Source organism: Rana temporaria, chromosome 9 (genome assembly GCF_905171775.1).
Source record: "Rana temporaria chromosome 9, aRanTem1.1, whole genome shotgun sequence".
NCBI classification, from domain to species: domain Eukaryota; kingdom Metazoa; phylum Chordata; class Amphibia; order Anura; family Ranidae; genus Rana; species Rana temporaria.
Window position 1 is genome coordinate 12,371,635 of NC_053497.1, and position 144,179 is coordinate 12,515,813.

General features: G+C 45.4%; 1 protein-coding gene and 1 non-coding gene across 2 annotated transcripts; both read right to left on the reverse strand.

Annotated features, from left to right (window-relative positions):
- Positions 1 to 15,508: 15,508 nt before the first annotated feature.
- On the reverse strand, positions 15,509 to 114,866 carry F8 (coagulation factor VIII). The gene is made up of 26 exons (XM_040322800.1): positions 114,667 to 114,866; positions 104,449 to 104,552; positions 102,636 to 102,758; positions 97,778 to 97,990; positions 92,223 to 92,294; positions 90,161 to 90,238; positions 87,221 to 87,442; positions 79,898 to 80,150; positions 78,119 to 78,248; positions 75,977 to 76,064; positions 70,995 to 71,206; positions 66,856 to 67,006; positions 66,502 to 66,708; positions 61,952 to 62,546; positions 57,512 to 57,668; positions 54,449 to 54,637; positions 51,334 to 51,610; positions 48,820 to 48,999; positions 40,677 to 40,790; positions 35,881 to 35,952; positions 33,379 to 33,464; positions 30,938 to 31,093; positions 28,517 to 28,661; positions 22,047 to 22,195; positions 19,270 to 19,446; positions 15,509 to 15,765 (listed from the first exon to the last, which is right to left on the reverse strand). The coding sequence occupies exons 1-26, from the start codon at positions 114,855 to 114,857 to the stop codon at positions 15,622 to 15,624; spliced, it is 4,485 nt and encodes a 1,494-aa protein (XP_040178734.1). The 5' UTR covers positions 114,858 to 114,866; the 3' UTR covers positions 15,509 to 15,621.
- A 19,645-nt stretch (positions 114,867 to 134,511) lies between these two features.
- Positions 134,512 to 134,584, reverse strand: TRNAF-AAA. The gene has a single exon. It is a non-coding gene; the product is annotated as a tRNA-Phe (tRNA).
- Between the last annotated feature and the right edge of the window lie 9,595 nt (positions 134,585 to 144,179).

Genomic DNA, 144,179 nt, shown 5'->3' on the forward strand with positions numbered 1-144,179 from the left:
CACAATAAGGAGGCACTTGAAGAAAGATGGGCTGCATGGGAGAGTCGCCAGAAGAAAGTCATTCCTACGCAAATGCCACAAAGTATCCGCTTACAATACGCCAAACAGCACAGAGACAAGCCTCAAACCTTCTGGCACAAAGTCATTTGGAGTGATGAGACCAGTGGCGGCCCGCCCATAGGGGGCGCCCGGGCGCCGCCCCCCCTCCTGTAGGCAAAAAAATAAATATATATATATATATATATTTTTTTTTTTTTGGCCCCTTTAAGAAAGAAACTTAAAAAAAAAAAAATTCTTTAATGGGTTGGGATTGAGCGCCGGCCACCATTTCCCTATGAAGCGCCGCGTCACTACAATCTAGACATGGCGCTTCATTTGCGGGCTTTTAGCTTGAATATGGGCGCATTGAAAAGCGCTGATATGCTTCCCGTGCCTCTCTATGAGCGCCGGGAGCATTACTACTGTGACTTCCGGCTATTCGTCTTACAGACGAAAATCGGAAATGACGTCACGCGGCACTTTCTCTGAAGTTTACACTGCCCGAGCGGAGTGAAGCTGGCGCTGCTAAGGTAATCCAGCCAAGCCACAGAATTCAGTTCAAATTGGATTTGATTTATCGCCCCATTAGGTCATCAGCGGACATCAGTGCACTGCCTGATCCCCACCCATCCACCTTGGAGCCTGTTATTGTATTTAGACTGCTGGGACTTGTAGTTCTCCACCATCTCCTGGGGCTCAGGTGCATGCAATCCACCCTCTATGGGACTACAAGTCCCAGCAGTGAGAAAAACTGAACAAATATGGTGGATTGCATGCACCTGAGCCCCAGGAGATGATGGAGAACTACAAGTCCCAGCAGGTTATAATATAAAGCTCTGAGGTGGATGGATGTCTGGACAGTGACAATTGATGGGCACAGTGGTGACATTTGATGGGCACAGTGGTGACAATTGGTGGCACAGTGGTGACAATTGATGGCACAGAGGTAACAATTGATGGCATGGCACAGTGGTGACAATTGATGGCACAGTGGTAACAATTGATGGCATGGCACAGTGGTAACAATTGATGGCATGGCACAGTGGTGACAATTGATGGCACAGTGGTAACAATTGATGGCATGGCACAGTGGTGACAATTGATGGCACAGTGGTAACAATTGATGGCATGGCACAGTGGTAACAATTGATGGCATGGCACAGTGGTGACAATTGATGGCACAGTGGTAACAATTGATGGCATGGCACAGTGGTGACAATTGATGGCACAGTGGTGACAATTGATGGCACAGTGGTAACAATTGATGGCATGGCACAGTGGTGACAATTCAAGGCACAGTGGTGACAATTGATGGCACAGTGGTAACAATTGATGGCATGGCACAGTGGTGACAATTGATGGCACAGTGGTGACAATTGATGGCAAAGTGGTGACAATTGATGGCATGGCAAAGTGGTGACAATTGATGGCATGGCAAAGTGGTGACAAATGATGGCATAGTGGCTGTGTTTGATGGCATGGCACAGTGGTTGCGTTTTGATGGCACAGTGGTTGCGTTTTGATGGCACAGTGGCTGCGTTTGATGGCACAGTGGTGATAATTGATAGGCCGAGTGAGGCTGCAATTGTTTTTTTTTTTTTTTTCGTTTGCGCCCCCCCAAAAAATTTGAGCACCAGCCGCCACTGGATGAGACCAAAATTTAGCTTTTTGCCCACAACCATAAACACTACATTTGGAGAGGAGACAACAAGGCCTATGATGAAAGGTCCACCATCCCTACTGTGAAACACGGAGGTGGATCGCTGATGTTTTGGGGATGTGTGAGCTACAAAGGCACAGGAAATTTGGTCAAAATTGGCAAGATGAATGCAGAATGTTATAAAAAATACTGGAGGAACATTTCATTCATCAGCCAGGAAGCTGCGCATGGGAAGTACTTGGACATTCCAACATGACAAGGATCCAAAACACAAGGCCAAGTCCACCTGTCATTGGCTACAGCAGAATAAAGTGAAGGCTCTGGATTGGCCATCTCAATCTCCTGACCTCAATATCATTGAGCCACTCTGGGGAGATCTCAGACGTGTCGTTCATGCGAGACAGCCCAAGAATTTACAGGAACTGGAGGATCTATGCCCAGAGGAATGGGCAGCTTTACCATCTGAGAAGATAAAGAGCCTCATCCACAAATACCACAAAAGACTTCAAGCCGTCATTGATGTTAAAGTGGTTGTAAACCCTTACAGTCCACTTAGACCTACAGGTAAGCCTAGATCAGTGATGGCGAATCTTGGCACCCTAGATGTTTTTGAACTATATTTCCCATGATGCTCTACTACACTGCAGAATGCATGAGCATCATGGGAAATGTAGTTCCAAAACATCTGGGGTGCCGAGGTTCTCCATCACTGGCCTAGATTAAGGCTTACTTGTAGGTGCAAGAAATATATCCTTAACCTACACGGTTAAGGAGATATTTTCCAAAAACGGGCACCAATGTCTACGGTGCATGCGCATGCACTGAGCGTGCCGTTCAAGAAATACGTCATCGCTGCTCCGGCCAGTCACAGCGCCGGAGCAGCGACACCCGGAAGTCACCCCGGATATCATAGCGGCGATGGAGGAGGTGAATGAGGGTCGCTGCGGGGGTTTCGATCTTAGGTAAGTTATTCATAATGAGCTAGTATGCCATGATGAAAGGTATGCTATGCATACTAGCTCATTATGCCTTTATCTTGAAGGGTGTTTTTTGTGAGGGTTTACTTCCTCTTTAAAGGGGGCAATACACAGTATTAAGAACTGGGGTATGTAAACTTTTGATCAGGGTAATTTTGGGTAGTTTCTGTTGTGATTATGATTTAAAAAAAGTAATCACAGTTTATTGATAATAAATGGCTTCAGTCAAACACTAACCATGAGTGAAAGGAAAGTTTTTGTGTTATTCATATTCTCTGAAAAATGGCCAAGAAATCATAACTTCTTCCAGGGTATGTAAACTTATGAGCACAACTGTGTATATATATATATATATATATATATATATATATATATATATATATATAAAAGCAGTTTCAGTTAGTTGGGATCAGTAGGCGGGATGGTGGGGGGTGCCTACACAAAGCTGGGGCTGGTCTTCATTCTGCTCTACCTGTGGGCTAATGCAGTCAGACTAACCTTTGGGCAGGTTGACTCAGTGGCTACCTGAATAGCAGCGAGGTGGGAGAAGAAAAAGACTAAAGTTTTTTCAAGGTTTTTTTCGACTGTAAGGAAGATCATATTGGCTAGCAGTATCAGGTGTTGGTGCGGGCACCTGAGCACGCATGTGGTTCTCTACATGGTGTCTCAGCTGGCTGTGCATCTTTGCATGGGCCTCAAGGCACGTACACTCATACCGATGACGGCAGTGGCACCAAGTGGCCTGCTTAAGGTTAAGTCCTTCCATGGATCAGTGAACAATGTTCTGACCTGTGATCTGCTAATAACGATGCTGAACCTCAGCCTGATACCTTCAGATTCAGATAACTTTATTAATCCCAAAGGCAAATTACTATTACAACTTCCTTTTCAACTCTTCTATGTCTTTGTCTGGCCTGATCGCCTTTTTCTGATTTGGTGTTGACCCTTGATGAGGATCGGTTCTGTCACTTCACTGCCAGCTCATTGTTGACCTGGCCCGTTCCCAGCTTTGCCATTTCTCCATCCATTTATTGTTGACATTGGCCTGTTCACCCAATGGAGGTGGAGGTGAGGCCCTGGGTACAAATCCTTGAAGAGAACGTAAGAGGTCTTTCTGTGAGCCCAATGGCCTAGGTTCTGCAGATCCCCACAAAGTAATGGAGGTGTCCCTCCCGGGATAGGGGTCAACCAGACTGAGAAGACTATGTAGAGTTGAGCCTAAAAAAAGTGTAGAACGAGCCTAAAGAAGTGTAGAACGAGCCTAAAGAAGTGTAGAACGAGCCTAAAGAAATGTAGAACGAGCCTAAAGAAGTGTAGATCGAGCCTAAAGAAGTGTAGAACGAGCCTAAAGAAGTGTAGAACGAGCCTAAAGAAGTGTAGATCGAGCCTAAAGAAGTGTAGAACGAGCCTAAAGAAGTGTAGATCGAGCCTAAAGAAGTGTAGAACGAGCCTAAAGAAGTGAAGAACAAGCCCAAAACATTATTGTGATAAGTACTTTAAAGGAGAACAAGGTTACACCAGGCAGCCAACGTGCTTCAAGGGGCAAACAATCCTCCTTCATGAGGCCTAAAGGACTCAGAATTAAGAACCTGGATGTATTACTCAGAACCAAGAGGGTGCACACTGAGTGAGAGCTTGTACTCTTGTACTGGGCGGCAAACCCACATCTTGTCCTGTAGGCCTGCTCATTGACCACATTGATCTTGTCCATCTTGGTCTTTTGGTTGTCTACATTGATCTTGTCCATCTTAGCCTTTTTTTCATCCACGCTGACCTTGGCCTGTTCAAGGACCATGTTGAACTTGTCCATCTTTGCCTGCTCATTGACCACATTGATCTTGTCCATCTTGGCCTGTTCATTGACCACAATGATCTTGTCCATTTTAGTCTGTTCATCGACCTTGTTAAATAGGCCAAGATGGACAGAATTAACAACCATGTTGATCTTGTCCCTCTTGGCCTGTTCAACCATGTTGAACTTGTCCATTCTGCCCTCTTTGTCAACCACAATGATCTTGTCTATCTTGGTTTGTTCATGGTCCCCACTGACCTTGGCTTGTTCATCGACCATGTTGATCTTGTCCATTTTGGTCTGTTCATCAACCACTCTGATTTTTTCCATCTTGGCCAGCTTTGTGAACCATGCTGATCTTGTTCCTCTTGGCCTGTTCATCGACCACGTTGACCTTGTCCATTTTGGCCTGTTCATCGACCACAAATGATCTTATCCATCTTGGCCTTTTGATTGCTCAGGTTGATCTTGTCCATATTGGCCTGTTGATCAACCATACCGATTTTATCTATCTTGGCTTATTCATATTTAATGCTGACATTGGTCTGTTCATAAACCATGTTGAGCTTGTCCATCTTGACCTGTTCATCAACCGTGTTGATCTTGTTTTGTTCATCGTCCCCACTGATCTTCGCTTGTTCATCAACCATGTTGACTTTGTCCATTCTGACCTGTTCTTTGACCACAAATGATCTTGTCCATCTTGGCCTTTTGATTAATCAGGTTGATCTTGTCCATCTTGGCCTGTTGATCAATCATACTGATCTTATCTATCTTGGCTTATTCATCTTCCATGCTGACATTGGCCTGTTCATCAACCATGTCGAGCTTGTCCATCTTGACCTGTTCATTGACCATGTTGATCTTGTCCATCTTGGCCTGTTCATTGACCATGTTGATCTTGTCCATCTTGGCCTGTTCATCAACCATGTTGATCTTGTCCATCTTGGCATGTTCATTGACCATGTTGATCTTGTCCATCTTGACCTGTTCATTGACCATGTTGATCTTGTCCATCTTGGCCTGTTCATTGACCATGTTGATCTTGTCCATCTTGGCCTGTTCATCGACCATGTTGATCTTGTCCATCTTGGCCTGTTCATCAACCATGTCGATCTTGTCCATCTTGGCCTGTTCTTCGTCGATTCTGTCCATCTTCACCTGTTTATCAATCATGTTGAAGTTGTCCCTCTTTGCCTATTACTCAACCATGTTGACCTTGTCCATTTTGGCCTATTAGTCGACCACGATGATCTTGTCTGTCTTGGCCTGTTCATTGACCATATTGCTCTTGTCCATCTTGACCAATTCATCAACCACATTGATCTTGTCCATCTCAGGCTTTTGATTGCCCCTGTTGACCTTGTCCCTCTTGGCCTGTTCATTGACCACCTTGATTTTCTCCATCATGGCTTATTCATCTTCCAGGCTAATCTTGGTCTGTTGATCCGCCAAGTTGACCTTGTCCACCTTGACCTGTATATTGACCATATTGATCTTGCTCATCTTGGTCTGTTCATAGACCACGTTGATCATGTACATCTTGGCCTGTTTGATAAGCACACTCCTGTCTGTGACCTGCATTAAATTGGTGGTCCTTAGCTGACCAGAGGACTTCACTTACAAGTTCCAGGGATATCATTATATATTCAACATTCTACACGTTGTATTCAATTCTTGAGTTAATGTGTAGGAATGAGCAGAAATTGAATGCAGTGGGGAAGGAAAAATGTAGGTGGTTTTTAGGGTACAATGTGGCCATTCAAAGACTGTCTGCCTCCATGGACAATTATCTGCAGGTTATCCCTGTATGAGGGATTACATGTGAAAGGCTGTGAATAGCCGTTGCTTTCAAAGAGCCTACCCACCCACACCAATAGCAAGGATCCCTGCTGGGTCTCACACAGGTATTCAGGGTCCCTGTTATCAGGTGTGAATGGGGCCTTTGTCTTCATGCAAATACATTCTGTACAAAATTATCACCTATATTGATTCTTTTGTGTTATATACGCCAACACCCAGCCCCTGGACCTCACCCCACCCAGCACCTGGACATCATTCAATCTAGAAGACTGACATCTTGTGGCAGAAAATAAGTAATGCAGAGGACAGTTCGAGATTACAGATTGGTATTGCAGTGCAAAACCAGTTCACTGTGTTAAAAAGTATTTGCCCCTTCCTGATTTTTATTATTTTTTGCACATTTCTCATACTTAAATGATTCAGATCATGAAAAAAATAATAATAATATTATTACACAAAGATAACCCGAGTAAATCCAAGATGCAGATTTTTTTAATTGTTATTTCATTTATTAAGGGAAGAAAGCTGCCTGGCCCTATGTGAAAAAATAATTGCCCCCTCTCCCATGCTGAATCATGAATGAATTGTGATTAACCACAATTTTTTGAAAAGCTGAGTTAAATTTCACTTGCCACACCCAGGCCTGATTACTGCCAGAACTGTTGAATCAAGAAATCACATAAATAGAAGCTGTCTGACAAAGTGAAGCACGCTAACAGATCACAAAAAGCCACGTATCATGCCACAATCTAAAAGAAATCAAGAACAGATTAGAAACAAACGTGTATCAGTCTAGGAAAGGTTCCAAAGCCATTTCTTGGGCCCCATACACACGATAGAATCCATCCGCTGAAAAATCTCAGCGGATCGTTTTCAGTGGATAGATCCCCTGGTGTGTATGCTCCAGCGGATCTTTATCCGCGGATATTTCCGAATTCCAGCAGATAAAAATTTGTTGACATGCCAACAAATCTATCCGCTGGAATCGGATCCCACGGATCGATCCGCTGGTCTGTACAGACTCACCGGATCGATCCGTCCGAGGGGATCCCCCGCATGCGTCGTAATGATTCGACGCATGCGTGGAATTCCTTATATGACTGCGTCGCGCACGTCGCCGCGTCATCATCGCGGCGACGGCGCGACACGTCATCGCCAGAGGATTTCGGCGCGGATTTCGATTCGATGGTGAGTACACTCCATCGGATGGAAATCCGCGCAAATCCTCGAGAGGATTTATCCGTGTATGGGGCCTAAGGCTTTGGAACTCCAGTGAACCACGGGGAGAGCAATTATCTACAAATGGAGAGAACTTGGAACAGTGGTGAACCTTCCCAGGAGTGGCCGGCCTACAAAAATTACTCCAAGAGCACGACGACGACTCATCCAAGAGTAGGGATGAGCTTCGTGTTCGAGTCGAACGTATGTTCCACTCGAACATCGTATGTTCGATCGTTCCTCGAAATACGAACGAAACGGGTCGTTCGCGCCAAATTCGAGTGACGCGCCACGGCCCATAATTCACTGCGGCATTGCGCGCTGATGATTGGCCAAGCATGCACTATGACCCGCATGCTTGGCCAATCACAGCGCCGTCAGTACAGAGAGCCGTAATTGGCCAAAGCCAGGGTGGCTTTGGCCAATTATGGCTCAGGGGGTTTAGTACACGCCCCACACTATAAAAGGCCGCCTGCAGGTCGGGCTTGTGTAGTGTGTTCCAGCGCTGGTTAGAGATCAGTCAGAGAGAGAGAGAGTGTAATTTGTTCTAGGTAGATAGAGCAGGCAGGTTAGTCAGTTAATGTTACAGTGTAGAGGATATATATACATCCCAGGTGTTGTACATATATTTATACACTGTATAGATCAGTTCTTCCTAATTTACTGGCAGGCAGGTGACTGTGCTAGCTGCAGTATTCTCACGTGGTGTATTGCCTGTGTCCTCTGCAATGTGCACCATAAAGCTACACAGGCATACTATAGACACCCAGCAGGTACAATATTTAAAGAAATTTTTCATTATTTTTTTTTTTTATTTAAGCATCATGATGCTTAAATAATAATAAAAAAAAAATCCTTTAAATATTGTACCTGCTGAGTGTCTATAGTATGCCTGTGAAAACGTCTTTGAGAACCCGGGTCTTGTATCAATGGATTTTTTTTTTTTAAATGGTCGTTTTTTCTGGAGCAGTGTTTTTAATGATGCTGCATCATTAAAATCACTGCTCCAGAAAAAACTACCGTTTTTAAAACTTTTTTCCATTGATACATGTTCCCTGGGGCAAGACCCGGGTTCTCAAAGACGTTTTCCGATAATAACTTGCATATTGGGCTTTAAAATGAGCACTTTTGAATTCGAACGTTCGAGTCCCATAGACATCAATGGGGTTCTAAATGTTCGCGCGAACGTTCGGTCCATTCGAAGGTTCTGGTGCGAACCGAAGGCGGGGGTGTTCGGCTCATCCCTACTCCTGGTTAACCCCTTTCCTGTCAGTGTCATTTTTACAGTAATCAGTGCATTTTCATAGCACTGATCGCTGTATAGATGACAATGGTCCCAAAGTAGTGTCAAAAGTGTCCGCCATAATGTCGCAGTCCTGATAAAAATCGCTGATCGCCGCCATTACTAGTACAAAAAAAAATAAAAAAATTATTAATAAAAATGCCATAAAACTATCCCCTATTTTGTAGACACTATAACTTTTGCGCAAACCAATCGATAAACGCTTATTGCGATTTGTTTTACCAAAGATATGTAGAAGAATACGTATCGCCCTAAACTGAGGGATATTTATTAAATTAAGTATTGTTTTTTTTTTTAACTACTTGCTCTTCCCTGCGCGAGAGCCCGTAGCTATACGTCGGCTCTCGCGCAGGCCACTAGGGGCACCCCCCGCTCGCCCCGACTCCCAAAATAGTGTCAAAAGTGTCCGCCATGATGTCACAGTCCTGATAAAAATGGCTGATCGCCGCCATTACTAGTACAAAAAAAAATATTAATAAAAATGCCATAAAACTATCCCCTATTTTGTAGACGCTATAACTTTTGCGCAAACCAATCGATAAACGCTTATTGCGATTTTTTTTTTTACCAAAAATAGGTAGAAGAATACGTATCGGCCTAAACTGAGGGGAAAAAAATGTTTTATATATTTTTTGGGGATATTTATTATATAGCAAAAAGTAAAAAATATAGAATTTTTTTCCAAATTGTCGCTCTATTTTTGTTTATAGCGCAAAAAATAAAAAATGCAGAGGTGATCAAATACCACCGAAAGAAAGCTGTATTTGTGGGGAAAAAGGACGTCAATTTTGTTTGGGAGCCGCGTCGCACGAAAGCGCAATTGTCAGTTAAAGCAACGCAGTGCCGAATTACAAAAAGTGCTCTGGTCTTTGGCCAGCCAAGTGGTTAAGTTTACATTCTTTTGTTATTGAAATTGATGAACAACCCCGAGCCAAGTGTAGTTTTTTGTGAATAAAGCTGTATATATATATATATTGTAGCTGTCCCAGTATACCAGCAATTTGATAAGGGGTGAAGGAATAGGATATGTCCTCATGAGCTGCACACGCAATGCACTGCGTGGGATGACCCCATTTTTTCCAGTGGTATGTCATATGATTACAAAACGTCTCTTTGTGCCGGCACAAGAAATACACAATGGAGGGCTCTAGCAGTGAACAGGCTCCCCCGGACATACAACAATGCAATGCTTTACAGGCCCATCTGATTTGATGCTGTTCCCAAATTAAAGTGGTAGCGGGACAAAGGAAAATTGACACCACTATGGAGTGAGTGTGACTATTGGCGTTACATATCGGCCTCAATTCACAAACTCATAATTGCCTGCAGTATATTAACTACCCTACATTATTCACTTCATAAAAGATATATATATATATATATATTTTTTAAACTTAATTAAATATTTTAACATTACCTAATTACCAAGGGCCAGATCCACAGAAGAATTACGCCGGCGTATCTATTGATACGCCACGTAATTTCAAATTTCCCGCGTCGTATCTTTGTTTTGCATCTACAAAACAAGATACGACGGCATCTGGGCTCGATCCGACTGGTGTACGTCTTAGTACGCCGTCGGATCGTAGGTGCATTTTTCCGCCGGCCGCTAGGTGGCGTTTCCGTCGAATTCCGCGTCGAGTATGCAAATTAGCTAGTTACGGCGATCCACGAACGTACGTCCGGCCGGCGCATTTTTTTACGTCGTTTGCGTTCGGCTTTTTCCGGCGTATAGTTACCCCTGCTATATGAGGCGTACTCAATGTTAAGTATGGCTGTCGTTCCCGCATCGAATTTCGAATTTTTTACGTCGTTTGCGTAAGTCGTTCGCGAATAGGGATTTGCGTAGAACGACGTCGCCGTCGTAAACATTGGCTTGTTCCGGTTTAATTTCGAGCATGCGCACTGGGATACCCCCACGGACGGCGCATGCGCAGTTAAAAAAAAAACGTTGTTTACGTCGGGTCACGACGTATTTACATAAAACACGCCCCCATCACATCGATTTGAATTGCGCGCCCTTACGTCGCCAAAGATACACTACGCCGCCGTAACTTACTGCGCGCATTCTTTGAGGATTAAAAAAAAAAAAGTACGTTACGGCGGCGTAGTGTATCTTAGATACGCTACGCCCGACGCAAATATGCACCGATGTACGTGGATCTGCCCCCAAATGTATTGTTTGTAGAAGTCAAGTAACAGAAATCAATAAAAGGGTTACCGTTACCTTTCGGCTGTTAACCAGAAAAAAATAATCCTTTAAGGCTTAAAGATTAGTTGCAGGTACTTTTTTTTAATATGCGGCTTTTACTTTTAAAATATAATTTTTTTTTATAAAAAAAAAATCTGCAATACTCACCTTCAGGCCGGATTCACACTAGTGCGGTGCGAATTTCAGCTCTCTAATCTCTGCAGAGAGATAAGAGAACTGTTCAGCAGATCATCTCCGTTTTAGCTGCGAATTTGGAGACCTGGGAGAAGGGGGAGGGGGCTGGGGGGAGTGTATTGAGCAGAATGAGAGAAATCCTGAAGAGAAATGAACACATCTGCGAATCAGATGCGTGCCCATGGAAAGATAATGGGCCTGAATTTGCACCTGAGCCACACCGCAATGCCTAGAAAGGGCACGCGTTTTTTCGGCAATGCGCAGTGCGAATGCATCGCACATATGTCAACCAGCCTCATTGAAAACAATGGGGTAGATTCACGTACGGGCGCCTAAAATTAGGACGGCCTAGCCTACTATTTTTAGGCTACACCGCCTTAAATTATTTAAGGTTAAAAGTGATTCTCAAACCACTTACCTTCAAATTTTAGGCGGCGTAGCCTAAAACGAGCGGGCGTAAGCGCGCCTAATTCAAATGACTGGGAGGGGGGCGTGTATTATTGAAATGAGGCTTGACCTCACGTTTTTTGAAGTTTTTTACACTGCGAATGCGCCGGGCGACTACATTTCCCAGTGCGCATTGCGGCTAAGTAGGCCGTACGGGCCTATTGATTTCGACGCGTACGTAAACGACGTAAATCCCGATTCTCGGACGACTTGCGCAAACAACGTAAAAAATTCGAACCTCGCGGCGGGAACGGCGGCCATACTTAACATTGTTATTCCACCTCATAGGTGGAATAACTTTAGGCGGCCTATCGCGTACGGAAACGACGTAACTCGACGGTGTAGGCCCGACGTACGCTCGTAAATCGTCGGGAATCGGCGTATCCCCTCATTTACATAATCTAGGCTGGCCGCAATGGCAGCGCCATCTAGCGGCCAAAAGAAACATTGCAGCCTAAGATAGAATGGCGCAAGCCAGCCTATCTTAGGTATGTTTAACCACTTAAGGACCGCCTCATGTACATATACGTCAGCAGAATGGCACAGGCAGGCACATCCACGTATATATACGTCCTCTGCTTGACGTGGGTCGGGGGTCCGATCGGGACCCCCCCCGTACATGCGGCGGTCCCCGTGGCTTCAGGAGCGATCCGGGACGACGGCGCGGCTATTCGTTTATAGCCGCTCCGTCGCGATCGCGACCCGGAGCTAAAGAACGGGTAAAGAACGGGGAGAGCCGTGTGTAAACACGGCTTCCCCGTGCTTCACTGTGTCGGCGCATCGATCGCGTCATTCCCTTTATAGGGAAGACACGATCGATGACGTCATTCCTACAGCCACACCCCCCTACACTAGTAAACACATACACAGTGATCCCTAACTCCTACAGCGCCCCCTGTGTTTAACTCCCAAACTGCAACTGTCATTTTCACAATAAAGAATGCAATTTAAATGCATTTTTTGCTGTGAAAATGACAATTGTCCCAAAAATGTGTCAAAATTGTCCGAAGTGTCCGCCATAATGTCGCAGTCACGAAAAAAATCGCTGATCGCCGCCATTAGTAGTAAAAAAAAAAAATGCAAAAAAACTATCCCCTATTTTGTAAACACTATAAATTTTGCGCAAACCAACAGATAAACGATTATTGCGATTTTTTTTACCAAAAATAGGTAGAAGAATACGTATCGGCCTAAACTGAGGGAAAAAAAATGTTATATATGTTTTTGGGGGATATTTATTATAGCAAAAAGTAAAAAATATTGCATTTTTTTCAAAATTGTCGCTTTATTTTTGTTTATAGCGCAAAAAATAAAAACCGCAGAGGTGATCAAATACCACCAAAAGAAAGCTCTATTTGTGGGGAAAAAAAGACGCCAATTTTGTTTGGGAGCCACGTCGCACGACCGCGCAATTGTCTGTTAAAGCGACGCAGTCCCGAACTGTAAAAACCCCTTGGGTCTTTAGGCAGCATTTTGGTCCGGGGCTTAAGTGGTTAAGTGTATCTCTGTTAGAGAATACACTTAAACATAGGCCGGCTTATATTCAGAGTTAGGTTGGCTTATCTGTAGATAACCCGGCCTAACTCTTTGTGAATCTACCCCAATGAATTTAGAAATGTTCTGCAAATTGGATGCGGTTTAAGTCGCTCTCAATTCGCATAGGTGTGAACCCGGCCTTAAAGGGGAGTTCCACCCACAATTTCACTTTTTAAATATAAATACCCCTGTAATACACAAGCTTAATGTATTCTAGTAAAGTTAGTCTGTAAACTAAGGTCCGTTTTGTTAGGTTGTTACAGCATTTAGATAGTTTATAATCTAGAAATAGACCGTGACCATCTTAAGTGTGGGCATCATGAAGCCAGACTGTATGACTTCCTGGATTTCAGCTTTGCATATCTCGCACATGCTCAGTGCACAAGCAATGTAATAGGTTTCAGTCAGGTTTGCAAGGACTACTGGGAAACATGATGCCTATCCCAGAAACCCTTGCAAATAGCCTAGGCAAATAAGGAGGAGGAAGTAATGAAGGACTACAAAATAAAGGTATTTACAAGCAACAAATTAAATAAAAATTGTCCATTCTGAACACTATGAGATTAGAGCATGCAGCACAGACAAACATAAAAAAAATGGGTGGAACTCCACTTTAAGGTTGAGCTGCCCCCCCTGCAGTAATTCCTTCCTGCCACTAGATGTTGCCAGTGTTCCAGGTTGAAGAGCGGCTATTCAGTTCACTTCCTGTTAGCCCAGGCTGTCGTGTACACACCCCCCTAGGGCAGCATCACCCCGCAGCCTTGGCTCCACTGTACCCCACTGTGCACAGTACTCCTCCTATGAGTCCTTGCAAGGAGTGAGGACTGTCAATGGGATTTCAAGGAGGTTCTCCATTTGTTTTATTTTTTTATATATTATATTATTTTATTTTTTCTTCCTTTTTTCCTTTTTGCCATTTTCTTTTCTTTTGCTGTGTCCCCTTTTCTCCCTTTTTTAAATGTTGCCTTTTTTACTGTGTTCCCAATTCTTCCCTTAATTCCTTTTTCTGTTTCTCCATTTGTTTTCTTTTTTTATATATATTTTTTTCTTTTTATTATTTCTGTGTCCCCTTTTCTTAATTTTTTCCTTTTTCCAATTTTTTTTCTTTTGTTGTGTCCCCTTTTCTCCCTTTTTTTTTCTTTTTTTTGCTGTGTTCCCTATTCTTCCTTTTTCTGTTTCTCCATTTGTTTTATATATTTTTATTATTTCTGTGTCCCCTTTTCTTCATTTTTTCCTTTTTCCATTTTTTTTTCTTTTGCTGTGTCCCCTTTTCTCCCTTTTTTGCCATTTTGCCTTTTTTTTCTTTTTTTTGCTGTGTTCCCAATTCTTCCTTTTTCTGTTTCTCCATTTGTTTTATTTTTTTAATATTTTTTTTATTTTATTTTTTCTGTGTCCCCTATTCTTTCTTTTTCCATTTTTTTTCTTTTGCTGTGTCCCCTCTTCTACCCTTTGTTTCCATTCTGCCCCCCCCCCCCTTTTTTTTTTGCTGTGTTCCCTATTCTTCCTTTTTCTGTTTCTCCATTTGTTTTATTTTTTTAATATATATATTTTTTTCTGTGTCCCCTATTCTTTCTTTTTCACTTTTTTTTCTTTTGCTGTGTCCCCTTTTCTACCCTTTTTTTCCATTCTGCCCTTTTTTTTATTTGTTTTGCTGTGTTCCCTATTCTTCCTTTTTCTGTTTCTCCATTTGTTTTATTTTTTTGATATTCTATTTTTTATGTGTCTCCTATTTTTCCCCTTTTCACTTGTGTCATGAGTATTTTCACACCAAGCACTAAAGCCTGGTACACACATCGGATTTTCATCAAAGTGTAGGACTTGGAGTTGGCCAGGAACTTGTCTTGCGTACAAACGGCAAAGAATTGTCATTCGACAAACACGAAATTATGTGTTTTTTCAGCTCTTTAGGTAAAAAATAAATACATTTCAGGATGGAACTCCACCTTAATTTCTTTTAATAATTATTGAACATTCGTTATCTAAATACAGTAAAACCTTGCTTTGAGAGTAACTTGGTTTGAGAGCGTTTTGCAAGACAAGCAAAGTGTTTTAATAAATTTTGCCTTGATATACAAGCGATGTCTTGATATAAGAGTAACGTCATGTCACAACTGAGTATAAAAAAGAAGAGAGGAGCCTCTAAGTGTAGCAATATGGTTACATTTAATGAAGGTACAACATTTAGCAACATATTGCTACACTTAGAGGCGCCTCTCTTCTCTTTTATACCCTGTAAAAAAAAATGCTTTGATATACAAGTGCTTTGGATTACAAGCGTGTTTCTGGAACGAATTATGCTCGCAATCCAAGGTTTTACTGTACATTCAAATCAAAGAAAGGCAGATCTGGTTAAGAATTTTTTTTTTATTAACATAAAACTGAATGCTTATGGGTATGAATAGATAAGTATAAGTATAAGTATAAGTATAAAATAATATATATAAATATATTGCATACATATTATACTCCGCACCCCAAAACTTCCATCCTCAGCGCAATACCTCCCTTCCATTTCTCGGGGTGCAGTTTAAGAAATCGTGCTATACCAGGAGCCTCCATAGTGACCCACATTGGGGTGTCTGAGTCCTTGTTCCCAGGGAATATCTGAAAGACAAAATGCAGAGTTTTCCTAATTTATTGAAAACCAGAAATTGTAGCAATATGGGAATGATAAAGATAAAAGAAAAAAAACCTTTTTTTTGGGGTACCCCACGATTTTTTTGGGCACCCCATTACTGCTGACAGGTAAATCTTCATTGATCCCCATTCTCCAAAGGATCCCCAAATTTCACACAGAGATACAGATATTCTGATTTTGGCTATTTACATATTTTTTTCCCACCCAAGTAAAATCATCCAAATGAAATAATTCTCAATAGGAATTTTATTTTTTATTTTTATTTTTTATTATTATTTATTTTTTATTTTTTTACTGGCTCTGCATTCAAATGATTTTCTTGCATGCAAATTTATTAAAATAAAGACACTGTGCAACAACGTGTTATTTATTTTCAAGGAGTGCCAGTTATATTACAGTATATATATATATATATATATATATATATATATATATATATATATATATATATATATATATATATATATATATATATATATATATATATATAGTTCATAGTGCTAAACCTGTGATCTTACAGGATCTGCATTGGAAAGATACATTTAAAAAAAATGAAAAAAATAAATAAAAATCCTAGACATTGATGCCCATCGGAAAAAAAAAAAAAGAATCCAGTAAATTATCTGAAGGACCCCATTTCCAGTTCAAAGGGGATCAGGGGTTTAAGTTATGGACTTTCATGTATCTTCACATTTTTATAAAGCAGGAAATAGGCTTTAGCAGTACCTCAGCAGAATAGCTCACCCTGCTCCCCCTTCCAGGTGTGACTGAGTAGCTCAGCTCCTCCCGGCTCCCCCTTCCAGATGGAAGGGGGAGCAGGAGGAGCTGAGCTGCTCAGTCACAGCTGGGATGGGGAGCAGAAGGAGCTGAGCTGCTGAGTTACATCTGGAAGGGGGAGCCACTGAGTCACATCTGGGAAGGGGGCGCAGGAGGAGCTGAGCTGCTGAGTTACATCTGAGAGAGGGAGATAATCTGAGGGGTCAGTCGATCAGCTCTATCTGCAAACCCCTCCCAGCAGTAAACCAGCAGTTTAGTTTGTCCAACCAATCCCTCTCCCCACCCAGATGACTAAGCAGCTCAAGATCACTCTCCTTGCAGTGACCCCACAGATTAGCTCTCCCTTCCAGATGTAACTCAGCAGCTCAGCTCCCCCTGTGTCCCCTCCCAGATGTGACTCAGCAGCTCAGCTCCCCCTGCGTCCCCTCCCAGATGTGACTCAGCAGCTCAGCTCCCCCTGTGTCCCCTCCCAGATGTAACTTAGCAGCTCAGCTCCTCCTGCCCCCCCTCCCAGATGTGACTCAGCAGCTCAGCTCCCCCTGCGTCCCCTCCCAGATGTAACTTAGCAGCTCAGCTCCTCCAGCGTCCCCTCCCAGATGTGACTCAGCAGCTCAGCTCCTCCTGCATCCCCTCCCAGATGTATCTCAGCAGCTCAGCTCCTCCTGCGTCCCCACCCAGATGTATCTCAGCAGCTCAGCTCCTCCTGCGTCCCCACCCAGATGTGACTCAGCAGCTCAGCTCCTCCTGCATTCCTCCTGCGTCCCCTTCCAGATGTATCACAGAAGCTCAGCTCCTCCCAGCTCCCCCTTCCAGATGGAAGGGGGAGCAGGAGAAGCTAAGCTGCTGAGTCACAGCTGGAATGGGGAGCAGAAGGAGCTGAGCTGCTGAGTTACATCTGGAAGGGGGAGCCGCTGAGTCACATCTGGGAAGGGGGCGCAGGAGGAGCTGAGCTGCTGAGTTACATCTGAGAGAAGGAGATAATCTGAGGGGTCAGTCGATCAGCTCTATCTGCAAAACCCTCCCAGCAGTAAACCAGCAGTTTAGTTTGTCCTACCAATCCCTCTCCCCACCCAGATGACTAAGCAGCTCAAGATCACTCTCCTTGCAGTGACCCCACAGATTAGCTCTCCCTTCCAGATGTAACTCAGCAGCTCAGCTCCCCCTGTGTCCCCTCCCAGATGTGACTCAGCAGCTCAGCTCCCCCTGCGTCCCCTCCCAGATGTGACTCAGCAGCTCAGCTCCCCCTGTGTCCCCTCCCAGATGTAACTTAGCAGCTCAGCTCCTCCTGCGTCCCCTCCCAGATGTGACTCAGCAGCTCAGCTCCCCCTGCGTCCCCTCCCAGATGTAACTTAGCAGCTCAGCTCCTCCAGCGTCCCCTCCCAGATGTGACTCAGCAGCTCAGCTCCCCCTGCGTCCCCTCCCAGATGTAACTTAGCAGCTCAGATCCTCCAGCGTCCCCTCCCAGATGTGACTCAGCAGCTCAGCTCCTCCTGCATCCCCTCCCAGATGTATCTCAACAGCTCAGCTCCTCCTGCGTCCCCACCAAGATGTATCTCAGCAGCTCAGCTCCTCCTGCGTCCCCACCCAGATGTGACTCAGCAGCTCAGCTCCTCCTGCATTCCTCCTGCGTCCCCTTCCAGATGTATCACAGCAGCTCAGCTCCTCCTGCGTCCCCTCCCAGATGTAACTCGGCAGCTCAGCTCCTCCTGCGTCCCCCCCTCCTAGATGTAACTCAGCAGCTCAGCTCCTCCTGCGTCCCCTCCCAAAAGTGACTGAGCAGCTGAGCTCCTCCTGCGTCCCCTCCCGGATGTAACTCAGCAGCTCAGCTCCTCCTGCGTCCCCTCCCAGATGTAACTCAGCAGCTCAGCTCCTCCTGCGTCCCCTCCCAGATGTAACTCAGCAACTCCCTCTTCCAAATGTAACTCAGCAGATTAGCTCCCCCTCCCAGGTGTGACTCAGAAGCTCCCCCTCCCATCTGTGACAAAACAGCTCAGCCCACTCTCCCTGAAGTGACCCCACAGATCAGCTTCCCCTCCCAGATGTAACTCATCAGCTCGGCTCCCCCTACCAGGTGTGACCCAGCAGCTCAGCTCTTCCTGCTCCCCCTTCCAGATATCTCTTGGCAGATCAGCTGTCCCTCCCAGCAGTAACCCAGCAGTTTATTTCCTCCTACCAACCCCCTTCCCCCCAATCCAGCTGTGACTAAACTCACTTTCCCTGCAGTGACCCATCAGATTAGCTCCCTCTCCCAGATGTAATTCAGCAGACCATCTCTCCCTGACCCCCCCTTCCCAGCTGTGACTCAGCATTTTATCTCTTCTTGCCAACTCCCACTCCAAGCTGTAACTCGGCATTGCTGGGAGAAAGAACATTGTTAGCAGAGCTGCTGTAGGGAGGAGCAGGGCAAGCTGAGCTGTTGGGAGCAGCTTTAGTGCCTCTGACGTGATCTTTAAGGAGGAGGCGCTCCACTGTAAATGCAGCTACAAAGGTCACTGAGGGCTGACAACAACTAGGACACAGGCAGCAACAAAAACTTGACAGGGGGTTCCAAACCTTCTCCATTCTGTCCAAAACTAGAAAACAAGTTTTGGCCGGAGTTGGGCTTTAACCCTGTATACCCTGAATAGGGCTGTGTAATAATGTTTATAATATCAAGTACATGATTATTGGTGGAGCATTTATCTATAACATACCTGTCGCTGTCCATCGGAACTTTGCACAGCGGTCCATCTGAGGCCGTCATTACTGAAGCTGAGAGAGAACTCTGTGATGTACATGGAGGAGAACGAGCGGGCACCTTGTATCATTATTCCGGTCACCTTCATTTCACGGCCAAGATCTATCTGGAACCATTCGCCGGGTCTGTCTGCCTGTGGACAAATATAAGACCAACATATGATATACTGTATATACTACTCTTTTTATTTTATTTTATTTACATTTGCTGTGTTATATCATATATACTGTGTATGAATTTATAAACAGTATATATGATATAACATAGCAAATAAAATAAAAAATAAGAAATGAATATATATATATATATATATATATATATATATATATATATATATATATATATATATATATATATATATATATATATATATATATATATATATATATATATAATTATTATTATTATTAAAAAATATATATATATATATTATTATTATTATTAAAAAATGCTTATGAACGCAGTCTTACCCATGGGCCTCCATGTGTAATATATATATATATATAGTTTATTTATTTACATTTGCTATATTATATCATATATACTGTGGGCCAGATTCACGTAGCTCAGCGGATCTATAGATCCGCTCGATCTACGTGAATTAAGATCCGCTCCCACAAGTTTAGGAGGCAAGTGGCTAATTCACAAACCACTTACCTCCAAACTTGCGACGGCGGATCCTAAATCCCCCAGCGGAATTCAAATTCCGCGGCTAGGGGAGTGTCATATTTAAATCAGGCGCGTTCCCGCGCCGATTTAAATGCGCAGGCGCCGTCCGCGAAATTTCCCGGCGTGCATTGCTCCCACTGACGTCGCTAGGACGTCAGTGGTTGCGACGCGTACGTAAACTACGTAGTTCCGTATTCGAGAACGACTTACGGAAACTACGTAAAAAAATTCAAATTCGACGCGGGAACGACGGCCATACTTAACATTGGCTGCGCCTGCTTTTAGAAAGGGTAAGTATACGACGGGTACCGCGCTACGGAAACGACGTAAGAACACAGCGTCGGGTCCGTGTACGTTCGTGAATTTGCGTATCTCGCTGATTTACATATTATTCAGTGTAAATCAGTGGGAACGCCCCCGGCGCCATTTTTAATTCTAAAAAAAGATCCGACAGTGTAACACAGTTACACCTGTCAGATCTTCGCCCTATCTATGCGTAACTGCTTCTATGAATCAGGCGCATAGATAGGACCTGTCTAAGTCAGAGATACGATGGTGTATCTGTAGATACACCGTCGTATCTCTTTGTGAATCTGGCCCTGTGTATGAATTTATACACAATGGGCCAAATCCTCAGAAAACTAGCCTAACTTAACTTTTCCGAGTTAAGTTACACGGCCTTAAAATTTCTACCTAAGTGCCCGATCCACAAAGCACTTACCTAGAAATTTCAGGCCGTGTAACTTAAGTGCCTCCGTCGCAAGGTGGTCCTCCTCTCCGGGGGGCGATTACAATTTAAATGAGGCGCGCTCCCGCGCCGGCCGTACTGCGCATGCGTGTGACGTCATTTTCCCGACGTTCATCGCGAAAAATTACGTTATGTGGGGTATTGTGGATTGCGACGGGACAATAAAGTTGCGTCGGGTAAAAAAAAAGTTACGCGCCGGGAAAAAAAATTCAAAATTTAAAAAAAATCGCGGCGATCGAAAAAAAGTTCTGTTTTTACAAGGTGTTACTAGTTTACACTTTGTAAAAGCAGAACTAATTTTACGTATGCAAAACGTAACTTACGCAGAAAACATAAAGCTAAAAAGCTTTGTGGATCTGCCTAAGTACTCATTTGCATACGCAAAGCGGCATTTCGACTCGAAATGCCCCCAGCGGCGGATGCGGTACTGCATCCTAAGATCTGACAGTGTAAGTGTCTTACAGATGTCAGATCTTCTGCCTATCTTAGGAAAAATCCTTTTGAGGATCAGATCCAAAGATAGGCACAGGGATACGCAGGCTGAACAGCAGTTCCGCCTGCGTATCTCCTTTGAGGATTTGGCCCAGTATATATGATATAACATAGCAAATGTAAATAAATAAACTATATATATATATATATATATATATATATATATATATATATATTTTTTTTTTTTTTTTTTTGCTATATTATATCATATAGTATATATAATATAACATAGCAAATAAAAAAAAAATAAGAAATGAAATATATATATATAATTTATTTGCATTTGCTATGTTATATCATATATACTGTTTATAAATTCATACACAGTATATATGATATAACATAGCAAATGTAAAAAAATAAACTATATATATATATATATATATATATTTTTTTTTATTTATTTTTTATTTTATTTGCTATATTATATCATATAGACTGTTTAGAAACTTATACACAGTGGGGTAGATTCAGTAACATTTGCGCATTTTTTTACGTAGGCGCAGGGCAACGTTTTTGCCCTGCGCCCCCGCAAATTTTCTGCGCTGCCCTCGATTCACGGAGCAGTAGCTCCATAAATTGCGTGGGCGCTCCGGCAAAATGCACGGCGTGGGCGCGCGCAATTGAAATGATCCCGTAGGGGGCGGGAATCATTTAAACTAGGCGCGTTCCCGACGTGCATTGCGGTAAATGACGTCGCAAGTACGTCATTTGCTTCAAAGTGAACGTGAATGGCGTCCATACAGTCTACCTAGCCATTTTAGCAGACCAGATAATGAGGCAAGGCCAGGAACAGATCATGGATCAGGACCAGGAACACTTACCTGTGGCCTCCAGGCATTAATTCGACCTTGCTGCTTCAACCTTGCCAAATTTGGAACCCAGGAAGAGAAGACAGAGTGAAGAGAACTGGAGGCAGACAGCTGGTATGGAATGATGGCTCCGGACTGCATACCAAGAGACATGAAGCAACCTGGAGGGGAGAGCAAAAAAGACAACTAGTTTACATACAAAATGACCCACCAAAATATTACACATAAGTTGAATGGTATTTGTGAAGATGGCCATACCCAGGGCAAATGGGTTCTACCTAATATGGAGGAACTGCTACAAAAACATGGCCTCAGCCAGTGGCGTAGAGTGGGGGGGGGGGGGCAGAGGGGTCCTTGGCCCCGGGCGCAACATTTAGGGGGGCAAAATCCCACGCCAGGCAGTGTGTGTCACGCCCCCTAATGTTTACTTCCTGTGTTCATGTGCTCCACTGTGGCTGGCGCCCTGTGATTAGGTGAATGGGGTCATATGCGGCAGTGATGGCCTATCCAGGAACATGCTGGCCTATCCAGAATCGCGGCAGTGCTGGCCTATCCAGAATCGCGGCAGTGCTGGCCTATCCAGAATCGTGGCAGTGCTGGCCTATCCAGAATCGCGGCAGTGCTGGCCTATCCAGGATCGCGGCAGTGCTGGCCTATCCAGGATCGCGGCAGTGCTGGCCTATCCAGGATCGCGGCAGTGCTGGCCTATCCAGGATCGCGGCAGTGCTGGCCTATCCAGAATCGCGGCAGTGCTGGCCTATCCAGGATCGCGGCAGTGCTGGCCTATCCAGGATCGCGGCAGTGCTGGCCTATCCAGAATCGCGGCAGTGCTGGCCTATCCAGGATCGCGGCAGTGCTGGCCTATCCAGGATCGCGGCAGTGCTGGCCTATCCAGGATCGCGGCAGTGCTGGCCTATCCAGGATCGCGGCAGTGCTGGCCTATCCAGGATCGCGGCAGTGCTGGCCTATCCGGGGGCCCCGGCAGTGCTGGCCTATCCGGGGTCGCGGCAGTGCTGGCCTATCCAGGATCGCGGCAGTGCTGGCCTATCCGGGGTCGCGGCAGTGCTGGCCTATCTGGGGTCGCGGCAGTGCTGGCCTATCCGGGGTCGCGGCAGTGCTGGCCTATCTGGGGTCGCGGCAGTGCTGGCCTATCCGGGATTATGGCAGTGCTGGCCTATAGGGTATACAGCGGTGCTGGCCTATCCAGGAACTCGGTGGGGCTGGCCTATCCGCGATTGCGGATGCTCCTGAAGTCCTGCCTCCACCTCGACGTGAACTCTGCTGCTGTATTCACCTCCTGCAGTCGCCCCTGGGTGACATCATATAAATACAGGCAGTCCCAGGGTTACGAACGGGCTAGGGACTGTAGGTTTGTTCGTAAGTCGGGAACAGTACCTTTTTTGATGTTCTGTCGAAATGTGCCCGCCGTCGAAAAGTGTCCGCCTATGAGCAGAACGGTAGAGACGTCACGCCGCCTCCCGTTAGTAAGTAGGAGTCGTTCGCAAGTCGGATGTTCGTAACTCTGGGACTGCCTGCAGCGATATTAATAAACTCCAGACATAGACCAATCAAGGTAAGTACCTGGATTTGACCTGGTACAGCAAAGGGAAAGGGAGAATCAACACAAAGAAGCCTATTTCATTGTGTCGCATGCTAACAAAAGACATGCTGATAGGAAGAGAGAGCAGAGTGTCGGAGAAATACGTTTATCAATCTGCTGCTTCTCCTTCATTGTTAAATCACAAGATTGAAGGTTCTGTCCCACTCAAGACACGTTGGAACCTTCAAGCTCTAGGCCCCTGGGCAAGACCTGTGAGTGTTAATTAACCCTTTGTGACAGTGTGACGCCCTGCCACTGTGAAAATGTAGGAGAAAATGACACAGGATGTGCATTAAGGCTTAATGCAAAGTTCCAGCCTATCGGTTCTGAGTGGAGAAAGCTGTGTTTTTGGCTTTCTTGGGACTGTAGTCCTGAACTGGGGCCCTGGAGCTTAAGGCCCAGATTCTCAAAGGGCTTAGGACGGCGCAGCGCCATGTACGCCGTCGTAAGTCCTAATCTGGGCCGTCGTATCTATGCGACTGATTCTTAGAATCAGTTACGCCTAGATATCCATTCGATCCGACAGATGTAAGGCTCTTACACCGTCGGATCGTAACTGCAATATTTTTTTTCCCCGCTAGGTGGCGCTTCCGTCGATTTCCGCGTTGAGTATGCAAATTAGCTAGATACGCGAATTCCCGAACGTACGCGTGGCCGACGCAGTAAAGTTACGACGTTTACGTTAGGCTTTTCCCGGCGTATACTTGCCCCTGCTATATGAGGCGCAGCCAATGTTAAGTATGGCCGTCGTTCCCGCGTCGAAATTTTTTAAAATTATGTCGTTTGCGTAAGTCGTCCGTGAATGCTGCTGGATGTAATTTACGTCCACGTCAAAACCAATGACGTCATTTAGAGCAATGCACGCCGGGAAATTTTAGAGACGGCGCATGCGCAGTTTGTTTGGCGCGGGGGCGCGCTTCATTTAAATTAAACACGCCCCCTACCCGCCGAATTTGAATTCCCGCCGGGTGATTTACGCTACGCCGCCGCAACTTTACAGGCAAGTGCTTTGTGAATAAAGCACTTGCCTGAAAAACGTGCGGCGGCGTAACGTAAATCAGATACGTTACGCCCGCCCATTTTTACGCCATTCTACGAGAATCTGCCCCTTAAGGTCTTGAGTGGGACGAAACCTTAAATCCAGTACCTGGCAATAGTGCCCCCTCCCACCCGGGTCCCGTGCTCCTATCAGTGGACACAGGACCAGCATGGCAGGTGCCACTAAGAAGAGGAGGGGAGATTAGAGAACATCTGTTCACTGCTCTCTCCTACCTACTAAGAACCCGGAAGTGACATGTAACGCATCACTTCCTTTTTCCGATGTCACTTGTTCTAGCTGGTCTGGCCGGGGAAGAAGCCAATGGAAATGAAGGAAGGAAGCAATGACACAGGATTTGCATTTAGGCTTAATGCAAAGTTCCAGGCTATCGGTTCTGAGTGGGGAAAGCTGTGTTTTTGGCTTTCTCTGGACTGTAGTGCAGGACTGGGGCCCTGGAGCTTAAAGGTCTTGAGTGGGTCGAAACCTTTAACCAGTGTCTGGATTTTACTGAATACCTACAGCCTGCGTGAGTACTCATGTGTTCAGGGTCCTTATATAATTAAGCCTGAGAATAGCCCAGGGACAGCTCCCAATTCAGAGACAGGAGGTCTCACACAGGGGTCAGAGGTGGCCAGGAGTAGGACATGCAGCAGGGCGCCACAACCAATGGGTAAAGGGGAAGTTCTGCTTGTTTGCATCCTCCCTCCCCTTCCACTGCCACATTTTGGCCCTTTTTTTTGGGGGGGGGAGCGGGTACCTGGTTTTGACAGGTAGCGACTCTCACTTTCAGTCAGATGCGCCGCGACGATCTGAACCGGATGTTCCCCCTCCTTCCCTAACAGCCTTCTGGGATACATCACAGGTCCCAGAAGACTCCGGCTCGTGCATGGACAATAGGAAGGCTTCACTGCCGGAGTTCTGTCAATATCTCCAACTAGGGTTGTCCCGATACCAGTATCGGTATCGGGACCGATACCGAGTATTTGCGGGAGTACTTGTACTCCCGCAAATGCCCCCGATGCCTGAATAGAATACTTGCCCCCCGCTGCGTTAATCAGCGTGCGGGGAACATTACAGGCAGCTTTCGTTTGAATAGCTGTATTCCCCGCCGCGCCGTGTATAGACACTCCCCCTTGCTCGGGATTGGACATATCCGTCCAATCCCGAGCAAGGGGGAGTGTCTATACACGGCGCGGCAAACGAAAGTTGCCTGTAATGTTCCCCGCACGCTGATTAATGCGGCAGCGGCGGCGGCGGCGGCATCATCATCTACTAGGTATGGGGTACATGGCTGGATATATGTGGGGGGACATGGCTTAGTATATGTGGGGGGACATGGCTGGATATATGTGGGGGGACATGGCTTAGTATATGTGGGGGGACATGGCTGGATATATGTGGGGGGACATGGCTTAGTATATGTGGGGGGACATGGCTGGATATATGTGGGGGGACATGGCTGGATATATGTGGGGGGACATGGCTTAGTATATGTGGGGGGACATGGCTGGATATATGTGGGGGGACATGGCTTAGTATATGTGGGGGGACATGGCTGGATATATGTGGGGGGACATGGCTGGATATATGTGGGGGGACACGGCTGGATATATGTGGGGGGACACGGCTGGATATATGTGGGGGGACATGGCTGCAATATGTGGGGGGACACATTTTAAAAAAGTATCGGTATCGGCGAGTACATGAAAAAAAAGTATCGGTACTTGTACTCGGTCCTAAAAAAGTGGTATCGGGACAACCCTATCTCCAACCCATCAGAAACTCCAACCACGTCACTTCTGGTTTATGTAAAGCCTTAGTAATTGGAGATTTTGACGACACCGACAACCGAATATAGGGCCAGATTCAGGTAGAATTCCGGCGGCGTAACGTATTGCATATACGTTACACCGCCGCATGTTTTACGGGCAAGTGCTTGATTCACAAAGCACTTGCCTGTAAATTTGCGGCGGCGTAGCGTAAATCCATCCGGCACAAGCCCGCCTAATTCAAATGGGGCGTGGATCATTTAAATTAGGCGCGTTCCCGCGCCGAACCGACTGCGCATGCTCCGTTTTGATATTTCCCGCAGTGCTTTGCGCAAAATTACGTCTCACCGACGTGATTTTTTGAACGTCGACGTGAGTTACGTCCTTTCCTATTCACGAACGACTTACGCAAAAAAAAACGTAAACGACGGCCATACTTTAACATGGGACGTCTAAAGATAGGCCAAGAAATAGCAGCTGTAACTTTACGCCGGGAAAATAAGAGTAAGAGAGTAAGTAAGAGTAAGAGAATGCGAATTACACACACCTGTCGGCTGTCAGATGGAAGAGATCTGGCAATTGTGTAGCTGCTGGATCGGTTCCACAAAACCCTGGCAACAGTGCAAGGATAGGATCATCTAGAGCCCAGGGTGGACATGCCGAACTGCACCCCCCCTCCCCCAAGATGTATGAGCATGATGTGTCAGCAAAAAAACTACAACGCAAAAACACTGAAGACTAATCTGCATGCATAAATTCTCTCTCCTCCCAGTACAAATCCACCCTCTGCTGAAATCCTCCCTCTCAGCACAAATCTCCCCCCCCCAGCTCAAATGCCCCCCCCCCACCAAAAAAATAAAAATCACCCCTCTCCCCCTCCCACCTAGAACACATCCTCTCCCCCCTCTTCAAATCCCCCCCTCCAACACAAACCCCCCTTCTACTACAAACCTTCTTCCCCCCAACACAAGTCCCCTTAGATCAACACTCTTAGCACCCCCCCCCAAAAAAAAATCCCCTCCTAGAACAATACTTACCCCCTGCCGCCTCCTAAATTTCCCCTTCCTACACAAATCCCCTCCTTGTGGCACCCCCCACCTCACATGATAGGACAGTGCCCAGGGCAGCCGTCCCTCCTGCACACCCCTTGTACTGGCCCTGCCTGGCAATAGTGCCCCCTCCCACCCAGGCTCCGTGCTCCTATCAGTGGACCCGAAACCAGCATGGCAGGTGCCACTAAGAAGAGGAGGTGAGATTATAGAACATCCGTTCACTGCTCTCTCCTTCCTACTAAGATTCTGGAAGGGAAATGTAACCCGTCACTTCCTTTTACCAATGTCACTTCCTCTAGCTCTAGCCGGTCTGGCCGGGGAAGAAGCCAATGGAAATTAAAGCGGAGTTCCGGCCACAATTTCACTTTTTAAATATAAATACCCCTGTAATACACAAGCTTAATGTTTTCTAGTAAAGTTAGTCTGTAAACTAAGGTCCGTTTTGTTAGGTTGTTACAGCATTTAGACACTTTCTAAAATAGAAATTGACTGGGGCCATCTTAAGTGTGGGCATCATGAAGCCAGACCGTATGACTTCCTGGATTTCAGCCTTGCAGATCTCGCACATGCTCAGTGCTGCACAAGCAGTGTAATAGGTTTCAGATCAGGTTTCAGCACCTGTACTGTCCAAGTCACATGATTCTTCGAGACTGGGGAATGCACAGACTCCTGGAAAGTTACACCCACTACATTCCCAGGAGTCTGTGCGGTGTAGGTTAGGAAGCATTAAGCACCTAGGTGCAGGAAGAGGAAAGATTAACTATTCTGCCTAGCAACAACACTTTGAAGGCATCTAAAAAAAAAAAAAAAATTCTTAAAGGACTAATGACATTTTTTTTAAAACTACTGATGTAATGTTATATTTATGGGTGGAACTCCACTTTAAGGAAGGAAACAATGAAAGGCGAGCAAGTGCTGCTGCTAGGGCAAAAGGAAAGGTTCATATTATTGTTACAAGTCATTATACCTTCATTAATAAGATTTAAAATAATAAATATAAAATCAATGATATAAATCCTCACTAGTAAGGTCACAGCCAAAAAGTTCCATCCTCAGGCCCGCCCGACTTCCGGTGTGCACCGGGTGGATCCTTATGAAACGAGCGATGATAGGAGGATTAAAAGAGTTCTCTCGAATACTGGAGGCGTCGACATTTCCAAAAAATACCTGCAGATAAACAAATCAATGCATTTATTAAGTGACCAATCAATAAAGTTGGGAAAAAATATAGAAATGTAAAAATTATGACGATAAGGCCCCATTCACACCTGAGCAATTATCATCTTGAAGCAAAAAATTCAATTATTCTCTATGGAGACGGTTCACACCTCCACTTCAAGTCCCCTGAAGCTCAAACAAGTTCTGGAGCTTTTTTTGTCACGCGAATCGGGCATATTTGGGCGTTTTTTGCGCTTTTGCTTTCCCATAAAAATGAATGGAAACGCGTCATTTGTGCAATAATGCGCGTTACTGCATGCGTTTTTGCACGATTTTCAGCTCAAAACGGAAAAAAGTAAAAAAAAACAAAATATGAATAATATATGAATAAAAAAAAGGAAATAAAAAAAAGGAAAAATAAATACAAAAATAACTAAAAATCATCATAAATAAGTAAAATAAATGAATAATATGTAGAAAACATTAATAAATAATAATTAACCTTAAAAAATATTAAATACGTTATTATTATTATTATTATTATAATAATAATAATAATAATAATAATAATAATAATAATAATATAGCAACACCCAAACTCAAACAAAAAAATACATTATTAAAGTGGAGGTTTACCCAAAAAATAAATTTTTAACATTAGATTGAGGCTAATTTTGGGAAGCAGAATCGGGTTTTTTTTTTTTTAAATCAATGCAGTACTTACCGTTTTAGAGATAGATGTTCTCCGCGTCTTCCGGGTATGGGCTGCGGGACTGGGCGTTCCTATTTGATTGACAGCCTTCCGACGGTCGCATACAGCGAGTCTAGAGTTCCCGAAAGTAGCCGAACGTCGGTGCGCAGGCGCCGTATAGAGCCGCACCGACGTTCGGCAACTCGTGACGCGCTGTATGCGACCGTCGGAAGCCTGTCAATAAAATAGGAACGCCCAGTCCCGAAGATCATACCCGCTTTAATTATTTCCTTTTTGTTACTTAGTATTCATTTATTGAATTTATTTATTTTTTATTTATGATTTTTATTTGTGTATTTTTTTTACATTTATTTATTAATTTATTATTATTTGTATAATAATAATAATAATAAATAAAATAAAAAATAAATAAAATAAAAATAAATAACCCCAACATGTTCTTCTGCATTTTTTTTATTTTTATTAATCAACATTACATATGGTGTCTATTTATATAAAGAAAAATCACCATGTGAATGTCCCAGCCATCACAAATGATCCCTGTGATGTGTCTAATATCTCTTTTTCCCAGGACCGTCAGCTCCATCTAGTGACCATAATGCTGTATTTTCCTCATTGCGGGATTCAGAAAAAATAATAAATAAGGCCACTAGATGGTGCTGATGAGCATAGGAAATAAACATATTAGACACATTACGGGAGTTATTCGTGAATGCTGATCACACAGCGAATGTATAAAGAGACCCCATTGTGTGCGAAAACATTCCATTTGAACATAACAATTATTCTGGGAGCTGAATCGGCAGGTGAATTTACCAACTCAGCCCCCCAAACATGTATACTCCTCCTTATGTATCAGAACAATTTTACATTTTAGCTATAGGCCTATTGATTTGATCTGGGGGAACTGGGATCAGTCTGTGCAGGTCAATCTACCTTACATAGCAGGAAACATCTAACAGGGGCTCTAAGCCTTCTCCACTAATTAACCGGTTCCCGACCGGCTCACGCAGATATACTGCGACAGAATGGCTCTCCAGGGCGAAATCCTGTATATATACGGCTTTGCCCAGGAGAGCCACCAGAGGGCGCGCGAGCACCACCGGTGGCACTTGCGCGAGCCCGCTGCTCAGCAGGGGGAAACCGATGCGCGTGGCAGGCAGGCGCAATTGCTGCGGGCCATGCCCGATCGCGTGCACGAGCGCCAGCATGGGGATTTGTGTGTGTAAACACACAAATCCCTGTGCTGTCAGAGGGTAGACAGATCGTGTGTTTCTACAAAGTAGAAACAGCGATCTGTCATCTCTCCTATTCACTCCCCTCCCCAAACAGTTAGAACATGCTGAGGGAACACACACTTAATCTCTTGACTGCCCCCTAGTGTTAACCCCTTTCCTGCCAGTGACAATTATACAGTAATCAGTGCATTTTTATAGCAGTGATCGCTGTATAAATGTCAATGGTCCCAAAAATGTGTCAAAACTCTCCAATCTGTCAGCCGCAATGTCGCAATACCGCTAAAAATCGCAGATCACCGCCATTACTAGTAAGAAAATAAAAATGACATCCATACCATCTGATTACTACTGGTGTTCCCTTGGTACTGGCTCCACTTTTCTCCATTCAGGCTGTAGAAGATAATATATTGGGATATGTACAGAGTAAGGAATTTCTGTCGAGCGCCTTGAGTTTGTATGGCGTGAATCACCATAGGTGCCAGAAGATCCACCTAAAATAATAGACAATGAAACAAAAGCTTTATTTAGCTTCTTATCCTCCAGATTTTCATCTACCTTGTCTGGGGGTTTCCCAAGTCTTCTGTGCAGTATTAGCCCATTTCCCTGGGCCATATACATTAATGAAACCTCAAAGGTCTTGAGATGTAAATTTCCCTACAGTAGGATGATCTTCTTCTCCAATGGCCCAATAGGAACATTCTTGGCTAGCAGTTTTAAGTGAAACTTCATTTTTGGGCCCCTAAGGGCTCCTTCCATGATGAGGAGTAAGCATGTTCAGCATTTGTACACATTTTTGCATGCTTACCTTACAAAGTCCTCTCCTCCCAAGAGGTGCCCATTGTCACTCTGTCTTGGTCTTTCTGAGCAAAGAAGTCTTGAATGGAGATCCACTTTCAAACACAACTCCAGGCTCCAAGTTCCTCCCATGAGGATCTCCTCGTCAGACCTTTATGGCAGCATGGTATTCTTTTTTTTGTATATATCTTTTTTTAATTTCTTCTAGTGCATCTGGGTATAAAAGTCTTGGATGGAGAGCTGCTTTAAAGCCCAACCCCAGGCTTCATGCTCCTCTCCTGAGGAATCCCCACTTTAAGGCCTCTATGACAGTATGGATTCCTTTTTTAATTTATATGTACCTTTTTCTGATGTCTTCAAGCCCATCCAGGCCTGAACATTTTGACTGGAGATCCACTTTAAAGCCCAAGTCCAGGCTTCATGCTCCTCCCCTGAGGAACCCCCCCCTTTAAGGCCTCTTTGACAGTATGGTATCCTTTTTTACTTTATATATATATACCTTTTTCTGATGTCTTCCAGCCCATCCAGGCCTGGAAATTTTGGCTGGAGATCCACTTTGAAGCCAACGTCCAGGCTGCATGTTCCTCCCCTGATGACCTCTCCCTGCTGTTAAGGCCTCTATGACAGTACAGTATCCTTTTTTATTTTATATGTACCTTTTTCTGATGTCTTCTAGCAGCTAGCCCATCTGGGCCTGGAAGTCTTGGCTGGAGATCCAGTTTGAAGCCCAAATACGGGCTCCATTCTAAATCCCCCACCCATCCCAGCAATATGATATTCTTAAAAGAAAAAAAAATACTTACCATTTTCTGAGGTCTTCTAGCCAGTCACATGATGCACCAAATTATTTTCACCTTCTACTAGCAGTAAGCAACCCCGGATTAAGCAGAGAATGGCCCTCAAGTGATCAGCACCGCTCTTTGCACTGCTTTAAAGCCCAACCTCAGGCATCATGTGCCTCCCCTGAGGAATTCCCCCCTTTAAGGCCTCTATGACAGTCCTTTTTTACTTTATATATACCTTTTTCTGATGTCTTCTAGCCCATACAGGCCTGAAAGTTCTGGCTGGAGATCCCTTTTAAAGCCCAAGTCCAGGCTGCCCAGCAAGCTCAGCCAGGGGTCAGAAGAGCTCAGCCAGGAGTCAGAGGAGCTCAGCCAGGAGTCAGAAGAGCTCAGCCAGGAGTCAGAAGAGCTCAGCCAGGAGTCAGAAGAGCTCAGCCAGGAGTCAGAAGAGCTCAGCCAGGAGTCAGAAGAGCTCAGCCAGGAGTCAGAAGAGCTCAGTCAGGAGTCAGAGGAGCTCAGTCAGGAGTCAGAGGAGCTCAGTCAGAGGAGCTCAGCCAGGGGTCAGAGGAGCTCAGCCAGGGGTCAGAAGAGCTCAGCCAGGAGTCAGAAGAGCTCAGCCAGGAGTCAGAAGAGCTCAGCCAGGGGTCAGAGGAGCTCAGCCAGGGGTCAGAGGAGCTCAGCCAGGAGTCAGGAAACAGGAGGTCTCATCCCAGGAGTCAGGAGACAGAGGGTCTCACTCTCACCCAGGAGCCAGAGGAGCCCAGCCAGGAGAAGGGAAACCGGAGGTCTCGTCCCAGGAGTCAGGTAGGCTCCTATCGGGGGGGTTAGGAAAACCCCTATCCAGAGGCCAGCAGTGGACTGTGAAGCAGGCGCCGCGACTAAAGACTAAGAACCAGGAGATCTGGACAATAAAATCAGAAGAACTGGTAAGAAGAACAGCGGTGCTGCCAACAAGAAAGCCAGATGGCTCTGCATTTTCAGTTGACTTTTCAAGTTGATGGTGGAAACCCCTGAGTGGGCAACTGATGCGTATGTGAATTTTCCATTTTGTTCAATAAAAGTGAGCCCACCATGTCCTAAATACAGTTTAGACTGGCACAATTTGTTATAGACTCTTTAGTGTTCTGATATTTACCAAACCAACAAATGCTATTTGCAAGCAAATGGGCAATTTCTTTTTTTTTTTTATCAACCCTCACCTGAATCCAAGAATTCTGACTGTCTACACTCCATGCGTTTATAGTCCCGCTGTTTCCCAGTCTGGCCAGGAATGGCACCCAAGATCCTTTATTAACAAAAGGTAAAAGGAAAATGACAGTACATAAGAACAGAACAACATAAAATATCTAGGCCATGGTGTATAATGGTACCAGTAGTGGTCCCAGTGGCCTTCGTGGAACTTGAGCCAAATGCCCAAGATCTTAGAACATTATTTTGGCTAGGTGCACCCTATGTTTGGCCCGCCATGTACTCTGTGAAGTCTACCTCACCACTTCATTAGGAACACCTAAGAATAGTAAATATAAAAAAACTTTATTTTCCACAGATTAGGCCGATACGTATTCTTCTACATATTTTTTGGTAAGAAAATTGCAATAAGCGATTATTGATTGGTTTGCGCAAAAGTTATAGCGTCTACAAAATAGGGGGTAGTTTTATGGCATTTTTATTAATATTTTTTTTTTACTAGTAATGGCGGCGATCAGCGATTTTTATCGTGACTGCAACATTATAGCGGGCACATCTTTTGATACCATTTTGGGACCATTGTCATTTTTACAGCGATCAGTGCTATAAAAATGCATTGCTTACTGTAAAAATTACACTGGCAGTGAAGGGGTTAACCACTAGGTGGCGCTGCAGGGGTTAAGTGTTCCCTAGGGAGTGATTCTTATTGTTAGGGGGCGTGGCTACATGTGACACGTCATTGATGACCGTTCCCAATCACGGGGAGCGGTCATCAGTGACAGTGTCACTAGGCAGAATAGGAGAATGCCTTGTTTGCAAAGGCATTCCCCTGTTCTGCCCTTGCCGACTGCAATTGCGGGCCTCCCGGGAACATCGAGTTCCCGGGACCCGCAGCTGCACTCGCGAGGCATGCGCATGCCCACTGGGCATCAAATTTAAAGGGACATACCTGTACGCCAATCTGCCTGCCCGTGCCATTCTGTCTATGTAAATAGTTGTGCGGCGGTCAGCAAGTGGTTAATAAAGTTCAATCTGCAGAGAATATGCACTCGCTGTGCTGCCACAGTACATATACTGCGACAGGTTGGCACGTGGAGGCACAATCATGTACCTGTACCCTGTGCACCCAGTACTCAAGGTTCCGGTGATCATGTGATCGCTGTGCAATCACATGATCACAATGTCCACAAAGCTGTTATGAATGAATGAATTCATAGCAGCTGTGCTGCCTATGCTGTGATTGCGTACAGCTATCACAGTGTACCTGGGCAAACCATAGCACCCTGTATCATGTGATTAGCTGTAGCCAATCACAGATCACTAGCCTTCACAGCTGTCATGTTAAAAACGTTGCTGTTGCAATGATCTTCATTGTAACAACCAACTAGATGTAAAAAAAAAATTAAAATTAAATCCCTGATCACCCCCCAGTGTTACTATTGTGGAACTTAGGGCCAGATTCACAAATGAGATACGACGGCGTTTCTCCTGATACGCAGTCGTATCTCTGTTTCTATCTATGCGACTGATTCATAGAATCAGTTACGCATAGATATCTCTAAGATCCGACAGGTGTAATTGTTTTACACTGTCGAATCTTAGGATGCAGTACCGCGGCCGCCGCTGGGGGGAGTTTGCGTCGTAAACCAGCGTCGGGTATGCAAATTAGGAGTTACGGCGGATCCACGACGGTTTTTCGCGTTCGCTACGCCGCCGCTAGTCTAGTTTCCCGTCTCAAAGTTAGTGGTTTTTTTTGCTGCCCTAACTTTAGCCAGCAAGCGTATTGCTGTCTAAAGTATGGCCGTCGTTCCCGCGCCGAAATTCAAAATTTAACGTCGTTTGCGTAAGCCGTCCGGGAATACGGAAGTACGCTACGCGCGTCGCCGTTCAAAAAAATGACGTCACGGCGCGCAAAGCACGGCGGGAGTTAAGAAACGGAGCATGCGCAGTAGGTCCGGCGCGGGAGCGCGCCTAATTTAAATGGCACACGCCCATTTAAATTGGCCCGCCTTGTGCCGGAGGCCGCCGGCGTAGTTTTCATCACAAGTGCTTGGTGAATCAGGCACTTGCGATGAAAAATTGCGACGGTGTAACGTATCTAGTATACGTTACGCCGCCGCGATTCTATGTGAATCTGGCCCTTAATTACTCTAATGACAGGATGAAAAAAAAATTGTAAAAAAAAAAAATTGTAAAAAACAAACAAAAAAAAATAATAAAAAATTATAAAAAAAATTTAACATACAAGTAGCACAGTGCTGAACATCAAAAAAATTCCCTGGTCGTGAAAGTGGTAAAACCATCTGGAGTTGAAGTGGATATAGCCTGAGAACGTCCAACACGCTCATATAGGTTTTGATGGTCAGATGTCCACAAACTTTGACCACATAATGTATGTATGTCATATACAGTATTTTATTTGGGGTTGCACCTATGCGTTACTGATTGTCTCGTCGTATATGTTTGTTTTGTATGTTTTATAGTAATTACTTAAAAATATTAAAATTTCTTACCATAATGTCCTGACGCAGTAATCTGTAAATCTTTGATTTTTCCTGATGATAAACCAAGAGGTTGGTGACACCCTGAAGGACGAAGCACATGTACAATATGTATTATGTTCTAAACTTAACTTGCACTATGTAATGATACAATTAATATGTACACTATATAGACAGAGGTATTTGGCTCCTCTGCAAATGATTGGGTTCAGGTGCTTCCAGTGAAGGGTATACATTTTAGACAATTGTGCTTTTCCACCCTTGTGGTAACAAATAGAGGAAGACCCTCTTCTGTTCCTACATTACTGTGCCCCTGTGTACAAAGAGAGTCCTGACCTCAACCCTACTTAGAAAGAACTTTGGGATCAGGCCTTCTCCTCCAATATCAGTACCTGACCTCAACCCTACTTAGAAAGAACTTTGAGATCAGGTCTTCTCTTCCAATATCAGTACCTGACCTCAACCCTACTTACAAAGAACTTTGGGATCAGGTCTTCTCTTCCAATATCAGTACCTGACCTCAACCCTACTTTAGAAAGAACTTTGAGATCAGGCCTTCTCCTCCAATATCAGTACCTGACCTCAACCCTACTTAGAAAGAACTTTGAGATCAGGTCTTCTCTTCCAATATCAGTACCTGACCTCAACCCTACTTACAAAGAACTTTGGGATCAGGTCTTCTCTTCCAATATCAGTACCTGACCTCAACCCTACTTTAGAAAGAACTTTGGGATCAGGTCTTCTCCTCCAGTATCAGTACCTGACCTCAATGCTACTTTAGAAAGAACTTTGGGATCAGGTCTTCTCCTCCAATATCAGTACCTGACCTCAACCCTACTTTAGAAAGAACTTTGGGATCAGGTCTTCTCTTCCAATATCAGTACCTGACCTCAACCCTACTTTAGAAAGAACTTTGGGATAAGGTCTTCTCCTCCAATATCAGTACCTGACCTCAACACTACTTTAAAAAGAACTTTGGGATCAGATCTTCTCCTCCAATATCAGTACCTGACCTCAACCCTACTTTAGAAAGAACTTTGGGATAATGTCTTCTCCTCCAATATCAGTACCTGACCTCAACCCTACTTTAGAAAGAACTTTGGGATCAGGTCTTTTCCATATCAGTACCTGACCTCAACCCTACTTTAGAAAGAACTTTGGGATCAGGTCTTCTCCTCCAATACCAGTACCTGACCTCAACCCTACTTTAAAAAGAACTTTGGGATAAGATCTTTTCCTCCAATATCAGTACCTGACCTCAACCCTACTTTAAAAAGAACTTTGGGATCAGATCTTCTCCTCCAATATCAGTACCTGACCTCAACCCTACTTTAGAAAGAACTTTGGGATAAGGTCTTCTCCTCCAATATCAGTACCTGACCTCAACCCTACTTTAAAAAGAACTTTGGGATCAGATCTTCTCCTCCAATATCAGTACCTGACCTCAACCCTACTTTAGAAAGAACTTTGGGATAATGTCTTCTCATCCAATATCAGTACCTGACCTCAACCCTACTTTAGAAAGAACTTTGGGATCAGATCTTCTCCTCCAATATCAGTACCTGACCTCAACCCTACTTTAAAAAGAACTTTGGGATAAGATCTTCTCCTCCAATATCAGTACCTGACCTCAACCCTACTTTAAAAAGAACTTTGGGATCAGATCTTCTCCTCCAATATCAGTACCTGACCTCAACCCTACTTTAGAAAGAACTTTGGGATAATGTCTTCTCCTCCAATATCAGTACCTGACCTCAACCCTACTTTAAAAAGAACTTTGGGATCAGATCTTCTCCTCCAATATCAGTACCTGACCTTAACCCTACTTTAAAAAAAACTTTGGGATCAGATCTTCTCCTCCAATATCAGTACCTGACCTCAACCCTACTTTAGAAAGAACTTTGGGATAATGTCTTCTCCTCCAATATCAGTACCTGACCTCAACCCTACTTTAAAAAGAACTTTGGGATCAGATCTTCTCCTCCAATATCAGTACCTGACCTCAACCCTACTTTAAAAAGAACTTTGGGATCAGATCTTCTCCTCCAATATCAGTACCTGACCTCAACCCTACTTTAGAAAGAACTTTGGGATAATGTCTTCTCATCCAATATCAGTACCTGACCTCAACCCTACTTTAGAAAGAACTTTGGGATAATGTCTTCTCCTCCAATATCAGTACCTGACCTCAACCCTACTTTAAAAAGAACTTTGGGATCAGATCTTCTCCTCCAATATCAGTACCTGACCTTAACCCTACTTTAAAAAGAACTTTGGGATCAGATCTTCTCCTCCAATATCAGTACCTGACCCCAACCCTACTTTAGAAAGAACTTTGGGATCAGGTCTTCTCCTCCAATATCAGTACCTGACCTCAACCCTACTTTAAAAAGAACTTTGGGATAAGATCTTTTCCTCCAATATCAGTACCTGACCTCAACCCTACTTTAAAAAGAACTTTGGGATCAGATCTTCTCCTCCAATATCAGTACCTGACCTCAACCCTACTTTAGAAAGAACTTTGGGATAAGGTCTTCTCCTCCAATATCAGTACCTGACCTCAACCCTACTTTAAAAAGAACTTTGGGATCAGATCTTCTCCTCCAATATCAGTACCTGACCTCAACCCTACTTTAGAAAGAACTTTGGGATAATGTCTTCTCATCCAATATCAGTACCTGACCTCAACCCTACTTTAGAAAGAACTTTGGGATCAGATCTTCTCCTCCAATATCAGTACCTGACCTCAACCCTACTTTAAAAAGAACTTTGGGATAAGATCTTCTCCTCCAATATCAGTACCTGACCTCAACCCTACTTTAAAAAGAACTTTGGGATCAGATCTTCTCCTCCAATATCAGTACCTGACCTCAACCCTACTTTAGAAAGAACTTTGGGATAATGTCTTCTCCTCCAATATCAGTACCTGACCTCAACCCTACTTTAAAAAGAACTTTGGGATCAGATCTTCTCCTCCAATATCAGTACCTGACCTTAACCCTACTTTAAAAAAAACTTTGGGATCAGATCTTCTCCTCCAATATCAGTACCTGACCTCAACCCTACTTTAGAAAGAACTTTGGGATAATGTCTTCTCCTCCAATATCAGTACCTGACCTCAACCCTACTTTAAAAAGAACTTTGGGATCAGATCTTCTCCTCCAATATCAGTACCTGACCTCAACCCTACTTTAAAAAGAACTTTGGGATCAGATCTTCTCCTCCAATATCAGTACCTGACCTCAACCCTACTTTAGAAAGAACTTTGGGATAATGTCTTCTCATCCAATATCAGTACCTGACCTCAACCCTACTTTAGAAAGAACTTTGGGATAATGTCTTCTCCTCCAATATCAGTACCTGACCTCAACCCTACTTTAAAAAGAACTTTGGGATCAGATCTTCTCCTCCAATATCAGTACCTGACCTTAACCCTACTTTAAAAAGAACTTTGGGATCAGATCTTCTCCTCCAATATCAGTACCTGACCCCAACCCTACTTTAGAAAGAACTTTGGGATCAGGTCTTCTCCTCCAATATCAGTACCTGACCTCAACCCTACTTTAAAAAGAACTTTGGGATCAGATCTTCTCCTCCAATATCAGTACCTGACCTTAACCCTACTTTAGAAAGAACTTTGGGATCAGGTCTTCTCCTCCAATATCAGTACCTGACCTCAATTCTACTGAACACCATTAGGATCAGATCTTCTCATCCAGCATTAGGACCTAACCTCAACCCTACTGAACACCTTTGGGATAAATTAGAATGCAGATTGTGAGCCAGGTCCTCTCATCCAACATCAGTACCTGACCTCACACATGCTCTTTTGGCTGAATGAGCACACATTCCCACAGATACCGTTCAAAATCTTGTGGAAAATCTTCCCAGGACAATAGAGACTGTTATAACTGCAATGGGGGCAACCCCATAATAATAGCCATGGGCCCAGATTCACAAAGGACTTACGACGGTGTATCTCCACGTACGCCGTTGTAAGTCCGAATGTGCGCCGTCGTATCTTCGCGCCTAATTCATATAATCAGATACGCCTCATGGTTGCCAAGATACGAGCGGCGTAAGTCTCCTACGCCGTCGTATCTTGGGGTGCATATTAACGCTGGCCGCTAGGGGCGCTTCCATATGTTTCGGCGTCAAATGTGCTAATGAGCTAGATACGCCGATTCACGGACGTACTTGCGCCCGGCGTATTAAAATATGCTGTTTACGTAGGGCATTTGACCGGCGTAACTTTACCCCTCATAAAGCAGGGGTAAGTCATGTTAGGTATGGACGTCAGAAACGTCGGAACAGCGTCGTATTTTACGTCATCCGTGAATGGGGATGGGCGTAGGTTACGTTCACGTCGACTAAACATTGAGCCAGCGTAAGTTAGGGAGAAAATTCGACGTGATACTGAGCATGCGCACGCATGCGCCGTTCGTTAGGTGCGTCATTTATGTGGGGTCACGATTCATTACCATACAACACGCCCCCTACCAGCCTAGTTTTAATTAGGCGGGCTTACGACGGCCCATTTACGCTACGCCGCCGTATCTTAGGGCGCAAGTTCTTTGTGAATACGGTACTCGCCTCTCTAAGTTACGGCGGCGTCTAGGATACGCTACGCCCACACAAAGATACGCCCTCCTACAAGAATCTGGGCCATGGTTTTGGAAATGGATGTCCAACAAGCTCATAGAGGTGCGGCGGTCACTTTTTGGGCATAAAGTGTAGATTTAATGACATTTTTAATAACACTATTGCCATGTTTAAATATTAAAATGACATTCTTTGCACAGACTCACTTGGATTATAAACTAGGTAGAGTGCGGTCATATTATGGTTATTATATTCTCCTTCTGGTTCTATAAGCCACAGGCCAGTTGCTTGAGCTGTCATTTCCAAAGTCACCCCAACACCTGCAAATAAAAACATCAATGAAATTTAAAGAGAGTAAAAAAAAGTTAAAAAAAAAAACATGTAGCGGTGCACTAAGCACGAGTTCAAAAGATCCACACATCACCCCGCTGTCTGACCATCCATTCATCCATTTCTTGAAACACAATGATGTCACTTGCTTTACCTTGCAGTATTTTGATTGAAGGGTTAACTTGGGTAGAGTTGGAAAGGATATTATGCCATGGGATGCCCATACAACTTGGCACATTTGGTAGTTTAACCCTTTTATGACTAAGCCTATTTCTGACATTGTGGGCCGGATTCAGATAGGTTAGCGGATCTTTAGATCCGCGTAACCTATCTGATTTACGATCCACCGCCGCCAGTTTTTGAGGCGAGTGCTTAATTCAGAAAGCACTTACCTCAAAACTTGCGGCGGCGTATCGTAAGTCCCCCGGCGGAATTCAAATTCCGCGGCTAGGGGGAGTGTACTATTTAAATCAGGCACGTCCCCGCGCCATTCGAACAGCGCATGCGCCGTCCGCGAATTTTCCCAGCGTGCATTGCTCCAAATGACGTCGCTAGGACGTCATTGGTTTCGGCGTGAGTGTAACTTGCGTCCAGCTCTTTTCTGAATCGACGTACGCAAACGACGTAAAAGTTCAAAACTCGCCGCGGGAACGACGGCCATACTTAACATAGGATACCCCTCACATAGCAGGGGTAACTATACGCCAAAAAAAGCCGAACGCAAGCGACGTAAAAAAAAAGCGACGGGCATTCGTTTCTGAATCGGCGGAAATCCTCATTTGCATATTTGTCGCGTGTAAAAAACGAAACGCCACCTAGCGGCCGGCCTGGAATTGCAGCCTAAGATCCGACGGTGTAAGTCACTTACACCTGTCGGATCTAAAGAGATCTATGCGGAACCTGATTCTATGAATCAGCCGCATAGATCCGACCGACGGAACTCAGAGATACGACGGCGTATCAGGAGATACGACGTCGTATCACTATCTGAATCCGGGCCTTGGTGTTTACAAGTTAAAATCCATATTTTTTGTGCTAGAAAATTACTTAGAACTAGGGGTGCACCAAAATGGAAATTTCAGAACCGAAACTAAACAAAAAAAAATTTCAGACCGAAACCGAAAATAACTTTTCTTTTTTTTCCCCCTATTTCAATTTTTTGGGGAAATAATTGTATGTATTACATGAGACATTTTAATTAGCTTCATTGATTTAAAATAACCAGAATTGAAAAGCTCCAAGTCAATATAATAAAATCCAAACTTTTAATTAAAAATTGGACACATATATCAAATATGATATAATATATATATATATATATATATATATATATATATATATATATATATATATATATATATATAGTAGATGCCAGACATCTTTATATAATTAATTATTGATATCATATAATATATAAAAGATCTTAGATGTCTGTGTGTACTGCACTAGGTGAGGTATGAGGAGGATAATAACAAGGCATTCATTCATATGGTACATGACATACTGACATAGACCTAGTCAGCACCTTGCAGGCTTGCATTTAAAAAGGCAGAGTCGCGCGGGGCACATTAATCAAAAAATTGCACTATAGTCAAATGCTGGTGGTCTGTGACAGTCAGTCACAGACCTTACCTTAACTGCTGGCGTAAGTGAGTCCCGCCGTCGGGTGATGAGGTGAGCAACTTGCTCGGAGTCACGCGGGGTTGGATGGCGCCCAGCCCCCACAGAATGCGGACTTCACTGTTGACTGTCTGAGGGGAGCGGCATGGACAGCCGACGGTCGGACTCGCACCCGCCAGTGACTGGCTGCGACGTCACGATGCCGACGCTGGCAGTGGCAGAGCAGGGGAAACAGGAAATGAGCCATACGGACGGTAATTAAGTCCGGCTCTGAGGTGGGTCATTATCGGCCAGTATTTCTGTTGTTTCGGCATGACCCCAAAAACACAATTTCCTGACAGACTCCATGGCAGACTACGTATGGGTTAACCCCGCCTCCTCTCTACTGCTATAGGACCCCCTACCCATAAATTTGAGCTCACCTCCATGGACTGTGTTCCTTTTTTGTCCTCCTCACATGGACCTTCATCATGCGATTCTGTGCATTCAGGATTTTCTGTCCAGTCGGTATCTTTTTTTGCTGCGGTGCGCCCAGGGCCCAGCTAAGAGCGGGCAAGTGTTTTCGGGCAGTTTATTACCCCTATGGTGGAAGGGATGTGGCCCAGTGTACCAGGATGGACGTGGAGCTGGCTGGCAAGATCTGAAGAAATCTACTTTATCTTCCATGGCAGCGTTTTTGTGTGTATGTCCGTCTTTTGCTTTGCTGTATGCCCCATATTGTTTATTAGGCTCCCGGTGTGTGTGGAACGCTTCTGCGTTCCAGGATGTCTCCCTCTTCCTAGTTCCCGGGTCGCCGTACGTCCGTGCATGCGCGAAGCCGCGGTGAAACTGAGGCTTGGTTTCTGCGCATGCGAGGTGCGGCGGAGGGGTCAGGGGCCGCACAGGCGCAGTCGGGCCGGTCTTCTCGGCGCATGCGCGTCACGGGGAACGGCCGTGACGTCATTCCGGCGGGGGATTTAAACCGCTGAGGTGCCCCATATAGGTGGGATAACCTGTGGGCAATAGCGGCGGCATCCCGGAGCATCGATCTCACTTGGGCAAGGTAAGCCCTGTCTTGGGGGAGTGTGCCACTTAAGTCCCTTAAAGGGGACATTTAAAAAAAAAAAAATGTTTATTTAATTTTAATTCATTTATTTATTTATTTATACTTCCTTAGTGGTATTTCTGATTCCTGTCACTGCGTTTCCCCCTCATAATGGATTCTTCACCGCCGTGTAGCCAGTCCTCCCGCACAAGGTATGTGCGGCGGGGGAGGGGGATGGTAGATAATGTGTTTTCAATTGTGGTTGCTAATTGTGTTTACTGGTTACCTTCCTTCCCCTCCCTCTGTCTGTACTGTTTTTTTTCACTACAGCCCGGCTGAATCTGTTCATCGGTCACAAGATAGGGACCTTGCAAGGCCACAAGACCATCATCAGTCATCTTCCAGGTTCAGACAGGACACCCCGTCTGGGTCCCACTATCACAGGGGACGCTCACATTCCCCCTCCAAGTATAGGAGATGTTCCCATTCCTCTTCTAGTCACCGCCGCCACCACCACCGCGATAGTCGCTCTGACCATAGAGCAGGTTGGGGATGTAAAATTTGAATCCCGGAGGGCAAATCGCTATGCGACCCATGTTATGCCCGAGCGGTCGGTGAGAAAGAGACGGAAAAACAAAATCTTGAGTCTCTTGTTAAATGTGTGGTGAAACAATCTATGAGGGAATTAGACCCCCCCCCACATGAGAGGATCCCGGCCAATTCCAGCCTCATGATGCCTCCCATGATTCCTCGCACAGCGAGATGGAGGGAGATGATTATTCTGATTATTATAGCTTTAGTCTCCCCATTAATCAAGGCGGTCAAGGAGACCCTAAAATTGGAGGATACTGCTGCTCCCCCAGAGAAACAGAGGAAGCTGTTCAAACAACTAGGGAAAGAACGTTCCAATTTTCCACTTCCCTCCGAACTGAAAGATGTTTTTTAGGAAGAATGGAGCAAAGGGGATAAGAAAGTTTCAACGTTGAACAAAACTTCAAAACTCTATCCCTTTAAAGCCGAGGATGTAAAACATCTGGAAAATGCTCCCCTTGTGGATGCAGCAGTAATGCGCCTAGCGAAGCATGTCACCCTTCTGCTAGAGCACAGGTGTCAAACACAAGGCCCACGGGCCGAATGCGGCCCTCCAGGCCATTTCATGTGGCCCTCGCACCTCTCCTGCAGATGCAGGAGAGCTCCAGCCCTCCTCTGGTCCTACTCCAGCCCCCAACTTTCTGCTTTCAAGCAATGCATCCAGCTTCTTCCCAGCAGCACCATAAGGAAAGGGGGTGCACTGTGATGTAAGGGAGAGTGGGGGACTCAACTTCTGATGGTGGGGTGGCTCTTGACATCTAATGTAAGGGGAGGGGATGCGCTGGACATCTAATCTTACAGATACAACTGGCCCTTTTGAGGGCAATCATAATGCTGATGTGGCCCACAATGAAACTGAGTTTGACACCCCTGTGCTAGAGGATACAGTATCTTTTAAAGATGGCCTGGAGCGCAAAATAGATCAAGATCTTAAAAGGATCTATAACTTGGCTGGGATGGCCTGCAAACCAGCCTTGGCACTTGCAGTCACGTCCAAAGCCATGGAGGCCTGGGTTGAAAACGTGGATTCAGTTCTGAAAGGAGTGTCAGAAGATCTAGCTCAAGGATCGGCAGTACAAGAGCTTAAATTGGCGGTTGCCTTTTTGGGGGAGGCATCGATTGACCTTATTCGCCTGATGGCCAGATCGATATTGTCTTCAGTCACGGCCAAACGGGCTTTGTGGTTGCGTCCCTGGCTTGCTGACCCAGCCTCTAAGCAGGCATGGTGTAAAATTCCCTTTGAGGGGTCATCATTGTTCGGTAACAAATTGGATAATGCCATTTCTAAGGCCACAGGCGGGAAGTCCTCCCCCAGGACAGGCGTCCGTTTAACCAAAGAAGGCCTCAGCGTAGGCGCAGTACAGAGCGCTCGAGGGAAGCACGCTCCTATGAACCCAGACAGGATTTCAGGAGAAGCTGGAACTGGAATAGAGGGCAGTCTTCCTTTCAGAAGTCCGCCAAGAAACAGACATCTGGTGGACGTGAGCCAACAAAATCTTTTTGAGATTGGGCCCGCCCAGGCGGGTCGGGTAGGGGCTCGCTTACATCATTTCCGGCACATCTGGGTGGCCTCAATCTCAGACTATTGGACCATCAAAACAGTCTCCACAGGCCACACTTGGTCCTTCGTCAAAGTTCCTCCCAACAGACCAATGTCCACGACACTATCACGATCGGAAGAAAAACAACAAGTTCTACTGTCTTACGTAAATACTCAAGGAGCAGTGGTACCACTACCTGGACGACCTGTTAGTTATTTCTCAAGACAGGCAACTACTTCTAGTTCACAGGGAACAAGTAATTTCCACACTTTTAGAATTCGGATGGCTCCTAAACCGAGAGAAAAGCCAACTAGAACCGACCCAGTGCCTAATTTACCTCGGAGCTCAGTTCAACACCATAGAGAACACTATCTCTCTTCCAGAGGAAAAAATCCCGGTCATTCGGGAAAGAATCTCCCTAGCCCTAGATTCCTCACACCTGAGAGCTTCGCAGTGCCTAAAGATAATCGGCAAAATGGTGGCCACAGCCCCTATGGTCAAATGGGCAATGTGGAGGCTTCGTCCCTTCCAAGCGGGCTTCCTTCAGCAATGAAGGTCTGAAAACATGAGTCAGTGGATTCAGATCACTCAGTTGATGAAGAACAGTCTCCTTTGGTGGCTCCAACGCAAAAACCTGTTGACATGCCACTCTCTTGTTCCCATCTAATGGGTGCCTGTTACTTCCGATGCCAGCAATGCGGGCTGGGGGGCCCATTGTGGTCAATAATTGGCACAAGGCAAATGGGATGCTCGGCTCCACATTCCAGGGTCAAACGTTTTGGAGCTTCGTGCGGCATGGTGTGCCCTTCAATCCTTTTCTCATCTCCTGAAAGGGAAATCAGTTTTACTCAAGATGGACAACACCACGGCTGTGGCGTATGTGAAGAGACAAGGGAGCACTCGGAGTTCTGCCCTTCTCCAAGAGGTCGAGCCCATCTTGACCTGGGCTCAAAGGAACCTGCTCAATCTGTCAGCAGTCTTCAATCCAGGGGAGCAGAACACTCAAGCGGACTTCTTGTCTCGCAACAATCTAGACAACAACGAATGGTCACTGCATCCTCAGACCTTCAAGTGGATCCTATCGTTGGGAATCGATCTCGAGGTGGATCTGTTTGCATCTCCCTGCAACCACAAACTCAACAAATACTACACTCAAGTCCGTTGCAGTCAAGCTTTCAGAGTAGATGCTTTAACGAGTCAGTGGAACTTCAACAGGGCGTATGCCTTCCCTCCACCTCCGATCATTCTAAAGTCCCTTCAGAGGCTTCAATTGGAGACGATCAAAGTGGTGACAATAGAACCCTACTGGCCGAGCAGGCCGTGGTTTCCCCTCCTGATCCAGATGAGCTTCCGGGACCCGTTGCCTCTCCCTCTCAGACCGGACCTTCTTTCTCAGGGGGCGACCCTGCACCCCTGTCCAGCAATACTGAGACTGATGGTCTGGTTCTTGAGAGGGAGAGGCTAGAGTCTCTCGGCTGTGCTTCGACAGTTATTTCTACCCTCATGAGTTCCAGAAAGCCTAGTACCAACAGAGTCTACAGTAGAATATGGGCCAAGTTTGTTAACTTTTCTACGTCAACAGGAAGATCATGCAGAGATCCTGGAGTCCAAGACATCCTCAGTTTTCTCCAGTCTGGCCTGGATCTTCCTCTTTCGGTTAGTTCCCTTAGAGTGCAAGTATCGGCTTTGTCAGCCTTTTCAGGAACAGCATGGGCAACTGACCCACTGATAAGACAATTCTTTCGTGGGGCATCGAGACTCAGACCTCAGAGGAATCCTAGATTCCCCAAATGGGATATTCCATTCGTCCTTGACGCATTGTCAATTCTAAACAACAAAGATCTTTCATTGAAGGACTTGTCACTTAAACTGGCCTTTTTGGTGGCCATCACCTCAGCCAAAAGGGTATTGGAGATGAGCTTTTTGGGATGTCAGGAACCTTTTCTGACTTTCTTTCCGGACCAGGTGGTCCTTATTCCCATGCTTGGGTCCAAACCAAAAGTTACTTCCGTGTTTCACGAAAACCAGGGGATAGTGCTTCCTACTTTCAAGTCTCCAGGATCTACGGATGTACATCCTTTGGATGTGGGCGAAACACTGAGGGAGTACTTACGAGTCACTTCGTCTTTCAGATGTTTCAATCATCTGTTCTTATTACACTCTGGCAGCAATAGAGGAAAACGTGATTCTTCAAGAACAATAGCGGCCTGGATTGTTCAAGCTATTCAACAAGCTTACAGGGCAAAGGGCTTGGCTCCTCCAGAGGCAGTGATGGCTTATTCCACCAGAGGCATGGCGACCTCATGGGCAGCGGCTCGACATGTGGCTCCTGATGTGATATGCAAGGCAGCCTTGTGGTCTTCGATCAACACTTTCATGTCTCATTATTGTATAGAGCCTGCTGGGAAAACGTATTGACTCGAGTATAAGCCTAGGGTGTCCATCTGCATGCCTCACTGTGTCCATGCCTCACTGTGTCCATGCCTCACTGTGTCCATGCCTCACTGTGTCCATGCCTCACTGTGCCCATGTCTCACTGTGCCCATGTCTCACTGTGCCCATGCCTCACTGTGTCCATGTGCATGCCTCACCGTGCCTATGTCTCACTGTGTCCACGCCTCACTGTGTCCACGCCTCACTGTGTCCACGCCTCACTGTGTCCACGCCTCACTGTGTCCACGCCTCACTGTGTCCACGCCTCACTGTGTCCATGCCTCTATATGCCCATGCCTCTATATGCCCATGCCTCACTGTGTCCATGCCTCACTGTGTCCATGCCTCACTGTGTCCATGCCTCTCTATGCCCATGCCTCACTGTGTCCACACCTCTCTATGCCCATGCCTCACTGTGTCCATGCCTCACTGTGTCCATGCCTCTCTATGCCCATGCCTCACTGTGTCCATGCCTCACTGTGTCCATGCCTCACTGTGTCCATGACTAGACTGATGTTTAACATATGAGTCTATAGAAGAGGTGCCCGGCTTTGAAAAAAATCGGTGCTCCCCAGCCGGAGGTCCCCCAGGACAACAAACTTCGCACACTTATTGGGGAAGAGTGGGGCTACATGTGTGCCAAGTTTGGTACTGGTACGCGGTCCCCAAACCCTGGGAGATCAGGCGCAAATAGATGACTCGAGTATAAGCCGAGGGGGGGGCATTTGCTGAAAAACTCGGCTTATACTCGAGTATATACGGTATTTATTTCCCATACATAGAAGGATGAAATCCTACAACAATCCTTACCAGGGTATAGGTTCACTATACTACACGGGTGGTCCTTCTGGCTTCCTTGCTTGAGGATGTTCCCATGAAACTGCACAGGAAGGATGTCTCTTCTTCCAACGTTCAGTAGATGCCACCGTGTCTTTCTATCCAAAGGCAAGACAAGTCCAGGAAGAGAGTCATCCACATAGCCATTGATTGCTAAAAGGCCAAGAAAGATAAAAAAAAAAAATTATAATATAACTCTTTACTGCAATGAGATCATATAGGCATCATTGGCCAACCAGGATAGGTAGATACAACCAGGGATTTCCTCACTTTGGAGGAATTTCCTCACTTCCTGTTTTGGCTATGGGACAGGAAGTAAAGGGAAATTTCCCCAATGGCAGATAAAAACGGATAGGATAACCCATTCTAAATAAATCTAAAATAAAATAAAAATAAAATCTTTAGTTCAACTTTGAGTGATAATAAGAATATCACCAATAGACAAGGAGTAAGGGGATGTCTGTAAATACAAAAATATACAGGATTATCTAATGGAAGGAAGAAATAATTAAATGACAATGGTCCCAAAAATGTGTCAAAATTGTCCGATGTGTCCGCCATAATGTCGCAGTCACGAAAAAAATTGCTGATCGCCGCCATTAGTAGTAAAAAAAATTTTTTTTTATAAAAATGCAATAAAACTATCCCCTATTTTGTAAACGCTACAAATTTTGCACAAACCAATCGATAAACGCTTATTGCAATTTTTTTTTTTTTTACAAAAATAGGTAGAAGAATACGTAGCGGCCTAAACTGAGGGAAAAAAATGTTTTTTTATATATTTTTTGGGGATATTTATTATAGCAAAAAGTAAAAAATATTGTGGCCCAGATTCAAAAAGATTAGCGTATCTTTCTGCGGGCGTAGCGCATCTCATATGCGCTACGCCGCCGTAACTCAGTCAGGCGAGTAGTGTATTCTGAAAGATCTTACGCCCGAAGTTACGGCGGCGTAGCGTACATGGGCGGGCGTAAGCCTGCCTAATTCAAATGTGGATGATGTGGGCGTGTTTTATTTAAATTACTTGTGACCCCACGTAATTGACGTTTCTTACGAACGGCGCGTGCGCCGTCCGTGAACGTTTTCAAGTGCGCATCCTCCAAATTACGCCGCAAACTGTCAATGCTTTCGACGTGAATGTAACTTACGTACAGCCCTATTCACGAACGACTTACGCAAACGACGTAAAATACGACGCTGTTCGTACGTTTCCGACGTCCATACCTAACATGACTTACTCTTGCTTTATGAGGGGTAACTTTACGCCGGAAAAAGCCTTTACGTAAACAATGTAAAAAAATGCGCCGGGTGTACGTACGTTTGTGAATCGGCGTATCTACCTAATTTTCATATTCCTCGCGTAAATCTACGGAAGCGCCACCTAGCGGCCAGCGTAAATATGCAACTAAGATACGACGGCGTAAGAGGCTTACGCCAGTTGGATCTTACCAAAATTCCGGCGTATCTTGTTTTCTGAATACAGATAAAAGATACGCAGGCGCATCCTAGAAGTTACGTGGCGTATCAATAGATACGCCAGCGTAACTTCGTTCTGAATCCGGGCCTGTATTTTTTTCAAAATTGTCGCTCTATTTTTGTTTATAGCGCAAAAAATAAAAACCGCAGAGGTGATCAAATACCACCAAAAGAAAGCTCTATTTGTGGGGAAAAAAAGACGCCAATTTTGTTTGGGAGCCACGTCGCACGACCGCGCAATTGTCAGTTAAAGAGACGCAGTGCCAAATCGCAAAAAGGGGCCTGGTCCTTTACCTGCATTTTGGTCCGGGTCTTAAAGCGGTAGTTCACCCTCCTTTCCATCATTAGACCATTAAATTCGGCATCGTAGCGCGAGCTACGGTATGCCGGTCTTAAATTTTTAATCCCCGTACTCACTGTGGTATCGCTGATTGAAGAATCCGACTCCCGCGGGGAATGGGCGTGCCTATGGAGAGGGAGGATGATTGACGGCCGGCTCTGGCACGTCACGCTCCCCGAAGACAGCCGGAGTAGGTCTCGGCTATTCACGACGCCTGCGCACAGGCTATGCGCAGGCGCCGTGAATAGCCAAGCCTATTTCGGCTATTTCCGGAGAAGCGTGACGTGCCAGGGCCGGCCGTCAATCACCTTCTCTCACCATAGGAACGCCCATTCCCCGGATTCTTCAATCAGCGATACCACAGTGAGTACGGGCATAAAAAATGTAAGACCGGCATACCGTAGCTCGCGCTACGATGCCGAATTTAATGGTCTAATAAAAAAAGAACCCCCGCTTTAAGTGGTTAAACCAGCTGGGAGCCACAAAGAAGGAGCAATATGAACCCATACAGCCCCAAATCACCATACTGACATGTCTGGCATAGACCAACTTTTGGATCTTGCATGTGAACTGTGATCGTTCTCTCTTTCTCGCCCCCCATAACCCTGTAGTAGTCCAACCAAGGTTTTGTATAAGACAGAAATGGTCATATTGTGACTGAAGCCCATTACCATGAAAGATGTGGTCATGCTGAATATCCTCAGCAGGCGCAGCTGATGGTGACTTGCAAGCACGAGGGCAGGAACGTAATACATTGGCCTGAAAACCACAGGTGGAGGGACAACGTCGCTGCCAATTCTCTCTGAAGTACCAGCTTTTCATTTCGTCAATCTCCATAAACACAAGAGAGAAATCTTCCATCGGGATCTGCTGCACAGTGGAGCGCTTCAAGACATTTGGTCGGCAGACGAGCAAAGGTCCGATGAGCCCGGAATGAAAGTCTTTGTACTGGTTGGAAACACGGGAACAAAAGTCAAGTTTGAATTACATTCAATTCCATCTCCCCCAAATGTTCTTTAACCACTTCCAAACCGGGCACTTACGCACCTTCCTGCCCAGGCCAATTTTCAGCTTTCAGCGCTGTCGCACTTTGAATGACAATTGCGCGGTCGTGCTACACTGTACCCAATTTTTTTATCATTTTGTTCCAACAAATAGAGCTTTCTTTTGGTGGTATTTGATCATCTCTGCGATTCTTTTTTTACTAAAAAAAGACCGAAAATTTTGAAAAAAAATAAGGGCCAGATTCAAAGAGCTTCGCTTATCTTTAGGCGGGCGTAGCGTATCTCAGATACACTACGGGCCAGATTCACGTAGATCAGCGGATCTATAGATCCGCTCGATCTACGTGATTTAAGATCCGCTCCCGCAAGTTTGAGAGGCAAGTGGCTAATTCACAAACCACTTACCTCCAAACTTGCGGCGGCGGATCCTAAATCCCCCGGCGGAATTCAAATTCCGCGGCTAGGGGGAGTGTACTATTTAAATCAGGCGCGTTCCCGCGCCAATTTAAATGCGCATGCGCCGTCCGGGGAATTTCCCGGCGTGCATTGCTCCCACTGACGTCACTAGGACGTCAGTGGTTTGGACGTGAGCATGACTTGCGACGCGCGTGTTTGTGAATCGGCGTACGCAAACGACGTTAGAAAATTCAAATTCGACGCGGGAACGCCGGCTATACTTAACATTGGCTGCGCCTGATAAAAGCACGGGTAAGTATACGACGGGAAAGCCGCTACGGAAACGTCGTAAGAAGACTGCGTCGGGTCCGCGTACGTTTTTAAATCGAAAAAAAGATCCGACAGTGTAACACAGTGTAACACTGTCGGATCTAGCCCTATCTATGCGTAACTGATTCTATGAATCAGGCGCATAGATAGGACCAGTGTAAGTCAGAGATACGATGATCTGTAGATACACCGTCGTATCTCTTTGTGAATCTGGCCCATAAACACCGTAAGTTTGAGCAGCAAGTTGTGGATTCACATAGAACTTGCGCTGAAACTTACGGCGGCGCAGTGTAACTGGGCCGGCGTAAGCCCGCCTAATTCAAAATAGGCTAGTTGGGGGCGTGTACTATGTAAAATAGTAGTGACCCCACGTTTTTGACGTTTTTAACGAACGGCACATGCGCCGTCCATGGACGTATCCCAGTGCGCATGCTCCAAATGACGTTGGCAAATCGTCATTGCTTTCGACGTGAACGTAAATTACGTCCAACCCTATTCGCAAACGACTTACGCAAACGACGTAAAAAATAAAAAATTTGACGCGGGAACGACGTCCATACTTAACATTGCGTACGCCTCATAGAAGCAGGAGCAAAGTTACGCCGGTAAAGCCTTACGCAAACGACGTCCAAAAAATTCCGCCGGGCGCACGTACGTTTGTGAATCGGCGTATCTACCTAATTAGCATATTCCGCGCATAAATCTACGGAAGCGTCACCTAGCGGCCAGAGTAAATATGCAGCCTAAGATATGACGGTGTAAGACACTTACGCCAGTCGGATCTTAGGGAAATCTATGCGCAACTGATTCTATGAATCAGGCGCATAGATACGACGCCGCAACTCAGAGATACGACGACGTATCCGGAGATACGCCGTCGTATCTCCTACCTGAATCCGGCCCTAAGTTTTTATTTTTTTCTGTAAATTTTTTGGGTAAATAAGTACGTTTTCTACTTCGATTATGGGCACCGATGAGGTGGCACTCATGGGCACCGGTGAGGTGGCACTGATGGGCACCGGTGAGGCGGCACTGATGGGCACCAGTGAGGTGGCACTGATGGGCACGGATGAGGTGGCACTGATGGGCACCAGTGAGGCGGCACTGTCGGACACTGAAAGGTGGCACTGATAGGCGGCGCTGGTATGCGGCACTGATGGGCACTCATAGGTGGCACTGATGGGCACTCATAGGCGGCACTGGGCACTTATAGGCGACACTGATGGGCACTCATGGGCAGCACTTATGGGTGGCACTGATGGGTACTTATGGGTGGCACAGATGGGCACTGATAGGTGGGCACTGGGCATGGATGGGCACTGAGGGGTGGCACTGATGGACACTGAGGGGTGGCACTGATGGACACTGAGGGGTGGCACTGATGGCATTGCTGGGCATCACTTGTTTATCCCAGTGCCAGTCCCATGTTGCCAGTCAGTGCCCCATGGGCACTGATTGGCATCTATTCTCTTTTTTTTTTACGCCCCTTTTTTTTTTTTACTGCCCTGGTGGTTCAGTGTGGGCATCCGAGGGGGGGGGGGGGCTGCGCTGATAAACAATCATCACAAACCCCCCCTGTCAGGAGAGACGCCAATCGGCTCTCCTCTACTCGCGTCTGTCAGACGCGAGTGAGGAAGAGCCATCAACGGCTCTTCCTGTTTACATCGTGATCAGCCGTGATTGGACACGGCTGATCACGAGGTAAAGAGTCTCCGCGAGAGGCTCTTTACCGAGATCGGAGATGCAGGGTGTCAGACTGACACCCAGCATCACCGATCGCCGCGCTGCGCACCCCCACGGGCGCGCGCCGGCATGAAATCCTGCAGGACGTCAATAGACGTTCAGTCAGGATTTCACAACTACTTCCCGGACGTCAATTGTCCATTGACCGGGTGTGAAGTGGTTAAACTTCTACCTTGCCCACAAGACATATGTCATATTGAGGTGCAAAAATTACACACAAGACCTTTGTAGCAAAGAAAGAAAATTCACACTTATAATAACACTGGGAACTTTTGTTAAAGGAAAATAATTTAAATTTGATAAATCTGCTCACCAAGTGGCCATTAGAGGTGTAGAACCAGGTCCGGCACTCTTCAGATCCAGTGGGCCCAAACTGTGAGCTGACTTTTCCTGTGTATGTACGGCTGTGTTGTGGGGGTACACTGTCCTCCTCCTTCCATTGTACAGCTAAAACATTGGAGTAGAAGGAGTAGGGTCGGGAAGCCATGTTCTTAAACTGTATCTGGAGGAACAAGACGAAATAACAAACGGGTTCAAGTAAATCATTTTATGCAAGGAAGTCACAATAATAATTAATACATAAAAATAAATGCATTGCATTATAAAGTATTATAAATGCAATAAATATAATTTATTATATTTAGTAAACGTAATAAATTTACAAAAAATAAATACTAATGTAAATAAAAAAACAATAATAATAAAAAAAGATATATATATATATATATATATATATATATATATACACACATATACATACACACACACACATTGGCCCGGATTCACATACATCGGCGCATATTTATGCCGCCGTAGCTTATCTTCTTTACGCTACGCCGACGTAGCGCAGAGAGGCAAGCACTGGATTCACAAAGCCAGTGCTGCCAAATCTGTGCTGGGCTTCATAGACGTAATTCGTCATAAGTGGAAGTGGGCGTGAGCCATGCTAATGAGGCGTGACCCCATGCAAATGATGGGTTGAGTCTCAGACAGATACATATAATGAACGGCGCATGCGCCGTCCCGTGGACGCAACCCAGTGCGCATGCTCAGGATCGCGTCGGAACTACTCCCTAAGATACGACGGATCACTGCCTACGACGTGAACGTAACCTACGCCTAGTCATATTCACGTACAACGTAAACGACATAAGATACGACGGCTTGTGTTCCCTGGTCCATACCTTTGCATGGGTTGCGCCTCATCTATGGGGAATAACTTTACGCCGGACGTGCGACTTACGCAAACCGTGTATATTATGCGCCGGGCGAAAGTACGTTCGTGAATCGACGTATCTCCCTCATTTCCATATTTGAATAGGAAATCAATGGGAGCGCCACCTACATCCAGCGTAAATATGCGCCCACGCTACGCCGGCGTAGGAAAGTTACGGCGGTCGGATGAAGCCCATTTTCAGGCGTATCTTGTTTTCAGAGTCCGGCGCATAGATACAACGGCGCATATTTACACTTACGCGGCATATCTGTAGATACGTCGGTGTAAGTGCTTTGTGAATCCGGGCCATACAGTGTATAATAAATTTACTAAAATAAATAAATACTAATGTAAATTAAAAAAAAAAAATATATATATATATATATATATATATATATATATATATATATACACACACAGAATCTCACAAAAGTGAGTACACCCCTCACATTTTTGTAAATATTTCCTTCTATCCTTTCATGTGACAACACTGAAGAAATGACACTTTGCTACAATGTTGTGTAGTGAGTGTACAGCTTGTATAACAGTGTAAATTTGCTGTCCCCTCAAAATAACTCAACACCCAGCCACTAATGTCTAAACCGCTGGCAACAAAAGTGAGGACACCCCTAAGTGAAAATCTCCAAATTGGGCCCAAAGTATTTTGTGTGACCGCCATTATTTTCCAGCACTGCCTTAACCCTCTTGGGCATGGAGATCACCAGAGCTTCACAGGTTGCCACTGGAGTCTCTTCCCCTCCTCCATGATGACATCACAGAGCTGGTGGATGTTGGAGATCTTGCACTCCTCCACCTTCCGTTTGGGGATCCCCCACAGATGATCAATAGGGTTTAGGTCTGGAGACATGCTTGGCCAGTCCATCACCTTTACCCTCAGCTTCTTTAGCAAGGCAGTGGTGGTCTTGGAGGTGTGTTTGGGGTCGTTATCATGTTGGAATACTCCCCTGCGGTCCAGTCTCTGAAGGGAGGGGATCATGCTCTGCTTCAGTGTGTCACAGTACATGTTGGCATTCATGGTTCCTCAATGATCTGTAGCCCCCCCAGTGCCGGCAGCACTCATGCAGCCCCAGACCATGACACTCCCACCACCATGCTTGACTGTAGACAAGACACACTTGTCTTTGTCCTCCTCACCTGGTTGCCGCCACACACGCCTGACACCAAATACGTTTAGCTTGGTCTCATCAGACCACAGAACATGGTTCCAGTAATCCTTGTCCTTAGTCTGCTTGTCTTCAGAAAACTGTTTGCGGACTTTCTTGTGCATCATCTTTAGAAGAGGCTTCCTTCTGGGACGACAGCCATGCAGACAAATTTGATGCAGTGTGCGGCGTATGGTCTGAAAACTTCCCTGGCTGACCCTGAACCTCCCCAGCAATGCTGGCAGCACTCATACGTCTATTTCCCAAAGACAACCTCTGGATATGACGCTGAGCACGTGCACTCAACTGCATTGGTCGACCATGGCGAGGCCTGTTCTGAGGGGAACCCGTCCTGTTATACCGCTGTATGGTCTTGGCCACCGTGCTGCAGCTCAGTTTCAGGGTCTTGGCAATCTTCTTATAGCCTCTGCCATTTTTATGTAGAGCAACAATTCATTTTTTTCAGATCCTCATGGAGAGTTTTTTGCCATGAGGTGCCATGTTAAACTTCCAGTGACCAGTATGAGAGAGTGAGAGCGATAACACCAAATTTATCACACCTGCTCCCCATTCACACCTGAGACCTTGTAACACTAACGAGTCACATGACTCGTTGTGTAAGTCGTCCGTGAATAGGAAAGGACGTAACGCACGTCGCCGTTCAAAAAATTACGTCGGTGCGACGTCATTTCGCGCAAAGCACGGCGGGAAATTTCAAAACGGAGCATGCGCAGTACGTTCGGCGCGGGAACGCGCCTAATTTAAATGATACACGCCCCATTTGAATTAGGCGGGCTTGCGCCGGACGGATTTACGCTACGCCGCCGCAAGTTTACAGGCAAGTGCTTTGTGAATCAAGCACTTGCCCGTGAAACTTGCGGCGGTGTAACGTAAATGTGATACATTACGCCGCCGCGGATTTACGCAATTCTACCTGAATCTACCTGAATTGCATGGATTACATATAGTCGTCACATGACACAGAAAGCTTACTTACTATGATTTCATCATTAACCTCTGCCCGGATACATGGCCCTAAAAGTCCCAAATGGGCGTCTCTTTCTCCACGGAAGGCGGGTTCACGAAAGCTGCTATCTAGATACTCCCGAAAAACAACTTTCTTATAGGATGGGAACCCATGCAACATATGGTGACTGATGGGAGAAAAAAGTGGAAACAAATTAAACATGGGTGGCTGACTACAAAATATAAAGAAAAGTTAAAAAGGAAAAGAGGTAATAAAACAAAATAAAAATACAGGATTTTTTTTTAAATAAAAGTAATAAAAAAAAGGAAACAGGGGACCTTGCCTTATTTAAAAAAAACTCTAGGTTACACAATACAATCTTAAATACATTAAAAATAAATACCGTATATACTCGAGTATAAGCCGAGTTTTTCAGCACATTTTTTTGTGCTGAAAATGCCCCCCTCGGCTTATACTCGAGTCACCTTTTTGCGCCTGATCTCCCAGACTTTGGGGACCCGGTACCGGCCAGCTGTAGGTCCCCTGGACCCCAAACTTGGCACACATGTAGCCCTCCTCTATAAGTGTGCAAAGTTTGTTGGCCGGGGAGCACCGATTTTTCAAAGTCTGGCACCCCTTCCAAAGACTCCCATGTTAAACGGTAATTTCTCTGGTATCTTTGGGGACCCGGTACTGGCCAGCCGTAGGTCGTCTGTACTTGAAACTTGGCACGCTTGTAGTTTCAGTTCTCCTCTACAAATTTGCTGTCTGGGGGACCTACGGCCAGGGAGCATCGATTTTTCAAATCCGGGCACCCCTTCCATAGACTCCCATGTTAAACGTAAGTCTAGTCATGGACACAGTGAGGCATGGGCACAGTGAGGCATGGACACAGTGAGGCATGGGCACAGTGAGGCATGGGCACAGTGAGGCATGGGCACAATGAGACATGGGCACAGTGAGGCATGGACACAGTGAGGCATGGGCACAGTGAGGCATGGACACAATGAGACATGAGCACAGTGAGGCATGGACACAGTGAGGCATGGGCACAGTGAGGCATGGACACAGTGAGGCATGGACACAGTGAGGCATGGACACAGTGAGGCATGGACACAGTGAGGCATGGACACAGTGAGGAATGGACACAGTGAGGCATGGACACAGTGAGGAATGGACACAGTGAGGCATGGACACAGTGAGGCATGGGCACAGTGAGGCATGGACACAGTCAGGCCCGGATTTACTCCCTTTGCCGCCCCAAGGCCGGGTCATTCAATGCCGCCCCGCCTGCGCAGTACAGGGGGGGGCATTATCCGCCGGGGGGACTTTTTCGGCAGGACACTGGAAAGCAGGGGGGATGCTGCTGCCGAAAATGACATTGAGAACTGGGGGGGGGGGATGTTGCTGCCAAAAATTACATTGATCATTGGGGGGGTGCTGCTGCCGAAAATTACATTGAAAACCATCTGACCTCCTCTTCCCTCTGTTTTCTGTCCTCTCACCATCCGTGACATGACAGGGGGGGGAAATGAAAGTGTCCTCTCCTCTCAGCTGCAGTGCCGCCCCTGCACCCACTGCCGCCCAGAGGCCTGGCCTTGTTGGCCTTGTCTGGAATCCGGCCCTGGGCACAGTGAGGCATGGGCACAGTGAGGCATGGACACAGTGAGGCATGCACATGGGCAAAGTGAGGCACAGTGAGGCATGGACACAGTGAGGCATGGACATGGACACAGTGGGCCAGATTCACAAAGAACTTACGGCAGCGTATCTATTTATACGCCGCGTAAGTTCTACGATGCGCCGTTGTATCTTTGTTTTGTATCCACAAAACAAGATACGACTGAATGGGGGCTAGATCCGACTGACATACGTCTTAGTACGCCGTCAGATCTTAGGTGCATATTTACGCAGGCCGCTAGGTGGCGCTTACGTTGATTTCCGCGTTGAGTATGCAAATTAGCTAGATACGCCGATTCTCAAACGTACGTCCGCTTGGAGAATTTTTTTACGTTGTTTACGTAAGGCTTTTTTTCGGGGTAACGTTACCCCTGCCTCTATGAGGCGTACGCAATGTTAGGTATGGACGTCGGGACAGCGGCGAATTTTCCGTCGTTTACGTCGTTTGCGTAAAACGTTCGCGAAGAGGGCTTTGCGTAAATTACGTTCACGGCGAAAGCATTGACTATTTGCGACGTGATTTCGAGCATGCGCACTGGGATACCCCCACGGACGGCGCATGCGCCGTTAAAAAAAACGTCATTTACGCGGGGTCAGATTACCATACAACACGCCCACTCCAAGCCTGCTTTGAATTACGCCGGCAGATTTACGTTACGCCGGCCCACATATGGGAGCAAGTTCTTTGTGGATACCGTAGGAGCCACTCTTATTTACGGCGGCGTAGCGCATATGAGATGCGCTACGCCCGCCTAAATATACGCCCGTTTTTGTGGATCTGGCCCAGTGAGGCAAAGTGAGGCATGCAGATGGACACCCTAGGCTTATACTCGAGTCTAGGGTTGTCCCGATACCGATACCAGTATCGGTATCAGGACCGATACCGAGTATTTGCGGGAGTACTCGTACTCCCGCAAATACCCCCGATACTGAAATAGAATACTTGTTCCCCCCCCCCGCCGCAAACCCGTCGCCGCAAATCAGCGTGCGGGGAACATTACAGCTTTAGTTTGAATAGCTGTATCCCCGCCGCGTATAGACACTTCCCCTTGTGCGGGATTGGACGGATGATCTGTCCAATCCCGCGCATGGGGTAGTGTCTATATGCGGCGGGGATACAGCTATTCAAACGAAAGCTGTAATGTTCCCCGCACGCTGATTAACAGCGGCACGTGCGGCATCATCGAGGTATGTAGGACATGGCTGGAATATGTGGGGGACATGGCTGCATTATGTGGGGGACATGGCTGGAATATGTGGGGGACATGGCTGCATTATGTGGGGGACATGGCTGGAATATGTGGGGGACATGGCTGGAATATGTGGGGGACATGGCTGCATTATGTGGGGGGACATGGCTGCATTATGTGGGGGACATGGCTGCATTATGTGGGGGACATGGCTGCATTATGTGGGGGACATGGCTGTAATATGTGGGGGCATGGCTGTAATATGTGGGGGACATGGCTGTAATATGTGGGGGACATGGCTGTAATATGTGGGGGGACATGGCTGTAATATGTGGGGGGACATGGCTGGAATATGTGGGGGACATGGCTGGAATATGTGGAGGACATGGCTGCATTATGTGGGGGACATGGCTGCATTATGTGGGGGACATGGCTGCATTATGTGTGGGACATGGCTGTAATATGTGGGGGACATGGCTGCATTATGTGGGGGACATGGCTAGAATATGTGGGGGACATGGCTAGAATATGTGGGGGACATGGCTGGAATATGTGGGGGACATGGCTGGAATATGTGGGGGACATGGCTGGAATATGTGGGGGACATGGCTGCATATGGGGTGGGACATGGCTGCATATGGGGGGGGCATGGCTGCATATGTGGGGGGACATGGCTGCATTTGGGGACACATTTAAAAAAAGTATCGGTATTCGGTATCGGCGAGTACATAAAAAAAAGTATCGGTACTTGTACTCAGTCCTAAAAAAGTGGTATCGGGACAACCCTACTCGAGTCAATGCGTTTTCCCATTTTTTTTTTTTGTAATGTTCCCCGCACGCTGATTAACAGCGGCACGTGCGGCATCATCGAGGTATGTAGGACATGGCTGGAATATGTGGGGGACATGGCTGCATTATGTGGGGGACATGGCTGGAATATGTGGGGGACATGGCTGCATTATGTGGGGGACATGGCTGCATTATGTCGGGGACATGGCTGGAATATGTGGGGGACATGGCTGGAATATGTGGGGGACATGGCTGCATTATGTGGGGGACATGGCTGCATTATGTGGGGGACATGGCTGCATTATGTGGGGGACATGGCTAGAATATGTGGGGGACATGGCTAGAATATGTGGGGGACATGGCTAGAATATGTGGGGGACATGGCTAGAATATGTGGGGGACATGGCTAGAATATGTGGGGGACATGGCTGGAATATGTGGGGGACATGGCTGCATTATGTGGGGGACATGGCTGGAATATGTGGGGGACATGGCTGGAATATGTGGGGGACATGGCTGGAATATGTGGGGGACATGGCTGCATTATGTGGGGGACATTGCTGCATTATGTGGGGGACATGGCTGTAATATGTGGGGGACATGGCTGTAATATGTGGGGGACATGGCTGGAATATAAAAAAAAGTATCGGTACTTGTACTCAGTCCTAAAAAAGTGGTATCGGGACAACCCTACTCGAGTCAATACGTTTTCCCATTTTTTTGTGGTAAAATTAGGCGCCTAGGCTAATTTTAGGGTTGGCTTATACTCGAGTATATACGGTACATAAAATGAATTCAAAAATATAATTACCTGTCTTTTATAAAATAAGGGGACTGTCCACCCCCATAATCCCACTCTATCTCCTCAGCTGCAATGAAATAAGTGTGGATTTGCCCTACGTGGCTCCTAGGATCTAGTTCTCCATACAAGTCAATATACTCAAAATCACCGCTGTAATCATCATAAAAGTCCACGTTGCCATCCGCCGAGTTATTAGCATGAGATCCATTTTCTAACAGTTTTTTTGCTGGGCCGATTTGCCCCGTGGTATCTCTGCGCTGTCTATTTAACTCTTTAGCTGGTTCCCCTTTCACCTTGCCACTTTGAGTTTCAGTAGATCCAACGGGTTGCAAAGCTTTTGTAGAATCTTCGTCGTTTAGGATTCCATCATCCAAATATTCTGGGGTCGGTGATTTCTGTAAGTAGCTCTGAGGTCCGGAAGGTGGGGTTTTGAAAGGGGCAATAAGTGGAAACTGATAAAAAGTGGGATCGGGGGTGAAATCTTTTGACTCTTCATGATTGTATTCATAGTAGTCATCTTCATGATGCTCACAGCGAATGACTTTTAATGTTGCCCGCATACCTAAATCTGCCAGAGGGGAGTCTGGTGCCACGTGCCATTGTCCTACAGGAAATTAATCAACCAGTCGTGAATTTAAAGTGGAGTTCCACCCATAAATATAACATTACATCAGTAGTTTTAAAAAAATGTCATTAGTCCTTTAAGAAAAAAAAAAAAATATTTTAGATGCCTTTAAAGTGTTGTTGCTAGGCAGAATAGTTAATCTTCCCTCTTCCTGCACCTAGGTGCTTAAAGCGGTGGTTCCCCCTTAAAAACAACTTTTTTTTATTCCACTGCCCCCCCACATTCCATCACGATTAAGGCACATATTTTTTTTTTCCTGCTGTACATACCTTACTACAGCATATTCACCCGTGCATCCGGGTTGCGAGTCCCGCGGGAGTGGGCGTTCCTCACATGCTGTTGATTGACGTTTTGCCCAAAAACGAGCTCTCCCCCCGTCGCGTAAGCCGCGTCACGGTTGGCGAAAGGAGCCGAACGGCGAGTCGGCGATATACTGCGCATGCGCATCGCCGTTCGGCTCCTTTCGCCAATCGTGACGCGGCTTACGCGACGGGGGGAGAGCTCGTTTTTGGGCAAAACGTCAATCAACAGCATGTGAGGAACGCCCACTCCCGCGGGACTCGCAACCCGGATGCACGGGTGAATATGCTGTAGTAAGGTATGTACAGCAGGGAAAAAAAAATATGTGCCTTAATCGTGATGGAATGTGGGGGGGCAGTGGAATAAAAAAAAGTTGTTTTTAAGGGGGAACCACCGCTTTAAGCTTCCCAACCTACACCGCACAGACTCCTGGGAATGTAGTGGGTGTAACTTTCCAGGAGTCTGTGCACTCCCCAGTCTCGAAGAATCATGTGACTTGGACAGTACAGGTGCTGAAACCTGATCTGAAACCTATTACACTGCTTGTGCAGCACTGAGCATGTGCGAGATCTGCAAGGCTGAAATCCAGGAAGTCATACAGTCTGGCTTCATGATGCCCACACTTAAGATGGCCCCAGTCAATTTCTATTTTATAAAGTGTCTAAATGCTGTAACAACCTAACAAAACGGACCTTAGTTTACAGACTAACTTTACTAGAATACATTAAGCTTGTGTATTACAGGGGTATTTATATTTAAAAAGTGAAATTGTGGCCGGAACTCCGCTTTAAAGAGTACAATTGAACCCTTATACGTTTTTTTTATGATAATATTTCCCCATCTCTGGTGGGAAGACTGGTGGCTCTAAGTGCTGCCCATTTGGAGCCACCAGCCTTTCTACCAAAGTGCCTGCTCTGTACTGCCCCATCAGTTCCTCCTATGGAAATTTATACTCCTGGCACACCCAATCAGTCCCTTTCCCTTAAAAAGAAATAAGTGGCGTGCATACGCTGGACATTTTGGGAGAAAGGCTCTGCAGCTCCCAGGGGGGGTCCACACATCATTGGATAATGGCTAAAGGTAAGTATTTAAATTAGTGGGAAGCAACAACTTAGGCCTCATTCACACGGACGGATCGTTCAGGTCCGCCTGTCAGTTTTGACGGCGGACCTGAACGGCCGCTCCATGCATCCCTATGGAGCGTCGGATGTCAGCGGAGACATGTCCGCTGACATCCGACCCGCTAAAAACAGACATATAGGGGGCACGTCCCCATCCGTCCATGGCGGATCGGATCGGGTAAGATCTGATGAAAACAGACATGCTGTCCGTTTTCATCAGATCGCTCCATAGGAGACAGCGGTCCCCGACAAGCCCCTCCCCGCTTAGTGAGCAGAGAGGAGCTTGTCATCCGTCGGCTAGGCGGAGATCTGCGGACTGATCTCCCGCTGAGCTGGCGGGAGCAGGCGGACTCCGTAGCAACCGAGTCCGCCTCGTGTGAATGAGGCCTTAGATGAAAACTGTACAAGGCTGCAGTTGCCCTTTAACTATTTCCAGTCTGGACCTTTTCTGGCACTTTTTGTTCACATGTAACAAACATTATATATATATTTTTTTTAAAGCAGAGGCCCTAGAGAATAAAGTGGTGGGATTTGCAATTTTTTATGTCACGCCGTATTCGCACATCGTTTTTTCAAATGCAATTTTTTGGGAAAAAAATTGTTTTTTTAATTTTAATTCTCCCCCTGCCTCCATTAACCCCCTGCCTTCATTAACCCCTATCGTCCCCTTCTGCTATGCCACCATCACCCCCTGCCTCCATCGGATCCCCCTCTGCCACCATCACCTGATGTCACTGTCGCCGGCTGGGCTGTATGTCACTCTGTCCGTCCCCGACGCCCCTGTGAACTTTGTATTGCCTGGATGCAGCTCCTGCTCTAGTGCTGTGCTCCTCCGACCTCCTGGTTAGTTACAGGATGCGCAGTTCCAAGCCAAACCGATCTCGGCTATTTTTACTGGCACATTCCCGCAACTACAGACATTTACGGACGGGGGAAAAAGTGCCAGCTTTTACGGACTGTCCGTAAAAATACGGACGGTTGGCAACACTGATACTATGTCCTTGTCAATGTTGTTTGTAGATAATTACAGATAAGGAAAATATCCTCTTCTGATGCTGCCAGACGGGGAACCTGTCCCTACAGCGCACCAAACCCGGGAGCCGGCGTCTAAAATAGACTCTGCCTGACTCAAGATGGCCACTGGAGTCACATGGGGCCCCAGCGCCCAATTAAAAAAACGGTCTCCTTGGGACCACAGAAAGCCAAAGACTTCCTTCCACTTCTGCACTGCCACTTCGGTTGAGCGCCACCTACAGTGGGGAGTACAGACTGCATCTGCCTACAAGCTTGCTGAATTGCTACTTCTGTCCATCTGTCTGAGTATATACACCTCCTGCCTGCTGGTTGGGCCAACGGCGGATCCAGGGGGGGGCAACAGGGCAATTGCCCCCCCCCCGAGACAATCATGTCACATTGGCTTTAAAAAAAAAAAAAGTGGGGCTGCATTCATATACAAAAGTGGGGCTGCATTTATATACACAAGTGGGGCTGCATTTATATACAAAAGTGGGGCTGCATTCATATACAAAAGTGGGACTGAATTTATATACAAAAGTGGGACTGAATTTATATACAAAAGTGGGACTGCATTTATATACAAAAGTGGGACTGAATTTATATACAAAAGTGGGACTGCATTTATATACAAAAGTGGGGCTGCATTAATATACAAAAGTGGGGCTGCGTTCATATGTACAGTGAGGCTGCAATGATGGGCACTGATGAGGCTGCATTGATCTCTTGTACCATGTCTTCAGTCTCTGACCATCTCTTGTACCATGTCTCCAGTCTCTGACCATCCCTTGTACCATGTCCATCCCTTGTACCACGTCTGCAGTCTCTGACCATCCCTTGTACCATGTCTGCAGTCTCTGACCATCTCTTGCACCATGTCTGCAGTCTCTGACCATCCCTTGTACCATGTCTGCAGTCTCTGACCATCTCTTGTACCATGTCTGCAGTCTCTGACCATCTCTTGTTTCATGTCTGCAGTCTCTGACCATCTCTTGTACCATGTCTGCAGTCTCTGACCATCTCTTGTTCCATGTCTGCAGTCTCTGACCATCTCTTGTACCATGTCTGCATTCTCTGACCATCTCTTGTACCACGTCTGCAGTCTCTGACCATCTCTTGTACCATGTCTGCAGTCCCTGACAATCGTCTACAAACTATGGGATAGATTTATGGCATTTATATTTAAATATTTTTTTACTAGTAATGGCGGCGATCATTGATTTTTTAGCGGTACGCAACATTGCAGCGGACACACCGGACACCTAATTGATTTCTGTAAGCAACACCTCATTTTCTGTCAGTGCCCCTCCCGAGACTAGACTCTGGATCCGCCCTTGGGTTGGGCATCTACCACCAAACACAGTGGGTCCACCAAACAGAGTGACAGGTCTTGTCTGTTTTCTGGATCAACAGCATAATTCATGAACATGCCTATAAAGGCTGCCTTGAAGGTTTTAGTTAGTATTTACTATCAAGAGAGTTAAGATAAAGTAACAGACCTGTTTTTTCCATGACCATAATGACCGTCTTTCCATTCATCGGGATCAGAGTCAGTGTTTCTTGATAGCTTGAGTCCACCATGAAGGTGTTGCCTCCAAAATAAATGGAGATCAGTTCTGTGCCCAGACCCAAATTTAACACGTGCCACACGCTGACCTCACTCTGGCAAATACTGAGCTGCAGAGAATCCAAGATCCCATTTATGGCTGGAAAGAAAAAAAAATCTGGTGGTTAATGGAAGGTAGGTATCATCATCATGACAATAGAAATGCCATTGCCTTTCACATTCAGTTAAATTGTATTTCAGGATTAGCAAGAAAAAAGATCAATATATGCATTGGCATTCTACATACTATATATCAGGCTGGATCCCGGAGGTTTCCCAATGGCGCCCTTGTCTTCTGATGAGGTTACAGCAGACTGTTGCCTATCTTCTTCATGGTACCAGCTGAGCGTTTCATTGAAGATGCAGAAGAAGAGGATATTTTCCTTATCTGTAATTATCTACAAACAACATGGACATAGTATGTCAAATAAAACTAGAATTCTACCACTTTAAAAAGACTCTGGTCCGGCCACATCTTGGGTATGCCGTCCAGTTTTGGTCACCAGGATGTGCTGGAACTGGAGAGAACCCAGAGAAGGGCAACAAAGCTGATAAGGGAGGAGTTATGACAAATGACTACAAACTTTAACCACTTGCCGCCCGCCAATGACAAATTGACGTCGGCAAAGTGGTTGTAGAATCCTGACTGGACGTCGTATGACGTCCTCAGGATTCTGAGCCGCTGCGCGCCCCCGGGGGCGCGCATCGCGGCGATCGTTGTTGCAGGGTATCAGTCTGACACCCCGCAACACCGATCAAGGTAAAGAGTCTCTCACGGAGACACTTTACCACGTGATCAGTCGTGTCCAATCACGGCTGATCACGATGTAAATAGGAAAAGCCGGTAATCGGCTTTTCCTCACTCGCGTCTGTCAGACGCGAGTAGAGAAGAGCCGATCGGCTGCTCCTGTGACAGGGGGGGGGGGGTTGTGCTGATCGATTATAAGCACAGCCCCCCCGAGGATGCCCACTGGACCACCAGGGATGCCCACTAGACCACCAGGGATGGCCATATAGACCACCAGAAAAAAATAAATAAAAAGATGCCACCCTAGACCACCAGGGATGAGGAGGACACAAAAAATGGATGCCAATCAGTGCCGCAATGGATGCCAATCAGTGCCCACAATGGGCATCACTGATTGGCAGGCATTGTTTGGCACTGATTGGCATCCATTAGTACAACACATACAATAGTGCCCATCTATGCCCATCCGTGCCACCTATCAGTGCCCATCAATGCCGCCTATCAGTGCCCATCCACGCCGCCTATCAGTGCCCATCCGTGCCGCCTATCCATGCCCGTCCGTGCCGCCTATCCGTGCTCGTCCGTGCCGCCTATCTGTGCCCATCTGTGCCGCCTATCCAAGCCCATCCATGCCGCCTATGCGTGCCCATCTGTGCCGCCCATCAGTGCCGCATATTAGTGCCCATCAATGCCACCACATCATTGCCACCTCATCGGTGCCCATCAGTGCAGTACCATCAGTGCCCATCAGTGAAGGAGAAAACGTACTTATTTACAATGTTTTATAACAGAAAAAAAAATTTTTTTTTTTTTTTTTGCAGAAAATAAATATCCCAGAGGTGATCAAATACCACCAAAAGAAATCTCTATTTGTGGGTACAAAATTATAAAAATTTAGTTTGGGTACAGTGTAGCATGACCGCGCAATTGTCATTCAAAGTGCAACAGCGCTGAAAGCTAAAAATTGGTCTGGGCGCGAAGGTGTATAAGTGCCCTGTATGGAGGTGGTTAAACTTACTTATTGGAGAAGAGACACTTCAAGTGGTTGTAAAGGCAGAACGTTTTTTTTATCTTCCCCCCCTCAGCCCCCCTAATACTTACATGAGCCCTATCTCAATCCAGCAATGTTGCATGAGAGACTCGGCTGTCCGGGACTCTCCCTCCTCATTGGCTGAGACAGCCATTGGCTCCCGTCAATCAAAGTCATTGAGCCAATTATGACAGAGGGGGCGGGGCCAGGCCTGAATAGACACAGGGAGCTGCCGCTAGGGTTCCCCCACAGCAAGCTGCTTGCTATGGGGGTACTCAACAGGAGGGAGGGGCCAGGAGAGCCGAAGAGGGACCCAAGAATAGGAGGATCTGATCTGCTATTTGCAAAACCATTACGAGCATGCGTGTTTTTTTTTGCGTGTCAGAATTGCATACAGACTATCGGAATTTCCGACAAGAACTTTTCCCGTCGGAAAAGTTGAGATCCAGCTCTCAAATTTTTGCTGTCGTAAATTCCGACAGAAGAAGTCCGATGGAGCCTACACACGGTCGGAATTTTCGACCAAAAGCTCACATCAAACTTTTCTTGACGGAAATTCCGATCGTGTGTACGCGGCATTATGGTATCGGCATACCAAGATCTTTTGGACAATTTCACGCTCCCAACTTTGTGGGGACAGTTTGGGGACGGCCCCTTCCTGTTCCAACATGACTGCGCACCAGTGCACAAAGCAAGGTCCATAAAGACATTGATGAGCGAGTTTGGGGTGGAGGAACTTTACTGGAATGCACAGGGTCCTGACCTCAACCTGATAGAACACCTTTGGGATGAATTACAGTGGAGACTGCGAGCCAGGCCTTCTTGTCCAACATCAGTGCCTGGCCTCAGCTAACCACTTGCTTACCGGGCACTTAAATCCCCCTCCTGCCCAGACCAATTTTCAGCTTTCAGCGCTGATGCACTTTGAATGACAATTGCGCGGTCATACAACGCTGTACCCAAATGAAATTTTTATAATTTTTTCCCCCACAAATAGAGTTTTATTTTGGTGGTATTTGATCACCTCTGCTGTTTTTATTTTTGGTAAATTAAAAAAAAAAAATGAATAAAAAAAATGATAATATTTTTAAAAATGTTGTTATAAAATTTTGCAAACATGTAATTTTTCTCCTTCATTGATGTACGCTGATGAGGCTGCACTGATGGGCACCGATGGGCTGCACAGACGGGCACTGATGAGGCGGCACTGATAGGCAGCACTGGTGGGCTGTACTGATGGGCAGTGCCGATCCTGACCTCCCTGGGGCCCTAAGCAAAATGACATGGAAGCAGTGGGGGGGGGGGGGTCGCCGACAGTGACATGTCACATTAAGCATTAAAGGGGTGTTCTGCTGTCAGAAATGACATCTTACATTAAATTGAGAAGCGGGAGGTGCTGACTTCTTACCTCTTCTCCCATGCAGCCAGCGAGTTCAGAAGCAGGTGAGGGGCCGAAAAATGACTTCTCATCAGGCGGGGCCTTTAGTAATTTGGGGGGCCCTTCCGCAGCTTTGTGGGGCCCTATGAGGCTTGCATAGTGAGCCTATAGGGCGGATCAGCCCTGCTGATGGGCACCGATAAGGCGGCACTGATAGGCAGCACTGGTGGGCACTGATAGGCAGCACTGGTGGGTGGCAATAATGGGCACTGATGGGTGGCAATAATGGGCACTAATAGGTGGCACTGATGGGCACTGATGTGTGACAATAATGGGCACTGATGGGTGGCAATAATGGCCACTGCTAGGTGGCACTGATGAGGCACTGATTGGCACCAATGGTGATGGGCATTGATAGGTGGCACTGGTGGGCTGTTCTGATGGGCACCGATGGGCTGCACTGATGGGCACCGATAAGGCAGCACTGATAGGCAGCACTGGTGGGTGGCACTGGTAGGTGGCAATAATGGGCACTAATAGGTGGCATTGATAGGTGGCACTGATTGGGCACTGATGGGTGACAATAATGGGCACAGATGGGTGGCAATAATGGCCAATGCTAGGTGGCACTGATGAGGCACTGATTGGCACCAATGGAATTGATAGGTAGCACTGGTGGTCACTGTGGACACTGGAGGTGGTATTGGCAGGTGGCACTGGCATGGGGTTTAGATTGGCACATAGAGGCAGATGTGCCTCCTTCCTGTTCGGGACCGATGTCCCTTGAAACCTAAGCCGGCGATTGGCTTTTTTTTTCTCCTCACGCTGTCGGCCGAGCTTTGTTTACATCACGTGATCAGCTGTCATTGGCTGACAGCTGATCACGTGGTAAGGGGCCGGGACCAGCCCCTTACTTGTATCTGTAATCACCCGAGTCTCAAGGACTCGGGTGATCACAGCGCACGCCGCGCGCGCCCTGAGGAGTGCGCAAAGGGGAGGACGGCAATTGGGGTCCGCGCTGTAGCCGTCATTCGGCTATAGCGCGGAAGGGAAGTGGTTAAAAGCCTCAAAGAGGTGACAACGCTATGGTTTTGGAATGGGATGTCCAACAAGCTCATAGGGGTGCGATGGTCGGGTGTCCACCTACTTTTGGTTCCATGGTATATATATGCAAATAACAGATACGTTTTGATACAAATAAAATATATGAAAAAAAATATATATATTTACCTGATTTCCTGCTCGATCCAAAGTCTGTTTTGAGCAAATAAGCAGAGGCCCAATGAGGCCGGACGCTAAATCTTTCTGTAAATTGAGGAAGCTTGAGTAGAAACGAGTAAGACACCGCGGGTCTGATGAAGCCGGACTGTCATATGGGGTCACCTGCCAGATGTATGTGATGGAATCATTGGGATAGACGGGGTAATCCCTTAACTGCTCACCTGGAAAATAGGAAGAGGCGGAAACCCGGACACTTTAGCGGCACATTTTTTTTCATAGTATACACTATGGGCTAGATTCAGCATTGATTTACGCCGGCGTAGCTATAGATACGCCGCGTGATGTCAAAGCTGCGCCGGCGTATCTTTTTTCTGTATTCAGAAAGCAAGATACGCCGAAATTAGCCTAAGATCCGACTGGCGTAAGTCTCTTACACCGTCGTATCTTAGGGTGCATATTTACGCTGGCCGCTAGGTAGCGCTTCCGTCGTTTTCGGCGTAGAATATGCAAATTACCTAGATACGCCGATTCACAAACGTACGTGCGCCTGGCGGAATTTTCTTTATGTCGTTTGCGTAAGGCTTTTCCGGCGTAACGTTGCTCCTGCTTCTATGCGGCGTAGCCAATGTTAAGTATGGACGTCGTTCCCGCGTCGAATTTAGAATTTTTTACGTTGTTTGCGTAAGTCGTTCGTGAATAGGGCTGGACGTAATTTACGTTCACGTCGAAACCAATACGTTCTTGCGGCGTACTTTGGAGCAATGCACACTGGGATATGTACACGGACGGCGCATGCGCCGTTCGTAAAAAAACGTCAATCACGTCGGGTCACCACCCATTTACATAAAACACGCCCCCCTCATACTCATTTGAATTAGGCGCGCTTACGCCGGCCCCATTTACGCTACGCCGCCGTAACTTAGGAGGCAAGTGCTTTGTGAATACAGCACTTGCCTCTCTGATTTACGGCGGCGTAGCGTAAATACGATACGCTTTTGCCGCCGTAACAATGCGCCTGGCTACCTGAATCTAGCCCTTTAAGATTATAAAAGACCTGGGACATCTTTGGATGCCCCAATGAGAGTGGTAATGCAGCGCGCTGTGGCAAACAGTGGGTGTGGCAAACGGTGGGTGTGGCAAACGGTGGGTGTGGCAAACGGTGGGTGTGGCCAAACTGCTCTTGCTCACATCACACAGATTTGTGTGTGACTATCTCAGTTACTTGGGCAGCCACGTTACTTGGGGAGCAGACTGAAACCCGGACACATAATTCCAAACCCGGACTGTCAGGGTGAATCCTGGACAGGTGGCAACCCTAATAGCAACCAATCAACTGCATAGCTCCCAAATGTCCCTGATTTCCAGGGACTGTCCCTCATTCGGAAACAAAGTCCCTCTTCTCCCTCTTTGCTCCTCATTTGTCCTTCCTTTTGGTCTGATCTATATAGGTTATATAAAATGCACTGTGGGCCAGATCCACGTACCTCGGCGCATATCTAAGCCTGGCGTAGCGTATCTCAGATACACTACACCGCCGTAACACAGCGTATTTTCCGTATGCACAAAGAATTTGCGCTGTAAGTTACGGCGGCGTAGTGTAACTGTGTCGGCGTAAGGGCGCGCAATTCAAATGGATGAGATGTGGGCGTGTTTTATGGTAATTCATCTTGACCCCACGTAAATTATGTTTTTTTTTAACGGCGCACGCGCCGTCCGTGGGGGTATCCCAGTGCGCATGCTCGAAATCACGTTGCAAATAGTCAATGCTTTCGACGTGAACGTAATTTACGCAAAGCCCTATTCGCAAACGTTTTACGCAACCGACGTACACAACGGAAAATTTGACGCTGGCCCGACGTCCATACTTAACATTGCGTACGCCTCATAGAGCAGGGGTAACGGTACGCCGAAAAAAGCCTTACGTAAACGACGTAAAAAAATGTGCCGGGCAGACGTACGTTTGTGGATCGCCGTATCCAGCTCATTTGCCTACTCTACGCGGAAATCAACTGAAGCGCCACCTAGCGGCCAGCGTAAATATGCACCTAAGATCCAACGGCGTACTAAGACGTACGCCAGTCGGATCGAGCCCACATTCAGTCGTATTGTGGATACAAAACAAAGATACGATGGGGCATCGTAGAAATTACGCGGCGTATCAATAGATACGCCGGCGTAATTTCTTTGTGGATCTGGGCCTATATATCTAGCAAAAATTTTTCGCAGCACTAAAAATTTCATCTGATTTCTAGACAATGGGGCAGATCCACAAAAGCATTACGCCGGCATATCTCTTGATACGCCGGCGTAATTTTAAATTTCCCGCGTCGTATCTTTGGGATCGATCCGACAGGCGTACATCTTAGTACGCCGTCGGATCTTAGATGCAATTTTTTGGCGGCCGATAGGTGGCCTTTCCGTCGAAATCCGCGTTGAGTATGCAAATTAGCTATTTACGGCGATCCACAAACGTACGTCCGGCCGGCGCATTTTTTTACGTCGTTTGTGTTCAGCTTTTTCCAGCGTATAGTTAAAGCTGCTGTTATGAGGCGTACTCAATGTTAAGTATGGCCGTCGTTCCCACGTAGAATTTTGAAATTTTTATGTCGTTTGCGTAAGTCGTTCGCGAATAGGGATTTGCGTAGAATGACGTCACCGTCGGAAGCATTGGCTTGTTCCGAGTTAATTTCGAGCATGCGCACTGGGATACCCCCACGGACGGCGCATGTGCAGTTAAAAAAAAACTTTGTTTACGTCGGGTCACGACGTATTTACATAAAACACGCCCCCATTACATCCATTTGAATTAGGCGCCATTACGCCGGCAAAGATACACTACGCTGCCGTAACTTACGGCGCGGATTCTTTCTGGGTTTGAAAAAAAACAAGTATGTTACGGCGGCGTAGTGTATCTTAGATACGCTACGCCCGGCACATAAATGCGCCGCTGTACGAGGATCTGCCCCAATATAAAGGAACAGTAGTGGTAAAAAAAAGCATTTGTGGTTTAATTAATCATTTTTTTTGTACAATTCTCCTTTAAGAGGGGTGTGTCCTATGCCTACATCATTTTTGCTAAAAGGGGTGTCCCTTATTCACATCTCAGAAAGTTGGGAGGTGTGCAACTGCGCTTGTGGTGTAAAAAAAACAAAAAACAAATTATATATATATATATATATATATATATAAGCTTTCATTAACCACTAGGCTACCGCCCGCCGTCAAATGACAGCGGGACGATAAGCCTCTTGTTCTGGGAGGATGTCATATGACATCCTCGCCTTCCCGAGCCACTAGGAGGTGCACGCGCGCACCCGCAGCGTCACTGGGAACCTGATGCGCGTGCCCGGCGGCCGCAAGCAATGCAAGCAATTAAATTTATATATTTTTTTAATGTTTTTTCATGATTTGCCATAATTTTTAAGATTTCTCATTTAAAAAAAATAGGTCACCTTTAAAAACGCTTATAAGCGGTACCGCGTTTAGCCACATTTTGCGTCTGGAACCCATTTTTTTGCTTCTGGAAAACCGAGGTTAAACGCAACTGCCTAAAAACACCAAAAACAACAAGACTGTGTGCATGGACACATAGGATAACATTGAATGCGTTCAGGGGCAGTTGAAAAAAGTGTCCAAATGCCTCTGAACGCGCGTTTAACAGCGTCTCGTGTGCATGGGGCCTTAGATGATCTCACACTGCAGATAAATAGGTAGATTCAGGTACGGCCGTGCAATGTTAAGACGGCATAGCCTAGCGTGTTTACACTACGCAGCCTTAAGTAAGAGAGGCAAGTACATGATTCTCAAAGCACTTACCTCCTTACTTAGGGCGGCGTAGTGTAATCGCGGCGGGCGTAAGGGCGCCTAATTCAAATTGGTTGGAGGGGGGCGTATTGTATGGTAATGAGGCTTGACCTCAAGTTTTTTGACGTTCTTTGCTACTGCGCATGCGCCGGGCGCCTACATTTCCCAGTGCACACTGCGGCTAAGTACGCCGTACGGGCCTATTGATTTAGACGTGGACCTAAACGACGTAACTCCCGATTCGCGGACGACTTACGCAAACTACGTAAAAAATTCGAACCTCGCGGCGGGAACGGCGGCCATACTTTAACATTGTTATTCCACCTCATAGGTGGAATAACTTTAGGCTGCCTAAGGCCTTACGGAAACAAAGTAATTTGACTGCGGCGGCCGGGCGTACGTTCGTGAATCGGCGTACAAGCTCATTTACATAATCTACGCCGGCCGCAATGGAAGCGCCACCTAGCGGCCATCCGAAAAATTGCAATCTAAGATAGGACGGCGCAAGCCGGTCTATCTTAGATATGTTTAAGCGTATCTCTGTTTGAGCATACGCTTAAACATACGGCGGCGTAGATTCGGAGTTAGGTCGGCTTATCTACTGATAAGCCGGCCTAATTCTTTTTGAATCTACCTAATAGAGCCATACATCTACAGAACAGGTACTAGTACTACTACTAATAATACTATTCCTTTACTAATAATACTAGTACTACTAATTTTTTTTTTAGAAGGCAAAGGGGACGCCTGAATAAATCTGAATAATGCCCTTGCTATAGGTTTAGGCTGTTTACGGACCTGAAGTCTGAGTGGAATACTCCCAGGACGTTTCTAAGTGAGGCCTAATCATTACTGCTCACCTCCTCCATCACAGGAGCGAGCTTTTAAAAGCAGAGCTCAAAGTTACTGCATCAGGGGAGAGAAAGAGTATGTGAGGGGGTTTAAGTTAGAGGAAGAGATCACTCTTATAATGGTGGGGGTGAGCAGTAATAGCTAGGCCTTCCTTAGCAACGTCATAGCAACGTCCTGGGGGTATTCCAGTCAGGCTTTGGGAGGTATGTAAATGTCTTTCACCTATAGGAAGAGCATTATATAACTTTAGTCTGAGGTAATAACGCCATAATGTACAGATTCTCAACAGATTGACTTGCCATACATATCTTACACTGAACCAATATTTACCGTACCTGCCATAGAAGGGTGATTGGAACTCACACTGCTCAGCCCTTGAGGATATAAGTTAAATGGACGATGAGCCAGATTCTTGAATACAATCTAACAAACACAAGACAACAACATTTTATCAATGCATTTTATTAATCTGCCAAAGGAATCTATAGGCATGATGATTCAGATGGCCATTATGAGTATACCGCTTAAGGACCGCCCCGTGTACATGTACTGCGGCAGGGCAGCCCTTTAGCGCAAATTCACGTGCCTGTACGTCCCCGTTTGTCCCTGGTCTGGGACGTGCACTCCACCAGATCCCTACTCCCGCTGTGATTGGACACAGCGGGAGCCAATCAGCGGACCCGGCGATCGTTCAGAGAAGACGCAGTTTGTCTATGTAAACAAATCAGATCGCCGTTCTGCCGGAGAGGAAAATTAAGATCTTTTGTTACTGCTAAGCAGAAACACGGATCTCTGTATTCCCCCAGTGTCAGCATTCCCCCACACAGTTTGAAATCACTCCCTAGGAGCACATTTAACCCTTTGATCGCACTCTGGTGTTAACCCTTTCCCTGCCAGCCTCAATAGTACAGTGACAGTGCATATTTTTAGCACTGATCACTGTATTGGTGTCACTGGTCCCCAAAAAAGTGTCAGCTAGGTGCCAGATTTGTCCGCCACAAGTCGCAGAACCGCTAAAAATCACTGATCGCCACCATTACTAGTAAAAACAAGAAAAAAATGTATAAAAAGTCCTGAATCTATCCCATACTTGGTAGACGCAATAGCTTTTGCGCAAACCAATCAATACACACTTATTGAGAAATACTACTAGTGCTACTAATAATAATACTAGTACTAATAATAATAATACTAGTACTACTAATAATAATACTAGTACTACTCATAATAATACTAGCATTACTACTAATAATACTATTCCTTTACTAATAATACTAGTGCTACTACTACTAATAATAATAATAATAGTACTACCAATACTACTAATAATACTATTCCTTTACTAATAATACTAGTGCTACTACTACTAATAATAATAATAATAGTACTACCAATACTACTAATAATACTATTCCTTTACTAATAATACTAGTACTACTAATACTACTACTACTAATAATAATACTAGTACTACTAGTACTACTAATACTACTAGTGCTACTACTACTACTACTTCTAATAATAATAATAGTACTACCAATACTACTAATAATAATACTATTCCTTTACTAATAATAATAGTGGGCCAGATTCAGGTAGAAGTGCGGCGGCGTAACGTATCGTAGATACGTTACACCGCCGCAAGTTTTCATCGCAAGTGCCTGATTTACAAAGCACTTGCGATGAAAACTACGCCGGCGGCCTCCAGCGTAAGCCCGCGTAATTCAAAGGGGCGTGTGCCATTTAAATTAGGCGCGCTCCCACGCCGGACCTACTGCGCATGCTCAATTTGAATTACCCGCCGTGCTTTGCGCGACGTGACGTTATTTTTTCGAACGGCGACGTGCGTAGCGTATTTTCGTATTCCCGGACGTCTTACGCAAACGACGTGAATCTTTAAATTTTGACGCGGGAACGACGGCCATACTTTATACAGCACATACGTGTGCTGTGTAAAGTTAGGGCACCCAAAACGACGACTAACTTTGCGACGGGAAACTAGACTAGCAGCGACGTAGCGATTGCGAAAAACCGTTGTGGATCGCCGTAACTCCTAATTTGCATATCCGACGCTGGTTTACGACGCGAACTCCCCCCAGCGGCGGCCGCGGTACTGCATCCTAAGATCCGACAGTGTAAAACAATTACACCTGTCGGATCTTAGGGATATCTATGCGTAACTGATTCTATGAATCAGCCGCATAGATACTCTGAGAGATACGACGGAGTATCTCCACTGTGAATCTGGGCCACTAATACTAATACTACTACTAATAATAATACTAATACAACTAATACTACTAGTGCTACTAATAATAATACTAGTACTAATAATAATAATACTAGTACTAATAATAATACTAGTACTACTAATAATAATACTATTCCTTTACTAATAATACTAGTACTGCTAATACTACTACTAATAATACTACACTACTGCTAATTATTATTATTGCTAGTATTATTATTTTTACCTTAATTTGGTCTCCAACTTCCCCTCTGAGAACAGGGCCAAGAATTCCCGTTCCAGGAATTTCTGAAGGTTTTTGGTGAGTGAATTCAGAGTTGGTAAATTCTCTATACAGCACTTTAGTAAAACGATTCCTGTTTAACAAAAAAAAAAAGAAGATAACTGAAAGGATCAATTTGTATTTAATCACAGTATATACTCGAGTATAAGCCGACCCGAATATAAGCCAAGGACCTAATTTTACCACAAAAAAATGGGAAAACTTTTGACTCGAGTATAAGCCTAGGGTGAGAATGCAGCAGCTACTGTAAGTGGAAAAGAGAGTCAACAATGCCCATTTGCACGCCTCACTGTGCCCATTTGCAACCTCACTGTGCCCATTGCAGTCTCACTGTGCCATACCTCACTGTGCCCATTGCAGTCTCACTGTGCCATACCTCACTGTGCCCATTGCAGTCTCATGCCGCGTACACACGATCGGTTAAACCGATGAGAATGGTCTGATGGACCGTTTTAATCGGTCCAAACCGATCGTGTGTGGGCACCATCGGTTATTTAACCATCGGTTAAAAAAAAGCCAACTTGTTTTAAATTTAACCGATGGATTTCTAACCGATGGGAAAAAAACGATCGTTAGTAGGCACAACCATCGGTTAAAAATCCACGCATGCTCAGAATCAAGTCGACGCATGCTTGGAAGCATTGAACTTAGTTTTTCTCAGCATGTCGTTGTGTTTTACGTCACCGCGTTCTGACATGATCGTTTTTTTAGGCGCGACGGACCATCAGTCAGCCTTATCGGTTAACCGATGAAAACGGTCCATCGGCCTGTTCTCATCGGATGGACTGATCGTGTGTAGGCGGCATCACTGTGCCATACCTCACTGTGCCCATTGCAGTCTCATTGTGCCCACTGCAGTCTCACTGTGCCATACCTCACTGTGCCCATTGCAGTCTCACTGTGCCCATTGCAGTCTCACTGTGCCATACCTCACTGTGCCCATTGCAGTCTCACTGTGCCTGAGTACCGGAATCCTTGATATGCATCCATTTTTTTAAAGTCGCGGCTTCTTCCTGGCATTCCGTTCCGTCATAGGCATTTGACACTGTGTTCCGCCTATCACGGAGGTCCTCTCATCCTCGAACAGTCTCCCAGCAGACATTGTCTTCAGTGTTCCGCCAATCACGGACGTCCTCTTGTCCGAGGATGAAAGAATGTCCGTGATTGGCGGAACACTGAACACAGCGTCTGCTGGGAAACTGAGTCCGAGGATGAGAGGACCTCCGTGATAGGCAGAAGTGTCAAATGCCTATCACGGAACGGAACGACAGGAGACATGTGACATGTTGGGTATCAATTTACTCGGCGTAACATTATCTTTAACAATGTAAAAATAAATTGGGCTAACTTTACTGTTGTCTTATTTTTTTAATTCAAAAAAGTGTATTTTTTTCCAAAAAAAGTGCGCTTGTAAGACCGCTGCGCAAATACGTTGTGACAGAAAGTATTTCATCGATCGCCATTTTATTCTCTAGGGTGTTATAATATATATATATAATGTTTGTGGGTTCTGAATAATTTTCTAGCAAAAAAAAAAAAAAGATTTTAACTTGTAAACAACAAGTTTGTAAAAATAGGACCTGTCCTTAAGTGGTTAAAATTATAGACTGATCATTTCTTTGTCAGGGGGGCAAACGTGCAAAATCCGCAGGGGGTCGTATACTTTTTCCACCTCACTGTATATCTGCCACTATCTGAGGGGTTTCACATATTTGTTTTTACCTTTTGTCATTTCTTGTTGGTTGATAGTCCCAGTCCACCTCTATTGCTGCGATGTAGTGTACCCATGTCACAGGATTGCGTTTACTATGAGATCGCGGGTCGACGTGTGTGGGATCGTCCTCTATATCCAACACCATAGATTCATAATAGTCATCCTCCTCCTCATAGTCATCATCATCATCACCAGGGATGTGTGATCTGGTTTCCGGTTCCCTTATACAATCTTCTACCTTGACCAAGGATGTCATCCTGCCTGATATGGACAATTACCGATAAAGTTTATAACAATACACACTGCTATAGAGGATATCAATTTTTTCTTATACAATGTGCTTTTTTAACTACCCCCAGGACCGCTAGGGATACTCTGCCTGACAGAGAGCTGCCTGTAAGAACTGAATACTCATAGGTAGATTCAGAAAGAGTTAGGCCGGCTTATCAGTAGATAAGTCGGCCTAACTCAGAATCTACGCCGCTGTATGTTTAAGTGTATGCTCAAACAGAGATACGCTTAAACATATCTAAGATACGGCGGCTTGCGCCGTCCTATCTTAGATTGCAATTTTTCTGATGGCCGCTAGGTGGCGCTTCCATTGCGGCCGGCGTAGATTATGTAAATGAGGGGATACGCCGATTCACGAACGTACGCCAGGCCCACGCAGTACTTTTACGCCGTTTACGTAAGAGATAGGCCGCGTAAAGTTAGAGCTAGGCTCTAGTGGAATAGTAATGTTAAGTATGGCCGCCGTTCCCGCCGCAAAATTCGAAATTTTTACGTCGTTTGCGTAAGTCGTCCGCGAATCGTGAATTACGTCGTTTACGTCCACGTCGAAATCAATAGGCCCGTACGGCGTACTTAGCCGCAATGCACACTGGGAAATGTAGTCGCCCGGCGCATGCGCAGTGACAAAAAACTTCAAAAACGTGAGGTCAAGCCTCATTGCCATGAAACACGCCCCCCCCCAACCCATTTGAATTAGGCGCCCTTACGCCCGCTCGTTTTAGGCTAAGCCGCCGTAAATTAGCAGGTAAGTAGATTGAGAATCATTACTAGCCTAGCTAATTTACGGCGGCGTAGCCTAAACAGGCTACGCTACGCCGCGCTAAAGTTAATCCATTGTACCTGAATCTAGAACTTTCATGAGAAGTTCTTCCAGCACAGCACAAGAGAGTTTTCTTGGATCTCTCAATTAATTTAAAGGTGCCACCTATCTATCTATCTATCTATCTATCTATCTATCTATCTATCTATCTATCTATCTATCTATCAATGAGCTGCTGGTGGAGGTGACAGCCTGCCGAGAGGCTTAAATGTGCCACCTATCTATTTATCTGGCAATGAGCTGCTGGTGGAGGTGACGTCCTGCTGAGAGGCATAAAGGTGCCACCTATCTATCTATCTATGAGCTGCTGGTGGAGGTGACGTCCTGCCAAGAGGCTTAAAGGTGCCACCTATCTATCTGGCAATGAGCTGCTGGTGGAGGTGAAGTCCTGCCAAGAGGCTTAAAGGTGCCACCTATCTATCTGGCAATGAGCTGCTGGTGGAGGTGAAGTCCTGCCAAGAGGCTTAAAGGTGCCACCTATCTATCTATCTGGCAATGAGCTGCTGGTGGAGGTGATGTCCTGCCAAGAGGCTTAAAGGTGCCACCTATCTATCTGGCAATGAGCTGCTGGTGGAGGTGAAGTCCTGCCAAGAGGCTTAAAGGTGCCACCTATCTATCTATCTGGCAATGAGCTGCTGGTGGAGGTGATGTCCTGCCAAGAGGCTTAAAGGTGCCACCTATCTATCTATCTATGAGCTGCTGGTGGAGGTGACGTCCTGCCAAGAGGCTTAAAGGTGACACCTATCTATCTATCTGGCAATGAGCTGCTGGTGGAGGTGAAGTCCTGCCAAGAGGCTTAAAGGTGCCACCTATCTATCTATCTGGCAATGAGTTGCTGGTGGAGGTGACGTCCTGCCGAGAGGCTTAAAGGTGCCACCTATCTATCTGGCAATGAGCTGCTGGTGGAGGTGAAGTCCTGCCAAGAGGCTTAAAGGTGCCACCTATCTATCTATCTGGCAATGAGCTGCTGGTGGAGGTGATGTCCTGCCAAGAGGCTTAAAGGTGCCACCTATCTATCTATCTATGAGCTGCTGGTGGAGGTGACGTCCTGCCAAGAGGCTTAAAGGTGACACCTATCTATCTATCTGGCAATGAGTTGCTGGTGGAGGTGACGTCCTGCCGAGAGGCATAAAGGTGCCACCTATCTATCCATCTATGAGCTGCTGGTGGAGGTGACATCCTGCCAAGAGGCTTAAAGGTGCCACCTATCTATCTGGCAATGAGTTGCTGGTGGAGGTGACGTCCTGCCAAGAGGCTTAAAGGTGCCACCTATCTATCTGGCAATGAGCTGCTGGTGGAGGTGAAGTCCTGCCAAGAGGCTTAAAGGTGCCACCTATCTATCTATCTGGCAATGAGCTGCTGGTGGAGGTCACAGCCTGCCAAGAGGCTTAAAAGGTGCCACCTATCTATCTATCTATCTATCTATCTATCTATCTATCTATCTATCTATCTATCTATCTATCTATCTATCTAGCAATGAGCTGCTGGTGGAGGTGACGTCCTGCCAAGAGGCTTAAAGGTGCCACCTATCTATCTATCTGGCAATGAGCTGCTGGTGGAGGTGACAGCCTGCCAAGAGGCCTAAAAGGTGCCATCTATCTATCTATCTATCTATCTATCTATCTATCTATCTATCTATCTATCTAGCAATGAGCTGCTGGTGGAGGTGACAGCCTGCCGAGAGGCTTAAATGTGCCACCTATCTATTTATCTGGCAATGAGTTGCTGGTGGAGGTGACGTCCTGCTGAGAGGCATAAAGGTGCCACCTATCTATCTATCTATGAGCTGCTGGTGGAGGTGATGTCCTGCCAAGAGGCTTAAAGGTGACACCTATCTATCTATCTGGCAATGAGCTGCTGGTGGAGATAATGTCCTGCCAAGAGGCATAAAGGTGCCACCTATCTATCTATCTATCTATCTATCTATCTATGAGCTGCTGGTGGAGGTGGCATCCTGCCAAGAGGCTTAAAGGTGCCACCTATCTATCTGGCAATGAGTTGCTGGTGGAGGTGACGTCCTGCCAAGAGGCTTAAAGGTGCCACCTATCTATCTATCTATCTATGAGCTGCTGGTGGAGGTGACATCCTGCCAAGAGGCTTAAAGGTGACACCTATCTATCTATCTGGCAATAAGCTGCTGGTGGAGGTGACGTCCTGCCAAGAGGCTTAAAGGTGCCACCTATCTATCTATCTATGAGCTGCTGGTGGAGGTGACGTCCTGCCAAGAGGCTTAAAGGTGACACCTATCTATCTATCTGGCAATAAGCTGCTGGTGGAGGTGAAGTCCTGCCAAGAGGCTTAAAGGTGCCACCTATCTATCTATCTATCTATCTGGCAATGAGCTGCTGGTGGAGGTCACAGCCTGCCAAGAGGCTTAAAAGGTGCCACCTATCTATCTATCTATCTATCTATCTATCTATCTATCTATCTATCTATCTATCTATCTATATATCTATCTATCTAGCAATGAGCTGCTGGTGGAGGTGACGTCCTGCCAAGAGGCCTAAAAGGTGCCATCTATCTATCTATCTATCTATCTATCTATCTATCTATCTATCTATCTATCTATCTATCTATCTATCTATCTATCTATCTATCTATCAATGAGCTGCTGGTGGAGGTGACGTCCTGCCAAGAGGCTTAAAGGTGCCACCTATCTATCTATCTGGCAATGAGCTGCTGGTGGAGGTGACAGCCTGCCAAGAGGCCTAAAAGGTGCCATCTATCTATCTATCTATCTATCTATCTATCTATCTAGCAATGAGCTGCTGGTGGAGGTGACAGCCTGCCGAGAGGCTTAAATGTGCCACCTATCTATTTATCTGGCAATGAGTTGCTGGTGGAGGTAATGTCCTGCCAAGAGGCATAAAGGTGCCACCTATCTATCTATCTATCTATCTATCTATGAGCTGCTGGTGGAGGTGACATCCTGCCAAGAGGCTTAAAGGTGCCACCTATCTATCTGGCAATGAGTTGCTGGTGGAGGTGACGTCCTGCCAAGAGGCTTAAAGGTGCCACCTATCTATCTATCTGGCAATGAGCTGCTGGTGGAGGTAATGTCCTGCCAAGAGGCTTAAAGGTGCCACCTATCTATCTATCTATGAGCTGCTGGTGGAGGTGACATCCTGCCAAGAGGCTTAAAGGTGACACCTATCTATCTATCTGGCAATAAGCTGCTGGTGGAGGTGACGTCCTGCCAAGAGGCTTAAAGGTGCCACCTATCTATCTATCTATGAGCTGCTGGTGGAGGTCACAGCCTGCCAAGAGGCTTAAAAGGTGCCACCTATCTATCTATCTATCTATCTATCTATCTATCTATCTATCTATCTATCTATCTATCTATCTATCTATCTATCTATCTATCTAGCAATGAGCTGCTGGTGGAGGTGACGTCCTGCCAAGAGGCCTAAAAGGTGCCATCTATCTATCTATCTATCTATCTATCTATCTATCTATCTATCTATCTATCTATCTATCTATCTATCTATCTATCTATCTATCTGGCAATGAGTTGCTGGTGGAGGTGACGTCCTGCCGAGAGGCTTAAAGGGGTCATTTATTTGCCTATCTATTCATCCAGAGCTTTTTTCCTCAGAGAATAGGTGCAGGAACTCCTCCCTTCCGAGTCACCTCTTGGCTCCGCCCCTACCCACCTCCGAGCACCGTTCCTTGTGTCTACCCCTTACCCACCTCCAAGTACCACCCCTTTTAGATAATACAGAACCAAGTGTCATTTTGTGGTGCTAGGTAATTTGTAAGGAATTTGTTAATGATAACAAAAGCAGTAAAATAGATCCACCAACAATGGACACCCCAGCGACAATAGATCCACCCCAGCAATAATGGACTGCCAACAGCCAGCATCAATGCACCCTCCAGCAGCCAGCAACATTAGATCCCTCCCAGCAATGATTGACCCCCCTGCAACATAAGACCCATCCCTAGCAACAATAGATCCCCCCACCAGCAACAATAGACCTCCCCAGAAACAATACACCCCCTGCAAAAATAGATCCCCTCCAACAACAAAAGATTCCCCAGCAGCCAGCATTGATAGACCCCTCCCAGCTACAATTGACCCCCCAGCAACAGAAGACCTCCCCAGCAACAGTAGACCCCATCCTCCGCAAAATAGATCCCCTCCAGCAACAGTAGATTCCCCAGCATCCTGCATTAATAGACCCCCCAGCAGCCAGTAACAAAGACCCCTGCCAGCAACAATTGACCACCCAGCTACAGAAGACCTCCCCAGCAACAGTAGACCTCATCCTCAGCAAAAATAGATCCCCTCCAGCAACAATAGACCTCCCTAGAAACAATAGACCCCCTGCAAAATTGGATCCCCTCCAGCAACAATAAATTCCCCAGCAACCAGCATTCATTAAACATCCAGTAGCAAGCAACAAAGACCCCTCCTAGCAACAGTTGACCTCATCCTCAGCAAAAATAGATCCCCTCCAGCAACAATAGACCTCCCTAGAAAAAATAGACCCCCTGAAAAAAATGTATCCCCTCCAGCAACAATAGATTCCCCAGCAGCCAGAATTCATAGACCCTCCAGCACCTAGAAACAGACGCTTCCCAGCAAACATTGACCACCCAGCAACAGTTGCCTCCACAGCAACAGTAGACCCCATCCTCTGCAGAAAATAGATACCCTCCAACAACAATAGATTTCCCAGCATCCAGAATCAGGAGACCACCCAGCACCCCTTGCCATTCAGATCTGAGGGGTTCCGAAACTGCTTCCCCCTATGTTCCTGATGAAAAAAGGCCCGGGCCCAGATTCTCAAAGGGCTTACGACGGCGCAACGCCATGTACGCGGTCAGAAGTCCTAATCTGGGCCGTCGTATCTATGCGCCTGATTCTTAGAATCAGTTACGCATTGATATCCATTAGATCCGACAGGCGTAAGGCTCTTACGCTGTCGGATCTTAAATGCAATTTTTTTTTTCGCCGCTAGGTGTCGCCTCCGTCGTTTTCCCCGTCGTGTATGCAAATTAGCAAAATACGCGAATTCCCGAACGTACGCGCGGTCGACGCAGTGAATTTACGACGTTTACGTTAGATTTGCGACGCGTAAAGTTGCCCCTGCTATATGAGGGGCAACCGATGTTAAGTATGGCCGTCGTTCCGCGGTCGAAATTAAAAAATTTACGCCGTTTGCGTAAGTCGTCCGTGAATGGGGCTGGACGCCATTTACGTTCACGTCAAAACCAATGACGTCCTCGCGACGTCATTTAGCGCAATACATGTCGGGAAATTTTAGGGACGGCGCATGCGCAGTACGTTCGGCGTGGGAACGCGCCTAATTTAAATGATCCACGCCCCCTACCCGGCTCATTTGAATTAGGCGGGCTTGCGCCGGGGGATTTACGCTACGCCGCCGCAACTTTACAGGCAAGTTCTTTGGGCCAGATTCACAAATGAGATACGACGGCGTTTCTCCAGATACGCCGTCGTATCTCTGTTTCTATCTATGCGCCTGATTCATAGAATCAGTTACGCATAGATATCCCTAAGATCCGACAGGTGTAATTGTTTTACACTGTCGGATCTTAGGATGCAGTACCGCGGCCGCCGCTGGGGGGAGTTTGCGTCGTAAACCAGCGTCGGGTATGCAAATTAGGAGTTACGGCGGATCCACGACGGTTTTTCGCGTTCGCTACGTCGCCGCTAGTCTAGTTTCCCGTCGCAAAGTTACACTTTTTTTTTGGTGCCCTAACTTTAGTCAGCAAGTGTATTGCTGTCTAAAGTATGGCCGTCGTTCCCGCGTCGAAATTTAAAAATCAACGTCGTTTGCGTAAGCCGTCCGGGAATACGGAAGTACGCTACGCAAAAAAATGACGTCACGGCGCGCAAAGCACGGCGGGAGTTAGGAAACGGAGCATGCGCAGTAGGTCCGGCGCGGGAGCACGCCCTAATTTAAATGGCACACGCCCTTTTCAATTGGCCCGCCTTGCGCCGGAGGCCGCGGGCGTAGGTTTTCATCGCAAGTGCTTGGTGAATCAGGCACTTGCGATGAAAAATTGCGGCGGTGTAACTTATCTAGGATACGTTACGCCGCCGCGATTCTACGTGAATCTGGCCCTTTGTGAATAAAGCACTTGCCCGTAAAACTTGTAAATGACATAAGTTACGCCGCCGCAGTTTTACGCCCAGATACGAGAATCTGGGCCCCGGTATCTATCTATCTATCAACATATATAAAATGTATACCTTCTGGGTGCGTCCTGGTTTGGCAGGAAAGTCTGTATACTTCCTTCTCTCCTGGGTTCACCATCGCCGTAAAAAAGCTGAACGCCGTCACGGGGAGTATGGGGACGCGGTGCTCTCCTATGACAAAGCTGTGCCCTTCCAGAGAAAAACGGTGAACTTCGCCGTGTGTCCCAAATCCAATGACGTTAAAATAAGCCGGCTTCTTCACACACATGGTTTGCTCTAAGGCATAAAAATCACAATAATAGTACATCAAAAACAACATAAAGTACAGAATGTGCACATCAGCACATGGGAGAAAAAGAAGCAGGGCTGGAAGATTACTGGTCGTGCTTCATTGACATGTGCTGAGACAGAACGTGTTCACAGGAGGAGAGAGCAGGGAGACGACTTCAGAAGCCTCTTTCTGCTCTTTCCTTGTCTAATCAAAGGCCCAGATTCAAAGAGATCTGCGCTATATTTGCGGAAAGGCGCAGGGCAACGATTTTGCCCTGCGCCCACGCAAATATTTTGCGCTGCCCTCGATTCACGGAGCAGTAGCTCCGTAAATTGCGAGAGCGCGCCGGCAAAATTGCCCGGCGTAAGCGCGCGCAATGTAAATGATCCCGCCGGGGGCGGGAATCATTTAAATTAGGCGCGCTCCCGCGCCGAGCGTAGAGCGCATGCTCCGTCGGGAAACTTTCCCGACGTGCATTGCGGCAAATGACGCCACAAGGACGTCATTTGCTTCAAAGTGAACGTGAATGGCGTCCAGCGCCATTCACGAATCACTTACGCAAACGACGTGAAATTCAAATTTCACGTCGCGGGAACGGCGGCTATACTTTAGCATTGGCTGCCCCTACTATTAGAAGTGGCAGCCTTACGCTAAAGATGCCGTACGGAAACTCCGTACCTTGCGTACGCAGGGCCCGCGCAACATTGTGAATCGGCGTAAGTATGCAATTTGCATACTATACGCTGACCACAATGGGAGCGCCCCCTAGCGGTCAACGCAAGAATGCAGCCTAAAATCTGCGTGGCATAAGAGCCTTATGCCACGCAGATTTTAGGCTGCAGTCGGCGTAACAAGTTCTCTGAATCAGGAGAACTCGTTACGCCGGCGCAAGTCAGCAATTGCGCTGCGTAACCTATGGTTACGCAGGCGCAATTGCTTACTGAATCTGGGCCAAAGGCTGTAGGCAGGGAGATGACCTCATACGACTGTTTCTGCTCTTTCCCTGTCAATTCGCAGGCTGTATAGGTTGGAAGATGACCTCATACCTCTGTTTTTACTCTTTCCCTGTCCAATCAAAGGCTTTAGGGCAGGGAGATGACCTCATAAGCCAGTTTCTGCTCTTTCCCTGGCCAATCACAGGCTGTAAGCAGAGAGATGACCTCAAAAGTCTGTTTTGCTCTTACCCTGCCCAATCACAGGCTGTAGGTGGGGAGATTACCCCATAAGTCTGTTCTGCTCTGTCTTTGTCCAATCACAGGCTGTAGGCCAGGAGATGACCTCATAAGCCTGTTTCTGCTCTTTCCCTGTCCAATCACAGGCTGTAGGGCAGGAGATGACCTCATAAGCCTGTTTCTGCTCTTTCCCTGTCCAATCACAGGCTGTAGGACAGGAGATGACCTCATAAGCCTGTTTCTGCTCTTTCCCTGTCCAATCACAGGCTGTAGGCGGGGAGATGACCTCATAAGCCATTCTCTGCTCTTTCCCTGTCCAATCACAGGCTGTAGGCGGGAAGATGACCTCATAAGCCATTCTCTGCTCTTTCTCTGTCCAATCACAGGCTGTAGGTGGGTAGATGGCCTCATAAGCCATTGTCTGCTCTTTCCCTGTCCAATCACAGGCTGTAGGCGGGGAGATGCCCTCATAAGCCATTCTCTGCTCTTTCCCTGTCCAATCACAGGCTGTAGGCGGGGAGATGACCTCATAAGCCATTCTCTGCTCTTTCCCTGTCCAATCACAGGCTGTAGGCGGAAAGATGACCTCATAAGCCATTCTCTGCTTTTTCCCTGTCCAATCACAGGCTGTAGGTGGGGAGATGACCTCATAAGCCATTCTCTTCTCTTTCCCTGTCCAATCACAGGCTGTAGGCGGGGAGATGACCTCATAAGCCATTCTCTTCTCTTTCCCTGTCCAATCACAGGCTGTAGGCGGGGAGATGACCTCATAAGCCATTCTCTGCTCTTTCCCTGTCCAATCACAGGCTGTAGGCGGGGAGATGACCTAATAAGCCATTCTCTGCTCTTTCTCTGTCCAATCACAGGCTGTAGGCGGGGAGATGACCTCATAAGCCATTCTCTGCTCTTTCCCTGTGCAATCACAGGCTGTAGGCGGGGAGATGACCTCATAAGCCATTCTCTGCTCTTTCCCTGTCCAATCACAGGCTGTAGGCGGGGAGATGACCTCATAAGCCATTCTCTTCTCTTTCCCTGTCCAATCACAGGCTGTAGGCGGGGAGATGACCTCATAAGCCATTCTCTGCTCTTTCCCTGTCCAATCACAGGCTGTAGGCGGGGAGATGACCTCATAAGCCATTCTCTGCTCTTTCTCTGTCCAATCACAGGCTGTAGGCGGGGAGATGACCTCATAAGCCATTCTCTGCTCTTTCCCTGTCCAATCACAGGCTGTAGGCGGGGAGATGACCTCATAAGCCATTCTCTGCTCTTTCCCTGTACAATCACAGGCTGTAGGCGGGGAGATGACCTCATAAGCCATTCTCTGCTCTTTCCCTGTCCAATCACAGGCTGTAGGTGGGAAGATGACTTGGCTGTGTTGCATAATGGCAGCAGAGAAAAGTCAGGTCTCTAGAATGGCTGTGCTAATTGATAGAGATGTATTTTGCCTGTGTAATTATCTGTTGCCTTGGGTTCAGATTTAAAAAGACAAATATATACACTATACCTGTGTGATAAATGCATTCCTATTATTAAAGGGTGTATTTATTTTACCTGGAATTGAACCATTAATAAATCCATTGATTGTATGCAGAGGCGTATCTTCTAATCCATTGTTATAGTGGCTTAAACCTGTATGTGAAGATACATTGAATTATTGATACACACAAGGATGCGCCTATACGTCTATATATCATTATGCACTCGGTACAGCTTTTTGGTAGATTTAAAATTAAACAAAACCCAAGAACAAAAAATATAATATAATGCAGTCTACCTGTCCATTCATGCAGTGGCTGCATTCACCCCCCCCCTTCATTTTGACCTGTGATCCTGCCAGTAAGCACACCTTCTGTCTTAAGTACTGATACTTTTCTCAAGTACTCGCCGATATCGATTACCGATACTTTTTATTAATGTCATGTGACAGTGGCAGTATTTTTTTTTTTTTTTACTATTTCTTTTTCTTTTACAGTGATTTCTTATTTTTTTAAGGGGGGGGGGGGTGGATTGTCAGTGTGTTTTCTTTTTTTTACATTTTTTAAAAAATATATATATATATTTATTGCAATTTTTTTTTTCTTTTTTTAATCAGCCCTGTTGGGGGGTCATTGGTGAGATATTAGGGGTCTTAACAGACCCCTGACATCTCCCCTTTGAGACAGAGAAAGGGAATAAGGACACAGATTCCCCTGTCCCTTTCTCTGCAGCCTCAGCTAAAATGAATGGAGAGAAGCTCCTCTCCATTCATAAACCATTCATAAACTATAGTGATCACTGACTCTGTTCATTCTGAAAAGGTAGGAGCCGGATTTAGCGGCTCCTACCTCCGCTCTCCATCCTGACAAATTGAGGGGGGAGAGCAGCACGGAGGGGGGAAAGCAGGACGGAGGGGGGAAAGCAGCACGGAGGACCGAGGGGGGAAGACAGCATGGAGCACGGAGGGGGAAGACAGCACAGAGGGGGGAAAGCAGCATGGAGGACGGAGGGGGGAAGACAGCATGGAGGGGGGAAGACAGCACGGAGGACGGAGGGGGGAAGACAGCACGGAGGACGGAGGGGGGAAGACAGCACGGAGGGGGGAAGACAGCATGGAGGGGGAAAGCAGCATGGAGGACGGAGGGGGGAAAGCAGCACGGAGGACGGAGGGGGGAAGACAGCACGGAGCATGGAGGGGGGAAGACAGCACGGAGCACGGAGAGGGGAAGACAGCACGGAGGGGGGAAAGCAGCATAAAGGACCGAGGGGGAAGACAGCACGGAGGGGGGAAGACAGCACGGAAGACGGAGGGGGGAAGACAGCACGGAGGACGGAGGGGGGAAGACAGCACGGAGGATGGAGGGGGGGGAAGACAGCACGGAGGACGGAGGGGGAAGACAGCACGGAGGATGGAGGTCGGAAGACAGCACAGAGGATGGAGGGGGGGAAGACAGCACGGAGCATGGAGGGGGGAAAGCAGCATGGAGGACGGAGGGGGGAAAGCAGCACAGAGGACGGAGAGGGGAAGACAGCAAGAAGGGGGGAAGACAGCACGGAGGGGGGAAGACAGCACGGAGGACGGAGGGGGAGAAGACAGCATGGAGGATGGAGGGGGGAAGACAGCACGGAGGACGGAGGGGGAGAAGACAGCACGGAGGATGGAGAGGGGAAGCAGCACAGAGGATGGAGGGGGGAAGACAGCACAGAGGGGGAAAGACATCATGGAGGATTGAGGGGGGAAGACAGCACGGAGGACGGAGGGGGGAAGACAGCTCGGAGGATGGAGGGGGGAAGACAGCTCGGAGGATGGAGGGGAGAAGACAGCACAGAGGGGGGAAGACAGCACTCAGGACGGAGGGGGAACAGCACGGAGGGGGACAGTCAGCGGTGATCGGTGCGGCTTTGGGGGGAGTTACAAGCACCGATCACCGCTGTATAACTTTAACCAAAACAGCTGAAAAGGGAGCAGATCAGTGCTTGCAACTCCCCTGCCGCACTGATCACCCCTGACTGCCCAGGTATCGGGTGAAGCATCGGAGCATTTCCCAGAGTACAAGTACTCTGGGAAATGCTCGGCATCGGTACCGATACTAGTATCGGGACATCCCTAGTTTATATACACTTTACCATAACTTACGTTCATCAAATACTGCCAGGACAATTATTTTTTCCTGGACTCCATACTGAGACCCGTCTTCTGAAAGAGATCCTGCAAATGTGAAAATAAACATATTAACACGCTGATTTTTTTTTCAATCGTATGCAGGGCTGACCTTTGGGTTCCACAGGGCATCACCCCTGCCCCATGCTAGCAGCCCCTGGTTCTCCAGTAGGGTTGCCACCTGTCCAGGATTCACCCGAACAGTCCAGGTTTTGAATTATGTGTCCGGGTTTCAGTCCGCCTGAAACCCGGACACATTATTCAGACTGGGCTGCAAAAACCTAACATGTTTTAAGAAAACGGTATAGATGTCAGGTTAAGTTGCCAGATCCCACCAGGACTTTAGCAACTTTTATAGATGTCAGTCCAGGTTGCAAAAACTCAACAGGGTTCTAGCAACCTCTATAGGCATCAGTGCAGGTTGCAAAAACCCAACAGGGTTCTAGGAACTTCTGCAGATGTCAGTCCAGGTTGCAAACACCCAGAAAGGTTCTAGTAGCCTCTATAGATGTCAGCAGAGGTCTCAAAAATCCAACAGGGTTTTATCAACCTATATGGATGGATGTCAGACCAACCTTTATGCAGGGCTGGTGCCAGGACTTTTGACACCCTAGGCGAAACCTAATTTTGCCGCCCCCATTGGCTCCACCCCTGCCCTGCCCATGTATACCCCACCATTTTAACGAAACGCCCATCAAATGCAGCCCACCAGCACCCATCAAATGCAGCATCACCAGCGCATATCAAATGCAGCCTCACAAGCGCCCATTAATGCAGCCTCACAAGCGCCCATCAATGCAGCCTCACCAGTGCCCATCAATGCAGCCTCACAAGCGCCCATCAATGCAGCCTCACCAGCACCCATCAATGCAGCCTCACCAGCACCCATCAATGCAGCCTCACCAGTGCCCATCAATGCAGCCTACCAGTGCCCATCAATGAACGTTTGCGAGTCAGGATACAGACACAGTCCTTCGCCACCGCTGCGCCTCTGACATTATGTGTGAATGGAGCGGCGGCTGCCTGCTGATACTGAGACTTAGTTGCTTGCTTCAGAGAGAAAAGAGTAGAAACACCAGTGGCCGAGCGCCCTAGGCGGCTGCCTAGTTTTCCTAGTGGTAGCACCGGCCCTGCCTCTATGGATGTCAGGTCAGGTTGCCAAAACCCAACAAGGTTCTATCAACTTCTATAGATGACAGATCATGCAACCTCTGTGGATATCAGGTCAGGTTGCGAAAACCAAACAGGTTTTATCAACCCCTACAGATGTCAGTCCAGGTCACAAAAACACAACAGGACTCTAGCAACCTCTATAGATGTCAGTCCAGGTCGCAAAAATCCAACAGGGTTTTATCAACCTTTATGGATGCCAGACCAACCTCTATGGATGTCAGGTCAGGTTGCCAAACCCCAACAGGCTCGATCAACCTCTATGGATGCCAGACCAGGTTGCAAAAATCCAACAGGGTTTCAGAAACCTCTATAGACTTCAGTCTAGATGCATAAACCCAACAGGTTTGGGCAACCATTATAGATGTCAGTCCAGGTCACGAAAATCCAACAGGGTTCTATCAACTTCCATAGATGCCAGATCTAGCAACCTCTGTGGATGTCAAGTCAGGTTGCCAAAACCAAACAGGTTCTATCAACCCCTTACAGATGTCAGTCCAGGTCACAAAAACACAACAGGACTCTAGCAACCTCTATAGATGTCAGTCCAGGTCACACAAATCCAACAGGGTATTATCAACCTCTATGGATACGAGACCAACCTCTATAGATGTCAGGTCAGGTTGCCAAAACCCAACAAGGTTCTATCAACTTCTATAGATGACAGATCATGCAACCTCTGTGGATATCAGGTCAGGTTGCGAAAACCAAACAGGTTTTATCAACCCCTACAGATGTCAGTCCAGGTCACAAAAACACAACAGGACTCTAGCAACCTCTATAGATGTCAGTCCAGGTCGCAAAAATCCAACAGGGTTTTATCAACCTTTATGGATGCCAGACCAACCTCTATGGATGTCAGGTCAGGTTGCCAAACCCCAACAGGCTCGATCAACCTCTATGGATGCCAGACCAGGTTGCAAAAATCCAACAGGGTTTCAGAAACCTCTATAGACTTCAGTCTAGATGCATAAACCCAACAGGTTTGGGCAACCATTATAGATGTCAGTCCAGGTCACGAAAATCCAACAGGGTTCTATCAACTTCCATAGATGCCAGATCTAGCAACCTCTGTGGATGTCAAGTCAGGTTGCCAAAACCAAACAGGTTCTATCAACCCCTACAGATGTCAGTCCAGGTCACAAAAACACAACAGGACTCTAGCAACCTCTATAGATGTCAGTCCAGGTCACAAAAATCCAACAGGGTATTATCAACCTCTATGGATACGAGACCAACCTCTATAGATGTCAGGTCAGGTTGCCAAAACCCAGCAGGCTTGATCAACCTCTATGGATGCCAGACCAGGTCGCAAAAATCCAACAGGGTTTTAGCAACCTCTTCAGTCTAGGTTGCATAAACCCAACAGGTTTGGGCAACCTCTATAGACATCAGTCTAGGTTGCATAAACCCAACAGGTTTGGGCAACCATTATAGATGTCAGTCCAGGTCAAGAAAATCCAACAGGGTTCTATCAAATTCCATAGATGCCAGATCTAGCAACCTCTGTGGATGTCAGGTCAGGTTGTGAAAACCAAACAGGTTCTATCAACCCCTACAGATGTCAGTCCAGGTCACAAAAACACAACAGGACTCTAGCAACCTCTATAGATGTCAGTCCAGGTCACAAAAATCCAACAGGGTTTTATCAACCTCTATGGATAGTATCATACGAGACCAACCTCTATGGATGTCAGGTCAGGTTGCCAAAACCCAGCAGGCTCGATCAATCTCTATGGATGCCAGACCAGGTTGCAAAAATCCAACAGGGTTTTAGCAACCTCTATAGACTTCAGTCTAGATGCATAAACCCAACAGGTTTGGGCAACCTCTATAGATGTCAGTCCAGGTCACGAAAATCCAACAGGGTTCTATCAACTTTCATAGATGCCAGATCTAGCAACCTCTGTGGATGTCAGGTCAGGTTGCCAAAACCAAACAGGTTCTATCAACCCCTACAGATGTCAGTCCAGGTCACAAAAACACAACAGGACTCTAGCAACCTCTATAGATGTCAGTCAAGGGTTTTATCAACCTCTATGGATGCCAAACCAACCTCTACGGATGTCAGGTCAGGTTGCCAAAACCCAACAGGCTCGATCAACCTCTATGGATGCCAGACCAGGTTGCCAAAACCCAACAGGCTCGATCAATCTCTATGGATGCCAGACCAACCTCTATGGATGTCAGGTCAGGTTGCCAAAACCCAACAGGCTCGATCAACCTCTATGGATGCCAGACCAGGTTGCCAAAACCCAACAGGCTCGATCAACCTCTATGGATGCCAGACCAGGTTGCCAAAACCCAACAGGCTCGATCAATCTCTATGGATGCCAGACCAACCTCTATGGATGTCAGGTCAGGTTGCCAAAACCCAACAGGCTCGATCAACCTCTATGGATGCCAGACCAGGTTGCCAAAACCCAACAGGCTCGATCAACCTCTATGGATGCCAGACCAACCTCTATGGATGCCAGACCAGGTTGTCAAAAACCAACAGGCTCGATCAACCTCTATGGATGCCAGACCAGGTTGCAAAAATCCAACAGGATTTTAGCAACCTCTATAGACATCAGTCTAGGTTGCATAAACACAACAGGACTCTAGCAACCTCTATAGATGTCAGCCCAGGTTGCAAAAATCCAACAGGGTTTTATCAACCTCTATGGATGCCAGACCAACCTCTATGGATGTCAGGTCTGGTTGCCAAAACCCAGCAGGCTTAATCAACCTCTATAGCCTCATACACACGATCAGTCCATCCGATGAGAACGGTCTGACCGATGAAGCTAAGTGATGGTCCGTCGCGCCCACACACCATCGGTTAATGAACCGATCGTGTCAGAACGCGGTGACGTAATACACAACGACGTGCTGAAAAAAACGAAGTTCAATGCTTCCAAGCATGCGTCGACTTGATTCTGAGCATGCGCAGGTTTTTAACCGATGCTTTTGCATACTAACGATCGGTTTTGACCTATCGGTTAGGCGTCCATCGGTTCAATTTTAAAGCAAGATCCTATTTTTTTAACCGAAGGTTAACTAACCTATGGGGCCCACATACGATCGGTTTTGACGGATGAAAACGGTCCTTCAGACTGTTGTCCTCTGGCTATCCTATCGTGTGTATGAGGCCTAAGGATGCCAGACCAGGTCGCAAAAATCCAACAGGGTTTTAGCAACCTCTTCAGTCTAGGTTGCAAAAACCCAACAGGTTTGGGCAACCTTTATAGATGTCAGTCCAGGTCAAGAAAATCCAACAGGGTTCTATCAACTTCTATAGATGCCAGATCTAGCAACCTCTGTGGATGTCAGTCCAGGTTGCGAAAACGAAACAGGTTCTATCAACCCCTACAGATGTCAGTCCAGGTCACAAAAACACAACAGGACTCTAGCAACCTCTTTAGATGTCAGTCCAGGTCACAAAAATCCAACAGGGTTTTATCAACCTCTATAGACTTCAGTCTAGTTGCATAAACCCAACAGGTTTGGGCAACCTCTATAGATGTCAGTCCAGGTCACGAAAATCCAACGGGATTCTATCAACTTCCAGAGATGCCAGATCTAGCAACCTCTGTGGATGTCAAGTCAGGTTGCCAAAACCAAACAGGTTCTATCAACCCCTACAGATGTCAGTCCAGGTCACAAAAACACAACAGGACTCTAGCAACCTCTATAGATGTCAGCCCAGGTCGCAAAAATCCAACAGGGTTTTACCAACCTCTATGGATGTCAGGTCAGGTTGCCAAAAAGCAGCAGGCTCGATCAACCTCTATGGATGCCAGACAAGGTTGCAAAAATCCAACTGGGTTTAAGCAACCTCTTCAGTCTAGGTTGCATAAACCCAACAGGTTTGGGCAACCATTATAGATGTCAGTCCAGGTCAAGAAAATCCAACAGGGTTCTATCAACTTCTATAGATGCCAGATCTAGCAACCTCTGTGGATGTCAGTCCAGGTTGCGAAAACTAAACAGGTTCTATCAACCCCTACAGATATCAGACCAGGTCACAAAAACACAACTTGGACTCTAGCAACCTCTTTAGATGTCAGTCCAGGCCCAAAAACTCCAACAGGGTTTTATCAACCTCTATAGACATCAGTCTAGGTTGCATCAAACCAATGGGATCAAGCAACTTCTATAGATGTTAGTAAGGCCAAAAATGTCCATCTTATGTACATCCATCCAAAAACTACCACAAATCTCCAATACAAAACAATAAGCTCTTCCTTCGCTCTTTTGGCACTTTTCATATATATATATATATATATATAGTTCTGGGGTTCTACAGAACCATTAAAAAGCAGAGCAAGTGATGCATAACAGGTTCTCTTTGCTTCACCACACATATTTTGTACTACCTGGTTTACAGATGAGAAGGACGCCCACAAGTCCAGAATTGATGTCATAAGACGTATTGCTGTGAGAGTGATAGGCAGAAGTGATGCAAGGTGGGTCAGACTCCACAGGCCCATAGCCTTCTGGGATATCCCAGGTATATATGTATTCCTGTCCTGGTGGAATAGCGTCATCCACCTTTTCTAGTTTGTTGGTTCCATCTTCATATCCGGCACCTAAAAAAAAAAAGTGGAAGATGGAGAAATATAATGGCCCGGATTCATGTAGGAGATACGACGACGTATCTCCAGATACGCCGTCGTATCTCTGAGTCTGAGGCGTCGTATCTTGGCGCCTGATTCAAAGAATCAGATACGCCAGAATTTGTATAAGATACGACCAGCGTAAGTCTCCTACGCCGTCGTATCTTAACTGCATATTTACGCTGGCCGCTAGGGGCGTGTACGCTGATTTACGCCTAGAAATATGTAAATCAGCTAGATACGCCAATTCACGAACGTACGCCCGGCCGTCGCAGTACAGATACGCCGTTTACATTAGGCTTTTTCCGGCGTAAAGTTACCCCTGCTATATGAGGCGTAGATGAGGCGTACCAATGTTAAGTATGGACGTCGGGCCAGCGTCGATTTTTCCGTCGATTTACGTCGTTTGCGTAAGTCGTTTGGGAATAGGGCTGTGCGTAATTTACGTTCACGTCGAAAGCATTGGCTTTTTGCGGGTTAATTTGGAGCATGCGCACTGGGATACTTTCACGGACGGCGCATGCGCCGTTCGGAGAAAGCGTCATTTACGTGGGGTCACAATACATTTACATAATACGCGCCCGCATCTTCCACACTTGAATTAGGCGGGCTTACGCCGGCCTATTTACGCTACGCCGCCGCAACTTTGCTTTGAGAATACTGCACTTGCCTGTCAAAGTTGCGGAGGCGTAACGTAAATAGGATACGTTACGCCCACACAAAGATGCGCTCTCCTACGTGAATCCGGGCCAAAATATGTACAGCTGTACGTCAGTCCCTTTAATAGCTATAGCGGGCACACGCGCACCGCATGGCGGGGGGGAGCTGATGCGCGTGGCCTGCGGCTGCAATGTCCGCTGCCCCCCCCCCCCGCGATCATTCCACAGAGAGCCAGAACGGGGATCTGTCAATTTAAACAAACAGATCCTCATTCTGTCAGGTAAGTAGAGAGTGATCGTCTATTCCTAGTGATTAGAAACAGCGATCTCTCTCTCCTCCCCCAGTCAGTCCCATCCCCCCACAGTTAGAAACACCTCCCAGGGAACACATTTAACCCCTTGAGCGCCCCCTAGTGTTAACCCCTTTCCTGCCAGTGACACTTACACAGTAATCAATGCATTTTTATAGCACCAATTGCTGTATAAATGTCAATGGTCCCAAAAAAGTGTCAAAAGTTTCCGATCTGTCCGTCGCAGTCACGATGAAAATCGCAGATCGCCGCCATTACTAGTAAAAGGGATAAAAAATGCCATAAAATTATCCCCTATTTTGTAGACGCTATGGTCCAGATTCACGTAGATTCGCCTATCTTTAGGCGGGCGTAGTGCATCTCAGATACACTACGCCACCGTAACTTAGAGCGGCAGGTCCCGTATTCTCAAAGAACTTGCGCTTTAAGTTACGCCGGCGTAGTGTAACTGGGCCGGCGTAATCCCGCCTAATTCAAATGTGAAAGTGGTGGGCGTGCTTTATGGAAATTAATCGTGACCCCACGTAATTGACGCTTTTAACGAACGGCGCATGAGCCGTCCGTGGACATATCCCAGTGCGCATGCTCCAAATTACGCCGCAAAGACTCAATGCTTTCGACGTGAACGTAACTTATGCACAGCCCCATTCACGGACAACTTACGCAAACGACGTAAAACGTGAAAAAATTTACGCTGTTCCGACGTCCATACCTAACATTGGTACGCCTCATCTACGCCTCATAGAGCAGGGGTAACTTTACGCCCAAAAAAGCCTAACGTAAACGACGTAAAAAAATGTGCCGGCCGCACGTACGTTTGAGAATCGGCGTATCTAGCTCATTACCATATTTGACGCGTAAATCGACGATAGCGCCACCTAGCGGCCAGCGTAAATATGCAACTTAGATACGACTACGTAAGAGACTTACGCCGGTTGGATCTAAGACAAATCTATGTGTAACTGATTCTAAGAATCAGGCGCATAGATACGACGCCTCACACTCAGAGTTACGACGGCGTATCTGGAGATACGCCGGTGTAATTCCTTTGAGAATCTGGGCCTATAATTTTTGTGCAAACCAATCAATACACGCTTTTTGAGATTTTGTTTACCAAAAAATTTTGAAGAATACGGCCTAAACTGATGAAGAAACAATTTATTTTACATTTTTGGAGGGATATTTATTATAGCAAAAAGAAAAAAACGTTTTTTTTTTTTTTTTTTTCAAAATTGTCTGTCTTTTTTCATTTGTAGCGCAAAAAATAAAAACCGCAGAGGTGATCAAATACCACCAAAAGAAAGCTCTATTCGTGGAAAAAAAAATAGACGTCAATTTTGTTTGAGTACAGCATCGCGCGACCGCGCAATTGTCAATTGACGCAGTGCCGTATCGCAAAAAATGGCCCGGTCATTAACGGGGGAAAATCTTTCGGTCTGTAAGTCGTAAGTGTATTTTTTTTCCAAAAAATTGTGTTTAAAAGACCACTGCGCAATTACAGTGTGACATAAAATATTGAAACGACCGCCATTTTATTCTCATGGGTCTCTGTTTAAAAAAAAAAAAAGTATAATGTTTGGGGGTTCCAAGTAATTTTCTAGCAAAAAATACAGAAAAAATACAGAAAAATATCAGAAAAGGGCCTGGTCTTAAAGTGGTTAATAACTTGCAAGTTTTATATATATATATATATATTTTTAAAAGATATTAACCACTTGCCAACCGAAGACGTCATATGACGTCCTCCACTTTGTGCGGCGATATCTGAATGATGGGTGCAGCTACAGGCATCATTCAGATATCACCGTCTTCTGCCGGCGATTCTGCGCACGATAAGAATGATCATAGCGGCAGTTCCGCCGCTTGATCGTTCTTATAGGCAGCTGGAGGGGATGTCCCCCCCTCCTGCCGCCATCCAGTGCTTCTCCGGGCTCTCTCGTGCCATCGGGGGGCCCGGAGAACAAATCGGCCGGTGCCGGCTCACGACGATAGAGATTTCCAGTGACCACACGGTCACCAGTCATCTCTATGACCGCTGGAGGCCCTGGCGCAACGTTGTGACATCACGCTCCCGGGAAGTAAACAAAGCCACAATCGTGGCTGAAAGCATGAGATCCCATATCTCATACTTTCAAGCCTGGAGGAGAGATGTGAGGTCTTATTGACCATCTCTCCATAAAGAGGACCTGTCACAGTGATTCATATTACAAGAGATGTTTACAATCCTTGTAATAGGAATAAAAGTGATCAAAATATTTTTTTAAAACGCCCCTGTCTCCGGTAGTTTGTGCTTAGAAGCGAACACGCATGTAAGTCCTGGCCACATATGTAAACGTCGTTCAAACCCCACATGTGAGGTATCGTCGCGTGTGTTAGAGCGTGTGCAACAAAATTTTAGCACTAGACCTCCTCTGTAACTCAAAAATAGTAACCTGTAAAAAAAATTAAAGCGTCGCCTATGGAGATTTTTAATTACCGAAGTTTGGCGCCATTCCATGAGTGTGCGCAATTTTAAAGCGTGACATGTCAGGTATCTATTTACTCCGCGTAACATCATCTTTCACATTATACAAAAAATTGGGCTAACTTTACTGTTTTGTTATTTTTTAATTCATGAAAGCGGTTTTTTTCCCCCAAAAAAAGGCGTTGGAAAAATGATTGCGCAAATACCGTGCGAGAAAAAAAAGTTGCAATGACCGTCATTTTATTCCCTAGGGTGTCTGCTAAGAAAAATATATAGGGCCAGATCCACATACATTTAGATCAGGGCAGCGTATCAGAGATACACTACGCCGTCATACCTTACATGGCGTATATTCGAATCCTCAGCGAGTTCGCGCCGTAAGTTACGGCGGCGTAGTGTATTTCTGGCGGTGGATTTGAAATTGGGCGGGTTGGGGGCGGGTTTCATTTAAATGAAGCGCGTCCCCGCGCTGAATGAACTGCGCATGCGTCGTTCCGAAATTTCCCGCCGTGCATTGCGCTAAATGACGTCGCTGGGACGTCATTTTTTTTAACTTAGACGTGAGTTACGTCCATCCCGATTCACGGACGACTTACGCAAAAAAAAAAAAAAAATTCAAATTTCGACGCGGGAACGACGGCCATACTTAACATGGCAATTCTAAATATATGCCGCAAAATACCAGCTTTAACTATACGCCGGAAAAAGCCGACTAGAGACGACGTAAAAGAATGCGACGACCGCACGTACGTTCGTGGATCGACGGAAATAGCTAATTTGCATACCCGACGCGGAAAACGACGAGAACTCCACCCAGCGGGCGCCGAAGTATTGCATCTACGATCCGAAGGCGTACGAAGCCGTACGCATTTCGGATCTAACCCAGATGCCGTTGTATCTTGGTTTGAGGATTCAAACGAAAGATACGACGCGGGTAATTTGAAAGTACGCCGGCGTATCAGTAGATACGCCGGCGTACTCTCTCTGAGGATCTGGCCCCTTGATTTTTACATGAAGGAGAGAAGTGCCAGAATAGGCCCGGTATGGAAGTGGTTAAAAGACAAAAAATCTGAAAAAGGTCTGGTCTTAAAGTGGTTTATATATTCTTTTTATTATTTATTATTATATTTATTTGTATATATATATATATATATATTAAGATATTACAAGGCAAAATATCTGACCTTCTGATCTTTTCGTGTATGAAACACTGATGCCATGCAGACTGTATGGGATGCTTGCTAAGTTTTTAAAATGAATAACAGCAGAATCAAATGTTTCTAATCGAATTACAGGGCCCAGTAGACCTAAAAGTGAAATAAAAAAAAAAGCAAAAATCATAAAAAAATACTTTGAATTCCACAGATGCAATTAACAAACATCGATAACCACACATTATTTATAGAACTCAAAGAGTAACTCCATTTTAATGAAAAAGAAAAAAAAATAGCAAATAATAAAATATATACCGTAATACAATTTTTTTTCTGTAAAATGGAATATGGCAACCTGGAGGCGTTCTGCGTCTGTCATTGGCTCAATGGCAGAAGGCTGCACTAAGATATAAGTCAGATTTTAGGCATCCCCTGCAATTGGAATTTAACCCTAAGGGTTCAATACTTCTAAAGGGATCCAGACCTTGCAGCTTTCCTCATCAGAACACAGAGGCCCGGATTCAGATACAATTGCGTATCTATCGGCGGGCGTAACGTATCTCAGATACGTTACACCGCCGTAACTTAGGGCGCAAGTTCCGTATTCAGAAAGAACTTGCGCCCTAAGTTAAGGCGGCGTAGCGTATGTGGTCGGGCGTAAGCCCGCGGAATTCGAATTCTCCATGCAGTGGGCGTGTTGTATAGTAATGAAGGCTGACCCCACGTAAATGAAGTTTTTGGCTAACGGCGCATGCGCCGTCCGTGAACGTATCCCAGTGCGCATGCTCCAAATTAACCCGCAAAAAGCCAATGCTTTCGACGTGAACGTAAATTACGCCCAGCCCTATTCGCGAACGACTTACGCAAACGACGTAATCGACGGAAAATTCGACGCTGGCCCGATGTCCATACTTGAAGCGGTGGTTCACCCTAAATAACAAGTTTATACCATTAAATCCAGCATACTAGCGTGAGCTACAGTATGCCTTTATTTATTTTTTTGGCGCCGTACTCACAGTTTAATCCCGTAGTGAAGTTTCAGACTCTTTCCTATGCAGAGGGAAGATAATTGACGGCCGGCTATGGCGCGTCACGCTTCCTGAAAATAGCCGGAGTAGGTCTCGGCTCTTCACAGCGCTATACGGCGCCTGCGCACAGACTAGGAGCTGACTGTGCAGGCGCCGTGAAGAGCCAAGTCCTATTTCGGGTATTTCCGGGAAGCGTGACGCGCTATAGCCGGCCGTCAATCATCTTCCCTCTGCATAGGAACGCCCATTCCCCGCGGGGAGTCTGAAACTTCACTACGGGATTAAACTGTGAGTACGGGGTAAAAAAATTAAATAAAGGCTTACTGTAGCTCGCGCTAGTATGCTTGATGGCATGCTAGAAAAATATTTTTTTTTCAGGGTGAACCCCCGCTTTAACATAGGATACGCCTCATATAGCAGGGGTAACTTTACGCCGGAAAAAGCCTAACATAAACGACGTAAAAAAAATGCCCCGGGCGGACGTACGTTTCTGAATCGGCGTATCTACCTAATTTGCATATTCCTCGCGTAAATCTACGGAAGCGCCACCGTAAATATGCAGCCTAAGATACGACGGTGTAAGAGACTTACGCCGGTCGGATCTTAGGGAAATCTATGCGTAACTGATTCTATGAATCAGGCGCATAGATACGACGCCGCAACTCAGAAATACGACGGCGTATCCGGAGATACGTCGGCGTAACTCGTATGAGAATCCGGGCCAGAGAATGCACCAGGTGATTATAATGAATGTTAGACGTTGTGCAGTCAAAGTACCAAAAACTGAGGCCAGACAAGGCTGTGAGTGGTCCTACCTGTCCATGGCTCCCTTGGCTTTGGATTTGTGAAAGAGGCATCACTATATTCCATGTAGATGGCTTTTTTGTATATTGGAGCGCCAGTCGCCTTCACGATTTCCCTGTAACATGTAAGAGAATGATACACTTAAAAATAATAAAATGAAAAGAAATCTACCAGACTTTAGTGGCATTCCATGTTGAATTATGAATAATTATTAACATGCTTATATTTTGCCTTCCCCAATTTATTCAATGCCCCTCACCAACAAGTGAATGATGTGTGAATTAAAAAAAAATTATAATAATAATAATAAAAAAAATCCAAAAAAATAAAATAATAAAAAAAAAAACATTTTCATTCAATTCCTTTATTTTTTTGGACCCACTGATGTTATCACCGGGTCTCTGTGCTTCCACTTCCAGTCTGGGCAGTATTTTTTGGGCTAGTAAATTACTTAGAACCCCCAAACATTATATATATATTTTTTCCACCAACTGACACCAACGATGGGGTGCAATTCATCCCACTGACACAAACGATGGGGTGGAATTGCTCCAACTGACACCAACAATGTAGTGCAATTCCTTCCACTGACACCAACGATGGGGTCCTACCACTGACACCGACAACGGGGCAGAATTCCTCCCACTGACACCGACAATGGGGCAGAATTCCTCCCACTGACACCGACAATGGGGCAGAATTCCTCCCACTGACACCGACAATGGGGCAGAATTCCTCCCACTGACACCAACAATGGGGCAGAATTCCTCCCACTGACACCAACAATGGGGTAGAATTCCTCCCACTGACACCAACAATGGGGCAGAATTCCTCCCACTGACACCAACAATGGGGCAGAATACCTCCCACTGACACCAACAATGGGGCAGAATTCCTCCCACTGACACCAACAATGGGGCAGAATTCCTCCCACTGACACCAACAATGGGGCAGAATTCCTCCCACTGACAACAACGATGGGCTGCAATTCCTGCCACTGACACAAACAATGGGGAAGAAATCTTCCCACTGACACCAACAATTTGGCAGAATTCATCCCAGTGACACCAACGATGGGGCAGAATTCCTCCCACTGACACCAACGATGGGGCAGAATTCCTCCCACTGACACCAACGATGGGGCAGAATTCCTCCCACTGACACCAACGATGGGACAGATTTCCTCCCACTGACACCAACGATGGGGCAGAATTCCTCCCACTGACACCAACGATGGGGCAGAATTCCTCCCACTGACACCAACGATGGGACAGATTTCCTCCCACTGACACCAACGATGGGGCAGAATTCCTCCCACTGACACCAACGATGGGGCAGAATTCCTCCCACTGACACCAACGGTGGGGCAGAGACTTGATTTTTCTCTGCTGCAGGTTGGTAACGCATACAGGTCTTGCCCCTCCCCCAGTGGACAGTGAAGATGCGGTGGGGCAGAAATGTTCCCAGTGACACCAACAATGGGGTGCGATTCCTCTCACTGACACCAACAATGGGGTGCGATTCCTCCCACTGACACCAACAATGGGGTGCAATTCCTCCCACTGACACCAACGATGGGGTCCTCCCACTGACACCAACAATGGGGCAGAATTCCTCCCACTGACACCGACAATGGGACAGAATTCCTCCCACTGACACCAACAATGGGGCAGAATTCCTACCACTGACACCGACAATGGGGCATGATTCCTCCCACTGACACCGACAATGGGGCATAATTCCTCCCACTGACACCGACAATGGGGCATAATTCCTTCCACTGACACCGACAATGGGGCAGAATTCCTCCCACTGACACCAACAATGGGGCAGAATTCCTCCCACTGACACCAACGATGGGGCAGAATTCCTCCCACTGACACCAACGATGGGACAGATTTCCTCCCACTGACACCAACGATGGGGCAGAATTCCTCCCACTGACACCAACGAGGGGGCAGAATTCCTCCCACTGACACCAACGGTGGGGCAGAATTCCTCCCACTGACACCAACGATGGGGCAGAATTCCTCCCACTGACACCAACGATGGGGCAGAATTCCTACCACTGACACAAACAATAGGGCAGAATTCCTCCCACTGACACCAACAATGGGGCAGAATTCCTCCCACTGACACCGACAATGGGGCAGAATTCCTCCCACTGACAACAACGATGGGGCAGAATTCCTCCTACTGACACCAACGATGGGGCAGAATTCCTCCCACTGACACCAACGGTGGGGCAGAATTCCTCCCACTGACACCAACGGTGGGCAAGAGACTCCTGCAGAGAAAAATGAAGACATTGTCAGGGGGAACACTGCGATCGCTTTAAGAGGTAATAGATGCCTGGAAATGTTACAATGACACATTACTGAGCATTCAACAAATGTGAGAATATAGAGCGATTACATAATTGGTTCCTTCCTTCTGGTTCCCCTCTTATCTTTATAGAGGAGGGCGAGGAAAATCCGACCACAAACTCTGCTGTCCTACTACAGATACTGCTATAGTGGCCGGCAGACTGCAGAGAAATATGGAACAGCTACTGAGAAGAATATTCCTATGTAGGAGAATGCGATCAGCGCTTTTATTTTTAACCCGACTGTTCTCAGAATTATGAATCCCCATCCGTTCAGAATCAGGAGGACTACAGTATGTATGAAGATTGATAGTCATATTATATATACACTATATTGCCAAAAGTATTGGGACACCTGCCTTTACACTCACATGAACTTTAATGGCATCATAGTTTATGTCCGTAGGGTTCAATCTTGGTCTGGCTTGCAGTCTCCACTCTAATTCATCCCAATGGCGTTCTACCGGGTTGAGGTCAGGACCAGTCAAGTTCCTCCACACCAAACTCACTCATCCATTTCTTTATGGACCTTTAGTGACGAAACGCGTCCGGGAGGAGCCTGTGACATCATCGCATACGATTGGGAAGCAGAGATCGAGCCGCTGGGGACACAGGGCTGAGGATCTGCGGATGTTTTAGTGATCCAGGGGCTATCCACCCCAACCACACAAGCTTTTCACCTGTGTGCACCAGGAAAGTGCATCTGTAAATGTGAGTTTATTATGGCTTATTTTAACCACTTCCGTATTGTAGGACGTCATAAGACGTCCTGGACTTCAGTGGGGGATATCTGAATGATGGGTGCAGCTACAGGCATCATTCAGATATCCTTCACTTCAGGTGGCGATTCTGTGCACCATAAGAATGATCATAGAGGCGGTTCCACCGCTTGATCGTTCTTATAGGAGGCGGGAGGGGACATCCCCCCCTCCCGCCGCCATCCGGTGCTTCTTCGGGCTCTCCCGTGCCATCAAAGGCCCGGAGAACAAATTGGTCGCCCCCAGATGAGGAGGATAGAGATCTCTATGACCGTCGGATGCCCGAGCGCGTTGTTATGACATCATGCCCGGAAATAAACAAAGCCGCAATCGCGGCTGGAAGCATGAGATCTCTGAATTTTCTTTCACAATCTCATGCCAGGTCCACCAGGAGGTGGTAAGAGACTGGGGGGCATGTAATAGGAGTTGTTGGAGACTGGGGCCATGCTACATCGTTGTAGAGGCTGGAGACACAGTAATGGAGTAGTTGGAAGCATGTTTTAGGAGTTGTCGGGAATTGGTGACATGTTACAAGAGTAGTTGGAGACTGGGGATATGCTATGAGAGTTGTTGGGGACTGGGACATGCTAGAGGAATTGTTGGAGACTGGGGACATGCTATAGGAGTTGGTGGGGACATGCTATAGGAATTGTTGGAGAATGGGGACATGCTATAGGAGTTGGTGGGGACATGCTATAGGAATTGTTGGAGAATGGGGACATGCTATAGGAGTTGGTGGGGACTGGGGACATGCTATAGGAATTGTTGGAGAATGGGGACATGCTATAGGAGTTGGTGGAGACTGGGGACATGCTAGAGGGATTGTTGGAGACTAGGCACATGCTATAGGAGTTGGTGGGGACTGGGGACATGCTAGAGGAATTGTTGGAGACTGGGGACATGTTATAGGAGTTGGTGGGGACTGAGGACATGCTAGAGGAATTGTTGGAGACTGGGGACATGTTATAGGAGTTGCTGGGGACTGGGGACATGCTAGAGGAATTGTTGGAGACAATGGAGAATGGGGACATGTTATAGGAGTTGGTGGGGACTGGGGACATGCTAGAGGAATTGTTGGATAATGGAAAGATAATATAGGAATTGTTGGAGACTGGGGACATGCTATAGAAATTGTTGGAGAATGGGGACATGTTATAGGAGTTGCTGGGGACTGGGGACGTGCTAGGGGAATTGTTGGAGACTGGGCACATGCTATAGGAATTGTTGGAGAATGGGGACATGTTATAGGAGTTGCTGGGGACTGGGGACATGCTAGAGGAATTGTTGGAGACAATGGAGAATGGGGATATGTTATAGGAGTTGGTGGGGACTGGGAACATGCTAGAGGAATTGTTGGAGAATTGGAACATAATATAGGAATTGTTGGAGACTGAGGACATGCTATAGGAATTGTTGGAGAATGGGGACATAATATAGGAGTTGGTGGGGACCGCGGGGACATGCTAGAGGAATTGTTGGAGACTGGGGACATGATAGGAGTTGTTGGAGACTGGGGACATGCAATTGGAGTTGGTGGGGACCATGGGGACATGCTAGAGGAATGGTTGGAGACTGGCGACATGATAGGAGTTGTTGAAGACTGGGGACATGCTATAGGAGTTGGTGGGGACTGGGGACATAATATAGGAGTTGTTTGGAGACTGGGGACATGCTAGAAGAATTGCAGGAGACTGGGAACATGCTAGAAGAATTGTTGGAGACTGAGGACATTCTATGGGAATTGTAGGAGACTGGAGAAATTATATAGGAGTTATTGGAGACTGGGGACATGCTATAGGAATTGTTGGAGACTGGGGACATGCTAGAGGAATTGTTGGAGACTGGGGACATGCTATAGGAGTTGCTGGGGACTGGGGACATGCTAGGGGAATTGTTGGAGACTGGGGACATGCTATAGGAATTGTTGGAGACTGGGGACATGCTGTAGGAGTTGTTGGAGACTGGGGACATGCTAGAGGAGTTGCTGGGGACTGGGGACATGCTATAGGAATTGTTGGAGACTGGCGACATGCTATAGGAGTTGCTGGGGACATGTTATAGGAGTTGTTGGAGAATGGGGACATGTTATAGGAGTTGGTGGGGACTGGGAGTTTTTGTGGGTGGCGGACAATTCTCCTCAACCACCCCAGGTGGACCTGTTCTTCTATTCCATGTTTTGATGTACAGGTTTGTACCATCATGGCTCCAATTCTGGGGCCAAATACTCACAATCTCTGTAAACGTGACAACTGGTTAAATAGAAAGTTGATACCGCCAGGCTACAAGACAAACATATAACGGGGAGTGGCCTTCCACAATTACGCAGATTCTGGGTTGGTGAGATAATAGGATCTGATCGGAGGGTGGGGAGTGGCCATCTTAATACATAAATCCTTCCTACTCATCATTAAATCAATACGAATTGACGTAATGAGGAGCAAACCCAGAGTTCAGGGACTATATGTTTTACAATGTTTATGCTCCAAAGTCCACTATAGAGGCCTTTATTTACAGAAGGTCACAGCATGGAGGGCTCAGGAAACGATTGATTTTAGGATAGTGGGTGGTGATATAATCTTAGTTGTTTCTGAGGTTGAAGAACATCCTTTAAAACGCTCACACCCTTACCCTCTACCCACATCTCCAGAAGCAATGCTGTAAGAAAACCTCTTCTTGCATGCTGTCTGGGAATTAAATTTTTACTATAAAAGTTTATTTATTTTTTACTTTAAAACGACCAGTATTCAGTATTACCTACCTAGACTTTGTGGCCACCCTTACCCCAGCACCACCCACACCGATGACCACTTTCATCTGCCAAGGACCTTGGTAAGACTTAGCTTCATTGCCACCCACACCCAACCTATTGTCACCCTTACCCACATCTGACCAGGGCTGTCTTAATAGCATCATGGGCCCCTGGGCAAAGTAATGCTCTGGGGCCCCTACAATGATGACAGTGCAGGTAAACTGACATTAAGTAGGTAGGAGGCAGACTGCCTCCCCTTTGCATCTATCACTCTCAGTGCCATCATGTGGCCCCCAATTTCGGAGCAGCGTGGGCTCAAGGACCAGCTGCTTTGGGGAAAGTGCAGGGGCCCCCCTTGCAGCAGGGGCCCCTGGGCAGTGCCCAGGTGTGCCCTCTCATTAAGACAGCCCTGTATCTGACACAGCCCTCAACACCCTCACCTTACAAGGTGTCCACTCTTACCCTCAACGTTGTCATTTTCCAAGTCTCTGTGGCCACCTCTATCCTGATTAGTTGAAAATGCCCTCAGCACTATTACCTACCTAGGTTCTGTGGACACCCTTACCCCAACACCATCCACACCTATGAACATTCTTATCAACTCCATCACTTTCATCTGGCAAGGATCTTTGGTAAGCCTTAGCTTCATTGCCACCCACGCCCAACCTTTTGTCACCCTTACCCACATCTGACACAGCCCTCAACCCCCTCACCTAACAAGGTGTCCACTCTTACCCTCAACGTTCTCATTTTCCAAGTCTCTGTGGCCACCTCTACCCTGATAATCGAAAAAGGGAGAGTATAGCCTCAATTAAGACTGATAAATAATATATCAATGTGCCATCATCCAGAATATATGATTGAAAAAGTGGGACCACGTGAGTATAGGGAAAAGGCTGCTTGGGGCCTATTAACCATCAATAGTCACAGGTCAAAAAGGTGTTGGCTAGGATTTTCAAGGCCCTGATAACATAACCATAAAATAGTATAAAAGATATTTATTAACATAAAACAAAATACAAATTTAAAAACATTAGGGACAAGCCCCACAGATCAGAAAGGCAATGTAGTGAAACAAAACCATAAATGTCTAATAGGTGGAGCCAGCCAGCAACCTCGACCGGTTTTGCGGTAATACCGCTTCTTCAGAAGGGTCTATAGAATACATAAAAAAATATACAATAGAAACAAGCATATTAAATACAGCATGAGCCCATGCCTGATCAATGAACCAGCATAGATGAGCATATGTGACTCCCCTTGACAATGTACTGCTTTTCTGTTATTCTATTGTAATATGCTGTACTTAACATCTCTTATACCGGTTCCTTTCACAACCAGCCCAACTACCTCTAGCCTTAGGTCACCTATAAACTTTGCCTCTACCTTTAGGCCTACCATTATGACTTTATTCAGGTATATAACTAACTGACTTTTACAATGGGGTCAAAGGGCAAGGCTTCAGCATCCTCACCTACCTTGGCTTGTGCCCCCCCCCCCCCCCACCCCAACCTCAGCACTTTTACCTACCTAGGCTCTGTGGACACCCTTTCCCCCAACACCATCCACACCTGCGAACACTCTTTCCCACAACATCCCTCTCATCTGACACAGCCTATAACACCCATCACCTAACAAGAATGTGTTGGCCACCCCTACCCTCAACATTCTCATCTTCCAAGTCCAATCTACCTCTACCCTGAGCATCTCTCATGCCGGTTCCTTTCACAACCAGCCCAACTGCCTCTAACCTCACCTATAACCTTTGTCTCTACCTTTAGGCCTACTATTATGACTTTATTCAGGTATATAACTGACTTTTACAATGGGATCAAAGGGCAAATCTTCAGCATCCTCACCTACCTTGGCTTGTGCACCCCCCACCCCAACCTCAGCACTTTTACCTACCTAGGCTCTGTAGACACCCTTTCCCCCAACACCAACCATACCCATGACCACTCTTTCCCACAACATCCCTCATCTGACATGGCTCTCAACACCCTCACCTAACAAGAATGTGTTGGCCACTCATACCCTCAACATTTTCATCTTCCAAGTCCAATCTACCTCTACCCTGAGCATCTCTCATATCGTTTCCTTTCACACCCAGTCCAACTGCCTCTACCTTTAGGCCTACCATTATTACTATTATTCAGGTATATAACTAACTGACTTTTACTATGGGGTAAAAGCACAAGGCTTCAACATCCTCACGTACCTAGGCTTGTGGCCTTCCCTACCCCAACCTCAGCACTTTTACCTACATAGGCTCGGTGGACACTCATACCTCAACACCATCCACACCTATGACCACTCTCATTTGAAAACCCTTCAAAACCCTCACCTAACAAGAATGTGTTGGCCGCTCTTACCCTCAACATTCTTCATCTTCCAAGTTTAATTACCTCTACCCTGAGCATCTCTCATACCGGTTCCTTTCACTGCCTCTACCTTTAGGTTACCGATAACCTCTGCCTTCATCTTTAGGCCTACCATTGTATCTATATTCAGGTATATAACAAATTGACTTTTACAATTGGGGTCAATAAGCAATGCTTTAGCATCCTCGCCTACCTTGGCTTGTGGCCTCCCCTACCCCAACCTCAGCACTTTTACCTACATAGGCTCGGTGGACACTCATACCTCAACACCATCCACACCTATGACCACTCTTTCCAACAACATTACTCTCATTTGACACGGCCTTCAACACCCTCACCTAACAAGAATGTGTTGGTCGCTCTTACCCTCAACATTCTTCATCTTCCAAGTTCAACTACCTCTACCCTGAGCATTTCTCATACCAGTTCCTTTCACTGCCTCTACCTTTAGGTTACCGATAACCGCTGCCTTCATCTTTAGGCTTACCATTGTATCTATATTCAGGTATATAACGAATTGACTTTTACAATTGGGGTCAATAAGCAATGCTTTAGCATCCTCGCCTACCTTGGCTTGTGGCCTCCCCTACCCCAACCTCAGCACTTTTACCTACATAGGCTCGGTGGACACTCATACCTCAACACCATCCACACCTATGACCACTCTTTCCAACAACATTACTCTCATTTGACATGGCCTTCAACACCCTCACCTAACAAGAATGGCTTGTGGCCTTCCCTACCACAACCTCAGCACTGTTACCTACCTAGGCTCTGCGGACACTCTTTACCCCAACACCATCCACACCTATGTCCACTCTTTCCCACAACATCCCTCTCATCTCATGTATTGGCCACTCTTACCCTTAACATTCCCATCTTCCAAGTCCAATCTACCTCTTCCCGGAGCATCTCTTATACCGGTTCCTTCGCAACCAGTCCAACTGCCTTTAGGTCACCTATAACCTGTGCCTCCACATTTGAACCTACCAACATGACTATATTCATTTACATAAACTGACTTTTACAATGGGGACATAAGGCAAGGCTTCAGCATCCTAAACTATCTAGGCTTGTGGCCGTCTCTACCGCAAAGCCATCCACATCTATGACCACCCTTACCATCCAAACAACCAACATGTGGCAATAACCTCCCAGCCTTACCCCTGAAAGGCTGTGTGTTACCCTTGCCCTCAACACTACCCAGGACCCAACCCTCACTTGCCAAGCCTCTGTGGCCAAGCTTAATGAATGTTACCACCACCCATTTGAAAATGTCCTCAGCGCCATCACCAGCCAAGGCCTATATCTAATTTTTATAAGCTCCTTTTATTGGAAATTTGAACTACATTGAGAGGCAGGGTCCTGTAATGTTTTCATAAAGTTATGTACAGCACCCTTCTGGCCCTTCTCACCAGCCATAATCTGCATGTATTGAATAGAGCAAGGTTTCTCAACTCCAGTCCTCAAGGCGCCCCAACAGGTCATGTTTTCAGGCTTCCCATTCTTTTGCATCAGTGATTTGATCAGTTTCACTGCCTTAGTAATTACCACAGCTGTTTCAACTGAGGGAAATCCTGAAAACATGACCTGTTGGGGCGCCTTGAGGACTGGAGTTGAGAAACACCGGAATAGAGGAGCACAGATACCCAGTGATGACATAACTGGGTCCATTATAAGGTATGTAATGAACACAGAAAGGATTTATTTAAAATTGTCAATAACATATTATTGAAAAAGGGGGGCCAGGGAAGACAAAATAGAAGCAGATTAAGCTTTAACTTCCAGTTTGGGTGTCACCAGGGACAGGAAGTGAGGAGAAATCTCTCTAATGGAACTTTGGATAAAAGTAAAACCCAGAAGGGTTTCTAATCTTTCCCTATGCTATCCAGAAATAGATTTTACGTATTTAAGCTATGATTGGCCTTAAACAAATTGGTAAGAGCATAAAAAATATACAGACGATGTATATTTACCTTTGCCCCAGAGAAGACGTAGTCCCTTCCTTATAATTCCAGAATCGTTCCACAGCCGCAATATAGAACGTCCTTGTGATAGCATCACCTGAGTGGAGGAGAATGAAGAGCTGAAGAAGAACCAGGGGCCCCATTGAGGATCTGCTTATTCCCGGAGGTCTCCTTACGTTCGCTGAATAAGTTGATACCATTCTTGAAAAAAATTCTGAAAAGGAAGGAAATCCCACATCAGGAAACCAAGGGTGTGGCGTGTGCTGCACTGCCCTTTGATGCCTATTGCTAATAAGGAAAATTGGCACTAGAGTAACACAAAAAGTGACACGGCTATTGAAGTCTGCGATTAACTATAGGAAGCTGAGAAAATAAATATTCAATGATGGACGACCTAAGATGACAAATGTCTTTAATAGACAGAGTCACAACCTGCTTCTAAAAATGCCCATCTCCTCTTTACTGAAAATGTACATCCCTAGGGCCAGATTCTCAAAGAGATACGACGGTGTATCTCCTGATACGCCGTCCTATCTCTGAGTTCTGCCGGTCGTATCTATGAGACTGATTCAGAGAATCAGTTACGCATAGATATTCCTAAGATCTGACAGGTGTAACTGTGTTACACCGTCGGATCTTAGGCTGCAATTCCAGGCCGGCCGCTAGGTGGCGTTTCGGGTTTTTTACGCGACGAATATACAAATGAGGAGTTACACCGATTCAGAAACGAACGACCGCCCGGCACTTTTTTTTACGTCGTTTGTGTTCGGCTTTTTCCGGCGTATAGTTACCCCTGGGTCTATGAGGCGCAGCCAATGTTAAGTATGGCCGTCGTTCCCGCGCCGAGTTTTAAATTTTTACGTTGTTTGCGTAAGTCGATTCAGAAACGAGCTGGACGTAAGTTACGCTCACGTCTAAACCAATGACGTCCTTGCGGCGGAAATTCGAGCATGCACACTGGGAAAAATCGCAGACGGCGCATGCGCTGTTCGATCGGCGCGGGGACGCGCCTGATTTAAATTGTACACTCCCCCTAGCCGCGGAATTTGAATTTCGCCGGGGGATTTACGATACGCCGCCGCAAGTTTTGAGGTAAGTGCTTTCTGAATACAGCACTAGCCTCACAAACTTGCGCCGGCGGATCTTAAATCAGATAGATTACGCGGATCTAAAGATCCGCTGATCTATGTGAATCTGGCCCCTAGTGTCCAACCTGTGGCCAGAGAGCCATACTCCCTTAGAATGTCCCCAGCCTCCAACAAATCCTACAGCATGTCTCCACTCTCCGACAACTCCTCTAACATGTCTCTAGCCTCCGACAACTCCTATAACATGTCCCCAGTTCCAACAATTCCTATAGCATGTCCCCAGTCTCCAACAACTTCTATAGCATGTCCCCAGTCTCCAACAATCCCTCTAGCATGTCCCCAGTCTCCAACAATTCCTCTAGCATGTCCCCTAGTTTCCAACAACTCCTATATTATGTCCTCAGTCTTCAACAACTCCTATAGCATGTCCCCAGTCTCCAACAATCTCTCTAGCATGTCAACAGTCTCCAACAACTCCTATAGCATGTCCCCAGTCTCCAACAACTTATATAGCATGTCCCCAGTCTCCAACAACTCCTATAGCATGTCCCCAGTCTCCAACAACTTATATAGCATGTCCCCAGTCTCCAACAATCTCTCTAGCATGTCCCCAGTCTCCAACAACTCCTATAGCATGTCCCCAGTCTCCAACAACTCCTATAGCATGTCCCCAGTCTCCAACAACTCCTATAGTATGTCCTCAGGCTCCAACAACTACTATAGTGTGTCCCCAGTCTCCAACAATTGCTACAGCATGTCCCCGGTCTCCAGCAATTCCTCTAGCATGTCCCCAGTCTCCAACAATTTCTCTAGCATGTCCCCAGTCTCCAACAACTCCTATAACATGTCCACAGTCTCCAACAATTCCTATAGCATGTCCTCAGTCTCCAACAACTCCTATAGTATGTACCCAGTCTCCAACAATTCCTACAGCATGTCCCCAGTCTCCAACAATTCCTACAGCATGTCCTCAGTCTCCAACAACTCCCATAGCATGTCCCCAGTCTCCAACAACTCCTATAACATGTCCCCAGTCTCCAACAATTCCTCTAGCACGTCCCCAGTCTCAAAAAACTCCTATATTATGTTTCCAGTCTCCTACAACTCCTATAGCTTAGCATGTCCCCAGTCTCCAACAATTCTTCTAGCATGCCCCCATTGTCCAACAATTCCTACAGCATGACCCCAGTCTCTAGCAATTCCTCTAGCATGTCCCAAATCTCCAACAACTCCTATATTATGTCCCCAGTCTTACAACTACTATAGTATGTCCCCAGCCTCCAGCAATTCCTCTATCATGTCCCCAATCTTAAAAAACACTTTTATCATGTCCCCGGTCTCCAACAACTCCCATAGCATGTCCCCAGTCTCCAAAAACTACTGTAACATGTCACCAACTCCCAAAGCATGCTTCTGACAACTCCTATACCATGTCTCCAGCCTCCGACAAAGATGTAGCATGGACCCAGTCTCCAGCAACTGCTATTTACATGCCCCCAGTCTCTTACCACCTCCTGTAGCATGTCCCTCCAAATAATATGTTTATAATTTACAAATCTGTAAAACCAATAAACTCTCTTTAACAGCCCATAAGAGGGTCTCAAAAAATGTCTCTATGTGCTAAAAACAAAATCAAATAAACATAGGGCCAGATTCTCAAAGGCGTTACGACGGCGCAACACCATTAGCGCCGTCGTAACACCTCATCTGGCCCCGGGTATCTATGCGACTGATTCTCAGAATCAGTTGCGCATAGGTACCCATTAGATCTGACATGCGTAAGGCTGTTACGCTGTCAGATCTTAAAAGTATTTTTTTTTCCCGCCGCTAGGTGTCGCATCGTCGCTTTTCCCCGTCGTCTATGCAAATGAGGTAAGTACGGCGATTCCCGAACATACGCGAGGTCGACGCAGCGAATTAACGTCGTTTGCGTAGCGTACCCGACGCGTAAGGTTGCCCCTGCTAATTAGCAGGCGCAACCAATGTTAACGATGGCCGTCGTTCCCGCGTCGAATTCAATAAAAATTACGTCGTTTGCGTAAGATGTCCGTGAATGGCGCTGGACGCCATTTACGTATACATCTAGGCAAATGACGTCGGGGCGACGTCATTTAGCGCAATGCACGTCGGGTAATTTACCCGACGGAGCATGCGCAGTACGCTCGGCGCGGGAGCGCGCCTAATTTAAATGGTGCCCGCCCCATTTGAATTGGGCGGGCTTGCGACGAGCAATCTAACGCTACACCGCCGCAAGTTTACAGGTAAGTGTTCTGAGAATCAGGATGTAAACCTGTAGACCTGCGGCGGTGTAACGTAGATCTCATATATTACGCTGCCCAGGAGCAGCGCGAATGTATGAGAATCTGCCCCATAATGTCCATAAATGAATAACAGTTGACACAAGTGATAAACTTGATATGACGATTCATCCAATCCATTAAATTAGTGTTCTCATCTATATGAACTGTGCAAGTGTCTAAATATCCAATAGTGAGAGTCCAGTGATAATAATAAAAGAACTGCTGTGCACACCAAAGTGCCCTCCACCGGTCACACTATGTGCTCACCTCCCAGGGAGACCCACAAAGGGGTCCAGTAAGGCTTTCCCTTTAGGGGTATCAATCCAGCAATCTGCCGTTCCTCTGTCGGTATCAGTGGCGGCTGGTGAAGTTTTTGGATGGGGGGGCGCAAGACTCCGCCCCTCCACGTTGGTCCCTCCCATTTCTAATAAGCCACACCCCTTATAGAATCCACCCACTCCGTCCCCTGTATTCCACTTGCTTCCACTCGTAGTGTCAGGAGTATACAGCTCAGCGTCACAGCACAAAGTATATAGCCCCAGCATCACAAATCATGGTATATAGCGCAGCCTTACAGATCGGCGCAAACAAACTAAAAAATTACACTGTTAGTAATGAAGGACTCTAAATAGGCAGGAGATTACCAGAAACTGCGGACATACTGCATTAGATTACCAGAGACTGCGGACATACTGCATTAGATTACCAGAGACTGCGGACATACTGCATTAGATTACCAGAGACTGCGGACATACTGCATTAGATTACCAGAGACTGCGGACATACTGCATTAGATTACCAGAGACTGCGGACATACTGCAGGAGATTACCAGAGACTGCGGACATACTGCATTAGATTACCAGAGACTGCGGACATACTGCATTAGATTACCAGAGACTGCGGACATACTGCATTAGATTACCAGAGACTGCGGACATACTGCATTAGATTACCAGAGACTGCGGACATACTGCATTAGATTACCAGAGACTGCGGACATACTGCAGGAGATTACCAGAGACTGCGGACATACTGCAGGAGATTACCAGAGACTGCGGACATACTGCACAATATTACCAGAGACTGCGGACATACTGCAGGAGATTACCAGAGACTGCGGACATACTGCAGGAGATTACCAGAGACTGCGGACATACTGCATTAGATTACCAGAGACTGCGGACATACTGCAGGAGATTACCAGAGACTGCGACATAAGGTATAAGGGCTCCTGATCTCTTATATGGTATTTCTCGTACATAGGTATCATAGAGGTAAGGAAAGAACTGACATCGTGTTTAAATGTATAAAACACAATCTTTATTAAAATAAGCAGTAATAAACTCACATTTACAGATGCACTTTCCTCGTGCACACAGGTGATAAGCTTGTGTGGTTGGGGTGAATAGCCCCTGGATCATTGAAACATCTGCAGATCCTTAGCCCTGTGTCCCCAGCGGCTCGCTCTCTGCTTCCGTATGCGATGACGTCATAGGCTCCGCCCGGCGCGTTTCGTTGCTGCCCACGTGACTTTATCAAGAGGTTCTGGTCCATAAAGACGAGTTTGGGGTGGTGGAACTTGACTGGCCTGCACAGCGTCCTGACTTTAACCCGATAGAACACCTTTGGGATGAATTAGAGCAGAGACTGCGAGCCAGGCCTTCTCACTCACCTCAGTGCCTGACCTCACAAATTGCGCTTGTGGAAGAATAGTCAAACAATCCCAAAGACGTTCCTAAACCTTGTGGACGGCCTTCCCAGAAGAGTTGAAGCTGTTATAGCTGCAAAGGGTAAAGCCAACTCAATATTGAACCCTACGGACTAAGACTGGGATGCCATTAAAGTTTATGGGCCAGATCCACAAAAGAATTACGCCGGCGTATCTCTTGATATGCCGCGTAATTTCAAATTTTGCGCGTCGTATCTTTGTTTTGTATCCGATGGATCTGACAGGCGTACGTCTTAGTACGCCGTCGGATCTTAGGTGCAATTTTTCGGCGGCCGCTAGGTGGCGTTTCCGTCGAATTCCACATTGAGTATGCAAATTGGCTTGTTACGGCGATCCACGAACGTACGTCCAGCCGACGCATTTTTTTTACGTCGTTTGCGTTCGGCTTTTTCCGGCATATAGTTACCCCTGCTATATGGTGGCGTACTCAATGTTAAGTATGGCCGACGTTCCCGCCTCGCATTTTTAATTTTTTACGTTGTTTGCGTAAGTCGTTCGCGAATAGGGATTTGCGTAGAATGACGTCACCGTCTTAGAACATTGGCTTGTTCCGGTTTCATTTCGAGCATGCGCACTGGGATACCCCAACGGACGGCGCATGCGCCGTTCAAAAAAAACGTTGTTTACGTCGTGTCACAACGTATTTACATAAAACACGCCCCCATTACATCCATTTGAATTCCGCGCCCCTACGCCGCCAAAGATACACTATGCCGCCGTAACTTACGGCTCGAATTCTTTGAGGATTCGAAAAAAAAAAAATAAGTTACGGCGGCGTAGTGTATCTTAGATAGGGTGCGCCCGGCGGAAAGATGCGCGGAGGTACATGGATCTGGCCCAATATGCGTGTAAAGGCAGGCGTCCCAATACTTTTGGTAATATAGTGTGTATGACTCCCATGTGAATTCATATAATGCACAATATAGTTGCGGTCACGGTTACACAAGGCTTCAGGCTTCCATCCACTAGATTGGCACATGTGAGGAAACTAGGCAATCATCTCCGGTCATATCACAATAGATGGGTGAAAATGAAAAGGAATCAAACCCTCTGCAGAGTAAAACCGATTAACTTATTTTATTAAAACAACTCACATTATCACCCTTTGGATTTGTTTGATAGGAAGTGAAATTTTATAATCTAATGCACCGAGTGTGGACTTTTGGAATCACTATTAATTTGTTTATTTTATATGGTTTTGGTTATGGTGTAGGCTTGCATTTATTTTAGTAGCGCAGCACAGTTGATATATGAATATTGGTGTTATATTAACCACTTTGTATCCCGGCCATTGTAGTTTGACAGCCACAAGGTGGCTCTACAATGCCGGGAGGACGTTTATTGACGTCTTCGGCTCCTCCGGCCATAGGGGGAGCGTGAGCGCCGCCGGCAGCGCGCGCCGCGTCACTGGGGTGCCAATGCGCGTGCCTGGCGGCCGCAATGTCCGTCGTGGAACCCGCGTAAACACACAGATCCACGTGCTGTCAGGAAGAGGAGACGGATGCTGTGTCCCTTGTATATAGGGACACTGATCGGTCACCTCCCCCAGCCAGTCCCCTCCCCCTACAGTAAGAATCACTCCTAGGGAACACATTTAACCCCTTCCTCGCCCCCTAGTGCTAACCCCTTCCCTGCCAGTCACATTTATACAGTAATCAACGCATATTTATAGCGCTGTCCGCTGTATAAATGTGAATGGTCCCAAAAATGTGTCAAAAGTGTCCGATGTGTCCGCCATAATGTCGCAGTCCGAAATAAAAATCGCAGATCGCCGCCATTACTAGTAAAAAATTAAATAAATAAATAAATAAATGTCATAATTCTATTCCCTATTTTGTAGGCGCTATAACTTTTGCGCAAACCAATCACTATACGCTTATTGCGAATTTTTTTTTTTACCAAAAATATGTAGAAGAATACGTATCGGCCTAAACTGAGGAAAAAAATATATTTAAAAAAAAAATGGGATATTTATTAGGGCTGTGGAAATTAACTATTAATTCATCGATTAATCTTTAATTTTTTTGATCGATCATGTCGCACCAGAACCTTTGAACGGACCGAACGTTCGCGCGAACATTTAGAACCCCATTGAAGTCTATGGGACTCGAACGTTCGAATTCAAAAGTGCTCATTTTAAAGGCTAATATGCAAGTTATTGCCGTAAAACGGGTTTGAGAACTTGGGTCTTGCCCCAGGGAACATGTATCAATGGAAAAAAAAGTTTTAAAAACTGTTGTTTTTTTCTGGAGCAGTGATTTTAATGATGCTTAAAGTGAAAAAAAAATTGAAAAATTTGTTTAACCACTTAAGCCCCGGACCAACATGCAGCTAAATGCCCAAAGGTGTTTTTTACAATTTGGCACTGCGGTGCTTTAACTGGTAATTGCGCGGTCATGCAATGTTGTACCGAAACGAAATTTGCGTCCTTTTCTTCCCACAAATAGAGCTTTCTTTTGATGGTATTTGATTGCCTCTGCGATTTTTATTTTTTGCGATATAAACGGAAAAAGACCGTAATTTTTTTAAAAAAAAATTATTTTTCTTATAACAAAAAGTAAAAAATATCGAATAAACTAAATTTTAGTCAAACATTTAGACCAAAATGTAATCAGCCACATGTCTTTAGTAAAAAAAACGCAATAAGCGTATATTTATTAGTTTTCGCAAAAGTTATAGGCCCCGATTCAAGTAGCAATTGCGCCTGTGTAACCATAACCAATTTACGTCGTTTCCATACGGCGTGTTTAGCGTAAGGCTGCCCCTTCTAATAGCAGGGGCAGTCAATGCTAAAGTATACCCGTCGTTCCCGCGTCACGACGTTCGAATTTTACGTAATTTGCGTAAGTGATTCGTGAATGGCGCTGGACGCCATTCACGTTCACTTTGAAGCAAATGACGTCCTTGCGACGTCATTTTGCTGCAATGCATGTCGGGAAAGTTTCCCGACGGAGCATGCGCTCTACGCTCAGCGCGGGAGCGCGCCTAATTTAAATGATTCCCGCCCCCTACGGGATCATTTACATTAGGCGCCCTTACGCAGGGCAAGTTTACACAGCGCACACGCAATTTACGGAGCTACTGCTCCGTGAATCGCGGGTAGCGCAGGAAATTTGCGGGGGCGCAGGGCAAAAACGCTGCCCTGCGCCTCTGTAACTAAGGGGCAAATCTACCTGAATCCGGGCCATAGCTTCTACAAACTAGGGTACATTTTCTGGAATTTACACAGCTTTTATTTTATGACTGCCTATCTCATTTCTTGAGGTGCTAAAATGGCAGGGCAGTACAAAACCCCCCCAAATGACCCCATTTTGGAAAGTAGACACCCCAAGGAAACTGCTGAGAGGCATGTTGCGTCCATTGAATATTTTTATTTTTTGTCCCAAGTGATTGAATGATGACAAAAAAAAAAAAAAAAAAATTACAAAAAGTTGTAACTAAATGATATATTGCTCACACATGCCATGGTTATATGTGGAATTGCACCCCAAAATACATTCTGCTTCCACTCCTGAGTACGGGAATACCACATGTGTGGGACTTTTTGGGAGCCTAGCCGCGTACAGGGCCCCGAAAACAAAGCACCGCCTTCAGCATTTCTAAGGGTGTAAATTTTTGATTTCACTCCTCACTACCTATCAAGGTTTCGAAGGCCATAAAATGCCAAAATAGCACAAAACCCCACCAAATGACCCCATTTTGGAAAGTAGACACCCTAAGCTATTTGCTGAGAGGCATGTCGAGTCCATGGAATATTTAATATTTTGACACAAGTTGCGGGAATATGACAAACTGATTTTTTTTTGCACAAAGTTGTCACTAAATGATATATTGCTCACACATGCCATGGTTATATGTGGAATTGCACCCCAAAATACATTCTGCTGCTTCTCCTGAGTACGGGGATACCACATGTGTGGGACTTTTTGGGAGCCTAGCCGCGTACGGGGCCCCCGAAAACCAAGCACCGCCTTCAAGATTTCTAAGGGCATACATTTTTGATTTCACTCCTCAAATGACCCCATTTTGGAAAGTAGACACCCCAAGCTATTTGCTGAGAGGCATCTCGAGTCCATGGAATATTTTATATTTTGACACAAGTTGCGCAAAGTTGTCCCTAAATAATATATATTGCTCAAACATGCCATGGGCATATGTGGAATACATTTTGGATTTCACTCCTCACTACCTATCACTACCTATCACAGTTTTGAAGGCCATAAAATGCCAAGATGGCACACAACCCCCCCCCCCAAATGACCCAATTTTGGAAAGAAGACACTCCAAGCTATTTGCTGAGAGGCATGTCGAGTCCATGGAATATTTAATTTTTTTGCCCCAAGTGATTGAATAATGACCAAAAAAAAAGAAAAATTTACCAAACGTTGTCACTAAATTATATATTTCTCACACATGCCATGGGAATATGTGGAATTACACCCCAAAATACATTCTGCTGCTTCTCCTGAGTACGGGGATACCACATGTGTGGGACTTTTTGGGAGCCTAGCCGCGTACGGGACCCCAAAAACCAAGCACCGCCTTCAAGATTTGTGTGAGTGAAATCAAAAATGTATGTCCTTAGAAGTCTTGAAGGCGGTGATTGGTTTTCGGGGTCCCGTACGCGGCTAGGCTCCCAAAAAGTCCCACACATGTGGTATCCCCGTACTCAGGAGAAGCAGCAGAATGTATTTTGGGTGTAATTCCACATATAACCATGGCATGTGTGAGAAATATATCATTTAGTGACAACGTTTTGTAAATGTTTTATTTTTTTGGTCATTATTCAATCACTTGGGGCAAACAAATTAAATATTCCATGGACTCAACATGCCTCTCAGCAAATAGCTTGGGGTGTCTTCTTTCCAAAAATGGGGTCATTTGGGGGGGTTGTGTGCCATCTTGGCATTTTATGGCCTTCAAAACTGTGATAGGTAGTGAGTAGTGAAATCAAAAATGTATGCCCTTAGAAATCTTGAAGGCGGTGATTGGTTTTCGGGGTCCTGTACGCGGCTAGGCTCCCAAAAAGTCCCACACATGTGGTATCCCCGTACTCAGGAGAAGCAGTAGAATGTATTTTGGGGTGCAATACACATATAACCATGGCATGTTTGAACAATATATAATTTAGTGACAACTTTGCGAAAAAAATATATATATATTTTTCCCGCAACTTGTGTCAAAATATAAAATATTCCATGGACTCGAGATGCCTCTCAGCAAATAGCTTGGGGTGTCTACTTTCCAAAATGGGGTCATTTGGGGGGGTTTTGAATTGTCCTGGCATTTTATGCACAACATTTAGAAGCTTATGTCACACATCACCCACTCTTCTAACCACTTGAAGAAAAAGCCCTTTCTGACACGGTTTGTTTACATAAAAACATTTTATTTATTTTTTATTTTTTTTGCAAGAAAGTTAAGTTGAACCCCCAAACATTATATATTTTTTTAAAGCAAAGGCCCTACAGATTAAAATAGTGGGTGTTGCATTTTTTTTCCCACACAGTATTTGCGCAGCGATTTTTCAAACGCATTTTTGGGGGAAAAATACACTTTTTTTTATTTTAAAGCACTAAAACTCACTATATTGCCCAAATTATTGATGAAATAAAAAGATGATCTTAGGCTGAGTACATGGATACCAAACACGACATACTTAAAAATTGCGCACAAACGCGCAGTGGCAACAAACTACATACATTTTTAAAAGCATTTAAAAGCCTTTACAGGTTACCACATTAGATTTACAGAGGAGGTCTACTGCTAAAATGACTGCCCTTGATCTGCCCTTCGCGGTGATACCTCACATGCATGGTGCAATTGCTGTTTACATATGACTCCAGACAGACGCTTGCGTTCGCCTTTGAGCAAGAGCAGGGGGGGACAGGGATGTTTTTTTTTTTTTTTTTTTTTTTTATTTATTTATTTAGCTTTTTTAATTTTATTTGTAAACTGTTCCTTCCATTTTATTTATTTTTTACCATTTTTATTGTTATCTCAGGGAATGTAAATATCCCTTATGATAGCAATAGTTAGTGACAGGCAGTGTTGTAAGTAACGGCGTTAAAATAAACGCCGTTACCTAACGATGCCCCTTTTGAGGGTAACAAGTAATCTATCAGATTACTCTTCCCCTCGTGGTAACGCCGTTCATATTACTGGGCGGCGTTACCGCAATTACATGTACCTGTGTTGTGTCAGCCGGCGGCGCGCCTCCTCCTCTTACTGTTCCGTGGACCGCGATAGGCGGAACACTCATTTTCCCAGCAGAGCCTCTGTTTAGTGTTCAACCTATCACGGATGCCTTCTCATCCTCAGCCTCGGCCTCGGACGAGAGGACATCCGTGATAGGCGGAACACTGAACAGAGGCTCTGCTGGGAAAATTAGTGTTCCGCCTATCACGGTCCGACTCCTGAGACTGAGGAGTAACATGCCTCACCATCAGTGAGGCATGTTACAGGTGGCACAGTGAGGCATGTTACAGGCGGCACAGTGAGGCATGTTACAGGCGGCACAGTGAGGCTTGTTTACAGATGGCACAAAAAAAAAAGTCAGTTACTTTGCTGAGTAACTAATTACTTTGCCAATGAAGTAACTGAGTCACTAACTCAATTACTTTTTCGGACAAGTAATTTGTAACTGTAACTAATTACTTGTTTAAAGGAAGATGAGCAACACTGGTGACAGGTACCCTTTTTTTTTTTTAATTGGGTCTATTAGACCCTAGATCTTTCCTCTGCCCTCAAAGCATCTGACCACACCAAGATTGGTGTGATAAAATGCTTTCCCAATTTCCCAAGGATGCTGTTTATATCCGGGGGGGGGACATTCCCTCCCACTGAATGTAAAAGCAGTCTAGAAGCTAATTAGCTGCTAGGACTGCTTTTACATGAAAGCAGATCGCTGGCTGAAAAGAATGATACCAAGATGATACCTAAACCCACAGGCATCATTCTGGTATAACCATTCAAAGTCCAGCAACATACCAGTACGTTGATGGTTCTTGTTGGACATGTATTGTAACCTTTTTTTTTTTCATGCAGTCTGTTGGCTGAACGAAAAAAAGATTGATCGGTGGGTATGCCCACCATTAGAATACCTCCCTTCATCCACCCACTTCTTATGATGGGCATACATGCACCATTTATATATGCCGAAGCATGGGGGCATCCTCCCGCAAAAAAGATATGCCGCGTACACACGGTCGGACTTTTCTATGCCGTGTACACACGGTCGGACTTTTCTATGCCGTGTACACATGGTCAGACTTTTCCACGGGAAAGCCTCCGTAGGAATGTCAACCGTATGTACGCGGCATTAGGAGCAAAATCGCTCCTCCGCCCCTAATGCCCCCATGCTTCGGCATATATGCTCTTTTTTTAACTGTGTTGGTGAAATCACCTCCTACAGCGTTGGAGTCGCGGCTTTATATATCGTGGGAGCAAACGCTGTTGCTGTCACGCTAAATAAATCTGCGCTGCAACTGAATGGCGTACCTGCTAAGCAAATGATGGTTAACATTAAAACAAAGTAACATTACAGTATAACAGTAAGATCATACCATACCTGCAAAGCAAATACCAAAAAAAAAACATAGTAAAAAATAAAAAAAATGTATGCAACCTGTGCCTAAAATATATATATGCCGAAGCATGGGGGCATCCTCCCGCAAAAAAGTTATGACGCGTACACACGTTCGGACTTTTCTATGCCGTGTACACATGGTCAAATTTTTCCACGGGAAAGCCTCCGTAGGAATGTCAACCGTATGTACGCGGCATTAGGAGCAAAATCGCTCCTCCGCCCCTAATGCCCCCATGCTTCGGCATATATGCTCTTTTTTTAACTGTGGTGGTGAAATCACCTCCTACAGCACTGGAGTCACGGCTTTATATATCGTGGGAGCAAACGCTGTTGCTGTCAAGATAAATAAGTCCACGCAACAGCTGAATGGCGTACCTGAAAACAGTAAAGTAAATTACATACCTGAAAGCAAGCATGAAAAAACATAACAACAATAAAAGTTTGCAGAATAGAATACAGTAAAAAAGAGCAGAACAATAGAGAGAGAATAGAGAGGGAGGGAACAATAAAACGACAACTATTTTTTTTTTTTTTTTTTATATTTTTTTTGTGTTTTTTTATTTTTTACTTTTTTTTAACACTTTTTTTTGTAACTGTAACTGTTCAACTTTTCGGTTCCAGGTTTGGGTCTCTCAAAATGCGATAGCATCTTGGGAGACACTGTGTAAGTGTGCCTAGCCTGTGAAATGTTTTACCCTACGCTAATACTTCACTCGTGTGTGGAAGCGTTCAAAACATTCACCAATACAAAGACCAGGATCGGCAGGACATTGGGGACAAAGATAACGGGTGTCACGCCTAAATCTGCGCTTGGTACAGACACAACATTTTCTTTGGGGGGCTCGTTGGGTAGGGGTACTCTCGAGGGCATATGAAAAATGCCTCTCATGCAGTCGGCTTACTGCATTTGGTAGGGGATGGTGAGGTGTAGAACCGCCTGGATACAGGAGTTCTGTGATGATCTCCTCCTGGAAGTCAAGAAAGGATCCATTCCATCCTGAAGCTTTGTATAAGACATAAGCATTCAGTAAAGTCAATTGAAATAAATATAGAGACACTTTTTTGTACCAGCGTCTCGCCTTACGGGCAATATGATACGGCGCCATCAACTGGTTGTTGAGGTCCACCCCTCCCATATTTTAGTTATATTCGTGGACACAGAGGGGTTTCTCCACAAGACCAGCCGCCGTACGAATTTGTACTGTTGTGTCTGCGTGAACGGTGGTAAGAACGAAAACATTCTTATTGTCCCGCCACTTCACAGCGAGCAAATTATTACACCTGCAGCAGGCTCTCGCCTCCCAGCCTAAGACGGGAATCTACAAGCCGATGGGGAAAGCCCCGGCGATTAGGTCGCACGGTGCCACATGCTCCAATCTGATGATCAAACAAGTGACTAAAAAGTGGCACGCTGCTGTAATAATTGTCCACATACACGTGGTACCCCTTTCCGAATAAGGGTGACACCAAGTCCCACACGATCTTTCCAGCGCTCCCCATGTAATCTGGGCATCCTTCCGGCTCTACCTGACTATCTTTGGCCTCATAAACCCTAAAGCTCCATGTGTAGCCTGTTGCCCTGTCACAAAGCTTATAGAGCTTGACCCTGTATCTGGCACGCTTGCTGGGAAGGAACTGCTTGAAAGACAAGCGGCCAGAAAATTTAATGAGGGACACATCAACGCATACAACTTGCTGGGGATTAAACAAGGCTGCATAACGTTCGTTGAAATGGTTTATGAGGGGCCGAATTTTGTAGAGCCGGTCAAATTCACGGTCTCCACGCGGACGACAAAGTGTATTGTCACTGAAATGCAGGAACCGCAGGATCGCCTCGTATCGATTCCTGGCCATGTGAGCAGAGAATATGGGCATATTGTGAATTGGATGTGTGGACCAATACATCCGCAAATTCGGAAATTTGTGTATGCCCATGTTGAGGGTAAGGCCCAGAAAGGTCTTAAATTCGGAAACCGTAATTGGTTTCCATTCTTTGGCAAGGAGAGACTGGGGATTAGCGGCGATGTAGGTACCAGCATATAAATTACTCTGGTCCACAATAGATCCATAGAGATCTTCCGTGAAATACAGCGAATAAAAATAAAGTGACTTAAAATCAACTGTATCAGGGAGCTGCGGTGGCTCAACGCGATTGGCACTGCGCTGAAAAGCCATTCACCTCTGCAGCTAGAGGTTCGGATCCCGGTCTCGGCTTCATGTGAATTGAGTTTGGTGGTCTCAGCCCGGCTCCCGGGTGGGTGTGCTATGCGAGGTAAGCCTATGCTTAGTACGCCCACCCCCCTCCCACAAAAACCACCACACCTACACACGCACTCTAAATTGGGTTAACACACGCACATTGACCACGCGGTCTCTAAAGAGAGGCGAAGGACTAACGGGGCTGGTTGAGCGGGCTAATCCTCTCACTCCCTTATAGGGAGTCCCTCTGCCCCGTTGGGCTTCAAAGCGGAGCAGGTAGGGCGGGCTGTGTGGGAGGACCCCCTCACACACCCGCCATTGCCACCCGGGGCATGGAGAAAGGTGGCAGATTGCCTCTGGGGGAGGCATGCCTACTCCCAACTCCTGCAGTCCGGCTCCTCTCTCGAGTACACGCACAAAATACACTTTAAAAAAAAAAAAAAAAAAAATCAACTGTATCCACCTGAATACCGGGTTGGCCAGTGAATGGGGGAAGTACGGGTTATGCAGAAGTGGTGGGGACCCAATCAGGATAGGCGAATTCTGCAGGAAGGGCACTATGGGCACGACGGGCCTGTCTTTGTCTTCTTCTTGGTGGCAGCGGGACACTACTTGTGCTTGCCACCTCGCCAGCTTGAACTGCACTTATGGGACTCGCCACGTCACCACGTGATACTGCAGTGCTGGATGAACGACCAGGGTGTACTAGGCCGCTGGTTCTTGCCAGTTCACCAGAAGGAATAGCGGCGCTAGTACATCTCTGCTCCATACAAGGGTCCTGCGGTTCTTGCTGCTCAACAACTTTAGAACGGGATCGGGTACGCCTGGCCTTAGCAGGGACCACAACTTCGTCGTCAGAGCTATCTGGCATGGAGCCGCTGTCGTAAACGGGTTCGTATTCTGAGCCAGAATCTGACAGATGCGTGACCTCCTCCTCTTCACTATCTGTCATGCACATGAACTCGTAGGCCTGCTTACTATAGTACATTCGCTTTGCCATTTTGGGCTCTAAATTTAGTGATACAATAGTAAGGATTCACAGGTAAAAAAACACCTGACTGTAGAAAAGCAAACGTAGAAAACGCTTCAAAAAAAAACTGTTAGCGATCGCAGGGATCAGGCCTGTCTCTGCGAACGCTGCAGTTATGTGTGTTGTGTTTTTGAAGTGACAGTGATCGATCGATACTGCACTTGGGTGGGTTGGGCTGGGCTGGGCAGAGGGGCAAAACGCAGGTGCTAGCGGGTATCTGGGCTGATTCCGCTAACAATGCGTTTTTGGGTACCCTAAACTGCTGGGCACGCTAGTATAGATCTGATCAGATCAGGTATCGATCCGTTCAGATACTATACCACTAAGGGGGGGTGTATGCTTTGCGCGTGGGTGTAAGCGTTACTGGCACTAACCTAACGCTGCCTGGGGCGACGCAGACCCTGACTGACGCTAAAATGTAATTGATATCACCCGCTGGGCGATCAGGGGGTTAAACCTTTATTGGGTTATATACGGCGGGTGCCCTGATGCTATAAACAGCAAAATAACTAACCAGCGTCAACCGTAACACTTATACGGTGATCACTGGTGAAAGGGTTAACTAGGGGGCAATCAGGGGGTTAAAACCTTTATTAGGTAATATATGGGGGTACCTGACGCTTTCTAAAAACCTGGCGGCGAACCTAAAATAACTAACTGGCTTACCTGCGTCACCAGTGACACTTATACGGTGATCACTGGTAAAAGGGTTAAATCTAGGGGCAATCAGGGGTTAAAACCTTTATTTATGGGGGTACCTAACGCTATAGAAACCTGGCGGCAAACCTCAAAAAAAAATAGCTACCTAGCGGCAACAGTGACACTAATACAGCGATCAGAAAACCGATCACTTAGTGACACTGGCAATAGGGGGTGAAAGGGTTAACTAGGGCGGTGATCAAGGGGTTAAACCTTTATTAGGGGGGGTAGGGGGCTACCCTGGACCTAAAGGGGCCTAAAGCTAACTGCCCTAACATTTTTTTCTGTCACAAATGACACTAAATGCAGTGATCAGAAAATAAATGATCACTGCAATCAGTGACACTGTGACAGGGGGCTGGGGGGGGGGGGTGACCGGGGGGTGATCTGGGGAGGTTATGTGCCTATGTGTGACTGTGTCAGTGTGCTGTTAGTGCAACTCACAGCTACGATGGGGAATATTCTTAAAGATCTGAGGCGGCGGAACGTATGTCCTTTACGTTACGCCGCCGCAAGTTTAAGTGGCAAGTGCCTGATTCCCAAACCACTTACCTGTAAACTTGCGGCGGGGTCGCGTAAAGTCCACCCGCGCAAGCCCTCCTAATTCAAATGATCCTGGTAGGGGGCGTGGATCATTTAAATTAGGCGCGCTCCCGCGCCGATCGTAATGCGCATGCTCCGTCGGGTAAATTACCCGACGTGCATTGCGCTAAATGACGTCTCACGGACGTCATTTGTTTTGACTGTAACGCAAATGGCGTCCAGTGCCATTCACGGACGACTTACGCAAACGACATTAAATTTTCAAATTTCGACGCGGGATCGACGGCCATACTTAACATTGAGTACGCCACCTAGGGGGCATGTTTATCTTTACGCCGCGTATCGCTTACGGAAACGACGTTAAAACACTACGGCGGGCAAGCGTACGTTAGAGAATCGGCGTGACTAGTCATTTGCATATTCTACGCTGACCGCCACCTAGCGGTCAGCGTAAATATTACAGCCTAAGATACAACGGCGCAGGCCGTCGTATCTTAGGCATGTTTAAGTGTATCTCAGTTTGAGAATACACTTAAACATAGGATCGGACTTACGTCGGCGTATCTGCTGATACGCCGGCGTAAATTATTTGAGAATATGGCCCGATGTCTTCTCTCCTCTGGATCTGAATGAAAAGACCGCCAGAGGAGAGATGACATCACTTCCTCCCTGCCTGTGTTTACACGTACACAGGCAGGGGCGGGAAGAGGAGGAAGCGGATTCGCTGGGAGCGATCGCGAGGGGGTGGCTAGAAACGAATAGCCGCCCCCTCGTCCCGGATCGCTCCCACGCGAATAACGGCCGCCGTGTGTACCGGGGGGGGGTCCCGATCGGACCCCCGACCCGCGGAAAGGCAGGGACGTACATGTACGCCCATCTGCCTGTACGTGCTGTTCTGTGGACGTATATGTACATGCGGCGGTCGTTAAGTGGTTAAGGCGGCCAACTGCGTCAAAGTAATCCCTCTCTGGCCAGTCCCTACTCTACTCTACTCTGCAAATTACTTACTTTCTTATAGCATACCTAAGTAGATATAGTGCCAATATGGGGAAAATAGGGACAAGTTGTAGGAGGGCTACAAGTTCCGGTCTGGTCACTGATCTGCACAGCGTAATAGAAATTAGATATTCCTGTGCTTAAATCTAAATAGCTTACACCAGTGGTCTCCAAACTGCAGCCAGGGGGCCGAATGCGGCCCTTTGCATACCTTTATCTGGCTTTTGGGGCACTATTCCTTCTACTGACACCAACTATGGGTCAATAATGGTTCCTGCACTGATACCAACAGTGGGGCACTATTCTTCCTACTAATACCAATGATGGGGCACTATTCCTCCCACTGACACCAACTATAGGGCACTAATATTTCCCCTATACCAAAGATAGGACATTGTTTACTCCCGCTCGGACATGTACGGTCGTCAGTGTACGGACATTTTCTACTGCCACTGGCCATGGTCTGGACTCCCTAAAGCCTGAAAGACCATGAACTGGTCTTTGTTTAGAAAGTTTGGAGACTCCTGGCTAAGACATATATAAATAACCAATCAGGTGCTAAAGGGGTGTGACCGCACGTTAACAATAAAAGTTCTGAATGGATCCTATGCACCCTTTCTAGCCAACTTTGCATAAAAACAGGGGGCCAGATTCTCAAAGAATTACGTTACGCAGCGGTGGCGTAACGTAACCCATTTACGTTACATCTCCGCAAGTTTACAGCGTAAGTGAGTGATTCACAAAGCTCTTACCTGTAAACTTGCGGCGGTGTAACGTAAATGCGCTCGGCGCAAGCCCGCCTAATTCAAATGGGGCGGGCACCATTTAAATTAGGCGCGTTCCCGCGCCGAACATACTGCGCATGCTCCGTCGGAAAAATTACCCGACGTGCATTGCGCTAAATGACGTCGCACGGACGTCATTTGCTTAGACGTTAACGTAAATGGCGTCCAGCGCCATTCACGGACGACTTACGCAAACGACGTAATTTTCAAATTTCGACGCGGGAACGACGGCTATACTTAACATTGGCTAGTCCACCTAGAGGGCAGCCTTAGTTTTACGCGGCGCATCTCGACGGAAACAACGTAAAGTTAGAGCGACGGGTAACGGGGACGTTCGGGAATCGCCGTAACTAGTGATTTGCATATTCTACGCCAACCGCTATGGAAACGCCACCTAGCGGCCGGCCTAGAATTGCATCCTAAGATCCGACGGTGTAATTCAATTACACCTGTCGGATCTTAGGGCTATCTATGCGGAACTGATTCTATGAATCAGCCGCATAGATACGACAAGCGTATCTCAGAGATGCGGCGGCGTATCAGGAGATACGCCGTCGTATCTCGGCTGTGAATCTGGCCCAGGGATTTTTAGTTCACATACATTGCAATAAATGTTTTACTGCTTCCCAACCGGGCCATTGTGAAATGATGCACGAGCAGGAGCCCTATTGTTCTGGGTGGATGTTATATGATGTCCTCCCCAGAACGCGCCTTGTGTGGGCCAGGTGGGCCACGATTTGGCACGATCTGTCACCCACTGTGTCCAGATCGTACACTGATCAGTAGATGACTGATCAGTGTACCGGCCCGCTGCCAGTACCATGTAATTGCTGTGGCCAATCAAAAACCTCCTCCATGGTGGATCTGATATAATACTACAAAGGTGCATGTACAGTCGCTGAAACCTGGGATTGAACCAGGGACCTTTAGACCTTTAGCCTAACGCTCTCCCAACTGAGCTATTTCAGCTTTTGGGGGTGGGGGGGGATGGGGGGGGGGAAGCATGTCTTTAGAGTGTGGGAGGAAACCGGAGTACCCGGAGGAAACCCACGCAGGCACAGGGAGAACATGCAAACTCCAGGCAGATAGTGTTGTGGTCGGAAATTTGAACCAGCGACACTTTTTGCTGCTAGGTGAAAGTGAAAATCACTACACCACTGTGCTGCCTGTATAATAAATGCACACGAATATAAGAAAAGCACACGAATATAAGAAAAGCACGCGAATATAAGAAAAGCACGCGAATATAAGAAAAGCGCGCGAATATAAGAAAAGCACGCGAATATAAGAAAAGCACGCGAATATAAGAAAAGCGCGCGAATATAAGAAAAGCACGCGAATATAAGAAAAGCACGCGAATATAAGAAAAGCACACGAATATAAGAAAAGCACACGAATATAATAAAAACACACACGAATATAAGAAAAGCATGCGAATATAAGAAAAGCACACAAATATAATAAAAACACACGAATATTAGAAAAGCACGCGAATATAATAAAAGCACGCAAATATAATAAAAGCACACGAATATAAGAAAAGCACGCGAATATAATAAAAACACACACGAATATAAGAAAAGCACGCGAATATAAGAAAAGCACACGAATATAAGAAAAGCACTCGAATATAAGAAAAGCACACGAATATAAGAAAAACACACAAATATAAGAAAAGCACGCGAATATAAGAAAAGCACGCGAATATAATAAAAACACACACGAATATAAGAAAAGCACACGAATATAAGAAAAGCACACGAATATAAGAAAAGCACGTGAATATAAGAAAAGCGCGCGAATATAAGAAAAGCACGCGAATATAAGAAAAGCACGCAAATATAAGAAAAGCACACGAATATAAGAAAAGCACGCGAATATAATAAAAGCACACGAATATTAGAAAAGCACGCGAATATAATAAAAGCACGCAAATATAAGAAAAGCACACGAATATAAGAAAAGCACACGAATATAAGAAAAGCACGTGAATATAAGAAAAGCACGCGAATATAATAAAAGCACGCAAATATAATAAAAGCACACGAATATAAGAAAAGCACGCGAATATAATAAAAACACACACGAATATAAGAAAAGCACGCGAATATAAGAAAAACACACACGAATATAAGAAAAGCACACGAATATAAGAAAAGCACACGAATATAAGAAAAGCACGTGAATATAAGAAAAGCGCGCGAATATAAGAAAAGCACGCGAATATAAGAAAAGCATGCAAATATAAGAAAAGCACACGAATATAAGAAAAGCACGCGAATATAATAAAAGCACACGAATAATAGAAAAGCACGCGAATATAATAAAAGCACGCAAATATAATAAAAGCACACGAATATAAGAAAAGCACGCGAATATAATAAAAACACACACGAATATAAGAAAAGCACGCGAATATAAGAAAAGCACACGAATATAATAAAAACACACACGAATATAAGAAAAGCACGCGAATATAATAAAATCACGCAAATATAATAAAAGCACACAAATATAAGAAAAGCACGCGAATATAATAAAAGCACACGAATATAAGAAAAGCACGCGAATATAAGAAAAGCACACGAATATGATAAAAACACACACGAATATAAGAAAAGCATGCGAATATAAGAAAAGCACGCGAATATAAGAAAAGCATGCGAATATAAGAAAAGCACGCGAATATAAGAAAAACACACACGAATATAATAAAAACACACACGAATATAAGAAAAGCACGCGAATATAATAAAAACACACACGAATATAAGAAAAGCACGCGAATATAAGAAAAGCACACGAATATAAGAAAAGCACGCGAATATAATAAAAACACACACGAATATAAGAAAAGCACACGAATATAAGAAAAGCACGCGAATATAATAAAAGCACGCAAATATAATAAAAGCACACGAATATAAGAAAAGCACGCGAATATAATAAAAACACACACGAATATAAGAAAAGCACACGAATATAAGAAAAGCACACGAATATAAGAAAAGCACGCGAATATAAGAAAATCACGCGAATATAATAAAAGCACACAAATATAAGAAAAGCACGCGAATATAATAAAAGCACACGAATATAAGAAAAGCACGCGAATATAAGAAAAGCACACGAATATGATAAAAACACACACGAATATAAGAAAAGCACGCGAATATAAGAAAAGCACACGAATATAATAAAAACACGCGAATATAAGAAAAGCACGCGAATATAAGAAAAGCATGCGAATATAAGAAAAGCACGCGAATATAAGAAAAACACACGAATATAAGAAAAGCACACGAATATAAGAAAAGCACGCGAATATAAGAAAAGCACTCGAATATAAGAAAAGCACTCGAATATAAGAAAAGCACGCGAATATAAGAAAAGCACACGAATATAAGAAAAGCATGCGAATATAAGAAAAACACACGAATATAAGAAAAGCACACGAATATAAGAAAAGCACGCGAATATAAGAAAAGCACTCGAATATAAGAAAAGCATGCGAATATAAGAAAAACACACGAATATAAGAAAAGCACACGAATATAAGAAAAACACGCGAATATAAGAAAAGCACTCGAATATAAGAAAAGCACGCGAATATAAGAAAAGCACGCGAATATAAGAAAAGCACACGAATATAAGAAAAGCACACGAATATAATAAAAACACACACGAATATAAGAAAAGCATGCAAATATAAGAAAAGCACACAAATATAATAAAAACACACGAATATAAGAAAAGCACGCGAATATAAGAAAAGCACACGAATATAAGAAATGCACTCGAATATAAGAAAAGCACACGAATATAATAAAAACACACACGAATATAAGAAAAGCACACGAATATAAGAAAAGCACACGAATATAAGAAAAGCACACGAATATAAGAAAAGCGCGTGAATATAAGAAAAGCGCGCGAATATAAGAAAAGCACGCGAATATAAGAAAAGCATGCAAATATAAGAAAAGCACACGAATATAAGAAAAGCACGCGAATATAATAAAAGCACACGAATATTAGAAAAGCACGCGAATATAATAAAAGCACGCAAATATAATAAAAGCACACGAATATAAGAAAAGCACGCGAATATAAGAAAAACACACACGAATATAAGAAAAGCACGCGAATATAAGAAAAGCACACGAATATGATAAAAACACACACGAATATAAGAAAAGCATGCGAATATAAGAAAAGCACGCGAATATAAGAAAAGCATGCGAATATAAGAAAAGCACGCGAATATAAGAAAAACACACACGAATATAATAAAAACACACACGAATATAAGAAAAGCACGCGAATATAATAAAAACACACACGAATATAAGAAAAGCACGCGAATATAAGAAAAGCACACGAATATAAGAAAAGCACGCGAATATAATAAAAACACACACGAATATAAGAAAAGCACACGAATATAAGAAAAGCACGCGAATATAATAAAAGCACGCAAATATAATAAAAGCACACGAATATAAGAAAAGCACGCGAATATAATAAAAACACACACGAATATAAGAAAAGCACACGAATATAACCACTTAAGCCCCGGACCAATATGCAGCCTAAAGACCCAAGGTGTTTTTACAGTTCGGGACTGCGTCGCTTTAACAGACAATTGCGCGGTCGTGCGACGTGGCTCCCAAACAAAATTGGCGTCCTTTTTTCCCCACAAATAGAGCTTTCTTTTGGTGGTATTTGATCACATCTGCGGTTTTTAGTTTTTGCGCTATAAACAAAAATAGAGCGACAATTTTGAAAAAAAAGCAATATTTTTTACTTTTTGCTGTAATAAATATCCCCCAAAAACATATATAAAAACATTTTTTTTCCTCAGTTTAGGCCGATACGTATTCTTCTACCTATTTTTAGTAAAAAAAATCGCAATAAGCGTTTATCGATTGGTTTGCGCAAAATTTATAGTGTTTACAAAATAGGGGATAGTTTTATTGCATTTTTATTTTTTATTTTTTTTTTACTACTAATGGCGGCGATCAGCAATTTTTTTCGTGACTGCGACATTATGGCGGACACTTCGGACAATTTTGACACATTTTTGGGACCATTGTCATTTTCACAGCAAAAAATGCATTTAAATTGCATTCTTTATTGTGAAAATGACAGTTGCAGTTTGGGAGTTAACCACAGGGGGCGCTGTAGGAGTTAGGGTGCACCTAGTATGTGTTTACAACTGTTTGGGGGTGTGGCTGTAGGAATGACGTCATCGATCGTGTCTTCCCTATAAAGGGAATGACGCGATCGATGCGCCGCCATAGTGAAGGACGGGGAAGCCGTGTTTACACACGGCTCTCCTCGTTCTTCAGCTCCGGGGAGCGATCGCGACGGAGCGGCTATAAACAAATAGCCGCGCCGTGGTCCCGGATCGCTCCCCGAGCGGACCCGACCTCCGCATGTAGCGGGGGGGGGGTCCCGATCGGACCCCCCACCCGCTAATAGGCGAGGACGTACCTATACGCCCATGTGCCTGTACGTGCCATATTGTGGACGTATATGTACATGGGGTGGTCCTTAAGTGGATAAGAAAAGCACACGAATATAAGAAAAGCACGCGAATATAAGAAAATCACGCGAATATAATAAAAGCACACAAATATAAGAAAAGCACGCGAATATAATAAAAGCACACGAATATAAGAAAAGCACGCGAATATAAGAAAAGCACACGAATATGATAAAAACACACACGAATATAAGAAAAGCACGCGAATATAAGAAAAGCACACGAATATAATAAAAACACGCGAATATAAGAAAAGCACGCGAATATAAGAAAAGCACGCGAATATAAGAAAAGCACGCGAATATAAGAAAAACACACGAATATAAGAAAAGCACACGAATATAAGAAAAGCACACGAATATAAGAAAAGCACTCGAATATAAGAAAAGCACTCGAATATAAGAAAAGCACGCGAATATAAGAAAAGCACACGAATATAAGAAAAGCATGCGAATATAAGAAAAACACACGAATATAAGAAAAGCACACGAATATAAGAAAAGCACGCGAATATAAGAAAAGCACTCGAATATAAGAAAAGCATGCGAATATAAGAAAAACACACGAATATAAGAAAAGCACACGAATATAAGAAAAGCACGCGAATATAAGAAAATCACGCGAATATAATAAAAGCACACAAATATAAGAAAAGCACGCGAATATAATAAAAGCACACGAATATAAGAAAAGCACGCGAATATAAGAAAAGCACACGAATATGATAAAAACACACACGAATATAAGAAAAGCACGCGAATATAAGAAAAGCACACGAATATAATAAAAACACGCGAATATAAGAAAAGCACGCGAATATAAGAAAAGCACGCGAATATAAGAAAAGCACGCGAATATAAGAAAAACACACGAATATAAGAAAAGCACACGAATATAAGAAAAGCACACGAATATAAGAAAAGCACTCGAATATAAGAAAAGCACTCGAATATAAGAAAAGCACGCGAATATAAGAAAAGCACACGAATATAAGAAAAGCATGCGAATATAAGAAAAACACACGAATATAAGAAAAGCACACGAATATAAGAAAAGCACGCGAATATAAGAAAAGCACACGAATATAAGAAAAGCATGCGAATATAAGAAAAACACACGAATATAAGAAAAGCACACGAATATAAGAAAAGCATGCGAATATAAGAAAAACACACGAATATAAGAAAAGCACACGAATATAAGAAAAACACGCGAATATAAGAAAAGCACTCGAATATAAGAAAAGCATGCGAATATAAGAAAAACACACGAATATAAGAAAAGCACACGAATATAAGAAAAACACGCGAATATAAGAAAAGCACTCGAATATAAGAAAAGCACGCGAATATAAGAAAAGCACGCGAATATAAGAAAAGCACACGAATATAAGAAAAGCACACGAATATAATAAAAACACACACGAATATAAGAAAAGCATGCGAATATAAGAAAAGCACACAAATATAATAAAAACACACGAATATAAGAAAAGCACGCGAATATAAGAAAAGCACACGAATATAAGAAATGCACTCGAATATAAGAAAAGCACACGAATATAATAAAAACACACACGAATATAAGAAAAGCACGCGAATATAAGAAAAGCACGCGAATATAATAAAAACACACACGAATATAAGAAAAGCACGCGAATATAAGAAAAGCACACGAATATAATAAAAACACACACGAATATAAGAAAAGCACGCGAATATAAGAAAAGCACGCAAATATAATAAAAACACACACGAATATAAGAAAAGCACGCGAATATAATAAAAACACACACGAATATAAGAAAAGCACGCGAATATAAGAAAAGCACACGAATATAATAAAAACACACACGAATATAAGAAAAGCACACGAATATAAGAAAAGCACACGAATATAATAAAAACACACACGAATATAAGAAAAGCACGCGAATATAAGAAAAGCACACGAATATAATAAAAACACACACGAATATAAGAAAAGCACGCGAATATAAGAAAAGCGCGCGAATATAAGAAAAGCACGCGAATATAAGAAAAGCGCGCGAATATAAGAAAAGCACGCGAATATAAGAAAAGCACACGAATATAATAAAAGCACACGAATATTAGAAAAGCACGTGAATATAATAAAAGCACGCAAATATAATAAAAGCACACGAATATAAGAAAAGCACGCGAATATAATAAAAACACACACGAATATAAGAAAAGCACGCGAATATAAGAAAATCACGCGAATATAATAAAAGCACACAAATATAAGAAAAGCACGCGAATATAATAAAAGCACACGAATATAAGAAAAGCACGCGAATATAAGAAAAGCACACGAATATGATAAAAACACACACGAATATAAGAAAAGCACGCGAATATAAGAAAAGCACACGAATATAATAAAAACACGCGAATATAAGAAAAGCACGCGAATATAAGAAAAGCACGCGAATATAAGAAAAGCACGCGAATATAAGAAAAACACACGAATATAAGAAAAGCACACGAATATAAGAAAAGCACACGAATATAAGAAAAGCACTCGAATATAAGAAAAGCACTCGAATATAAGAAAAGCACGCGAATATAAGAAAAGCACACGAATATAAGAAAAGCATGCGAATATAAGAAAAACACACGAATATAAGAAAAGCACACGAATATAAGAAAAGCACGCGAATATAAGAAAAGCACTCGAATATAAGAAAAGCATGCGAATATAAGAAAAACACACGAATATAAGAAAAGCACACGAATATAAGAAAAGCATGCGAATATAAGAAAAACACACGAATATAAGAAAAGCACACGAATATAAGAAAAACACGCGAATATAAGAAAAGCACTCGAATATAAGAAAAGCATGCGAATATAAGAAAAACACACGAATATAAGAAAAGCACACGAATATAAGAAAAACACGCGAATATAAGAAAAGCACTCGAATATAAGAAAAGCACGCGAATATAAGAAAAGCACGCGAATATAAGAAAAGCACACGAATATAAGAAAAGCACACGAATATAATAAAAACACACACGAATATAAGAAAAGCATGCGAATATAAGAAAAGCACACAAATATAATAAAAACACACGAATATAAGAAAAGCACGCGAATATAAGAAAAGCACACGAATATAAGAAATGCACTCGAATATAAGAAAAGCACACGAATATAATAAAAACACACACGAATATAAGAAAAGCACGCGAATATAAGAAAAGCACGCGAATATAATAAAAACACACACGAATATAAGAAAAGCACGCGAATATAAGAAAAGCACACGAATATAATAAAAACACACACGAATATAAGAAAAGCACGCGAATATAAGAAAAGCACGCAAATATAATAAAAACACACACGAATATAAGAAAAGCACGCGAATATAATAAAAACACACACGAATATAAGAAAAGCACGCGAATATAAGAAAAGCACACGAATATAATAAAAACACACACGAATATAAGAAAAGCACACGAATATAAGAAAAGCACACGAATATAATAAAAACACACACGAATATAAGAAAAGCACGCGAATATAAGAAAAGCACACGAATATAATAAAAACACACACGAATATAAGAAAAGCACGCGAATATAAGAAAAGCGCGCGAATATAAGAAAAGCACGCGAATATAAGAAAAGCGCGCGAATATAAGAAAAGCACGCGAATATAAGAAAAGCACACGAATATAATAAAAGCACACGAATATTAGAAAAGCACGTGAATATAATAAAAGCACGCAAATATAATAAAAGCACACGAATATAAGAAAAGCACGCGAATATAATAAAAACACACACGAATATAAGAAAAGCACGCGAATATAAGAAAAGCACGCGAATATAATAAAAACACACACGAATATAAGAAAAGCACGCGAATATAAGAAAATCACGCGAATATAAGAAAAGCACGCGAATATAAGAAAAGCACACGAATATAAGAAAAGCATGCGAATATAAGAAAAGCATGCGAATATAAGAAAAGCACGCGAATATAATAAAAGCACACGAATATAAGAAAAGCACGCGAATATAAGAAAAGCACGCGAATATAAGAAAAGCATGCGAATATAAGAAAAACACACGAATATAAGAAAAGCACACGAATATAAGAAAAGCACGCGAATATAAGAAAAGCACGCGAATATAAGAAAAGCACTCGAATATAAGAAAAGCACTCGAATATAAGAAAAGCACGCGAATATAAGAAAAGCACGCGAATATAAGAAAAGCACACGAATATAAGAAAAGCACACGAATATAATAAAAACACACACGAATATAAGAAAAGCATGCGAATATAAGAAAAGCACACAAATATAATAAAAACACACGAATATAAGAAAAGCACGCGAATATAAGAAAAGCACACGATTATAAGAAAAGCACTCGAATATAAGAAAAGCACACGAATATAATAAAAACACACACGAATATAAGAAAAGCACGCGAATATAAGAAAAGCACGCGAATATAATAAAAACACACACGAATATAAGAAAAGCACGCGAATATAAGAAAAGCACACGAATATAATAAAAACACACACGAATATAAGAAAAGCACGCGAATATAAGAAAAGCACGCGAATATAATAAAAACACACACGAATATAAGAAAAGCACGCGAATATAATAAAAACACACACGAATATAAGAAAAGCACGCGAATATAAGAAAAGCACACGAATATAATAAAAACACACACGAATATAAGAAAAGCACACGAATATAAGAAAAGCACACGAATATAATAAAAACACACACGAATATAAGAAAAGCACGCGAATATAAGAAAAGCACGCGAATATAATAAAAACACACACGAATATAAGAAAAGCACGCGAATATAAGAAAAGCGCGCGAATATAAGAAAAGCACGCGAATATAAGAAAAGCGCGCGAATATAAGAAAAGCATGCGAATATAATAAAAACACACACGAATATAAGAAAAGCACACGAATATAAGAAAAGCACACGAATATAATAAAAAC

Bases quoted from the DNA above. Each gene is read 5' to 3' on its own strand.
- F8 (XM_040322800.1), bottom strand. From the start codon at position 114,857: ATGGTATCAACTTATTCAGCGAACGTAAGGAGACCTCCGGGAATAAGC. The intron at 97,991-102,635 runs GTCAGATATTTT...TTTTTTTTTTAG, and splicing joins ATACACGAAAAGATCAGAAG to GTGCCGGATATGAAGATGGA. The intron at 33,465-35,880 runs GTAAGAAATTTT...TTGTTAATAAAG, and splicing joins TACTGCGTCAGGACATTATG to GATCTTGGGTGCCATTCCTG.